At 39.0% G+C, this 130,452-nt stretch overlaps 5 protein-coding genes across 15 annotated transcripts; 3 read left to right on the top strand and 2 right to left on the bottom strand.

Moving 5' to 3' along the window:
* Window positions 1-13,253: 13,253 nt before the first annotated feature.
* On the top strand, window positions 13,254-33,566 carry LOC136708672 (immunoglobulin superfamily DCC subclass member 3-like). The gene is made up of 15 exons (XM_066683367.1): window positions 13,254-13,487; window positions 21,101-21,258; window positions 21,342-21,647; window positions 22,224-22,368; window positions 22,621-22,751; window positions 23,298-23,435; window positions 23,684-23,842; window positions 28,099-28,264; window positions 28,371-28,621; window positions 28,712-28,876; window positions 28,988-29,176; window positions 29,424-29,540; window positions 30,339-30,468; window positions 30,709-30,844; window positions 30,951-33,566. Exons 3-15 carry the CDS (start codon window positions 21,416-21,418, stop codon window positions 31,065-31,067), a joined length of 2,076 nt encoding a protein of 691 aa, XP_066539464.1. The 5' UTR covers window positions 13,254-13,487; window positions 21,101-21,258; window positions 21,342-21,415; the 3' UTR covers window positions 31,068-33,566.
* An 11,457-nt stretch (window positions 33,567-45,023) lies between these two features.
* On the bottom strand, window positions 45,024-59,480 carry LOC136708158 (gonadotropin-releasing hormone II receptor-like). Its single transcript, XM_066682472.1, has 4 exons — window positions 59,310-59,480; window positions 52,345-52,897; window positions 47,575-47,776; window positions 45,024-46,795 (listed from the first exon to the last, which is right to left on the bottom strand). Exons 2-4 carry the CDS (start codon window positions 52,870-52,872, stop codon window positions 46,398-46,400), a joined length of 1,128 nt encoding a protein of 375 aa, XP_066538569.1. The 5' UTR covers window positions 52,873-52,897; window positions 59,310-59,480; the 3' UTR covers window positions 45,024-46,397.
* A 983-nt stretch (window positions 59,481-60,463) lies between these two features.
* Window positions 60,464-70,441, bottom strand: LOC136708129 (tetratricopeptide repeat protein 24). Of its 8 annotated transcripts, none has more exons than XM_066682424.1 (16): window positions 70,398-70,441; window positions 69,636-69,822; window positions 68,930-69,272; window positions 68,616-68,864; window positions 68,185-68,478; window positions 67,837-68,038; window positions 67,182-67,388; window positions 65,569-65,697; window positions 65,020-65,141; window positions 64,493-64,570; window positions 64,274-64,332; window positions 64,000-64,091; window positions 63,410-63,542; window positions 62,099-62,163; window positions 61,500-61,548; window positions 60,465-61,410 (listed from the first exon to the last, which is right to left on the bottom strand). In XM_066682424.1, exons 4-16 carry the CDS (start codon window positions 68,817-68,819, stop codon window positions 61,299-61,301), a joined length of 1,746 nt encoding a protein of 581 aa, XP_066538521.1. In that variant the 5' UTR covers window positions 68,820-68,864; window positions 68,930-69,272; window positions 69,636-69,822; window positions 70,398-70,441; the 3' UTR covers window positions 60,465-61,298. The 8 variants fall into 8 exon arrangements, with proteins under 8 accessions (XP_066538525.1, XP_066538526.1, XP_066538521.1 ...); XM_066682422.1 differs by having other exon boundaries at window positions 68,616-68,850; XM_066682425.1 differs by having other exon boundaries at window positions 68,616-68,850; window positions 68,930-69,000.
* A 135-nt stretch (window positions 70,442-70,576) lies between these two features.
* On the top strand, window positions 70,577-88,183 carry iqgap3 (IQ motif containing GTPase activating protein 3). Of its 2 annotated transcripts, XM_066682419.1 has the most exons (39): window positions 70,577-70,844; window positions 71,436-71,523; window positions 71,634-71,790; window positions 72,006-72,083; window positions 72,800-72,876; window positions 73,467-73,534; window positions 73,618-73,731; window positions 74,206-74,384; window positions 74,481-74,562; window positions 74,642-74,805; window positions 76,292-76,379; window positions 76,464-76,627; window positions 77,080-77,240; window positions 77,385-77,500; window positions 77,621-77,784; window positions 77,918-78,008; window positions 78,193-78,360; window positions 78,521-78,663; window positions 79,173-79,343; window positions 79,516-79,599; window positions 79,679-79,750; window positions 79,853-79,922; window positions 80,036-80,244; window positions 80,359-80,511; window positions 80,790-80,953; window positions 81,060-81,284; window positions 81,579-81,719; window positions 82,357-82,441; window positions 83,018-83,250; window positions 83,372-83,504; window positions 83,647-83,749; window positions 84,432-84,579; window positions 84,708-84,795; window positions 84,953-85,165; window positions 86,017-86,177; window positions 86,301-86,429; window positions 86,642-86,750; window positions 86,899-86,958; window positions 87,596-88,183. In XM_066682419.1, exons 1-39 carry the CDS (start codon window positions 70,811-70,813, stop codon window positions 87,752-87,754), a joined length of 5,046 nt encoding a protein of 1,681 aa, XP_066538516.1. In that variant the 5' UTR covers window positions 70,577-70,810; the 3' UTR covers window positions 87,755-88,183. The 2 variants fall into 2 exon arrangements, with proteins under 2 accessions (XP_066538516.1, XP_066538517.1); XM_066682420.1 differs by having other exon boundaries at window positions 86,899-87,738.
* A 7,016-nt stretch (window positions 88,184-95,199) lies between these two features.
* LOC136708471 (transcriptional repressor p66-beta-like) lies at window positions 95,200-127,462 on the top strand. Of its 3 annotated transcripts, none has more exons than XM_066683049.1 (11): window positions 95,200-95,311; window positions 112,485-112,859; window positions 116,331-116,457; window positions 118,093-118,224; window positions 119,917-120,048; window positions 121,707-121,877; window positions 122,131-122,464; window positions 123,418-123,620; window positions 123,781-123,891; window positions 124,561-124,774; window positions 125,104-127,462. In XM_066683049.1, exons 2-11 carry the CDS (start codon window positions 112,486-112,488, stop codon window positions 125,238-125,240), a joined length of 1,935 nt encoding a protein of 644 aa, XP_066539146.1. In that variant the 5' UTR covers window positions 95,200-95,311; window position 112,485; the 3' UTR covers window positions 125,241-127,462. The 3 variants fall into 3 exon arrangements, with proteins under 3 accessions (XP_066539146.1, XP_066539148.1, XP_066539147.1); XM_066683051.1 differs by having other exon boundaries at window positions 95,222-95,474; XM_066683050.1 differs by having other exon boundaries at window positions 95,222-96,091.
* Window positions 127,463-130,452: the final 2,990 nt, after the last annotated feature.

The raw sequence follows: 130,452 nt of genomic DNA, 5'->3' as shown, positions 1-130,452 counted from the left end.
GCTTTGGCGTCCCTTGTCCCTGGCCAGGAATGTGGCCGGTTTCTTCTGACTTTGTACATTTGTTCTGCAGTGTGTACCGCTGACCAGCAGAGGACAGCATGCCAATAGGGGTGTAGCTAAAGGTTGGGAAATGAAGATTTTCACTGTATTTTAATGCATCTGACTGCAACACGTTATGAGGGAAACTGAGCTAGGTCAGTTTATTTTTTGTTTTAGTTTAAATGGGGAAAAAAAAATGCAGAGCTATATTTAACATGTATTGTGTTCGCTGTAGTAATTTATATAGATGTGACTTCTGTTGTGAATGTTGTTTTTAAAAAAATAAATAAATAAATGAAAGGATGCTTAGTCCATGTCTGATTTTATTTATTTATTTTTTTTCATAATTTAGTGTCATAAAATTTGAGCTGGGTGTTGGGTACCAAACATTAGCTTGTTACAGTTTGTCAGCCCTATTCATTTAAGGAACTGTGAAAGTGTCCAAATGTATAGTTCAAAAATACCTCAGTGCACCTTATAAATATTTATATTTTGTCACATTTGTCTCTCTAGTACTACATCTTACCAGCAAAGGTATTAAATAGTATTTGAAATTTTTACATAGTTCAGTCTCTGAAGAATAAACAAGGTCATTCAGTGTGGTTTGGTGAGAAATGGTGCAATGTATATAACAAATATAGACCTTTTTTTTTAACTAAGTCACAGAAGTAGTAAATCTACATGTTACAAATTACGTACTGTGCTGCCTAACCAGAAGAGAGTGACTAGAGATTCAACCAGAAAAATGGAGGAATGGAGCCTGTGCTAGTGCCCAAAGTGCATGTTGTTGGGGCTGTGTATCAACAATAAGTCTATATTTATGAATAATTATAAAATAATAATGAATTATGTAAAAAACAAAAAATAGCTAGTAGCATTTGAGAGTGAAGGATTGTCTTCAAAAAAAGTTATAAAATTATCAAGTAACTCGCACATAATTATTGGCTTATTCTCAGATACTCGTAGACTCTTCACTCACCCCCAGTTTATCTATCAACTTAGAAGAATAATAATAGTGTGCAATTATTAGTCATTGTACAATGAAATGTGTTTTCTGTATTTAACCCATCTGTGACAGTGAACACACACACACACTAGTGCCTTAGGGGCTGTGGAGGCAACCATCCCTGGGATGTTGTTGTACATTCAGCAGTTGTACGTTCAGTGCCTTGCTCAAGGGCACTTCAGCCATGGATGTTCCCACCAGTTTTGGGGATTCAACTGCCAACCTCTCGGTACCAAGCCTGCTCCTTTAACCATTAGGTCACAGCTGAGCTAGAACCTCTTTTACTTTAACAGATATCTACAAACCCCATTTCCAGAAAAGTTGGGAAGATGTGCAAAATGTAAATAAAAGCAGAATACACAGATGTGCAATTAATTTAAAGATTATATTTAATTGTAAATAGTAATTTTTTTTTTATTTACAATCATACACAGAATAAGATGTTAAATATCCTATGCCAATCCATTAGAGATTCACATAGGGCCCACCACACTCTCTTCCTACTTGCAGCCACAAAATTGTTCCTACACATCAACACTAAGTTTGCTGTGGCATTTTATGACACAATCAGCAACCAGCTATCCTTAACAACTACGGTTACTCATTGAGCCCGGTCCATGAGTACCCAAACCACCCACTGCAGCACTAGCTCTTCACATGTGTCATCAGGTAGGCACCTCGCCTCGTCTGTGTTTCGCTGAATTAAGCCCATGACACCTGCAGAATGCTCAACAGTGAAATCTGGCGTCCCAGACCAACCAACCTCCAAGCCAGCTTTGTAGTCCTACCTTATCCTTTACCATTAACAACCGTGGGTGGGGCGGCACGGTGGCGCAGCAGGTAGTGTCGCAGTCACACAGCTCCAGGGACCTGGAGGTTGTGGGTTCGATTCCCACTCCGGGTGACTGTCTGTGAGGAGGTGGTGTGTTCTCCCCATGTTCGTGTGGGTTTCCTCCGGGTGCTCCGGTTTCCTCCCACAGTGGTAGGTGAATTGGCGACTTAAAAGTGTCTGTAAGTGTAAGTGTGTTTGTGTGTGTGTCTGTGTTGCCCTGTGAGGGTGTATTCCTGCCTTGCGCCCAGTGATTCCAGGTGGGCTCTGGACCCGCCGCAGCCCTGAGTTGAATAGGTGGTTGAAGATAATGAATGAATTAATTAACAACCGTAAATCCACACTGGCACCCTGAGGCTGTACCTAGCCCCACTGGTACTGTTAATGCGTGTTCAGTGCCAACAAATCCATGTGAACTTTACGTGCTACATCACCAAAAACCTCTACAGTGCATTCACCCACGCAATCTGTGCTCTCCTTATCCACAACCACTAACTAGACCTTTCAGCTGTTTCTGATAACTCCTTCACAGCTGCCCTTAGTTTCCAACAAGCTGTCCAACGAACATTTCAAGCTGATACAATATGCTTCAGTGTGCCAACCCCTGTACATAATCCTCAACTAGGGTGTTCACCTACCCACTGTCCAAGATTTTGCGGTGTTGGAAGGACGTCATAAGTTGCTCCCAACAGAAAAATTAAAACAACTTGCCTCCATTGCACACATTTCTTGCCAGGAAATCTTCTGCTTCTCTAGATTGCTTGTTAAAAAATCTAGCCATCATTTGCCTTCTCTCTGGTTATGTGGCCTTACTAAAAGCTTTCCATGGATCACCTGACCCAAAGCCTGCTCCTCCACATTGTACTTGGCCAGTAACGTCCCTTAGCTGTAATGAGCTACTGGCTACCTGCATGACCACCTTTGAATTCCTCTTTCTTCCTGCTTTTGTGACTGGCATTGCTGCTTTTACCACTGCATCCTTCGATCCTGACAAAATCATCTCACGACTCACCTTTGCACGTTTAAGTTCCTCAACTAAACTCGTCAGTGGTAACTCCAGTATCCCTCTCTCATACCATGCTATGCTACTTAAATCTGGCACCCCTAGCCACTTCCTTATGGCCTTCTTCATAAACCTTTCCATCCTCTCTACCTCTGTGATTGAAACATCATAAACTGTCAATGGGGGCAGCACGGTGGCGCAGCAGGTAGTGTCGCAGTCACACAGCTCCAGGGACCTGGAGGTTGTGGGTTCGATTCCCGCTCCAGGTGACTGTCTGTGAGGAGTTGGTGTGTTCTCCCCGTGTCCGCGTGGGTTTCCTCCGGGTGCTCCGGTTTCCTCCCACAGTCCAAAAACACACATTGCAGGTGGATTGGCGACTCGAAAGTATCCGTAGGTGTGAGTGAATGTGTCTGTGTTGCCCTGTGAAGGACTGGCGCCCCCTCACAGGGTGTATTCCCGCCTTGCGCTCGATGATTCCAGGTGGGCTCTGGGCCCCCCGCGACCCTAAATTGGATAAGCGGTTACAGATAATGAATGGAAACTGTCAATGGCCATCTAATATGAGGCTGTAAGCCAAACTGCAGACACCACAATTTCAACTTCCCTAGCAAATATTATCTATCAATGCTATTAACCGTCCTCACCAGTTCAGCTTTTAATCCTGCAATTTGTTTTGTATCATTTAGCACTGCACTATACCATCTACCTAAACTCTTCACTGGTACCATAGGGATCATTTCTCCTTCTGTCAAATAATTTTCCTGTACAAGTTTTCCCTTGACGACCGACAGACTGCTAGATTTGCTTGGTTTTACTTTCAGCCTAGCCAACCTTAGATTACCATTTTATTTCTCCAGCAACCGCCGTGTGCAAGGCACAGTAGTTAGCTTTGTCATGTCATCCATGTAAGCCCTAATTGGAGGGAGCCGAGTACCATCATGCAACCACTCTCCGCCTACGACAGACTTAGAGACCCTAATTACTACCTCCATTGCCACTTTAAATGCTAATGGTGAAATTGTACATCCAGCCATTATACCTATTTCTAATTGCTGCCATGATGTAACTAATTCCCCTGTCCTAAAGCAAAACTGAATATCCACATAGTCTGCTTTAATCAGCCTATTAAACTTATCTGGCACCTGGAATATTTAAAAAGCTTTCCACATAAGATTATGTGGCACTGAGACTAATGCATTTGCTAAATCTAGGTAAACGACAAGTAGATCTCTACCCTCTTTCTTTGCTGTCTGAATCTGATGCCAGATCATTCTGCTATGTTACAAACATCCTGCAAAACCAGAAAAATTTGCCTTTTGTACTGATTTATCAATTAATTTGTTTGCACCACATCTTGAACTTCACTCCATTTTGATGGGCTAACCTCCATTTGCCGCTCAATTTCACCTATTTGTGGAATATCCTGTGGCAACTCAAGCTGCTTTGCCTTATCTTTATCTGTATACACACCACTGAAATGCTCCTCTAAATCCCTCTTTCCATCTTTTTCTCTTACCAAATAAGGTCTTCACAAAATTAAAAGAAATCCTAAATTCGCTGCTCTTCTTAACACTGCCAGCTTACCCTTAAGTTTTTTTCTGTAGTACCTTAATGCTCCACTGCTTTCCAAAAGCCCTTAACTTCTGAATTCGTTTATCTATTTCTACTTGCTGTCTAGACTCCTCTCTGTCATGTCCCTTTTGCTTTTCTTTAATGTACCAAACCTTTCAATTCCATATTCATAAATAACTACACCTAAACCTAATCAGTTTCTTCTCAGCCAATATACCCTTCAAATCATCATTTATACACTTCCTCCCTACCGTATCTACTGCAGCTGGCCATTTTTGCTTTATTCTCTGCCCAATTCCTTTCTCTTTCACCCCTTGTTTCACCCTCTCCTGCTCTCCACCATTCCTCTGGTTAACATTAGGATCACCTTCCTGTACATTTGTGCTGGTGTTCTCCTCAGTAGTGGTGCTGATATCCTGTGAAATGTGGTGAGTAACCTGTCGCTGGACTTCAGCCGACAGATTTGAACAAGCTTGTAACAAGTGTTGTTCAATGCGGGGACCGTGTACTTCCTCATCCAAGCACCTTCTCTTTCCATGATGAATCCTCAGTCCTCTTACTGATGTCATCTTTTTCCATCTGCACACACAAACCTGCAACCTCTTTCCATTTCCTACCACCCCCGTTGCATCTATTATTATCTCCTTTCTTGTAATCAAAGCTGTTCCATTGTCCATAGCCATGTAATCCTCCTGTGAGTCGTCTTCCACCCCTTCTCCTGCAGACTCAAGGGGTATTTAAATGTTCAATATTCAAATGCTGAACCTAAGAATTTATTTATTTATTTATTTATTTATTTATTTATTTATTTATTTATTTATTAATTTAGCCCATATAGAATTTGATACCAGCAGCATAAAAAATAATTGAGACAGGGGCAGCAAAAGTAAGTTTTGTTACTGTTAGTGTTAAGTTTTGTAATGCTACAAAAAAAAACTAATATATTTCACTGGCATCATGTCTATGAAATGAATGAGGAAAACAATCTGAGAGGCTGAGTTTTCAGAAGTACAGATGGGGAGGGACAACACTGTATAAAAGATTACTTTGGAAAATAGAAGAAAAATTCAAGAATAATATTTTTCAACTTAAAATAGTAAAGAACTTGGGGATTTCATCATCTACAGCACATAATATTATTAAACGTTTCAGAGAATCTGTAGAAATCTCTATATGAAAGGAACAAAGCCCACAATTATTGTTAGTTGGTTGCCGATGCTGCAAGTTAAAACACAATAATGCAAAGAAAAAAAAAACATATATAAACAGGGTTGAGGAATGCTGCCGCCTCCTCTAGGCTTGAGCTCCTTTAAGATGGACTGAGGTGAAGGGGAAATGAATCTTGTGATCCATCAAATCAAGATTCAAAATTACTCTGAAAAAATCGACAGACTTGAAAAAATTACTTGAAAACAAATGATGTCACATCCTCAAAGCTAAAACATGGCATGGGTGAAAAAACTGTTAATGCTCTATGGTATATACAGGATTTGGAGCAACATGCATCCATCCAGAAAATGTGTTTTTTGGGAAAGGCTTTGTTTATTTGTTAAGGTCAGTCCACATTATGCACTGATTACAGCATGAGTCCTTAGTAAGTGTGAGTGCTAAATAATTCTGGACTTGTCATCCACTAAAAACATTTGGTGCAATTTGAAATGAAAGACACAAAAATAGAGACCCTGAGGTACTGAAATCCTATAACAAACAAGAATGGGAAAACAGTTCACTTTCAAAACTATGATTTTAAAAGTAGTTATGGTGCAATACAGCGGTAAACATGCCCCTGTCCTAACTTGTTTAGAATGTGCTGCTAGCAACTATGGACACTTTTTGAGTCGCCAATCCACCTACCCATGTGTGTTTTTGGACCATGGGAGGAAACCGGAGCACCCAGAGGAAACCCACGCGGACATGGGGAGAACACACTAAACTCCTCAAAGTCAGTCACCCGGAGTGGGGCTTGAACCCACAACCCCAGAACCATGGGGTTCTGTCACAACGACACTACCTGTTGTATCACTGTGCCACCCTTCATGTGGAAATATTGTTAAAAAACTATACACTTTCTCAGTTTTATCATTTAAAATTTGGTTTGAGAGTGCATCAGTGCCCACAGCATGAGTGACTTGCTTATCTGTGTATGCTGCATTGTTGTTTTGTAAACCTTGTCGTTTAATATAACTTAACTTTTACATAATCATTATTTTAATCATAAAATTATACTTCATAGGTTACTCTACACACCTTTGGTTTGGTTTTTCTCTTCTCAGTAAAAAGCTGTTGATTTGTCAGCCGCTGAAAGAATGAACTGATTTCCACCTGCTGAAACACCATGGTGTGTTAGTCCTTTCGCAAACATTTCCTGCTGGTCTTGCGCACCTGACCTTTACAACAGAGACAACTGATCTCCATTTGCCTTTGAAAACTAAGCAGTGTTCCTTTCTAATATACTCCAGAAACAGCTTGTTTATTTCAGCCTGTGCTAACCTCAGCTCTGTAAATAACACTCTGTAAGCATTGTTGGAAATGTGCCAGTGTATCCATGTGTCTTCATTGTGGAAAGTGGCATGGAGTGCTAGCAGGTAGTGGCTAATTACGACCCACTGTCACCTGGTTAATTTACATCTCTCCATTGGACATTGTTCCCTGTGAATGGCCTGTGAAAAACATCCAAACACAAAGGTCCAAAAAAACTGAAAGACTTGGCTAAATCTAGTCTGTATTTGGGCCATTTTACTGTACAATCTTCAACAGCGTAATGCAGAGTTTATAATGAACTATAAATGTTTGCTCTGTTGTTTAATCTCATCATACACCACATGTCTAAACTTTTTGTAGTCACTTGCTCTTCAAAAATATTGCTTCTGAAAGCAAGAGTAATAGTAGGTCACCGTACCCTGTGCCATACATCAGAATGAGAGGTATAAAGCTCCCACTGGGCTGTGGAGCAGTGGAACTGTGTTCTCTGGAGTGATGGACCTCCATCTGATATATCAGGGATGATGTGCAGTGGTTTTTATCGTTCAGCATCAGTACTTGTCCTCACCAATTTTCTTGTGGTTGAATGCTATTTTTATTTTCTGGTTAAGTTTTTTGTTTAGTTTAGTAAGTGAGAGTTGTGTTTGGCTGGACAAGAAACCTTGCAATGGATTAGAAACCTATCCAGATTGTGTGGCTGCTTTGCGAACAGTGATTTTTGGTAGGCTCTAGACACAAAAAATGCTTGAAAATATGAATTATATATGTATATAAAGAGTGAAACAGTTAAAACCCCTTCTAGTTAAACCCTTAAATCATCATCTCTGTTTATCATAAATACATATTAAAAAAAACTGCCCTAATACTCTTATGCTTTAAAGTGCTTTTTATGTGTGCTGTAGTTATGATCGAGGGTTATGGACGCTGCCACCACAGAGGCTTCACAGGGGACAAACTTGGAGTTTTTGACTGCAAACCAGTTTATTGTCAGTTAAACAGGATATATAGATCAAAGGAATAAAAATGAGTACAATGACTCTACATTTGAGCAATAACTCTCACTCAGAATAATGAGAAATTTCACTGTTCCTTGGCTAATTACAAAGCACTCTCCCTCATAACCCTACAGTGCTACCACTAAGTCTTACACCTTCATCTTCATTCATGTGTATCTATAAATTTACAAATAGTCCCTCCACTTACCCTTCTGCTTCTCATCTGCAATTCCAGGTTAGATGGAAAGCCCAACCCCAAAAACTGTCTGGCTTTGCCCATTAAATCACTTTCAAAGCACAAATGCTCAGCCTTGGTGTTGACTATGTGCATCAGCTATTGAGAGTCCTCACTTCTGCCACAACATATTACCAGAAATATTCTAGAAATCCAAAGGAATCTCAGTCTGTATATGAAAAGTACGGAAACAACTGTGGAATGCTTGTTACCTTCATGCCTTCAGATGGCAATGCATGAAAAAACACCTCGAGACAGGGATAAATACAGGCACATGGGCTGGGGACTACTTTTGAAAACCATTGGAACTTAACTCAGTCCACTATAGCATCAACAAAGCCTGAAACTGTATTACTGAGGACAAAACCATGCATGAGATCTCTGGGAAGTCCATGGCTATTTCAAGAAGACAATGCCCAGCGTCATTCTGCACATGCTACATCAGCATGGTTTTGTAGACACAGAATGCGTGTGCTTGATTGACCTGCCTGCCATCCATATCTGTCTCCTACAGTGCATCATGAAGAGGAGAAGCAGGAAACGACAACCACAGACTGTTGGGCAGCTGAAGTCTTTTGTCATGCAATTAGAAAAAATTCCACTTGCTAAACTGTAATAATTAGTGTCTTCAATTTCCAAACAATTAAAAAGAAGGAAGAAAAAGTGTGGAACACGTTGGTAAACTTTTCTCCCAACTTTTTTGCAGGTATTAAATTCTTAACATGTTTCAAACAATTAACAAATCACAAATTCTTGTTTTCCATGTATTACATATAATGTCCCAGTGTTTCCAGAAATTCTGTTTAAATAACAATTTAAAAATACTCAAAGTACAATTCAGACAAAATTGTTACTCAACTGTATTAGTGACTAAACACATCTACTTTTAACCAGTACATATTCATTTAAATTTGTTCAGACAAAAAAGAATCCTAAAAGAGAAGTGTCAAGCCTAAAATTCCTCTGCTAATACCGTCTGAATGTACCAAGAAGTTCCTCTCAATAAATTGTTCAGTATGTTTGTAGTTTCTTGGAGCTGATACATTGTTTCTTTGTATCCAGTTGTATAAAGTAGAGTACTCTTACTGCAGTGATTGTTTTACCTGTGGATTAAAACGTATGGGTTTTTAGGCTGCTATGTTTCAACCATAGGGACTGAAAAAAAAAAGAATTGTAAAATAATAGTAAGTGTATAGGAATTCATTCCCCTGTATCCTGCTATAGTTCTGTAATGCAGGTTTTTCTTTTCCTGTTTTCACCATCTCTGCCTGGTATGGAGCCTGGACCATTCAGAGACGTACAATAGAGTCAGCGGTCTGTGTAAGTAGGCGTGTGAGGGCTGTCTGTGAGGTGTGTGTGTGTGTGTGTGTGTGTGTGTGTGTGCGTGTTTTTGTGTGCGTAAGTGAGCTGTAAGGAGTATGTAGAGTGGGAGTAAACCTCTGTCAGGAGCAGATTAAGCCTCTGTGATCATCACCATGTGAAAGTAACAGGGCTTTCTATGACTAATAGGATAAAGCTGGGCTCCTTTTCTGACCATGGGTGGCTCACGGCGGGTTAATAAAGCTCTCACTGCCCACACAGTTCAGCCCACATAGCTCAGAATTGAAATCATTACTGCAGTGGCTGAGAACTTTCTCAAATATTTCACAAGGATTCTACAAACGCTGCACAATCTGCACTTGCACTGAAATCTGTAAACCAGGGACACAGACTTTTTATAAATTAGTCAGTTGAATAAAACAATTACAGTAATTTTACAATATATACTCTATATTAAGCCAGTGGGCATCAGTTTATTTAACATTTCTTCTCATATCAAGGGTATTAGTCCTCTTGGCTCCAGTAACAGTTTCTGCACTTCAGAGTAGTCTTTAAACTAGTGAACTGTGTTCTCTGGCATGATGGAGTATATTTAACACAGTTGGGAGGAGTACGAATGGTGTTCATGATTCAGAACTAATCACACACTATCAGTACTTGACATCAGTAATGTACATATAGCTAAATTCATTCATTATCTGTAAGCGCTTATCTAGTTCAGGGTCGCGGTGGGTCCAGAGCCTACCTGGAGTCACTGGGCGCAAGGCCTTCACAGGGCTAACTAAATACATATCACAGAAATATTTCAATACATGGAAAGCCTTCTTAGAAGTAGTTAGTGCCACAGACAGGGGCAAAATGCCTGTTAATTTGATTTGAGAAGAAATGCGTTTTCAACAGATATCTAGTTTAGGACAATTACACTCAATGCTACAGCGCAATCTGAATGAAATCCTTCACTGAATTGAAATCATGGATCAGTACTGCATCATTTTTCCTCCACAACTGTGCACTGTGTGGCCTTTGGTGGCAAAATAGTACAATTTCCCATAGGACTTATATAGTCTAACATAAAGTGTAGTGAGAAACAAAGTACACACAATATAATATAAACCCAACAGCCAAACACCACTCTGATTGAGCTCATATAGGCTGCAGTGTAAGGTAGGGGTCGGTGTGTCTCAGACCTCATCCTAATTAGATCCTTTTTTGCATGTCTTTACGAGGGAACAGAAGACCAGCTAATGAAAAACACACTGCCGGCCTGTTGTTGTGCTTTAAGGGCCTGTGTATTGTGTGTGCAGTGGATGTCCCACAGAGTATGTTAATGCCTGTTAATTGGCCGTCCTGTCATGCTGCGCAGCACACAGCATTGCAACAACACAGTCATTGAGACCCCTTCTCCACTTCCTCCTCCAGCAGGAGAGCGAGGGCCCAGGCGGGGCAATTCACTTTTACAAACCCAGGCGTATAGTTGAACATAAGCTGGAGAAGTGTTTGGTGTCCCCTGGTTAAATAAAATATTCATATTACAAATGACAATAATTACATAATCCTCTGGAAAAGATCATTCTAACACTTTTATTTTGCTCCTATGAGGAGTTTACCACACTGACATACAAATAAAATAGAACAAATGTAGCCTGTGTGCTGGTTATGCAGCATTTTATGTTTTAGGTTTTGCAAGAGTCTGCCTTGTGTGTTGACAGTATTAAACTATTTTATTACTTCAAATAAATTTTAAAGCCTATAATTATGACATTTGGTGCTTTCAAGCTGCAGAGCAAATTTTATGTGGGAGCTGAAATGTTCTCGGGTGGCACAGCAGGTAGTGTCGCAGTCACACAGCTCCAGGGACCTGGAGGTTGTGGGTTCAAGTCCTGCTCCAGGTGATGAGTTTGGTGTGTTGTCCCTGTATCTGCATGGGTGCATGGGTTTCCTCCTGGTGCTCTGGTTTCCTCCTACAGTCCAAAAAACACAGGTGGGTTGGTGACTCAAAAGTGTGTGTGTGTTTGTTGCTCTTTGACGGATTGGCAGACCCTCCTGGGTGTATTCCTGCATTGCGCCCAGTGATTCTGGTAGACTCCGGACCCACCGCAACTCTGAACTGGATAAGTGGTTACAGACAATGAATGAATTATGTTCTCAGGTTTTTTTAAATTACTCCTAAAATTAATCTGTATAAAAACCTGCTTGCATTTATTTACCCATATTCTTAAGTAATTTATTTAGATTTAATAATTTCTGAAGAACCTACTCTTAAGTATTCTCAGTTTCTTTTAAGTCCTGTATGTAAGAAGACATTTTGTCCTGTTGGTTCAGATAGGACCTGCTGTTTTTCACTCCTTTTATTTTTATTCTATAAATTTTTATTTTAAGGGCGGCACGGTGGCGCAGCAGGTAGTGTCGCAGTCACACAGCTCCAGGGGCCTGGAGGTTGTGGGTTCGAGTGCCGCTCCGGGTGACTGTCTGTGAGGAGTTGATGTGTTCTCCCCTTGTCCATGTGGGTTTCCTCCGGGTGCTCCGGATTCCTCCCACAGTCTGACTCAAAATTGTGTGACTGTGTTGCCCTGTGAAGGACTGGCACCCCCTCCAGGGAATATTCCCGCCTTGCGCCCAATGATTCCAGGTAGGCTCTGGACCCATAAGCGATTACAGATATTGAATAAATGAAAAAAAATATATTTTAGAACAAAGCATCCCAAAAAGAGAAGAACAAGGTTCATATTTCTTACACTGATATATGGATGTGCAAAGAAGCTTCACTGTAATTGAATAAGAAACTTACCAGACTCTTTGGAAACAATACTCAGGTTGTTTTTTGATAGTCACCTTTACTCCGGGGTTATTATATCATACTGAAGTAACACTAATATGGATCTGAATTGGATATTAAGTTCATCTACCCACAAATTTGGTTAAGGTTCGAGAGACAACAAAAACAACGACAACAACAACAACAACAACATTCATATATTTTCATCTAAAATGTAAAATATGCCGTTTTCATTTCCAGTCCATGTGACATTTCATCAGGAACATGTTATTCAGCTCTTTCATTAACAAGCCCCCGGTGTCCTCAGAACAGATATTAGAGGATGGGTAAAATTCAGCTTGGGTAAGCCTCAAACTGCTATACTGTGTGTCAGAGTGTTATGTTACAGTATGCCATGTTATTATATGTTAGACAAAAAACATATCCGTTTAAAGATATATATAGAGTTTAAATATTCTATTAAATATTCTATGTCAGAAAAATTTCATTTCCATTAGCAGTGTGTTCAGTGGTTTGTATTTCTGTGTAGTAGGTGGTTTGGGCAAACTCCTGTTAAAGCTTAACAGCTGTACTGTGTGAGCTTGGTTTCACAAAAGATAGTGGGTTCAGTGTGATTCTACTGTAATATTTTTGGAAAACCCAGCCCAGATCCGTCCATGTAGAAATATAAGCTCTTCTACATCACTTTCAGGTTAATTATTTTTTCAAATGTAATAATCCGATATCGGTACAGTTCTATAATTCGATAGAGTTTGAAATCAATACAAGTGACGCCCTCTGGGCGCTTTTTATAGTTTCGGCACCTTGCGAGCCACGCCCCTCAGCCATCTGCTGCCCTGTGATTGGTGAGTTTATCGCTCCGTTCTATCAGCGGCTCTAGCTCGGTTCGCGGTCATCACGGAAATCTGGTGCTCGCTTACTGCGCTCGCGGGGCTCAGAAGCAGGAGCTGACGCTGAACCGTTCGGTCGCGCGCTCTCAACGGTCAGAGCGCGAGGAGCCGTTAGAAATGTTCCGCTAGATCCCTCAAGGAGAGGGGATCAGACTCGACGCCTGCTGGACTACACTCGGGGTTCATGAGCTTGTTTTTGCATTTTTGTATTATTTTTTACATTTCGAAGGTGGAATTTGAACAAATGAAAGTGAAGCTGATCTGAAGCAGAATAAGTTACTTCTGAACCATGAGCTTCACCGCTGTCCGTCTGCTGCTCCTCATCTCCACATTCCACTCAGGTAAAGGCTACATTTTCTCAGACTTTTTGCTTACAGTCCAACATTTTGTTTACATTACGCACCTGAAAAAAATACAAAGAGACAAATGTGAGTTCAGCCACAGGAGCACATGATTTAAATATATTAAGTTGGTCAGTTTTGAAAATCGTTTTTATAAAACCAACAAAATCACCATAACGTTAGAATCACAGCTTTAAATATTAATACAGTTAAAATAAACAAACATGTCTCATAATGAAATCTGTCTGAGTTGCTGCCCTTCCCTGGTCACATGTATGGAAATGGTTTAACGAACACATCAGCTATCAACATGACACAGTGACATTTGTTTTTTATTAATATTACCTATTTTGTTGTAATATAAGCTTGGTGTTTATAAAGGTTTATTATCCAGTAGTAGCTCAAACTTTTGCCATGTCCTGTTAGATTTTTATATGCGAATATAAACCGATTTATTTATTAATCATTACTCACTTCAAAGCGAGTCTTTTTTCTATTTCGTTTATTCCCTCGTTTGTATCACTACTGTTTATATATTAGCTAGGGTGATTATTTCTATACACTTTAGGTGTTAAAGCAGAGATCGAGTTCATGTAGTTACCTTTCTCATCGTGGTGCCCGTTACACTCTTAAAACGCCTTAGAGAAATTATTGTGAAGATGGATACAACTAATTTTCTGATACTTTAACACAAAATGAGACAATGAGAGATATTTTTAGGAAAAGAATATTCTAGAAACTTTGTGTTTCTAAAGTTTGACCCAAATCTGTTTGTATGTTCTCTTGAGTAACACAAGGAGCAGGTGCAGGTTACCGCTTCTTTTTAGACTGCAGTGTTACTATAAAAACGTCCAAACAGAAGCTTTAAAATGACTTAATATGAAAGAAAACACTGAAAATGTCTTTTCTGATGGCTTTTTGTTCAGTGCCTGAGGTGACTGCTTTGTTCATTGACTCATTAATCAAGTCCAAGCAGTGTATTGTTTGATACAGAAAACACGAAACATTACTTGTTCTGAACATTCTGCAGTGATGAATCTAAGTATATTTACACATTGCATCAACCATGAAACAAGGCATGTTTTTTATAAATCATATATAATTTTTATTTGTCTATTCACAATTAGAATTAATTTTATAATACAATTGTTTTGTTACAATCAGACGTAATGGCTAATATGACACACTAAATTTGCACAGTTTGAAACTCCTGTGTAGACTTAGAGAACTTATGAAAAAAAAAATTGATAGGGACATGTATGGGCATATTTCCGCTGTATGGTCCTCATCTTACTACATCTTGCTTGACATATCTTGCCTGTCTCTCTCATTACTTAAGCAGTTGTTTGATCACAAGGAATCATTTTTGGATCTGATGTTTTGTGGCTTTGTTTAAGACAGAATAGAGGTTGTAGGTTTTATTCTGAGTTTTTGTTATGACTTTGCTTAGACCCTTTCTCAGACAAACATGATTGAAAAATGATCATGCTAATAAAATGGGATGTGTGTTTGTTTGTAAGTAAGACTTTTCTCTTGTGGTCCAGACAGTCCAAATGTATATTTAGGGACCAAATTTTTTTCACGAAGGTGGGAATAACAGCAAAGCTTTTTGTAGGTGCTCATTGCTATACCATAACACTATTATTTGATAAGAACTTAAAAAAAGTTTGATGTTTGACTTTTCTGTTTTCAAGTATAGGCTACTTTTGGAATCATTCAGGAAAAAAATCTAGTGGTTGTTTAAGGCTGGTTATGGATTCCATTGAAAAAAAAACCTATAGGTTTTGTTGATAATCAAGGTTTGAGATAATAACTCTTTATTATATAATTACAGAATTTGTGGATAGTGTTTGTTGGTTTGATTACAGAAACTGAGTAATCATCTGTTCTTTCGTAGATTTTGAGCTAAGCTTTTGGTCTAAATCCATTGTTTTGTGGTCTTGAAAAACAAAGTTACCAAGTTGACTTGGTAAACAATTTTGGTTCTTTGTTAGTGCTGGTTTTTATCTTTCAAAAGGGAGCTCCCATTGTTGTTTTTTTTTCCAGATTTTTTTTCTTTTTTCAGAAAAATAGTGTAGTCTTAATGTACAGACAGAAATTATGCATGTCACTGTGTTTTGGGTTGAAAACAGCAAGTTCATGGTCACTCATGCATAGCAGACAGACGGACCTGGGCCAGACATTGACCCCTGACCCTGACCTTTCCAGCCCCACTGCACCCCAACACCCCTCATCTCCATACGACTTAGGAAGGTTATGGTTGGGAGTGGAGGAGCAGAAGAGGGGGACTTCTCTGATTGAGTTCTCATTACATGGGACCACGGTAATCCATGCAGCTGCCCCAACCCTGCTCTTACACACACACACACACGCACAGAGGCACAACTAGACTACTTTTAATCCAACAAGGCTCCCTCTGGTTCAGGGGGTTAATCCAAAAGATCCACACAGCATGCATCTCAGGGCTCGTGTATAGGAGGAGGGACACTGAGTCCATTCTCCCTGTCCCGTGGATCCCCCACCCCACTGCAATATGCTCATGAGCTGGAGCTGTTTCATGTTTACCAATTAGGGCTAAACTTGATTCAGGACTGTGGGAACTGATTTGCTGCGAAGAATATGCATTAGGGTAAGTGCTTAGGCCTTTACAACTGAGAAGAGCCAGAAAAAGGGACCATTAAACAGATCTCTCTGCCATTTAGCAGGTCACATGAAAATTACAGTCCTTCTTTTGACTGAAGATACACTAGTTTGTTTTATGGCTAGTGTTTGTAGTAAATTCTGTCAGATAAAAGTTGCTCCCTGCTCTCCACTCTCAGCAGACACTCTTCAGGGCTACAAAAAGGAATGTTTTGTCCAGCAAAAACAGCCTTGTTCTCATTTGTCTCTTTTTTCTTGCGCCTTAGATCTAAACAAGATTAAAATAAGTTTCAATCTCCCCTAATGGATTTTTGTAATGTTAAGTATTGTTTAATATATGTTTAAATGCATTAAAGTGGGCTGTAGTATAAATGTCTAATAGGGTATTAGGTTAAATATGAAATCATGCTTCAGATCACAATAAAGGCAATAAAAATGTAAGTGCAAGTAAAAAAAAAAAAGTAAATAAATTACAGGAATAAACCATTAAACAATGGCATTGTTTGTGGCGATGTTTTAAAGTTAATTAATTTCCCTGTTGTCTGTAGCCCAAACATGATCACGTTTTGTATTAATCTAAAGTCCTAAAGTCAGTGTAACAGCATATTGGAAAAATTTAAAGATGAATAGTAGACATTTACACTGCAGCTAAAAGTTAGCTTTTAGATAACATGGTGCCATATGATTTACTGTAAGAACATTGATGAGAAGTACCCCCTCCCTCTTATTGTTATTTAATTTAATTACTCCCCTAATAAGTCCCAGGGGGTAGTAAAGTGGATGTAAGTGCATGCATCAGAGTTAATTTGGCCAACACCTCAATCGGAAATGCTCCTGGGTCTTATACACACCCAATGCTCATTAATGAGCACCCCTGCTTAAACAATGGGTGAGAGCTGTCAGCTTCAGTGCCTACACTGGCAGCAAAAGAGCATGGAGTCAGCCAGCCAGAGAGAGGAGTTAACTCCCATTAGACAGACAATATGCCTGCCGTAGGCTGCCTGATTCCTGCTGTGTTTAGACTCAAAGTCCCTTAGACTCACTCTCTCTGTCCCAAACTATGGCACTGTTTCTGTCTGCACTGTGACCAACTACAGAGGCTTTGGAGACACAGAGGCTATGCAGCCTCTGTTGAATGTGAAAGAGACAGCAGGGTGTGATGCTTATTCTATGCATCAGTCTATAAAACATTTACAACAGGAGCCATAAAAAGAAGATTTAAAGATCTAGCACAATATATTGTATTTCACACTGTTTTAACCCCTTTAGGTTAGATTTGGCCTGTCTTTTGTCCTTAAGTTAGCTTCATAATACATGAGCAGACCCACATAAAAGATACAGAGTTCTCCTTTTTAGGTTTAAAAGATGTTCATATATCTCCAGTGAATGGCTGCTTTAATTTTATATTTGTTGTAAGAGTGCTGTCAGAATTCTGGGTCAGGACAGCACTGCCATCTACAAGGAAATAAAAAGTTGTGAATAAAATTGTGATTTGCAGATTTAGAGGCCTTAAAATTTGCATTCACCCTTTTACTTACAGGCGCTGAGCCCCAGAGCTTTAGAAAGACAGAAAAGAACATTTCAATATCAGATTTTGCGGCAGGATTTTATCCGTCTGGCTCAGTGTGTATCATCAATAAGGAGATTCGGCTGGGTTTGCCCTGTGTGTGTTACCCAGACCCCCTTACTGTGTTTGTTGGGGGATTGGGTACGATGCAGATCCACAATAAACTGTGAAGTTCACGGCCAGACTGAAGGACAATAAACAAAGGAGAGAGGGGTATTGTAGTCTTTTTAGTTATCAAACACAGGCTGCTCCCTCCTCCCTGCCCTGCACCCACTCTCTCATGACCTTTAGGGGCTAGGGTCGCCGTCTACCCCATGGGGGGTGGGGTTGACTTGGGTCTGTTCAGGGTGAACCTCTAAAGTCGTCTCATTAATGACACCCAGATGGGAGGTGAAATTATCCAAAAACTTGCTCTCTCAGTCACATTGAGGCACACAGAATACAGATGGGACTGTCGGCATATCTGAATGGCTCTAATTTAACAAAGGATCCATTATCACCACCACTGTTACGGCAGCTGGTAATAGCAAGGTTGGCAAAACAATATAGACAAATATTACGATTAGTTCAAAGTACCCAAAATTGTCTATTTATACATTTTACTGAATATTGTGTTAAGATATTTTAGACAAACCGAATGGTAGTAGAAAGTTTTACTGGTTAAAAGTGTTTTAAATTGACCTACTACCTATAATTCTGTTACCAAAAAGCTTATGGTAACTGACTTGATTTCACATTATATTACAACTCTAGGAACCACAGTGGGAGGGAGCTGGGTCATCTTCATTTGCTTACGACATGTGGAGCAAAGGTTTAACACATGTATCTAATTTGCTGGATTTGGCAAGCTGCTCTGAGGATCCTAAGTTAAAGCCATCTGCACAGTGTCAGTACACCTGCACTCTACTTGTTTGCTGAGAAGAAAAGGGTCTCTGTGTTCACTAAGAGGTCTTAATTTTTAGCAGTACTAAGGCCAAATAATTGGTTCTGAATTGAAGATGATTCTCTCTCTTAAGTTTTTGTGTCACACACAGCATGAGCTGGAGGAGAGCCAGTGCCTTGAGAGGTCAAGACAAAAGATTATGACAATAGTCATGTAATTGGTATTTGGAAAATTGGAGAAATAGATTGTCAACCTGCTGGTAGCTAAGATAGTGGTCATGTGTATAAAGTGCTTGGAAATATATCAGATGTACTGGTATAGATTTAAACTGAAAATAAATGTCTGGCGATGTGATTTCTGTAAAAAACGTAATATTTATAATATGTTTAAGGTTCAGTACCATATGGATCAATAGCATTATTATGATATCCATTAACATGCCACCACACTACATTTCAAATATATTTAAATGTAGAATTTTAACTGTGCTGCCCAGTGCTGTCTGATTATGTGGCAAAGTGGTCCTCTGTACTGTATGTATAAAGGTAGAGGACAGAGAGGTGGACAGATGAATCCAGCTGGATTGTAATAGAGGTGTGATGGTGTTGTCTATATGGAGCGACATGAGGTTAGAGAGTCAGATGGTTTGTGTTTATGGATGCATTGTGAGATGAGGTCAGACTATACAGCTGTCAGACACAACGAAAGGTGACAAACTCTCAAGTTCACAACTCAAGTGAATTCAAGTTTAAGTGCAACTGGAGTGTTTTGTGTTGTCTTTGGGGGACAGCTGGGAGAGGGATTTTTAGGGTGCAGACTGTGAGAGGGGTCATGGTCTGCGCCAGTGAATCACCCAACATGGGCACCCCAAAAAGATGAGGAGAATGGGGGGACGAGTGTGTCGTCAGGGGTGAAGTTTGAGTGATTGGGTGGCATGGGAAAGTCACCCCCAAGTTCAAGTGAAAAGGGGAAAACTCTGTGGGGGCAGGGAGAGAGGGCAGATGGTTCCACAAAATGGGGTGGGGGATGATGGGATTGGGTGGGGGGGGGGGTGTACAAGGGCAGTTATAGAGTGGTGGGAGTAAAGATGCTGTGCTATCACTGGTCTTACCCAAACCCCAAATCAAGAGACCCAGCTCTCTGCTCCCTCCACCCCTCCCCCTTCCACTTCTGACATTGCTGTGGCTCTCGCGGCTTGAATGGCCCTGTGGCATTCAGAAGCATTGTGTGGCTGTTTTGGGGTGATGGAGAGGGATGAGGGGGGTGCTAACAGAGCCATCAATCAGACTAGGGAAAGTCAAGTGCAAGTTCAGCTGAGATGAATAGCCTGGAGCAGCTCCTCTTCAGCCAGCCCATGGCCCCTCCTGCGCTGTTGTCCCCAAGTTTCTCATGTGAACACCCCACTGCCCACAGAGTGAATGAAGCTGTCATCAGGGTGCTCCCAGACTCCGGCCAGTTCTTCTGCATATACCTATTTCAGAATGAGTTACTGTCCAATCATATTGGCTGTTAGACCAAATTTTTTACTGAACCACAGCCATGTGCACAACCACAGGAAATGCAGTCCCTAAATATTTACAACATCACTGGTTTGTTACTGATACCATCACTCTTGCAGACTGCAGTTTGACCTGTTGTTAGAAGCTGTCAATCATCTAGTTTCGCCTCTTTTCACTTGTTTTACAGGTTGGTATATATCTTAATCAGGATCACTGGGAAACAGGCAGTGATTATCATTGGTAGAGACTCTGCTGAATATCTTAAAATAATTGACTTTCTATTGACAGAAAAAATGAGCTGTAATGTCAGTGTTGGTGTTAAACTAAGCTCACTAATCAATTACTGTATTATGGGCCATCAGAGGGCGGCACGGTGGCGCAGCAGGTAGTGTCGCAGTCACACAGCTCCAGGGGCCTGGAGGTTGGGGGTTCGATTCCCGCTCCGGGTGACTGTCTGTGAGGAGTTGGTGTGTTCTCCCCGTGTCAGCGTGGGTTTCCTCCGGGTGCTCCGGTTTCCTCCCACAGTCCAAAAACACACGTTGCAGGTGGATTGGCGACTCGAAAGTGTCCGTAGGTATGAGTGTGTGAGTGAATGTGTGTGTGTCTGTGTTGCCCTGTGAAGGACTGGCGTCCCCTCCAGGGTGTATTCCCGCCTTGCGCCCAATGATTCCAGGTAGGCTCTGGACCCCCCGCGACCCTAAATTGGATAAGCGGTACAGATAATGGATGGATGGATGGATGGGCCATCAGTCCTCTTTCTCCTGCCCTCATTCCTGAGACAGGAGCCTGGCCTTTGCAGGATTTACAGCTCCATAAAGCTAAGGATGAGAGTACAGGGCCACCTAGAATCAAGCCTTCAGCCTCTACACTGACTAAATCCTACTACTGTGTCAGACTTATAAAGATAAGAAATAAGTGAGGTTCTCGACCCAGCTCATATTCCGTAGTCTTCCGTGGTTTCATAGCACAATAAAGAAAATGGTAGAAAGCCAGTTGCTTAATGATGTCATCTTTGTGTCTTCAGCTCATCAAAATCCTCCATGATGTCATCATTATTATTATTATCATCATCATCATTATCATCATCAGCAGCATCTTCCACAGCATGAAGTGCTCCTCTTCCTCTGCACCATCTTCATCTCATATTTGGAAGATTGCATCCTCAGTCTCTTAGTGTCATTCGTAAGCACCTGTCTCCCATTTCAGATCAATATGAAGTTGTTCTTTACTTCACGTGATGATTTTACTCCTTCTTTCTCCCTCAGGTTTTTGTGGGCCTTCAGAGCTGGCTTTCATTAAGGAGCCCCATGATGTCATTGCAGTGAGAGACCGCCCTTTAATGTTGGACTGTGAGGTGGAAGGTGAGGGGCCTATCACGATTACCTGGCGGAGGAATGGTGTAGCCATTCCAATAGGCCCCAGGGTGGCCGTGCTGGACAATGGCATGCTCCTAATTCGAAACTTCCAAAAACGTCGTGAAAGCAACGAGACAGATGCTGGAGAGTATGAGTGTGCTGCTCAGAACCGCTATGGCATGCTGATCAGCCGCAAGGCACGGGTGCAGCTTGCATGTGAGTGGAACTGGAAATGCTTAGGCTTAAGAGCTATTTTATTATTGTGATTCTGTTTTATATAATGTACCTCTGTATGGGTGGGTCCCTAGAGTGTACATATGCATATTACAGTTGGTCTTAAATGTATCTTTCCATTTGTGTTTCACTAACAGAAACTATTTAACTCATAACTGATAATCATTTCCATCCTTCTCTCGCTCGCTCTTATTCTGTTGGCATATTTCTGATCCTCTTCACAGCTCTGCCATAAAAAAGCCTATGTAATCTTAACCCCTTTTTCTCTCCCTTCCCCCGCTTCCATTTCTCTTTGACCCATCCCACTGTTGTCCCTTTGACCAAACCTGCAAATGACTGCCCTCTGTGGCTCTGTAGGCTCTCCTATTAGACCAGAGGTTACCATGGGTATCCAACCTGGCTCTGAAAACTCTGCCTTCATTATCGATCACCAGCTCTGCTGGTGTTAGGTTGTGTAGAGAGCTCAAAGCAGCTTTTAACTGGATGTTTCATGAAGGGATACAGAAAGAGGTGGAGTGTGCATATTTAGTGTGAAATGAAATTTTTTTTCTCCCTCAGCTCTTCCCAAGTTTCACAGCCACCCACAGAGTATGGAGGTGGATGAGGGAGGGGTGGCACGCTTCCACTGTGCAGTTAATGGCATCCCTGAAGCTAGCATCACCTGGGAGAAGAACAGAACCACACTCAACACTGATGATGAGAGGTTAAAAAACATGAACGCACACTACATTTACATATAACGTGTTTAAATAAAGATTACAGAGGAAATACACACTTATACATGCACACATGCACTTTTCCTGTAAAGTTTCTGTAACATAAAAGCTACAAATCCCTGAAAACATTACGAGTCATTATTTCCATATAATGCTATGACACAGACCTTCAATTATCTAATGAGTTTTGTAATGACATTCTCCTTCTCTCTCTCCCTCTCTCTTTCTCTCTCTTATAGGTACACTCTGCTGCCAAATGGCATTCTTCAGATCACCGGTGTGCGTAATGTAGACAGTGGAGTGTATCGCTGCATGGCCAAAAACATTGCAAACACACGTTACAGTCATGAGGCCCAGCTCACTGTCACTGGTGAGATATGTTACATAATTCCATACTACACATTAACATGATCGGATTTACTTATGCTACATTTTATTGACATTTATATGGATACACCTTAATAAAATGGGAATGGTTGGTGATATTAACTTCCTGTTTGTGGCACATTAGTATATGGGAGGGGGGAAACTTTTCAAGATGGGTGGTGACCATGGCGGCCATTTTGAAGCCAGCTATTTTGGATCCAACTTTTGTTTTTTCAATGGGAAGAGGGTCATGTGATACATCAGACTTATTGGGTATTTCACAAGAAAAACAATGGTGTGCTTGGTTTTAACTTTATTCTTTCATGAGTTATTTACAAGTTTCTGACCACTTATAAAATGTGTTCAAAGTGCTGGCCATTGTGTTGCATTGTCAATGCAACCCTCTTCTCTCACTCTTCACACACTGATAGCAACATTGCAGGAGAAATACTAGCACAGGCTTCCAGTATCCGTATTTTATACCCCACATGAGAATATCTGTTCACCCTTAGTAACACTGCTTTTCTGTCTTTATATTTCTTGTTCACAGCTGCTGCTGCTCGTGCCTATAAGGAGCCAGTGATTCTTTCTGGTCCCCAGAATCTAACTATAAATGTCCATGAGACTGCCATTTTAGAGTGTATTGCAACAGGCAACCCTCGGCCCATTGTGTCCTGGAGCAGGCTTGGTAAGAATCAGATACACACATACAATGCAATTATTCACCAAATCAGTATTATTGTATACTTAGTTTAAAGATGCTGATATTGATGGTTGAGTCTCTTCTATAACAGTTTGCTGTGCAGTGATTTACAAAGGTGTGCTCCTACTGTGATATATATATATATATATATATATATATATATCATTACAGCAGCAATATTTGTGGTTATACCTGGGTAACTCACTCTGTCACTTTGTGTTTGTGTTTTCCAGATGGCCGTTCTATTGGAGTAGAGGGGATTCAGGTTTTGGGCACAGGTAATCTGATGATATCTGATGTCTCACTCCAGCACTCTGGAGTGTATGTGTGCTCAGCCAACAGACCCGGAACCAGGATGAGGCGTACGGCGCTGGGCCGGCTTGTGGTGCAAGGTAGAAATAATATATAATAATAAACACTCTATTAATTATACCACTTATATCTATCTCAAGCATGTTCAAAATAGGTACATCACACCATTACCAGCTTGTCTAAGGGTACTCCAGTGATCTGGGCATAGCTTTTCTAGCAGAGCTTTTAGCGTTCTGTACATCACAACAAAAATGACTGGTGCTTATCATCATCACTGTAAATAAATCTATGTTGATAAGTTCATTTACAGGGCACCATATTATAAATATTTTATTTGCATTTCCGTTTATGAATTATTGAATATTTCTTTGGAATTCTCCTTTAACATCATTACATCATAAATTTAAAAATATACAAAGAAAAAATTTGAACCTATAAATGAATACTTTTTAACTTTAACTGAAAAAACATATAAAGCATTATATTCCCTGATGTTACATATATTTAATTTTTTATAAATGCATTCAGTAAATATGAACAAATATAAATTTGATGCCAGCCACACACTCAAAAAAGCTGTTATGGGGCAAAATAACTATAGAATGAGTGAACCATTCTAAAACATGCCACTATAAGTATGTGAGTTTGTAACAGGTGAGGGCAAGGTGCATCAGATATTTTCTTTTGTGTTTTTGTCAGTTAAAAAATCTTATAAACAATTAACAAATCACAGATTTGCATTTTTACAAAATGTCCCAACTTTTCCAGAAATGTTATATACTCCTAATGCTTGAACATGAATAGACGTGAGATTTGAACATTTGCCAGAGCAGAGTCCAGTATCAACGGCTGCTCAGGAGCTGCCCTGGTGGAGGTCAGACATGAAATTAAATTGAGCTCCTGACGGACCTGATTGGTTTTATCTGTCCAGCCCAAGCCAAGCCACACGATTGTTCACATAAACACACACACACACACACATACACACACGCACGCACACACACACACACCAAAATGTGTTTTAGGATAAATTTGGGCAGGCCACACTAGATTAACCTGGCTTGTGCCTGGCCTTGACCTCTTGACAGTTGACACCCTTCCCCCAACAACCTCTGACCTCCATCACGTGTGCTCGTACACTCTCTCTCTCTCTCTCTCTCTCTCTCTCTCTCTCTCTCTCTCTCTCTCTCTCTCTCTCTCTCTCTCGCCACCCCCCCTTTATGGCCTTTATGTCAGACCAGTATTACACTTCCTGCTTCACACTGAGGACTAACATTTAAGTTAGCATGTTGCAAGTGCTCACACTGTATGGATATAATCAACATTTACCAATAAAACTACTGAACAGACCTATGCACTGTGCTCCAAGTCTGTGCATATTTTGTGTTGATCATAATTTGTTACTTGGTCACAAGAAATATACAAGGGCTAAGCGAGGAGTAAAGCATAGAAGGTGTATCCTTTGTGTCAGAGGTCGGCTACCTCTATACTCTGAATGCAATCAATCAATAGCTCCCTCTATTAGTCTCTCTGCATCAGAGCGCTTGGAGGGGCTGGATAATGAATCCATTCATTTATTGATCGAGCTGGTAGAAGAACAAAGAAATCTGACAACTCATTTTACTTGGATTTAAGTATAGAACTTTAAGCTACTATTATATAGCCTCATAACATTCAAAAGAATTTTAATGTTAATATTTAAATGCAATTTACGAGGAAAGCATTATTTTAACTATATGGGGACAATGACCAGATTAACATCATTTTTGTGCAGCCTTGTTTTCAGGCCAACTCAGCACACAATTGTGTATGTTTTTCCATTAACTGTCATTTATTTATTTTTATAGATTTCATTGAGACATTTGCTTTCAGCACCTTTTTCAGTTATTAGTTATATCCCATTTTATTTGCTGTAGTAAAGTTATTTTATCTAATATATGGGATGAGGCATGGTTTGTATAAATGCAGTGACGCACTTTGCTGTGTGTGTATTTTGCTGTTTTAATATGTCTGCTGAAGTCTGTTTGTCCTCCACATCACACCATCTGCTTGCTGTTCCCAGACTCCTGCTCTGGTTTTGCCCTCAGCACTTGAACTTGAACAGTTGTTGTATTTTTGACAGCATTCTGGCCCGTGCAGGTGTAGTTTGCATATGATGGGAATATGTAAATGAGAGTTAGTCATGGGTCTGCCTGTCTGACCCTGTCTGGCCTTTCTCTTCTCCTTGTGCTGGGCCAGTCTTATGGCTGCAATTGAGCTAAACAGGCTCAGCCTATGTGGGGTAACCTGATTGACTGATATGGGAAAGAGAATGGGTAGCCATCTGGAAACAAAAAGAAAGAGAGAGATTAAAAAGTTGACAGATTTAGAGAGGAATTTGACATAAATCTGGGCACTTGTGAAAGCATGGTACAACTCAGTTGAGAGAGAGGGAGAGAAAGAGAATCAGACAGACAAAAAGAAAGAAAAAGGGTGAGAGGGCATGAATGAGAAAAAAGGAGAGGGAGAATATGTCTTTAAGTAAGAAATGCTTATTTTTAAACATAAGACAAAACACCTATTTATTTTCTTATTTAACATAACTCAGAACAAAATTTATTTGTGTAATCATAATAAATTACAGATTATTGGTCTATGCAAGATAATAATTAGTTTCATTTTAGTTCTCTTAGAAAGAGAGAGTGAAAGGGATATTGAATTCAGAAGCAGAGTAAAACATAAAGGCTGGAGCAGAAATGGAGAGACAATGTGGGGGTGCATATAAAAGAATAACAGAGGGGAGGAGGAGCAAAATAAATGTGTCTCAGTGAAGGATCACCCCTCACCTCTGACCCCTGACCCTATTCCAGCAGGCCCCTAGGAAATCATGCGTATTAAGGGTGGGGGTGGATGTGTGTGTGTGTATGTGTATGGCAGGATGAGGTGAGAGATGTTGAGACTGCAGTGGGGATCACAAGATGGGGTGTTGGGGGTGGCGGGTATTCGTAGTCTTTGGGGACAGCAGCCTGCAGCCGGCCTATCAGCGACACACACAGACAAATTAAAGCTAGAGAGAGTGATGGGCAAGACAGCCTAGCAGTCTCATTTAATTTTCCTAATGACTTATCCTGATGCAGATGTTCAGCTATCTTCCATGACCATGAACTTCTCCATTGAACCTTATGCTGTATACCATTCAAGATATGTTAAACTGTCTTATCAAACTGGCCTCTTCACCCTGAGAGATACATAGTTAACAAAAGCTTGTGGTTAAGAAAACCTTCTCTCTAAGCTGTAATGAAGCTTGCACTACTTTCAGTGCATCTCTATTTGCTGAGCACTCAGCTCTTCAAAGTTAATGCTTTTGCTTAAGTTCAAGTGTGAAGAGCTCTTCAAACTGCCAAGCAGGACAGATAGGGTGGATTTATTACAAGAAAGACCCCCTCCTAACACTACGCTGCTATTAAAATGAGCTCTGAACACACATACACACGCTGTATGCTTTACTCTTCAATTGAGGTTAGTCAGTACAGCTAGTGGAGTGGCTCCTATTCACAGTAACAATGGACTGGAGGAAGAAAAGGAATGAAAATATTCAGTCTCTCCCTTTCTTTCGCAAAGACACACAAAAAACTGCATTTACACAATCACCAGTATAGAGTGTGATAGGCTGTGTAATAACACAGCCTGGTTAAGCCAGTCAGCATGCATGCACTTCTGTCTTGTGTGTATGTCTTAAATTTTCACCAATATTTTGTCAGAATTTTATAGATGTAGCATGAAAATGATCTACTATTTGACCTCACAGAAGCAGATTTGAGCCTGGAGGGGGACTTGGGCCTCAAACAGACATAAACTCTATCATGCCAGTGATTAATGGCTTCTTTTCAGATGTACCTCTCCATTTCTCTCCCCTTTTCCACCTCCCCCTCTATCCATCAATCCCAGCTGACCCATCAAGCCCTGAATAGGGTTTGAACCTGAACTGATCTTGCTAGGTCCCAGCAGGTCACCAGTAGTAGTAGATCAGACTGTATGAGGCACTGGAGGCTATATCTAACACGTAGCAAATACGTCTGACAAAATGTGTTTACCGCCAGAAGGTTCTGGGAGAGGGCTGGCCCATTTTGCTTTTAAAAATAAGATTTCATGTTTAAGAAAAAAAAGCAAGGTTGTGCCAGCAATAAGATTTGTAATGATTGTTCAGAGTCAGAATTGTTCAAACAACTTTTGGTCAACAGCTTTGCTCTGAAAGGGCTGTGAACTACTTGGACTACACTATGATGTCTTTGAGAAACTAATCTAATCTTATATTCACAAACTGATTGAAATCCTTTTTTTTATATTATTTCCTCAGCTCCTCCTGAGTTTCTGCAATGGCCACAGTCTGTATCCAAGGCAGTAGGAGGCAGTGCAGTGTTTACATGCCAGGCTCAGGGGGTTCCAGAGCCACACCTTATCTGGCTGAAAAACGGCAAGATCCTCACACCTGGAGACAATGTCAAACTCACCAACAACAACAGGTTGGACATGATCACCCAGCACAATACAACACTAGAGATTTAAAGTGTATATTCAGTGCTGTACATTATTCCCATGTTGACAATGCGCTTGTACATTGTTCTATAGCACTCTGGCAGTGACACGTATCACTGCTGAGGATGAGGCCATTTACCAATGCATAGCAGAAAACAGTGCTGGCACCAACCAGGCTAGTGCACGCCTGGCTGTGTCCCAATCTACAGACCTCCCAGAGTCTCCACAAGACCTGACAGCCACACCACTCTCACCTACCTCGCTGCAGCTGCGCTGGAGCCAGCCTGAAGCACAAGTCACTGATGGCATCATCGGATATGTACTGCACATTCGCATGCTTGGCGGTAGGAGAGCGGTAGAGTGAATGTGGCAAATTTTTGTGTGCTATGGCTGTGGTAAAATTTGTTTCTGAAAAAACTTTTTTTCACCCCTAGAACCAGACAGCAAAGAGCTGCAGGAGGCGGTGAGCAAAGATACCTTCCAGCATGACTTTAGCAACCTAGAACCAGCGACAACTTACGCTATCTACGTTAAAGCCTACTCTCCTCTCGGGGCCAGCCAGCAGTCCAGCACTGTTATTGCCACAACGCTAGGGGGCGGTAGGTCACAATTTATTGTCTAAGCATTCTATAGATAAAAGGTCAATTCTGAAAACTTTCAGTAATGTTTCTGTGCTTTCATTAATAGCCAAATTTTATTTCCCTCTGTAGTTCCCACCATGCCTAGTTTCTTCACTAAAGTGCTGAACAGCACAGCAATGCAGGTGTATTGGGAACTGCCTAGTAAACCAGGGAAGGTGGAGGGATTTAAGTTGTCCTACCGCAACGTACCACAGGAGCAGTTCAGACCAGAGGAGCGCTTCCCCAGCCACATCAACACACACACCATCTCAAACCTCGGTTAGAAATAAACACACATATACAACACATACAGCCTCACATTGTCACATTTATTTAATGCATCTTTCCACAGTGTATACCATAAATCTATTAAGATGTTGTTATTAGTACTCTGAAAATTTTTTGGGAAACTGTGTTGATTAATCCTACATGGTTCACAAAGACATTTACAAACGTTCAAATGAAAGATACTGGGGAGTGACAGTAATGTTGATTTCCTTAACATTATTTATACACTGTTTCACAGAGCCTGCAGCAGTGTATGAGATTCAGCTCATGGCATTTAATGGGAATGGAGATAGCATCAGCAACAAGCGGCTTGTTTCACTGGCTGACACTGGATCTGGGGGGAAAAACAATGATGGTGAGCTGTTTGAAAAAACATTGTGAAGAATTATACAATTTTATGAACAATTTAAACGTTATTATCTCCCAAAGAATATTCTTGTATAGTATAGATTTTTCCCGCCAATAGGTGGAGCCAGAAAACGTTTTTCTTCCTCTTCATTAATATCTTTCTGTTACTGGAGTCCTTGCATATATAGCTCTTTACTAACTACCCCACATCTATGGACAGGCTAGGATCACCTTATAAAATAGTAACCACATTTAGTTCTCTTCACAACCTTTCAATGGATGGGTCTCTAAAATCTATTGACTTTTTTTAAAAATGTAAGTAACATTTTAAAATTCCAAAGAATCTCAGATTTAATAATGAGTAATTTAGAGCTTCTTTGCAGGTTTGTTTCTTAAAACCATATACACAATACAGGCAAATCATGGACATTTGAGTGACTTGAAACTGTAAAGGGCATATTCATTTTCACTCAAAATCTGGCATTTGTAAAATCAAAGACAAATCTAATCATTTATTTCATAAGGGCCATAATTTAAAAAAAATTAAATGAATTAATACATTAATCAATTTTAAAATGGTTAGTTTATAAAAAGAACATTTAAAATGGTGAGGCCTAAGAATACATTTTTGAGAGGTTGTGGCTGTTTGTATGACCATGTTTACAAAAACAAACCAATACAAATTAAAAGTAATAAATCAGACTACCCTCTTCAATAAATTTGATAAATCTACACATTATTCAGTGTAGCTATAGAGAAAATGTGTTTCCATCATGTTAAAGTGTGTATGTCTGCATTTGAACAGAAGGCCAGACTGTTTGTGACTGCCGCCAGAATGCAGATGGCTCTATGACTGGAATAGTGGTTGGTATCCACATTGGAATGGCTTGCATCATCTTCTGTGTACTCTTCCTCATGTTTGCATACCGCCGCAGGTGAGCCTTAGTTTACAGATAAACCATTCATTACATTTGACATGTATTATTGGGGTATATTTCTCCAATGTTGATTTGAGATTTTTATTTTTTTAACCAATTTTTATGATTAATGGATGGTTTAGAGCTGGGAAATCTAATAGTAGGTTTGCAGAAGCTGTTTATAGCTAGATCAATAGAAATTGCGGTTCTGGTGTCAGACTAAGCTGATATGCTTGCTCTTTGTGTGTGTATGTGTAGTTTGATCTGCAGAAAGGGAACTCAGGATAACTGGACTGTGTCCCAGAGAGGAGCAGGGCCGCTGGGGGGTCTTGGAGAAATAGCGCCTAAAGAGGGAGTGATCCGCATTTCTGAAGCTATAGAGCTAATGCCACAGGTAAGGACTTTCACATACAAACCTATCTACATTGTTGTTATGTTACATTAAATCAACAAAGCATTTTATATAGGAGTCATTATCCCATGTGTGTTTTTTCTTTCAGCCTCAGAGCAGATCAGAAGAGGGTCAAGCTGCAGGGCCACACTGCCAGGTCCACATTGAGCAGCAGCCAAGTGGCCAACCAGGCACTACAGTGGCCACAGACACTGGCACAGGCTAATTACCCACACCCTTCCCTCTATATACACCCCTCCCCTCCTTAAAAGCTGCATTTAGCCCCTCCATCTCACTTTATTCCTCCAAGCCTTATTCCAGCCTGCCCACTGCCCAAATACAAATTCAACTTAAAACCTACATAGTAGTAGTGATATCTGAAGCTGAATTTTCTATTGCCCTTACCTCATGATACAAGTGTATAAAAGAGATTCTACTAGATTCTTCAGATGCTACTGAATGTAAAGATATGATGCACCTCTGGTATTTTTTAGCTTTCTCTTTTTAACTACATAATATTCAATGTTCCCTTTATAGAACCTTCTCACATTTCTCATTAGAAATTTAAAGCTGTCTTTTTGAAAATTAAAAAAACTAATTTTGTACATGTTCTATCTAATCTATCACAAGATTTTATTTCTCAGGACCAAAATAGTGACTTTAGTAAAATATATTTAGGTGGAACCAAAAACTCAGAGGCCTTTCAATGAGTAAATAGATGCTCATATGATGTTTCTAAGTGAGTAGTGTCATCTAAGTCATCTTAGAGATGTTTTCTATAATTTTTGGCTTCATTAGCCTTATGAATGTGTGATTTTATAGTAGCACTATAGAAACGTGTTAGCCTTCAGGCAGTGTGAGATGGAGTGACTAATTCTGCAGCTTCCTGTACCCTCCCCTTGCTCTCTCTCCCAGCACCAAAACCCATTACCTCCAAAGATAGCTACCTCAGCCTGACAAGAATGTCAGAGCTATCCAGGTAAACCATTCGCTTGCCTTGCTGCTGGTTAAGCATACCTACCTCGACCAAAAGCCATGGGTGCATTGTTGCCCATTTTTTTTAGTCTTTTGGGCATTGGTGCCAGTGTCCTGTGCCATTCAGCCAATGCCTGTGTTGAAGAAAAGCCTAAGTTATTGCCTTTGCCAAAAGGAGCCTTGTCTGCTGTATTCCTCTGAAACTGAAAACTTGACATCTGCAAGATCTGCAACAAACACAAGCCTTTTCTGTCCAAAGGGGAACTGGAGTCTTTCATTTGAGCCTCACTTTGGCTTGTTAGATCTGTTGTTGAGGAGCTGCTGGCTTTCACACGCAAGAGTCTTCACCTCTGTGAAAGAGTGCTCACTAATGATCCACAACCTGTGTGTTTCTGTTAGTGGAGCTCCCTTTGGAGAAAAAGACCAATAAGATTTCCAACAGTTCTGCTATATTCTGTTTTAGAAATGCATTGAAACAAAGCCTGAAATAAGTATCCCTCAAAGGAAAGGATGGACTGACAGATCGCTCTGCTCTGCTTTTGCTGACTGGGGTGTTCTAGCACTTTCCTATAAACTCTGCACACAGTAGGAAGGCTGTCGGGACCAGCGGTTGTCATGGAGTCCTACAATTGCTTTGAAGTATTTACTAACCCTTTCCCAGGTTTCTTTGGTGACAGGTTTTACTTGAAAGTATCCGACGATAGTTTTGACAAAGCTATCCACAAAATTAGTTTCTTCTGTTTTTAATTTCTCCAAATAACTTAGTCAGTGAAAGCAAAGTTGAGTGATATCCAAAGATGCTAAATTGTCATGTTTTTCACCTCTTCCTTTAAGATCTTTCATAACATATTTGCCTTTTCATGCAGTGGTTAAATTAGCTGCCATCTTCATGTTTTAAGGGGAGACATGAAACTAAAACGACCAAACTCCAGAAGTTCAGCTTTCCATTAACCAAAGTGAAAACCCAAAACCCAGTACATACAAGTCCCTTTTTTTTAGTTGACTTTTCTGATTTCTTTATGGTTACCTTTACAGCATGGATGTCTATTTCTAGAATTATAACATATAACATTTAAAATAATTACAATTGAATATTGGATATATTTTCATATATTGATACCAGAAAAAAGTAACTGCTTTTCTCTTTTTAATGGTTGAAGTTGCCAAATAAATGTCGTATGAATTTTGAAATGTGACCAAATACCTCATATGTACTTTACCTTTCATAGGAATTCTAATTCTTCTCTGTGACTAAAGCACGTGTATAATTAGTGCTTTTTCTATATTTGGTATTTCCAAGCTTTTCTCTGTTGTTCTACTCTGTGTGAATCTGCTGGTTCGTTGTCAGTTGTGAACCTTGATTTAAGTTTAGTAACAACTCCAGAACAAGGAATATGTTAAAAATGAATAAGTATAACTATTATATTTTGGCCATTAATTTGGGCCACAGCTGTGTATATATTCACAAGGTTTTGAAGGTTAATTAATTGTCAAAGTTCTCAAGATTTGACACAGAAAAGCTGTTTTAATATTAAGAGGACTCACTGTTTTGTGATTGTGTTGAGAACATGTTGCTGACTTAATGCAACAAGCATGATACCAAAAGATGGAAATACAAAAACAGAACAGTAAAATATGAGATCCAGAGTCCAGGAAAAAAAATGAAAGATGATTTTTTGGCTGTTCTTTTGTAGAACATTTTACTTTATTTTCCCTATTTCCATTTGTTTCTTCTGTTAATATGGGAAATACTGCCAAAATTGACATATTGTTAAGTTTTTTTTTCTTTTTACAAATGTTATCTTGTTATTATTAATAATAATAATAATGTAATTTGTTTCTTTATTGTTTTAAAAAAAAATTCCATTTGTTTTTCTCTTTCTTTGTAGAATGAAAGAAGAATGTTTGTTAGAAACCTGAGAATATGAAGGAGTAGTATGTTGATGGCAGAATGTAGGGCATAATGCTTCACAACCGTCTCAGATAACTTCAACAAAGATATTTATTCATAATGTCAGCAGTATCTTTTTACAGGCTGTAGATGGACTTTAGTAATATTTAATAAGCCACATAAAATTTGAATGCACGTTTAAAATTTAACTGATTTAAACATGCAGTACCTCAGATGTTTTAATGTGCATTAACTCAGTATTAGTCCATTTGCTGCTATTGAAAGTGTCACATACACCATTCTTAAATGAATTAAGGAATGTCACTAAAATATTCTGTGTGCTACTGACTGCCCAACATGTCTACTGTTTAGTATAAATGATGAAACAAGTAGAGTAGTGAATGACTGAATGCTTGTACCAATGAGAACACAATGCTTTAATGTTTGTATTTTCTGTTTCTTTCTACTTGTGTCATTCAGAACCAAACCAGTAGCTTTAAACTGCTCTTCAAGCAGTGCAGCTCCATTATGAGAAACACATCACAATGAACCAGAACCTACATTATACACTTCACTAACAACAAAAATACACTGGAAAAAAAATAAAAAGGATTATTTTTAAAGGAGAAATTTTAAAGGAAGAATCCAAAACAAAAACCCTGTCAGAACTTGCTTTGGCATATATAATTACACACACACACATATATATATATATATATATAATGCATGTGCTGTGTAAAAGTCTGGCACCTGAGAAAATTGTTGATGAGAAGTTATGGGGCAGTAATAATTGTTATTTATATTTTTTATTTATTTTATTTAAGAAGTACATTTCTCAAATGTAAGGTCCCTTTACAAAAAGCAAACAGACATCAGCAGAAAATTCCACCAGCATCACCTTCTGACCTAATGAAGCATTAATTAGGAAGATAACTATAAAAAATTCCAGACTTTGGAAATGTTGAAAGGATACATTAACTTAAGATCACTACTTTTATTTCTTTTTTATTAGAATATAGAATATTGGGCTTTTTAAAGCAAATAAATGCTTATTGCTCAGATAAACAGCTTTTAATATTCTCAGGTGGCTAAGAGTTTTGCACAGTACTCTACATGTATTTCAGAGGGCTTGTCAAGGAATCCACTTGTTGGATTATGTAGGGCTCTGGTTAAAGTCACTGTGTTGTGTGTCTCAGCTCAAATAAATATGTTTCTGTTTTCTGATTCTGTTTTCATTTGGTTGTAATGATGCCTATGTACCAAATAAAAGAGCGCTAAGTAGATATCAGCGTCAGAGTCATCCTTCTAATGAACACTTTACACAATGTGTTTATTACTAATGTCCAAAGGAAAAGAAGAACATGCATCTCCACAACCATAAAATCAGTTAAGGCAAAAATATTTATATCTTTAAGTGCAAATTAATGCAGTGATTTTATGTAATCACTCTGGAACAGTTGTAATGGCCCTTTTGTGAAGTTTTGACACAGCAGTAAAATGAACAGTTGATGTGTGCAGAGGAAATGAAGCTTTTTGTAAAGTGATAATGTCTGTGAGCACAACACCCGCTCAATGTGTGTTTATTCTATGTGCATTGGAATTTCCATCCCAGTGTGTTACTATAAAAGATTATTCTCCTGTGCTAAAGTCTTTTCCTACATGTTTTTTGTGTGTAGGAAAATTCTGTAGCTCCTCAGAGTGTGTTCTTTCACTTTTCAGAGCAGCAATTCGAAAACATCTCCACATTTTTTTTTCCGTTTGTAAATAAATGAAAAAGCTCCCTATTACAATTAGTACACATTTCATATTGGGTCATTAATGAACCAGTAAAAACGGAGCAAACTCTATTGGTCTATTTGTTTATAATTTGCTTGTGAATCTTGGCTCCTCCCAATGTTTCTTCCTCCAGCTTCGAGGGAGCTTTCCTTGCCACTGTCGCTTTTTGGCTTGTTCATATGGGTTTATTAATTACGATTTTGTTTTAATTTTCAATGTCTGTATTGTTATTTTGTGACACCATCAGGTTGTAAAAAGTCCTAATCAAATACATTTGAAGTGACTTGGAACAAAAATCATTAAATGGTGATTAAATTATTAAATGTTTTTAAAGGTAAAAATATTTAAGCGTGGGTTTCCTCCCACAGTCCAAAAACACACGTTGGTAAGTGGATTGGCGACTCAGGAGTGTCCGAATGTGTGAGTGTGTGTGTTCCCCTGTGAAGGACTGGCGCCCCCTCCAGGGTGTATTCCTCCTTGCACACAATGATTCCAGATAGGGTCTGGACCCACCACGACCCTGAACTGAATAAGCGGTTACAGATAATGAATGAATGAATGAATGAATATATTTTATGAATAGCCCTTCTACAAGTTGGGATTGTTGACAAAGGGAGCCGGTTTCATCACCTATGCTTGGCAACTAACGACATGTTTGGGGTTCTTGAATATATAAATGTATTATTCTTGTTGCTGTTTCATTACACTACATTTGTCTAATAATGAAATCAAAAATTTAATATGAAATCATTACTGAATCAAGATTTTTTTTACTGTACATTGTGTCCAACCTGAACCTCTGTTACAGCTTCCACTCTTTTGCGGTAACATACTTTCACATTTTAAAATAAATCACCTGGAATTGTCTTTTCTCAGTCTCATTTCATAGATGCACTCAGTGATGTTAAAGTTTGTGCTCTGGAGTGGCCAGCTTGTTCAATTAAGAACACCAGCAGATTCTTTGGATATTTTCATCTTTACATCTTTCCATTTCTTTATTGAGATTATCTGAAAGGTTAGCGTCTGGCTTTAACGGTACTGTATGTAACAGTGGCCTTCACAGACCTACAGCATCAACACTATGTCCCTGCTGGATATTTCCATTCCATACTGAATAAGTGATGAATACAGAAAGATGACGGCGCAGAGGCTGTTAAAGTGATGTACAGCATTGTCATCTGTTCCCACTGTGTTTAGAGAAAGCATATTTTTCACAGTTTTGCCCTCTCTTGTCCTTCAGAATCTAATTAATTCTTGACATACACAGTTCTCACTGTCCAGAGTGACATGAGAGAGGACAAACATTTTCACCAAGGACAATATTGATTAATGTGTGGGTTGCCATGAACACCAAAATATACCTTTATTTCAAATATACCTACTATAGTACTGTGTTTTACATAGTTGTACACATAACATTCATTCATTCATTATCTGTAACCCTTATCCAGTTCAGGGTTGCGGTGGGTCCAGAGCCTACCTGGAATCATTGAGCGCAAGGCAGGAATACACCCTGGAGGGGGCGCCAGTCCTTCACAGGGCAACACACACACTTTTGAGTCGCCAATCCACCTACCAACACATGTTTTTGGACTGTGGGAGGAAGTTGGAGCACCCGGAGGAAACCCCCATGGACACAGGGAGAACACACCAACTCCTCACAGACAATCACCAGGAGCGGGACTCGAACCCACAACCTCCAGGTCCCTGGAGCAGTGTGACTGCGACACTACCTGCTGCTCTATTATTATCTTAATAACTGATTACATTAATATCAGCAAAGGGTGCTATTAACTGCTTTACATCAATGACACTGTGTGGTCTTGGTAAGTAATAACAAGGTCTAAGTTAAGTGTTTTCGGGGAATGTACCATAATGAACTTCTCTTTTATTTCTATATAATCTCATTAATATCCCTCACTAGGTTCCTCAGATGGAGATCAGATACTGCAGTGTGGTCAGAGAGCTTGTGAGTCACTCAGGATGCTGCAGTCCAGCATAACAATACAGAGGATGTGGATGAATGGAGTGCACTGATGGCATCTCTGTGGTAACTCCTCACCCTGACGAACTGTCAGAAGCTCATCGTGCGACCTCCACTTCGCCCTCATTCTGCAGGCATACAGCGCATCTATTATTCAGCACTGTGGAAATACTCCTGCTCCATCCATTTACCACCAGAAAACCATGCACCATTGAGTCCATATGTGTTATCTCACTGAGCTGAGTCAGTTTACTACAACAATATGACCAGTCTGTATCACTGAAATCAACACAGAGGAAAGAAACTTAGAGAGAAAAAACCCCACCTTAGTTTCTCATACAAAACCCAGATGAAGGTGACTGTGGTCACTGGGACAGACAGAACCACAAAGAAACAGAAAACTGCAGAGAACCTGTCAAGCTGAAATGTCTACATCTGTCGTTGTGCCCAGCTGCTTTGTCTGAAGAAGACTAAACAGAATGTCTACGACTGTGGGGAGCTGCAGTTCTCGCTGGTTTATTTATGTTCAGAAGCTTCTTTTAATGTTGTCAGGAATCACTGGGCGGACTGACGGATACTTTAATATAATAAAACAAAAACAAAACAAACACAAACGGACTCTAGGGCAGATACTAAGTTAGGAAACAACAAGACTAGGAATTTAAACAAAACAACTTGACTTAGAGAGGGAAAGAAACAACATGACATGACTATGAACGAGAAAGAAGCAACATGACAGGACTAAGAAAGAGAAAGACACAAAATGACACGATTTGAAACTTAGCAAAACAACACAACATGACTTTGAGAACAAAATGAATGACCGATACCAGGAAGTGACACACGGGAACTTAAATACTACATACAAACGAGACACACCTGAGAGAGATAACGAGAACAGTGGACAAGGAGGCGGAACAAAGGCGGGACATGGGCAGAGACAAGGACAACAACAGACAGAGCCATGTGCAGATAGAGCACATGGCGGGGAAAAAAGACCTGACAGGACGAGGGCGTGACAAATGTGGAGTAGTGTGTTTGAGATAAAAAAAAATGTGACCACAAAAACTGAAAAAAAAATTGTAACTTGAGTTTTAGTTTTGTAGCATTTTCTGTCTGTGTTTACTTGCATGCAGTTAGCGTGGGTTCCTACCTAAATAATCTGAAACAACAAAAATATGTCCATATTAGCCACATATGGAGCAGGAATAAAGCATTTTCCTCATCTCTTTTCATGATTTACCACACTGGAGGTCCCTCAGCCATTTGTCTGCCATGAGCATAGGTAGAGAAAGACTAGCATATCTGACCAAGCCACTTTGGTTCAGTGGGGCTTTGTAAACACTTTAGCTCTGTTTCCAGTAAACAAACAGACAGTTTCCTTCTTTTATTTATTTATTTATTTATTTATTTATTTATTTATTTATTTATTTATTTAATAAAACGTGTTTGTGGATAATTATAGTTGTGAATGCCACTTTTAAGGTAATCAGATTTACTGCAGGATACCAGCTTCCTGAGCCACATTTCAGAGCACAGCTATGTTCAACACAGGATTATCAGATGTTTTCCAAATCAATACTGTCTGCCCATTCATTCTGCCACTTTGTTCAGATATGTCTTTGCTTAGTGATGTTAAGAAATCCACACATATGAAGAGTGAAGGTTTGCAGTGTGTGAACATCCTCAATGAATCACAGTGAAATGATCAACAGTGTGTATTTAATCACTCTAGTGAAAATCAATATTTTTCCTTGTTATCATGTCTGTGTGTGTGACGGTGGCTGTAGGAAGTGAAATTCAAACAGTCAGAGATTCGTAAGTCATAAACCCGTCATGAAAGCAGAGATGGGTTTTTAGCTGTAAGTGAGCAGATCTGTGAGAGGTGGGTACAGATGGTTATTTATAACTCCATACATAGTGTAGACACTTTGTATTTAAAACACTTTGAAGGCATTGGGGACTTTTCATGCCTCTCAATTCAGTACTTCCAGACTCCAACTCCCATAATCCTCATGTGATCTCATGTGACACTTGGAGTATTGCGATCCTCCAATCTGGAACTGCTCTCCTGATCATCCTCCCCAGTCTCCAGTTCCAGGTCTTCTGTAAGTGTTATTTCATGTTCTGCATTTTTTTGTGTGAAATAGTTAAAAAATAATAATAAATAAAAATGAAGTCCTGGGGAAGTTGCTGAATTCTGTAGACAAAATATTTTTTGTCATATTACACAGGAAAGTTTTGGGCAAGCAGGCTGCTGTAGAGCTGTTTCATAATCATGCCTACTGCCCCTCCTACATTCATAGGAGTTTTGTATTAACGTCATATTCACTTTGAGATGTACAGGGGTTAGACAATGAAACTGAAACACCTGTCATTTTAGTGTGGGAGGTTTCATGGCTAAATTGGAGCAGTCTGGTGGCCAATCTTCATTAATTGCACATGGCACCAGTAAGACCATGTGCATCCAGTGGTTCAAACATTGTATCCTGAAGGCAGTGCTATGTATCAGGACGACAATGCACCAATACACACAGCAAGACTGGTGAAAGATTGGTTTGATGAACATGAAAGTGAAGTTGAACATCTCCCATGGCCTGTACAGTCACCAGATCTAAATATTATTGAGCCACTTTGGGGTGTTTTGGAGGAGCAAGTCAGGAAACGCTCCACCAGCATCACATAGTGACCTGGCCACTATCCTGCAAGAAGAATGGCTTAAAATCTCTCTGACCACTGTGCAGGACTTGTATATGTCATTCCCAAGATGAATTGATGCTCTATTGGCTGCAAAAGGAGGCCCTACACCATACTAATAAATTATTGTGGTCTAAAACCAGGTGTTTCAGTTTCATTGTCCAACCCCTGTAATAGTGGGATATGGTTTGATGGAGCCATGTAGAGCCTGAAGCCTGCTGAGTCCCAAAGGGAAATCTAGGTTTCCAGAAGCCACTTTAGATTCTCTCTGCGTATAATTAGCTCTGCTCTGTCCTTGTGTTGCTGGAAATCTCAATTAAAGCTGCTCTCTATTTAATTAGACAGCTTTATGTAGAGTCTCTATTAGAAAGGTACACACACATGGTAGGCCTGTCTAAGGTTTGAACGCCTGAGGCAGTGTCTCAGTATTTGTGTAATTGTGTATCGAAGGTAAAACCTGTAGACCGTTCACTGGTCATTTCCTGTGAAAGTTTCTGTCTATGAGCCACCACCATTCTCATTCTTTCTCTCTCTCTCTCTCTCTCTCTCTCTCTCTCTCTCTCTCTCTCTCTCTCTCTCTCTCATGTGCTGCTGATGTTTACTGCAGTGTTCCTGCACCCTCTGGAGTCATGTGGATCAGTTCGGATGAATAGCCGGCCCTTAGGGAACTCCTTAGTCTTCCTATTTACATCTTCATATTTGACATTACGTTAAGGGTCACATGCTAAGGCCATCACTTTGAAGTGTCCGACATAAATTAAACCTCCTTTAGAGGATTATCAATCTACAGAATAAAACGAAGGGCAAACACTTTACTAGCCATGCTTTCAGAAGAAAAATGCGTAAGAACAACTTTGGGACCTAGGGGCTGTTAGGGGCCTCTGTTTGGGTGAACAAGCATTTATCATCCGCCTACAAGTGGTAAGATTATATGAAATGGGAATGTGTGTATGAGTGTGAGAGATGGTTAAAGTAGGAGGACATGGAGAATGTCAGTAACCCAGCTGTTGAGGTTTCTCAGAGCAAAACATTGTGGAGGTCAGTGTCAAAGGCAGAGCTGTGTTTGTCTTCATGTCTAAAAATAGAGCTCCTAATCACAGAGGCATTTTTCAGAGAGAGAGAGAGAGAGAGAGAGAGAGAGTTATCCGAGCTGCATATTTAACACTGCTCACATCATTTGAGGAACACTTTCATACTGGTTAAACAGATTAGACACTGTGATGGAGTGAAATGTGTGGCACAGAGATAGACTTTAAAACATTCTATTACTAACGCCACTAATTTATCCTGTGCAGATTTAGACAATGTTAAATAAAAACATGAATGTGAAAATTTTTAAGAAGATCCTGAATGTAGTGACATTTGTAGATCATTTAAAATTGATTGCATAGTTTAAAAATAAGGCAAATATAACCACACAAGTGTGTGTTGCAACAGCTAGTGCCGCTGTCACACAGCTGCAGGGTCTAGGGGTTGAGTGTTTTAGCCCCACCACAGGTGAGAAGTTTGGTGTGTTTGTGTCACTGTGTCTGTGCGGGTATCCTCCGGGTGCTCTGGTTTCCTCCCACAGTCCAAAAACACATGCTGTTAGTTGGACTGGATGTGTAAGAGTGTCCATAGGTGTGAGTGTGTGATGCCCTGTGATGGACTGATGCCCTGTGCAGGTTGTGTTCCTGCCCTGCACCCAATGATTTCACAGTGACCATGAACACAAAGTATTTAAAGGAAAAAAAAACAATGAAGGAATGAAGTAGCCTAATTATGTATTAATAAACCGTATATATTATTAAATTTGATTATTTAATTATATAATATTTATACATAAACAAACCTACTAATAACCTTAGAAAATTGGGCTTCATTTGAACCCAATCAATGTCTGAGCTTTTTATAAAAAGATTTTTTCCCTTTCCAGGCCCTGAAAAGATACACTCAGTCTAGGTCAAATTCATCATTTGTTAAAATAGCTGTGACTGCTCCCTTCTGAGGTCATAAAAAACAGAATCATTCATTTGAATGTTTCTCCAACCTACTGACACCTATTTATAACAAGAGCGGAACCATAATAATAGGAATAAGAAAGTATAAAGAATACTCAGGTAGCAGGTGATTATGGATCAGGACAGCAAAACTGAGCAGTGCCAAGACAAATTACACAACTTTCTAACCTTCACTTTGGTCTCTAACCTCCCACAGGCCAAGCTCTGATACCAGGCAGACTGATTTTAAAACAATTTTTTTTTTAAATAATTAATTATTAAAGTTTTTTCTCAGTAACAGGTAGTGTCGCAGTCACACAGCTCCAGGGTCCTGGGGTTGTGGGTTTTAGCCCTGCTCTGGGTGACTGTCTGTGAGGAGTTTGGTGTGTTCTCCCTGTGTCCACGTGGGTTTCCTCCAGGTGCTCCGGTTTCCTTTCACGGTCCAAAAATACACGCTGGTAGGTGGATTGGCGACTCAAAAGTGTCCATAGGAGTGAGTGTGTAAGTGAATGAGTGTGAATGTGTATCGCCCTGCAGAATGTGTTCCTGCCTTGCTCCCAGTGATTCCGGGTAGGCTCCGGACCAACCATGACCCTGAACTGGATAAGCATTTACAGACTATGAAAAAATGAATGATTCATTTTAACTCAGTTTTTATCCCCAGTTTCGCCAATACCAATTTCCCACTTTATCTAAGTCTCCCCCATCACACTTGGTGACCAAACTGGAAGTGTGAGACAAGTACTTAGTTCTCTGAGACATACGAAGCCAGCTACTACTTCTTTTCAAACTGCTGCTAACACAACAACACTGGACAGCTTGACACACTTGGAGGAAAACTCTACTGCAAGCACAATGCTGATTGACGGTGGAAGAAGGAGTGCTATCCTCCCACCCAGAGTAATGCTGTATGTGCCTCTTGGGCTCCTGGCTTCAGATAGATGTAGCATCTGCCAATCATTGGAACAATGCCTGGACCCCTGCTCCCACACATCATTAATGAAACTAAAGAATCCAAAGGCTTTCATTATTAATTATACTATAAAATTCAAATCTTTACAATATCCGTTGATAAAATGCTAAAATGTGCAAAGCAGTTCCATTTGCACACACTGTAGCTTCTAAATAGCGCTGGAATCCCATTAGTCTGGTTCCACAATGATGCTGAATAATTCATTCGGTGAGAGCCTGATTAGCCTAAAGGAACCAAACCTAGAAATACCACTCCCTGAATATGTGCGAATCAAAACAATGTTATTTCCTCTGCAGCAACAGACATAGTGAATTTGACGGGAGAGTTGGAGGACAGCGTACAGTAGAACAGATGTGCTCAGAAACATCAGGCTCTCTTCAAAACATCAAAAAAAAAACCCTCCTGAGATCTGAGCCTGAAAAAGGAGATGGAGATGGTCCTTTCGTTTGCTGTAATTGTTTTTACCTGGCTGCGCTGTCCACGGACCCTCATCGGCTCAGAGCCGTGTGGACATAAAACGTTGCCATGGCAGCTGGCAGGATACAGGGGACCTTTTAACAGAGGCAGAGATGTCCCAATGTGTGCCGCAGTGTGTGAGGGCTCAGGAGAGAAACACACACGCACACACAGACACTGTGGTGGTGTTTCTGCTTTCCACACATATAATCACATACTGAAATAACTTGACATTCACATTGTTGTTCATATGTATTACCTCAGTTTATAGATGAGATATTTTCTTATGTGAAAGGGAAATAGCTAATTGAGACTTGAACTTATAAATATCTGTGAATCTATTCAATATTTTTCCCCAACTGGATTCTAAACTGCACCAGTGGCATGTGTATGAGTGTGTGTTGTCTGTGTTATGTTTGGGCAGGTGTTGTTGTTTGTCCAATTTGCATGCTAAAGCCTCATTTGCGAGTCTGGAAGCGTTCTCTGTAGAGCACTCCATGGCAGATTGTCCTTCTCAGCAAAAAAGAAGAAGTAAAAAAAAAGTAGTAGAAGGTAAAGGGGCTCTCTAATGCAGGGGATTTCACTGCAGTCTGTTGCTGATGGAATCCACCTCCTCACTCTTATTGGGAGATTCATTCGTCCTCTCAGTGGTCACTGCTAATCAGCTGATTATATCTTGGACACACATGCTCATAATGGGCACAGCTTTCTCATAGAGTTCTCAGAACTAAATCCCTGTCAACCCCTTGCAAACTCCAGGCCAGATGAGATTTTAGGGGTTTAAATAATGACCGGATGGAACTTTAATTAAGCAGAAGTCAGTCTCTTCAAAATCATCATTAAGTGGCTAACCTTCCGAATGGGCTTCACTGCAAATGTCCAGTTCCTCTTCCTTAGACTGGACGGAAACAGGAGGTCTTCAGCTGCATGTGTTTGGTGATGTTGGGCAGAGTGTAGTTTGCTGATGAAGCAGACTGTAAAGATCAGAACCACAGGGCTCTGCCTGCTGTATTCTGATTGACTCTGTACCTCCACATATGCACATTTCTGTGTATTGTTTTGTACTGGCTCTGGTACTGGCTCAACGTGAACCAAAGACTGCCCCTTTCTACATGTTATGCCAAAATAGCAGCCCTGTGATTGGTCCTTTTATGTGTTAGTCAACTTTCACTTCCTGCTGCAGTAGGCAATTATTGACCATGTTAAGTGGTGAAAGTCTGCTAAGGTGAGACTACACTAAGACTAATCAGAGAATGATGAAGTCTTACTGAGAACACAGTTCACCTCCTGACACTCCGCTCAGGAAAAGGCAGCAACAACAAATGTATTGATGCATATTTTCCGTTTTTTTTCTGCAGCGTGCTTGAAATAAAAGTGAAGCTTTTACAAGGTGATTCATCCTCCTTTATTTTAGGGCCAGGTTTTGGCTGAGAAAATCATTTTCAGTCTAGAACTCTGCTTATTCCCTGTCTGGGAATGCAGCCCCATGAGGTATGAATATTAATGCTGAGTGCATTCCAAAATACAGCTGTCCCCTTTAACACAATGTCTGCACATCCACTGGAATATATATCGCAGCCTTTTCCTCTACTGTAGAAGACGACCACAGAGAAATGTCTAGTACCCTGTTCACACTTCTACAGAACACTAATGATAAGGTAGAGTAAAGGCAGCAAGTCAGAACCAGTGACACTGAATTATAAAGTCACTTTATACTGGCCACATACACAGTCTCATGCATAAGTATGGGTCCCACTTTCCAAATGACATTTTTTAGTGTAAATTTTGTGCAATGGTTTCCAATAAAACTCCTCAAATAAATAGAAATTGTGCTTTACAATGTGCAACAAAGAGCCACAATTAAGATTGTTACTTGTAAATGTTATTTTCACAGTCAGAAAATCAACAAAACCTAAACCTCTGCATATGACCGTACCTACGCAGATCCAAATGCCAGGCAAACTTAACTCACAGTGCTATTAAAGGAACACTGGGTAAGATTTAGAACTTTTGCACCAGGACTCCCCCTACAGTCGTAATTCACTTTTACAGCACTGTCCTGCTGGGGACAACTGTCAAGGGGACAATGGGTGAATTTGTGTGTGTGTGTGTGTGGAGGGGGGGTGGGGGTGGGGGTTAGTTTCCAACCCTCCTCCAAAAGTTACACAGTGCAGTTTCAGCAGTGCTAAGCCTGAAGTAGTAACGACAGAGGCTATATTCTTTTATACAGGTCTGTTGAGCATCACAATGATTTTGAGGCTATAATTTAAAGGGCAAAAATACTACCTAGTGTTCCTTTAAATATTAAACTTGTGGATCTCTGAAGATCATGCAGTTAATCTAGAATTACACAGAATCTTTGGTTTTATTCTGTGCTAAGCCATTTTGAATTAAGTGCCTTATGAAATCTGTGCTAATGCCTGTACTGGCTTTATCCACATTAATCAGTCACTGTAGACTCTGTACACGCTGTGAGTAGTTATTAGGCTGACCTTCAGGTTTGAAAACATGAACAATGCATGAACAGAGTCTCAACCGATTAATGCGGGAGTAAAGCAAGAGTAAAGACTGCGCTGTAATATAGAGGTATTGCTAAACACCAGGTCATTACAAATTACAGTATTTCTGACAGTGTTGCATTGTTTAAAGGGTGATCGGTACATCACTGAGAAAGCTTTCATGAGAGAGGGAGCAGGAATATATAACCTGAATCTTTAAAACACCACTGCTTGGTTCCCTTATCCCCTCAATGCACTTGACCATCAGGTTCTCTGTGTGCACGTCTTCTTGTATATAGGTATAATACATAGTTCATATGTAACTCTTTATCCCTCTGCCCCTTTAACGCTGGGCGGGTCAGACTCCTGCTCTCCGCTGTGAGGCCCCTGCTGGGCAGACAGTCGGTCCACAGATCGAGGTGAGTCTCCTGACTGCCAGCAGCCACAGTAGCGGACCAGGTCTGCGCGGAAGGACGGAGTGTACAGGCCGTAGATTACCGGGTCACAGCAGGTGTTCAGGTTTCCAAAGACAAAGAGCAGGTGGTGGACATACTCTGGAGTGACCTTCAGCATCTCTGGCTGGAACCAGTACCAGATCCCCAGCAGGTAATACGGAGTCCAGCACACTATGAATGACATGACGATGATGATGGTCATCTTCAGTGTCTTCATCCGTGCCTTGGGGATCATATCTGTCCTGCTGCGCCGGAGACATGATTCACCAGCTGCACAGAGAGGACACAGAGAATCCAAACGATAAAGGCCCTTATTATTAGTTCGTACAGCTTATTCCATGTGCATTACCAATGGCAGTCTCTCTGCATCTCTGAGGTCAGGGTAAGAATTGTTAGAATTGTTGTAACTGTATCTTTAAGAATGATATATAGTGTTATTTCAATTCACATGTCAAATGAGGTGCACCATATTCAAAAGGCAGATTGAGTTGGAATTTACACAATAAATTATTACGTTTATATTGAAATCCTCAGTGAAATCAGGAAAAAATGAAGCCACTGAATCCTGTCTTTCTGCAGTCACATCACTCCTTATCACTTCAGCTTGAAAGGGCAGGCTAAACTGCTACAGGCTGCCTAACCTAAGGTCACAATGCCCAATGTCTTGCAGCAGCTAGAGGGGTATAAAACATGGACCGTACTTTTAACTGCAAAAAAACAAACAAACAAACAAAAAAACAGTAATACTAGCATTATTCTCGATTATCAGTTTATTCTTCTTATTAAGTAGCTTCTATTTTTTGGAACTGACTCTTACTCATAGCTACAGCCACTCCTCCTGTTATACCCAAACACCCCTTATGGATATTATGGATATTTACCGTATGCTGAATATAAGCCACAATATTATTTTATAAAAAAAGACACACACAAGTAGAAGGGTGTCTCACAAGACACTGGCTATCTAGATTGCATTAGAAGCCTTCCCTGACCTCAGGCTGCAACAGAGGCATTGTAAAGGATGCTCTAAACACTTCTGCTGCTGCTACCTTTGTTTTTGTGCTCCTGACGGTTGATCTCAATGAGGATGTGAGTGTAGCAGCAGCTCATGACCAGCAGTGGGATGACATACAGAGTGACAAAGTGGAACATGTTGTAGACGGTCTCCTGCCATCTCTCGCGGAAACTACCATGGGTCACACACTGAGTGAAGTCCACTCGCTCTGCTTTAATTGTTCTGAAGATAAAGAGCTGCAGAAGACAGAGGGAGAGGGTGAGAAAGAGAGATAGAGAGAGAGGCAAATGTTTGAGGTGTGATAAAATCTATTTGTACAGCTTCAGATGTAATTATGAAGATGTAATCCTTTTATACAGCAGTCAAGTACATTAGGGCGAGTTTATCACAATTTTAGTAGATATTCTCTAATGAAAAGCTGAGAATGTAAAGTGCCATTCTGTGTGTGGGTGTTGTTTTAAAGCTCTCCATTTGCCCTCTTTGCATTTGCCAATTAAATTAATAGCAGAGACCTTTAATGCTGGCAGCACGCTGTCTCACTCGCTTCCAGTCACTCCCACTCTTTCCATTTGTATAGCTGTATAACAGGGGTTCTCCAATATGAATCTTAGAGGTCCACATTTTCACATAGCTTAAAGTCCCAAAAGGTAAATGAGTGTAAGAAATGAGTGCAGCGTTTTCAGTTTAGTTAGAATTAATATTTTTAAAGAATGTTTTTCACTGCTGATGACTTTTCTTTGGCAATGAGCAATTTTATAGACGCAGTGTACAATCACACAGCTCCAGGAACCGGGAGGTTGGCGGTTCAAGTCTCGCTCCGGGTGACTGTCTGTGAGGAGTTTGGTGTGTTCTCCCGTGTCTGCATGGGTTTCCTCCAGGTGTTCTGGTTTCCTCCCATGGCCCAAAAACACACGTTGGTTGGTGGATTGGCGTGAGTAGGTGGACCATAGGTGTAAGTTTGTGAATGAATGTGTGAGTGTGTGTTGTCACCTTGGGCCCAGTGATTCCGGGTAGGCTCTGGACCCACTGCGACGCTGAACTGGATAAGCGCTTACAGATAATGAATGAATGAATGTTATTCTCATCTTAACTAAAGTATTTGGACCTGATGTAATTGCCAACAATTATTGTTTAACAGCTTTTGATGATAAAATAACAGCCTGCTGACTGATGTCGCTTGTCACTGAAACTTGTAACAAGAACCATGATTGTCTTGCAACAAAAGGATTGCTGAAAGTGTGTAGTCACTCATTCTACCCATTGACAGAAAAAATGTAAAATGTATTCATTCATCTCCTACCTACATCCTGATCAGGTTCATGTAGGGTCCAGAACATACCTGGTGTCATGGGGCATAAGGTACGAACACAAACTAAACAGGACACCCTCACACATTAACCCTTTCGGAAAACTTCACAGCCATTCCACCTACCAACATGTATTTTTGGATTGTATAAAGAGACCCATGCAGACACAGGGAGAACACACCAAACTCTTCACTCTCTCTGGGTGGCTAGGATGGTCCTTCCCAATCACTCATCACAATGTGCGCCAATGTGGGAGACTTCACAGCTAACATAGCAGAATAGCGCACTTGCAGGTGATTTTAGGCAACAAAATTGACTACATGTAGTGGCATCTCTGACATAATTAAATAATTAATTATACTTTAAAGTTGCGTCACGGTGGCGCAGCAGGTAGTGTTGAAGTCAGACAGCTTCAGGGACTTGGAGGTTGTAGGTTCAATTCCCGCTCCAGGTGACTGTCTGTGAGGACTTTCGTGTATTCTCCCTGTGCCTTCCTCCCACTCTCCAAAACAACACACTTTGGTAGGTTCATTGGCAACTCAAAAGTGTCCATAGTTGCGTGTGTGTGTGTGTGTGAGTGTGTTGCCCTTTGAAGGACTGGCGCCCCCTCCAGGGTGCCTTTCCGTCTTGCGCCCAATGATTCTGGGTAAGATCTGGACCCACCACGACCCTGCACTGGATAATCGTTTACAGATATTGAATGAATGAATGAACTTTAAAATGTAAAGATCTTGGTTTGCCTGTTCTTGTAGATAGTTGGAGGGTATATGTCTAATCTTTAATTTCACATGAGAGATGGGAAACAACTGCTATATTAAATCTGAGACAACAAAATTTCAGCCTAGCTTTTGTGGGTGAATGCATTGTGCCTTGGCTCACACAGATATTTTCTCAGACACTTCAGAGATGTTAGATTGGGGCAAGAGATGCGAGACTGGGGCAAGTGCCAAGTATACACCCTTCATTACCATGTCTTTTGCTGCATCCCCTCCCCACACAAACCTGTCCTGCTGCAGTGGTTGAATATTAGATAAAGATGAAAGTCCCAGAGGCTCAAGATCTGTCCTCTCCAATCACAGACCATCCACAAGTGTGCATATAAAACACCCAGTAAAGCCTGGTTGCTTATCAGCTATAAATAACACCCCATACTTTTCTATCATTCATAAATCTCTCCTGATGTGGAGGGTGGTGCAGTTGAGTCCTGACATGACATTCTTACACACAGAGAGAGAGACACACACACACACACAAACACATCCAAGCATTTATTTCCTGCTCTGTTATTATCTTTTGTTATTCAGACACACAATAATTATCATACTGCAGATGCTACAAATTTGTCTTCTATAATGTGGACACATACACACTATTTAACATCAGTTTTTTAATACACAGCTCAAAGCTGTCACTCTGATTTCAGAATTCAGTCTGAGTTTAGTCAGTCTGTCATTAACGCCTCATAGATAATTGCTATAATCATGTCCTTCCATCACTATTTGAAATTAGGGCCTAAACACACTGCTCTACATTTGTGTATAATGCCAAAAAAATCCCTTTGGTTCCCTAAAGAGAGAATAGCACTTCTAGCTTTTCTGGCATCCCTCAAAAGAACCCTAATTATTTAGGTTAATATTGTTCATGTATATAGTATGTGCAACTTCTTTGTAGGTGAGCACATGAGTCAAACACTTAGTGTTTGTGGCAATAACCATGCACCTTGGGAGGCAGGTTTTTTTTCAAATAAAGAACTTTAAACTATAGTCACATAAAACATCCTTTAGTCTAAGCAAAAAAACAAAAAAAACAAACAAACAAAAAAAAAACATATTTCTCTCTGTTTTTCTCCCTTCCTCCTCGTCTCAGCCTTTTTTGACCACTCCTTCAAACCCCTCAGGGTGTACTTCACCAAGTGTTTCAATTTAGGACCTATTTACCGACAGGTAATCAGAGAGTCAGAGTGAGTGAGAACAGTTTCAGTCAGTGCAACTCGGGGGGAATGATCACTAGCAGAGTGACAATATCATTCACACAGAGAAAGAACAGGGGGCTAATTAAACTGATAACAGAGTAATAATTAATTGCATTATTAATTAAATGTTACTAATTTAATTTCCATATACACGTTGACCACTAGGTGCCTGTGTAAAGAGGTTATAAAGATTGTACACCAATTAAAAAGTTTGTTCTAGAACTGATCTCAATATATCTCAGCATTTTGTTCAAATTTAATCCAGTTTGAGTCATTTTAACTTTCTTTCACTGATAGTCTGTGCGGTATGCTGAAAGAAATTGTGTGATGAGAACTGTTCAGCTCTGAAATTCTGTGTTTTCTGCCAAGATGCAGATCTGCACTAAAGGTTATTCAGCTGTAGGGGGATTCGTGGTATGGTTTATATAAGGGGTGGGGAAATTGAATTTTGGAGGGCTAGATTCCTGCACAGTTTATTGAGCTTCCTCTTTAAACACACCTGATTCAGCTCAGTGGTTAATTATCAGGTTTAGTGGCTGTGTGTGGACAGACAAATCATTTAATTGATTGAGCTCCAGGTTTCAGTCCCAGGTCCCTGGTTTAAAATATAGTCTGCTGCAGGGAGAGTGATGTGAATTCTCTTCATGTGGAGTCCTTAGCACTGTGAACCCTGAGCCTCTGACCCCTCAGCTGAAAGGAAGAGCACTTATGATTGACATGGTACACCAAGAGACCACTTTTACATACTGTTAACACGTATAGTCTCTGAGTTCTACTTTAAAGTTTGTGTGTGTGTGTGTGTGTGTTAGGTAGAATTGCAAGCAAAACTTCATTCTAGAATACTGACCTTACCATTTTGGAGATTCTGGTCTATCATCACAAGGTCACAAAGTGTGGTGAGAGAGGGCATGTGTTACAGTGGCACTAAAGGGGTGCGCTTCGGAAAGCTGGAGGTACTTTAGTCACACTATATTTATTTACTTAATCTACATTCATATATGATAAAAGAATTCTCATACTTCTCTAGATCAGTGTTTTCTAGTTTTTAGCATGTCTTATGATAAAATATGCCAGCGTGAAATAATAGGAAGCACTTAATTTGTAGAACTTTTACATTATCTTTCATTTAGACTTATTAGACATTGTGTATTTGTGGCAGTACATTCAGAAATTTTGGATTTGGCCTTTAAATGAATTAAAATCTGCCTTCACCTGCAATGTCTGTGTTAGGTCACATTCAAGTGAGCATGTGCACAACATGAAATGGCAATAAGTTACTAAGGATTTACTGATTTATTTTATTAGATGAATTAGATTTAAAATAAAAGGAAACTGAATGCCAGTATTACTATTGAATGTTGACCGTTTCACAAAGAATTCAAATCTGTGGATTGAAGCGTTTGTAAAAACATATTCATCTCACAGATTTGCATACATTACAGTATTCTCTGTGTAACATAACAAAAGTGATGAATTAGTGCTGTTTCGTGTGTCTTTAAGTCATGTGTGAGGTGCTGTAACAAACCTGTGGGGAAGCGAGCAGCAGACTAAGATTCCAGGCCAGCAGGAGCATCCTCTTGTTGCGGCGGTGAGCGTTGAGTGAATCGAGGGGGTGCAGAATAGCATGGTGTCTGTCCAGGCTAATGACCACTAGGATGAAGGCCGACGCCTGCATGGCGAAGAGCTTTAGGAAGGTGAGCAGCTTGCAGAGACCGTCACCACCGTACCACTGCACTGTCACATTCCACACCATGTCCAGCGGCATCACTATGAAGGTCATCATCAGGTCAGCAGCGGCCAGGCTAATGATGAGTGGACGCAGGTGAGAGGCTAGCCGTCGGCCACGCCCCCGAGACACACTGATCAGCAGAGCCAGGTTACTGATCGCTGCAAAGAGGAAGAGCACCAGCGTGGCGGCCACGCGGAACTGAGCAGCCCGCGTGAAGGTGGGAGCCTCCCATTCGGACAGTGGAGGGAAGAGGGAGGAGTTAGAGACATCCTGAAGGGTGGCGTCCAGGTGAGGGGGTAGCAGCAGAGATCTGTTTGTCGACATCCAGTTTATCCACAGTCCACACACTCTAGAGAAGAAGTAACAGTTGGAAATGTATTTAATTGGAATTCAGGTGAATAGAATTAGGTATCCATTTAAACACAAACGAAGCCTTACATGATTAACTAATGAACTCATACACATAGTAGGGCAGGGAAGAGTTGAAATTGCAGCTGCTTACAAATGGATTTAAAAACCATCCCAGAAAGTGATGAAGTTTTGCCCAAATGTGGCACATATCTGCAGTTCTCTTGTGGCCCACACTTGGCAGGGTGAGTCTGGTTGCCTCATCTCAGGTCAAAGTCCATCTTATATGGGCCAGATGTCAGAGGTGTTGTGGACCAAACCTGGCACGCACAGTACGTGTTATAACCAAAGTCAAGCCCAGTTCTTGAAATTTGGCAAACACCAGCCACATGCAACATTCGCCAGTGGCGTAAAATCCAAAAATGACACAGATTAGGCATGAAGGTAAATCTTATCTGATTCTAATATAACCTGATCTTAGCAGCCTTCCTCCTGCTGAATGTAGGATGAAATCATTTCAGTCAAAAAACATTAAAATATACAAAACAGTTTAAACAAATTTAAAACCATCCTGGATACATCCCTCTAAATCTTCATTATGGTGCCTTTGTATCATACTTATATTGATATTTCAAAACTTTGTAATGGAGCCATTTGGTCTAATGGGCATTGTTCAGTTGTAGCTATGTGATCTTCATTCTGCCTCTCACTCGTTTCTGTGGAGTCAGGCAGCAGTCATGTGTGCAGAATTGTGGGAATAAAAGCAGCAGGAAGAAGGAGGAGAGAGGCATGAACAATACAGCCATCCTCTACTTTGCAAATGACAATCGAGTTTCACCAGGCCTTAGCCAATCAGTGCCAAGGGTAAACCTTTGAACATGTCATGTCTTTTACTACAGCACTATACACACTCTGGCCAGTGTACAGGACAGATAAATGTGCTTGCATTGATAGCAACATATGCTCCAAGAGGCTAGCATTTTGGTAAAGCAAGCATTTTCACTTTCACTGCAATGTAAATGCTGTATAAAGCTGCTACGTATTGTAAGATCACTGCAGGGAATGTCAATATAGACTTGAATGTTCAGCTTCCATTAAATACACCTGCTTTAACACTTCTGCCAATTGGCAAAGCCAAGACTAGCCAAGTGATTTTAGAGCATTGGATGAAGGAAAAACACTAATTTCTGCAGAGCTGTGGCCTGGAACATGCCCAGTTTGACATGCCTAGTGTAGGATATAATACAAGTTCAAAAGAAACACAAAATATCTAAATAAATAAATAAATAAATAATAAAACATTTGAAACATACACATAAACTATGAAAGATTTTAATTACATTACTGAATGCATTGTGCTGTATGTGATGAAAACTGACTGAGAAAGAAGGCAAATGCAACAAAGGCAGGGGTGACCCCTACATGAATTTAACACTCCATTCTATCAATAAGAACAGGCTGAAAACTCAATGGATGTCTTTTTTCCTCAACAATCACACAGGTAAGAACATGGCACATGGAATTTAAGAAGCAGCATGACAAGGGGAGCAACAGGTCGGCTTTAAAAAAAGCAAATCCATCTGCTACACTGACTAAATCATTGTTGCATGAATTATATATTTTAAACTAACAGGTTATATCCTGTCACAATGCTTAATAAATTGTGTTGAATATTTGTTTAATAGATTAATGATTAATTTAATTTACAAGATAATACTTAAATAATAATTTAATTATAAGTTAATAAATAATAATAAATAAAGCATCACATAAATATAACAAGTGTAAATAAAACAACTAGCGTAAAACTATAATCATCTTCAAATATCATCACTATGGTATTTAACATAGACGCGCAGGTGTACGTTTTTATCCAGATATCGTAGAACCCTACAGATGACTGTCATCAATCCAAACCAACAAATCCTAAATGCTCACTCGACATTCTCAGCTCTATCAATTTGCAAATATAGAGGGAGAAGATATTGGGCCCAAGCTGAGAGACAGCAGCATCTCTGAATTATTAGCGCTAACTTATTTATCTCTGCCAAATGGAGCCACTGTTCCAAATACAACATCCTGGACACATCATCTACAATCCTCCTGAATACACTTTTCAAACAGTAATTACTAAGAGGATGTATCTCACTGTCATTAAGTTCAGCCTACATCTCAGTAACTAAAATACTCCCATTCATCTGCAGAGGGGCAGAGCTAGACAATCAGAGAGTGAGAGAGAGAGAGGGAGGCAGAGAGAGTGCTGAAATATCATTCCTACTGAAGCAAGAGCCTCATTTGGGAATATTTCCACACCTGTGGAGAAGAAATGTGAGTCACCAAAGCCGGGAAAGTGATGAGCTAATCTTTCTATTAGTTTTAGCAAAGGTACACAGTGCACTCGTCTGATGTTGGAGGTAATCTCATCCTCAGGAGATGGATTTCTAATATTAGGAGTTGCTGGAGTGAGTTTTATAAAAGCCAATGTCAAGATGCTGGTTGGTGTCACTATTCACAAAATGCTGTAGCTATCCAATGCATTTGAGCCTAGATGAGGCCAGAATAGCATTAGCTGGACACAGATTACAATGTTTATGTATAGGAAGCAGTACACTGAATGGAATATAGCTACGGATACTACTACCTAAATATAACATTGGTGTTTATTGGCTTTCAAATCAATGCATTCCTCCACTGTGTTGGGGGGCTGCCAGTGGTTATATATCACATTTGTGTAATGCATGCTGGGTATTATAACCCCTATGGACACTAATGGATATGGAACCCAGACTGCTGTGCTACAGAATACAGCATTACAAACCAAATAGCATATTACACTATAGGTCTAGAATGAAATGCCCTTTAAGATGGTGGAAACCCTGCAGTTTCAAGCAGAAATGTTTAGCTGTTGCGCTGAGAGCTTCTTTCACTCATGAAACATCTTCTGATGTTGTTATTGTTTTACTAATAAATGTTGACCAGAGCAAGGCGAAGGAATTCCCCTTTTAAGTTTAGATTCCTCTCAAGGTTTCTTCCTCATATGGTGAGAGAGTCTATGACATCATCATATCTATAAAGCTCCATTAAATGAAGATGATTTGAAGTGTACTGACGACATTAAGCAAACCCTATGGATGAAAGATCTCTTTACCTTAATTTATTTTTTATTTATTCCTTGAATAAAGTAAACCTTCCTGAAAATGCTGTCACAGACACTTAAATCACTCTGGGGAAATAATAATCCTCTTTTGAGTCAAGGTATTTCAAAAAATAGCAACACAGTAAATGTGAAACGATCGGCAGTATTCAGTTCCACATTTACCCTGACAAATACAACCTGCCTATCACCTTTCCTTGTCTTTATGCTTTAAACTTAATGTTGCCTACTTTCTTTGACTGTAAGAAAACCTTTTCTTTTTTTTTGTAGTTACTTAAATTTACCATCAGGTCTTGAAGAGGATCCAGCTTCCAGTTGTGTGCAGTACACAGTCTCCTGTCAGATGTCTCCCACTGCAATCAGTTTACAACTGACATAAGATCAATAAATCATATAGCAGAAATGTGACTTGTTTCAATAATTCAGGGGACCCTCTAAATTTAATTGACTTTAGAAACGTAATGAATGAAAATGAATATTATCAACTGGAAGCAGTGTATCATGGTAATTAGATAATTGCTGCAGAATGGAGATTAGCAGTAAATGCTTTTAATTGCAGGGACCGCAGGCAACTCTAGAGCTCAGTTCTAAGCATAATTATAACCACAAAGTTTGCAAGCATGAATACATGTGTATACAAGGCTGGTATAAATTCGAACAGCACCTAACGATGTAAAACAGCACCGGATAAAACTACACTGAATTAAATTCTAAGACATTTCAATTTTCAAAATATATTTTTCTTACTTGAGGTTTCCTTAAGAATTAATAGATGCAAGATATAATCAGGGTGGCATGTTGGTGCAGCAGGTAGTGTCACAGTCACACAGCTCCAGGGACCTGGAGGTTGTGGGTTCGATTCCCGCTCTGGGTGACTGTCTGTGAGGAGTTGGTGTGTTCTCCCCGTGTCCGCGTGGGTTTCCTCTGGGTGCTCCGGTTTCCTCCCACAGTCCAAAAACACACGTTGGTAGGTGGATTGGTGACTCAAAAGTGTCCGTAGGTGTGAGTGAATGTGTGTCTGTGTTGCCCTGTGACTGGTGCCCCCTCCAGGGTGTATTCCCGCCTTGCGCCCAATGATTCCAGGTAGGCTCTGGACCCACCGTGACCCTGAACTGGATAAGCGCTTACAGATAATGAATGAAGATATAATCAGCAGGCTCCAGATTCAATTCATTTATAATATGTAAGTAAAAGGGTATTCCTTCTGCTGCTTGTGATATGTCATTAAAACCTTTAACTTATTGGACCTCCAAGGTTAATGAGGATGACTGCAAGAGCCTATCCACAGAAATGCATGCGTTTAATTAGCTCTGCTCTGTCCTTTTGTTGCTGGAAATCTCAGGTAGCAATGCTCTCTATTTAATTAGTAATTAGACAGCTTTGTGTAGAATCTCTATTAGAAAGGTACACAGGAGGATCAGGGTGGGCCTGTCTAAGGTTTGAATGCCAGAGGCAGTGTCTCAGTATTTGTGTAATTGTGTATTGAAGGTAAAACCTGTAGACCATAGAGCATTTCCTGTTAAAGTTTATGTATATGGGCCACCATCATTCTCTCTCTCTCTCTCGCTCGCTCTCTCTCTCTCTCTCTCTCTCTCTCTCTCTCTTTCTCTCTCACTCGTGCACTGTATACTCACCTGAGGCAGACTGTCACTAAGCCCGATGAAGAGCTGATAGCAGTGACAGAGCAACACAAAGCCTGTCCTGATGCTCTTTGTGTTCTGCCCCTCAGAGCCTGACCAGCAGAGCCATTCACATTGTACACAGAAAGGCCCAGGGTCAACAGAGCTGAAGGCTGTACAGTTCAGAACAGTGTCATGCACCAGAAAGCGTCCATCTAAGCAACCATTCAAGTCCCTGTCTTCAACTTTCCCCTAAACCACCTCAGTAACTTTAATACCTCTCAGTAAGTAATGAAGTTACGGAGCTTGCATGCTGAGAAATGACTTAAGTTAAACTCCTAATCTCCTTCTTAACAATAACTGGACACCCACCAAGCCCATGCCAAACTTAATACAATTACAGTATGTGCCCATGAGGGGTTTCTGTGCCCTAAACCTGAGGAATTTAATTTGGTTACAGTGCAATGTTCTTTTGTTCACTTGCAATGTTATTTGAAGAAAATACAGGGTCTCTATAACAGCAGATACATAGTGACAAAAAAGGTAGTTTCCAAAAGTGTAGTTCAGAAATATTTATCAAAATATATAAAAAATATAAAAGCTGAGAGATAATGGGACTCCTAAAAGCCATGCAACATGGAGGGCATGGCACGTGACTACAAAACTCTCATCTTCAGATAAACAGTGCTTACATAAGTCTTTCATCACTGAAAAAGGGTCAAATTCCTGCTTCAGCTCTGGAAAAAATAAATCTGTGTTTCTGTCCATCCTTCCACCGTAACAAACTAAATAAATGACAATAAAATCAATGAAGGGTGGTGTCTAAATATTCCACAGTACTACATCTATCTATTTATCTATCTATCTCGTATTGGAGAATTCTAAGGTCAGCTGCTTGGAAACATCCCTGCAGGACTTCATGAAAAGAGGAAAATGTACCTCTTGGTAATGGTCATTCACAACTCAGAATCAAACTTGATCCATGGGCAGAACCTCTGCACAAAGTGGCTTTGCCTCCCACCTCCCATTCAAAATCCCTGGGCTTTAAATTCTCCCTTTAATTAAAGTCCTGTGCCTTGTAGACATAAAAATGTTTCGCTAGTGGCTTAAGCTCAACAGGAGTGGGTTCTATTTTCACAGAGCCTTCTGCTGTAAATCTCATGCCAGTGAGGGCTAAAGCTGAAAATGATGTGTGGCTTTCAGAAGAATAAGCTTTCAGAAGAATACTGAACATGCAGCATTGCTTTGAGACGTGGAACCACTGCAATAACTCTGTGTTATTTGACTATATCTATGCAGCAGCACCTTAAATTTCTTGGAGAATGGATAGACTGATGGATACATTTGAAGGTCTAGACTAAGATGTATCATGAACCTTAGTATTAACACAGCTCTGAGAAGCCAAAAGCAATTGTTGCTTGATTTGAAGGCTGAGAACTGAGCATTTAATACTTGCCTATTGGAATAAATCTTTCTCAAGTTCATTATGAAAACTTGTTATTAAAGCTCACTTACACTCGGGCGTAAAACACAGAAGATCTAGAAATTCAGTGTACTTTAATAGTCTCCCGAAGCAGGAGTACATCTCTAAACATGAACACGAGAAATTAAGTCTTGCTTTATTAGCGAGGACTTCTTACCTCACAGTGTTGAATTCACCTCCAGAGATGTGCGTCCCTTATCCTGAAAAACACTTACTTTCTTCTTCGTCTTCTTCTTCAGAAATACAGTCCCACTCAGCTCGCTTCTCCATCTTAGAAACTTGTAGTAAAACACAAACCCGAAAGTGCTAAAGAAGCCCAGAGCGAACGGAGTTGATCTGAAGGTGGGTGCAGGTTGTCTCCGTCTGATTCTGAGCTGGTGGAGCAGCGGTTGCAGCAGCAGTAGGGCGGAGCTCAGCGCTATCAGCATCTCTCTCTCTCTTTCTCTCTCTCTCTCTCTCTCTCTCTCTCTCTCTCTCTCTCTCTCTGCTGCAGGAGAATTAACTGTTCACCTGTGTGCTCTAATATGTGTGGGTGAAGCTTATTGAACGGAACTGTAATAAACACCAGCCTAAAAACCGAACCACATTTACTATACCGATGTAATCGATGTAATAATTCATATTTACAGTAAAACTTCAAACTGTGTATACTGGATTTATTTACAGTCGAGTCGAGTAACTTTAGCGGTTACTCAGAGAAAATATAAATGAATTTAAGCTGACCATTAAACTGAACATTAAACCCATTCTTACATTTATTTACAAAAGATTTAATAAGCAAATTAATATCTATAAACTATATAAATATGCCCGCGCACGGCATCAGCACCAGCCGGAGACGTCATGGTTTCACACATGCGCAGTGAATTGGAAAGAAGACTGTCCGTCCACACTTCAACCATTTTCTCAACAGCTGTGTGTTTTCAAAAGGAAAACACATTCATTTTTTTAAACAGAGACATAATGTTGATCAAAGCTGGTCTTTTGTTTGTTTTTTAAGCATGGGTATATATATATATTTATATAAAACATAACATAACATATAACAACATGTCCACACTGTTATTTCACCATTTGCAATTTCCTCAGAATTGTGGCTCATGAAAATGGCATCCAAGCATCCATGTGTAAATATTATACAGCAGACAAATGACATACACAATATAGTGATGCACAGAAAGGAAATATTGCTTTTCCTCCATCAGAATTGCCTTAAAGGCCATTTAAGTATATTGACACTCTGAAGTTTATTGACACCTGGGCTAAGGGGAAAATGTAAATTGAATTTTAGTGAGCCGTTATTTTATGGCCAATAGATGTATGTTAAAAGATGCAAACATTCAGAATATTTTCTGCAATAAACGCAGCTACAAAATACAATAAGAAGGATTCTCATTTATGTTCATTCTATTTTTTCAAGAGCTTTTTAATATAGGATAATTTAATCTTACAGTATAGTCAGTTATCTCTCTGACACAGTATAAACAGCTATAGCTCTAGGCCTGCTGATCTGAACAACAGTTAAACAGGCTTCAGGACTCACATTACATTTTTTTATTAAACCTCGGTTATTTATATATTAAACTTCAGTTCAATTATCCCTGCAATATTTTTTAGATCTATTTTTACATATAAACCAATATTTTATTCCAAGAACAACAATTCAACATACAAACAAGTAGATTGTTTTGTAGATGCAGTCCTTTATGACATTAGTGTAACAGAGCACAGCCTGCTCACTGATTTATTTATTTTATTTATGGAAGAGTCTCATCAGCAGTCAGAAATAAGAGCAATTTCTCAATCAGCCTTAGAGGCATTGTTGCTCTGGACACTGGTAGAGTGTTCATTTATAAGTCTGGGGTAATCACTCATCACATAGACGTGACAGAAAACTGAATGATTTGTGTCACTGATTGATTGATTATCTCTTCGTTGTGGCAGGTGCTAATGAAAGCTTAAAAATCAGGCCAAGAAAATCAGCAAATCTTTCATCTACAGACAGCACTATGCCTGGATCATATTTTAATATGGCATCAACAGATTTAGTCAATATTAACGACAGCACAAAGATGTCCTTTCTTTTCCAGGTCTCGTTGATTGTGTTGTTTCAAACTGAAGGATAGTGAGCACAACAAGGCAGAATTCACATAACTGTGCAGAATCTGGACTTTAATCTCCTGTCCAAAGGTGTGCCCTCCTCACTCTCAAGATGGACGGGGGATGAGTGTTCTGTGCTCTCCACTACCGGGGGCTCACTAAAAATAGACACATCACAACATCATCCATCCAAACATCACCATTAACATTTGGGTACAGAACATCGGCAAAGGAAAAGGACCCATACCTTGTCAGCTCTCCTGGCTTCTGCTTAGAGCTTTCCCTCGTAGGATCATCTACAGCAAGAAATAAGATCTCTCAGCAGATTCAGTCAGTTAGATGTGCTCAGTGCAGTAATACATGCCTTTTAATACAACTAATGTGGCACAAAATACTACAGAATTTTATTGTAATGTTTCATTATAATAATAGGAACGGTCACAGATAATTGCTTGATTAAAACTGGTTGAAGTCAATAGTGACATGTTGGGCACACAAATAATCTTTTACAGCATGAAACATAGCCTGATGAACCCACTACTTATATACATGTTTTTAAGTTTATGTTTTGTTAAATTTTAACTAATATGTTAGAGCAACAATTAGAATAAATTACAGCAATTTCCTGTCTCTTATAATTTAAATTTTATCAGAACTCTTAATTTTAGCATAATAATAATAACATCTTCTTTTGTATGAATTATGAGCACATGATTATAAGTGTATAATATTTGCAAATATAGGTTTTACCTCTACTGCTAATCAATTATGACAATCCTAAATGTAATATAAAGAGCAGATCTTGACAAATATTTTGTGTCCAGTGTGTGTGTGTGTGTTACTTACCCTGTTGTGAGTCTATGGTATTCTTGTCATGTACATCAGGTTTTTCATATGTGTTATTCAGATTCCTGCCATAGATGAGATATTTATATTAAAAATAAAATTTCTGATGTTATTCCCTGTAAAAAACACATGATAACCACAAACAATAATGTGAGCTGACAGAGAGCACCTTGAAATTCACTTTAATTAATGATTCCTGAGAGGAGTTTTGTGCCAAAGCAAAGTTTAAAAATGAGTTTAATGCTAAATGGACTTATGCACTGAGTTTTACTGCTTCTATGCAATCGAAATAATAAAACAAATAATTATTTTGGAAGTTGAAATATTGTTTAAATACAAGATTCTGTTTCTGCCCAAATGCATGTGAATTACTCTGAATGATTCAGGTAATTGTGACAGAACTTAATGCTATTCTGACATCTTTGCTAACTGCACAGTTATTTACAGGCCACATCCAAGAGGATTATGTGAGCTACAGAAGAGAAAGCATTATAAAACTGTCTGCCAAATATTACTGCTTGACTACACTCAGTTACACAGCAGTCATAGCTTATTATAATGTAGATATCAAGGGTAATATATTAATGAATTGTTTATTTTCAAAATTGTAATAATCTGGGTTAAACTTAGCATTGGGCTTGAAGCCAGGGTTAGGTTATTATTTAGACTAAGATTATTTTAATTAGAATCTGTTACGTGGGATAATGTCCCATAGAGTTCCAACTGTAGATATTAGATATTTATGTTGCAGTTAGGAGCAAAGTTAGGATTAAGTGATAAATGAAAGGCATTTAAAATATATTATTCCTACTACCTCAGGGGTTTTAGTTTTTATTATTATTTACACAGGATACTCTACAACTTTTGCTTCAAAATCAGAGCAATATGTAATTTGTCATGCTTTAGAAGGTAAGGTCAGTAAACTGATCAACTCGTTGACTGATTAATAGATTGATTCATTTTTTAGGGTTAAAAAAAATAATAAAATCACACAAAAATGAAAATCATGCTCATTAGAGACCATTGTGAGCTTCTTATGCACAGGAAAAAATTTGCCTCAGCACCTGAATGGCTACTTTATTGGTCTTTGCACCAAATGTATCACTTAAAAATCCCTTTAAATGGCTGTCTGTAACTATGCCTCAATTACTTTAGCTGATGTTTATTGTCTGCATTTATTACAGTAATTCGATGCCAATAAGGCATTAGAACCACCATTATTTATTGGTAGAGTCAGGCAATAGAAACTTTATAAAGAAGAATTCTTGCCTCTGCAAATTGTTAAATACTAAACCATATAAGTGCATGTACCTATTGGCCTCTGGTAGTGCATTCAGGAAAGCAGGCGGTTCTGTATTTGCTGCGCTTGATGGCATCATCATGTTGTCATGGGTTTTCCTGTGTCCATATGTTTCCTTAAGCCTCCCTTCTTTATTAAATACTGCTGTGAAGATTTACATAGGAAAAACATCATTTATTACATATATACATTCATAACATATATTTATATATACTTCTGCATACTAAAAACTAAATGTAATTCATTTTCATATGAAGGTCTCATTCGTTTTTATGGTAGCCACTGTCATCTGACTACATTCTAGTAGACAGGGAGAGCCGGACTTATGCTAATATAAGCAGCTATACTCAAATGAGAGCCATTTTTTGAAATGGCTTATACTCTATATTGTATATATCCTGAGAAATCTTTATTAGAGAAATGGCATCTGTGTAGAATATGTGCAACATACTCTATTTTGTAATGTGTGTAGGCAATGCAGAATTTTAAATATCAAAAATATTAAACATACTGGATCAAAATGCACCAAGATGTAAATATATACACTATAGCTACAATGTACATATTTCTTTGTGGGACTGGTCCATGCAGCATGTCTTACCCTGGGCACGGTCCTCTACCCTCTGGCTATTCAGTACTTCTCTCCTTTGATCCCCTTCTAGAGTTTCCTCCGAATTTTGTACATCAGTCATCCTGCATAAATTCAGTTAAAAATATATATTAATGTATACTGAGAAATGTGGTCTAATGTGGTTGCAAAGGGTCACATTTCCATTATGATTTTCAGTATCAGACCTTATGGCAGTTTACAATTGTTATACATTTTGAATTCATCATCATCAGAAGAGTTAACTCCTTGTGGAGATGTGTGTTACCGTAGCTTCTGTCTGTAAAAGCCTCTTTCCTGGATGCTTCTGCGAATAGAGTGTCCTCTCTGTGTGGGAGAATGTGAAAACACAGCAAAATGTTAAAGTCTGGCATTTCGATATCACCGCACTTGACATTTCTATGACAAGAATGATGATGTGATACTAAACCCCAGCTATAATTGGACCAAGAAGCACAGCTACAGAGCTCATTCTTTAAAACCTCACCTGCTGCATGGCCAGCTTTAGCTGCAAAGCTTCACTCAGCTTATTGACCAGACGTTCATGCACAGAGCTTGACACATCCTAAAAGCCCAAAACAGTGACCAATTACAATATATCAATTGAATACATTGCACATTTCTATATTTTAAACAGATTAAAGACAGTAAAGCATAGATATGTACTAATTAGAATGCCCTAATGGTGAAAAATGCTGATGGAATTTCCATCGTTCCATGATTATGGTCTGTATTATAAAATCCATAACATGGAATAAACCCAAAACAATACTTAACAAATTTTGATGTTTCTAGCTCAGTGACTTATAGCCTCTAGCAAAAAAATCTATGGCAGATTATGTGTGTTGCTCCAAGCCAGTTGGATCTACAATATAATGCAAGTATAAACAAAATGGGAAGGTTCTAAAGAAATTCATCAAAGTAGTAGGATAAAAAACTCAAAGCATGAATTTGGCTAAATAAAATGGAATTTACATATAGACTAGTTAACTGGTTTGGGATCAGGTATCTCACCTTGCATTTAGACAGCACTGCTAGGGCCTGTTTGTAGTACAGTATGGCTTTCTCTGGCTCTCTCATTCTCATTCTGATTCCAGCCAGACCTTCACATGCCTGCCACTGGCCTGAGGAATCACCTGCAGAAGAAGAGAAACAGAGACAAACATTGAGAGGAATGATAGAGAGGTAGTGAGAAGAATAGAGCTGGCAAGTGTGTTAACCTCTTAAGCCCTACAGGCCTATGGTTGGCTGACATGCCAATTTCTCACTCTTATAACTGCATAGGTTTCATGCTGTCTTCAGAATCATTACTCAGTAATTCTCAGATTAATAGCTAAGTGTCTGCAACTAAAGCATCCCTTTGTCTACAATTAATTGTGTAGATGCACATGGATGTTTGCTGATCCACCTTATGTACAGTAATTTGACAAGCTCTGTTACTGGGTTACGTGTCTACAGTATAAACAACAGTTCTGATAATGTAGCATAATATAAGAATAGCAGATTTGGCTATTTGGAAATTTCATGCTTTTAAATTGTGATTAATATATATAAAATATATACCACTGTCTTTGAAAGCTTGCTGAGCATGTAGATAGCTCTCTCCTGCCTCTTCCAGGTCCCCCAGTTCACTGAGAGCATAGCCGAGGTTACAGAAACAGCGGCCCTGAGCCCGACGACTACCTAGTGATCCTGTCAACCCAGCAATGAGAAAAAAGTAACAAATATTTATATGTTGCTTAACTATGATAAAACAACAATATACAAATATAGCACTATGTTAATTAGAGATTTTAACTGAGAGTAGGCACAAATCAGGCACAAATCAGGAGTGGCAGATATTCCAGTGGGTTAGAGGCAAATCGTTGTATTTTTAAATCATCAAAATCTACATCACTGCTTATGGCACCCCCTTATGAAGAATGTTCAGCCTGCTAAATGTGAGTGAGTCAGTGCCCAGAGGAAAAATTAAATGCTCATAGGTTGATGGCTTAGGAGACATGTAGGAGAATGGTGATTGTCTTAAAATTCCTTAGGAGAAAAAGAGAAATGTCACACTAGAAAAATATAAAGGAGATAATGGAGAGATAATGCAAGAGTAGGATTTAGTTCATTTGGCAAATCTGAAACAGTTTGTGCCTTTAATGAGTTGTCCACTAAAACTCCAGAGGAGTTTTTTTTTTCTTTCCTCTGGGTGATTATATGTGTGACAGAGTTACAAACCAGATCCATAAGGAAACAAGGAGTGGAAGTGAAAAATATCAAACAACTTGTGAAATAAACTAATAAAATATGAAAAGGGCACAACACACTAACATTTAATCAGAAACTTTTATAATTCTATAAGATAATTCTACCATTTATACAGCTACTTTACATTGGTTATAATTCTGTACAGGCCCTCAGTAATCAGTTTAAACATGCACATAGTAGTTCAGTGTTGTCAAAGAACTGATCATATCCATAATCTACTCACAAAAGAATATTGTGCCAATTGGTCAACACATTTCTACAGCGTTATTCATGATTATGGCTCATCTGTTAATGAGTCTCATTACACTGCATATATTCTGCTCCACAAACACATCCCTTCTACACAATTATCATAAAATATGAACACGGTAAAGGATCTACAACAACACAATCCTATGTGGCACATGCTGTGACGTAAAAGAAGTGACGTATTGCATGAGTATTCATGTATGGTCATGAAGGGTGAGAGAGAGAAAAGAGAGAGAGAGAGAGAGGGAGAGAGAGAAAGAGAGAGAGAGAGAGAGAAGAGAGAGAAAGCAAGATAGAGAAGAGAGAGCGTGAGAGCAAGAGAGAGAGAGAGAGATGCTGCTGTAAGCTTTTTCTCAATCTCCCCTGAGACTGACATATGGCCAGTAGCTATGCATTTCATTTTCACTGGTACTGCTGCTGACCACAGCAGCATAGGAACAGCACACCCTGAGACCTAAGATGGGAAAGGTGACTTTATCCAAGTGGAAATAAAACACTTCAAAACCAGATTCTTTTGAAATAAAACTCTAAAATCAAATTTGAAATGATGCAGGTTTTTGTGCGCGCGGAACAGTGTACTATGCATATGTGGCAGTGGAAGTGAAATGACTGTGGTAGCTGATCCTACCAGACACACATAATCTGAGGACGCTGTGGTAGTTCTAATGACTGACCATGAAGAGCAGCTGCTTCTCTGTGGTAGTCCACGGCTTGCTGGTACTGTGCCAGGGTGTTGTGGACTGCACCCAGATTCTGTAGCACCACGGCCAGTCGGCGCGGTGTGGAGTGGACCAGTGGCAGAGCCAGCTCATAGCACTCAGCAGCTTCAGGAAACATTTTCAACTGAGAGAAACTCAGCCCCACTGCATTATAAAGCTTACCTGGAAAGAACAGAAAACAAATACCACAAGTCAAGCGCTGTAAATACAGCTATTGGTAACTTTCTCTGCAATGCACCATTTCATTTCTAACCACAGAGCATGAATTTGGATTCAAACTCAGCAATTGAATTACAGCTTTATTTCTGGTATTTCTTAATTTTTTTCTATAATGTGTATACATTAAATATTAGCCCTTATATGTTCAATTTACCTTCAATAATGAATTAGCTTAGTTAATATCACACACATTAAGGTACATCTCATTCTTCTTAAAATTTCACTACTTTCTTTTTAAGTGCAGTCATGATCCCTTCCTAATTATCCTTTGCGTTTCAGATGATTTATCAAAGTTGGGTACAGTCCATTTAAGGAAATCTACATGTAAAAACTAGGTGTTAATACATTTTCTATAACTAAGCAGTTATCATTCATTTTCTTAATACTTCACCAAGTGTTTCTGGCTCTGAGATGTTGGCACTCAGCTCCAAGCACTCTGTGAGCACACTGATGATGTCTTCTACTGTGAAGAGGTCACTCTGTAGCATGTGGTTTCCAGCATCTTTCAAAGCTACAGCAGCAGAGGCTGGTTTTCCTGCCACTTTATAACTCTCTGCTCCACGCAGGTAACTCTCTGCTGCTTCACTCCACTCCTGAAACATTCAGAGATATTCCTTAGTGTTTTATGACTCTGAAATTAGTTATGCAAAAAAACTGTTTGCATGTACTCCAAGTGTTAAAGCTGAAAACAATGACTAGAATTATAACTGCGAAGTTAGTAGTCAAGAAGGGCATTAACCTTCCTGTGCAGGTGGCAGTGGGCCAGTCTGATGCAGGTGTCACCCTCACTGCTGCCATCTCCCTGAGAGCGATAGAGCTGAGCTGCCTGCAGGTAGTGCCTGGCTGCCTGGGCATGGTCTTCCAGGGCCTCGTAAGCTGCTGCAAGATTAAACTGCAGGTCTGCCATCCGCTCTCCTCTCTCACCTGGCTCTGCTCGAGATAGAAAATCCAGCCCTTTTTGGGGCTTCCCTGCCTCCACATATGCTGCTCCAAGGTTAAAGGCACATGCCCTCTGCACTTTTGTCTCCTTGAGCTGAGAAAGGAGGAAGAACATCATTTGAGACAGTCCCAGTGTACAGCAAAGGCATATTTCTAATCAGTATCTACAATCAAAGAAGTTAATTTAATTATCTCAGGTTTGTAAAGTTGCAATTTGTTTAGAGACATTACACTCATAGAAGCTTTGAACGCCTTTTTGAAGTTTTCAAGAGCCTCAGAGTAGTCCCCCTGCTGTAGAGCATTGTGTCCACATGCTGTAAGTCTCTCAATGTCCACCTGAATCCCTCCATCCTCAAGGTCTTCACTGTTCCCTTTCTTGCTGGACTTCTTTTTCTTCTTCTGCGTGTCTCGGGATGGCGAACCATCAGAGGCCATGACATGAATGACAGATTAAAGGGCCCATATTCTGGAAAATCAAATCTATTTTGCGTTACAAAATTTGAGTTTAAGTTTCAGAATATACTGTTCACTCTTCAATACAGTACCATGTCTATATGGAACTCCATAAACAGCATGATTGAGCGAATATCCTGTTTGTGTGACATCACTGATTTATCTGCAAATGCAACAAATAGCAGTGAATCTCATTCCAAAGTAATTTATAAGCTTCAGCCTGCACTGCTTTTTTGGATTAGACAAAGCTAATGACTAAAAAGAGGTCATGTATAAATGTCTAATAAAATCAGCTTGTTTAATTTTAAGGGACAAATAGGGTTGGAAAACAATGATTCGTGGCTGTGTTTGGAATATAAAATCAAACAGTTGTAATATATTATAAAATACAATAAGGAAGATATGGGCTCTTTAAAGATGTTTCAAGGCATGATGCTGAAAAAAGTTGACAGAATCATAGCCTGCATTAGTCAAACAATGTCAACATAAAGTTTAAACGTCTTGGTTACTGTGGTTGTGAATAGCTGTGAGGATTCACACTTTACTAATGAATGTTTTATCACTGGTCTTAGGTATCACCTCTCCACACAGTGGCCAAAGAATTCATACAGTAGTTCAACATAGGAGAAATACATGTCTGGACTCCAGTAAACTGCGTTATAATTTCAGAAAGCAATCAAGAGAATATTTTGTCCTAGGTATAATATTCGGGTTATGTTAGACACACAGACTATATAAAGCTAGCAGCTAAAGTAGTCAATTATCTTACTAAAGTTACGTTAATACTTTTCCACTTACCCTTTTTGAGAGAGCAGACATTTTTAAAAGAAATTCACGGCTGACGCACATCCTTTTTACGGGGCCCATAAAGCCAGGAAGGTTTGGATGAACATACAGGCATACAGGTTCATCTCCAGACTAAAAACTGACTCATAGCAGGTGTTCAAACCTCTCCTGTTGATCACACGGCTGTTTACCTGTGTTTCTATGGCAACAAGATAGTGTAGAGTTAAACAAAAATAAATAAAGACGAAAAACGTAATTTAAATATATAATGTGTACACATTTAGCTAATGTTCCTATTCATTAAACGAGTATAATCGCGCAGAGGTTTATTTTGAAATTTTGGACTACAACACCCACAATGCCACGCAAATTTGAGGCGGGATCACGTGTCACGAAAGTTTGATTTTAGTTATTAAAAAATGTAGTTGCTGTTATTGGAGATAAAAATTAGTATATTTATCAGTTACAGAGAAGCATAGAAATAACTTTAAAATATAAACTATGGGAATTGTGTAGTGTATGCATTGTATATTCAGTTCCTAAATTTATCTTATGTCCGAAGCAAAGGTTACATACTTTTGGATTCCAATTAATTAAATATAATACGACCTCTTAAAATTTTCCCCATTTTACTTTTCGCGCTCATTCACTTCTATAAATATGCAGAAATATTTCAAAGTCATAACCCAAAAAAGAGATAAAGAAATAAATATGTTAGTGTTATTTTAAATTAAATTTTAAACTGACGTTTTAAAACATTTATTTGAAACCTACATGTTGTGGCGTATAATCATACAACAATCTTTTCAACAGCGTCATCAGGTCTAAATCAAAACGATTCTTCAAAGCGAAGAATCGATTCCTGATTTATTCAACAGAAAATGACTCATCGGTTTTAGCCAATCAGAGCGCGGCGGGATATTCAAACCTGTCTGAGAGTAAACAGTCCCTCCGACATTCAAACAGACGTTACAGTTTACCTCGAGGTGAAATTTTGATATACCAAATAACGAGTTTTTATTTTTTTTAAAGATTGGTTTCTATAGAGCGAATTGGATTTTTAGGTTTAGAAAGCGATTTAACTGAAGTGGTAAATATTAGGGCTCATATGGTTTTTGCAAGTTAATGTTCATCGTTGTGTCTAGAGAGCGTTTGTGTTGTTGAAGCTCCCAGAAACGAAGGGGAAAATGGGTGAATCCGAGGTTGGACACCGGTCTGGCTGTAAGTAACTGTAAACCTTATTATTTCTGACATCCTCATATCTTAGATGCCATGTAAATAACATCCCTTAAAATGTTCAGGTGATTTGTAGGTCATGCAAAAGTCCTACCTTCTCGCTAATTAATATGTGCAGTTATCATGTGAAGGGGTAACAGTTAGGGATTTTAAGCTGTCAGATGTTGGGCCTTGCAAATAATTGTTGCCAACAGATGTCCTATGTAGTACTAATCGTCTTCTAATTTCTGAGCATGTTATATGTATTATCATTAGTACATATCCAATTACGTGTTTCATTACAGAAAGCAAAAAAAAAAATTTATATATATTTGTTATTGAACTGTCCTAAGGTCTACGCAACCGTATAGTGTTGAAAAGAGTGTTGTTCATAAGTGTTAGATGGAAGGTTTGAAGGTTGACACTACTGTCAAAATATTACATTTATCTATTATCATTATCTTTTTAATTTCCCTCTGGGATCAATAAAGTATCTATATCAATCAATCCATCATCTTGTTGTGAAGCTTCATGTCATGTGAATATTTACATTTCATTATTCTTTAATTTCTTTCACCTGCCATGCTTATTTTAAAGATGAACGTTTGACTGCCGATGAAATGGATGAGCAACGGATCCAAAATGTGGCGTACCAGTATCTGTGTCGCTTAGAAGAGGCAAAGAGGTGAAATTCTTCATAATATTATTATTATTTTACAACACTTAACCACTGCTTTAAATCTCTTTGCTCTTTCTGCGTTCTCCAAATTTTACTGACTATTTTTTTTTAAACAGGTGGATGGAGGCCTGCTTGAATGAAGAGCTTCCAGCACCGACTGAGCTGGAGGAGGCACTTAGGAATGGAGTTCTTTTGGCAAAGCTTGGCCACTGCTTTGCTCCAAATGTAGTTCCTCTCAAGAAGATCTATGATCTCGACCAGGAACGTTACAAGGTCTGTGATTTTAAAATGAATAAACAAAAGAAAACTTGTATATTATGGCAGATATTACCATTTTGTCTTATTAAAAAACAGATATTTCCTTAATTAAGAACACACTTAAGTGTAGACAAATTATTCATAAATATATATTAAGTGTAATATAGTATCACAAATTTGCATGAATGTAAGCCAACACAATGTTATCACCTGCATCTCTGTGTCCATAGGCGGTAGGCTTGCAGTTCCGTCACACTGATAATATCAATCACTGGAGGAATGCAATGGTAGAGGTTGGACTCCCAATGGTAACTTCAGATCCTATGTTCTTTAATGTGCTTATTGTATTTAAGTGAACTTTTACTTAATACTCCTTTCAAAAGTTTTTTTTTTTTTTTAACATGTGAATATTTGGTATAAATTATTGATGTAGCAATATGACATTTCTAGTCCAAAATGATAACTGTTTTGTGGCCCTATTGGTCATTTTGCATTCTTTAAAAAGGGATTTTTATTATTATTATTATTATTATTATTATTTATTTATTTTTTAAAATACTTTAACAGACACAAACGTAACTTATTTATTCTACATATTTACAATGGTTAATGGGTCATTAAGGGTCTTGGCCCCAGTCTCTTGTTAGTCTGTTAAGAATGACGTTCTAAGCTGTGTTTTACATTTGAACTGTTTTTTGAATTAATTACAATATAAAAAAAAAAAAAAAAAGCCTGTTTATGTCTAAGAGATAAAGACAGGCCAGAAATCGGTAATGTTAGAGAGTTGTTTTAGGTTTAAATCAACAAACAAAAAAATCACAACCATTATGCTCTCATTAAAATGAAGTTTAAAGGCCCTTAAACACAGGGACATTCTTAATATGTAATTATTGTCCATTAGAGATCAAATCAATATTATTTTCAAATAATTAATGATGTGTGCATCATATATCAGCTGCCAATATACCTGTAATATATATATATATATTTTCTTTTATTTAATTAATTTTTTTCTCCCCCTCAGATCTTCCACCCTGAAACCACAGATATTTATGACAAGAAGAATATGCCCCGAGCTGTCTACTGTATTCATGCTTTTAGGTTTGTACCAACAGTTTTTATTAAAGATCCATTGAAATGAAGTACCTTCTACCCTCTGTATCCACAGAGATTGGTTCAAGGACCAACCATGGTTTTCGAAATTAGCTTTAGGCACATGTGTTTGCATGGTGCAGATGGGCATGGCAGTGTATAAGTTCCGGGATCATTTTTGGTCCACACAGGTGTTGGGTCATGTTGAGCACAGGCTGGACCCTCCTTGAATGTGTGTTCCTTCAATATAGTCTTTTCAAAGGTTGGAGGAATCAGACCCCGTCAGATAATTTGTGTGTATAGAGCAGGGGTGCTTCTTTACAGGGTATTTTTTTCTGCTCACAGGTAATCTTCTGTGTACTTGTGTCACATGCACACTTCTGTATTTTAATGTGTATGGCTTTTTGGAGAAATTACACCACATAGAAACTTTCTAGATATTGTTCTCAAATGTTTTCAATGTGGAAACTGGTTACAGAGGGATGACTGCACAAAAATATATTCCTTTGATTGTAATGAATGTTATGGTTAAAAATGTTGTTAAATATTTCATTTTTTTTTTTCTGTTTGATTATTTTCTTCCCCTTTTCTTTGTGTAGCCTTTACCTCTTTCGTCTGGGTCTGGCTCCTCAGATTCACGATCTGTGTGGCAAAGTCAAGTTCACTGGTAAAACAATATTTTGAATACACAGTTTCATAGACTTTTTTTAAAGACTTGTTTTTACAGTTTTTTTCTTTACCTTCATCCAGAGGAAGAGATCAACAACATGAAGCTGGAACTGGATAAATATGGAATCCAGATGCCTGCATTTGGCAAAATTGGAGGAATCCTAGCTAATGAGCTCTCAGTGGATGAGGCTGCTGGTAAGAATTATTAAGTCACAGTTAATGGTTAATATTCTTGCGACTGTACAGATGTCTATATGGATGCTGTTTGCCATGTAGATTAGACTGTGGTTTTGGTAGGATGTTGTGGTGCTGGTAAGTAGTTTCAGGGAATGATTGCTTGTTGGACATACAGGTAAAGTCTAGTGGAATTATCTGACATAATGGTCCAAAATGGATGAGCTTGTATGACCTCAGAGACAAATATTATAAAACTAAGCAGTTTTTGTCTCATAGAGTAAGCCACTAAAGTAAAATGGTAACATTGGTAAATGTATTCTGGAAAAGCTCTGCCTTGTAAAATGCCTTGTAAAAACAGTTATTTCCTCAGGAGCTTATTTGCTTAAAATTTTTAGACATTTTTTTTTTAGAAGACCACCTGATCTGGTCTGAAATGCAGCCTAAATTTAGAACATGAAGCTCTCTTCAGCTGACTTTGCCTCTTGTGTACAGTGCATGCAGCAGTGATAGCAATTAATGAGGCTGTAGAGCGAGGATGTGTGGAGGACACAGCACGAGCGATGTACAACCCCAACGCCATGCTCACCAACCTGCAAGAGCCACTTATGGCCATTTATCAGGAGATGCTGCGCCAGGGTCGTGCTCACAAAGCAGCCCAGGCATCTGCTAAAGTGAGGGACGCTCAGAATTCTGTTTTTCAAATCGCCCTTATTACAAACAGAGAATAAAATATGTGGCCATTAAAATTCTTATTTCAATGTGTTTAGGGTAATGGCTCTATGGAGAAGGACATTTATGAAGAGTACCTGACCCAGAGTGAAATTCAAGACAGCATCACTAAAGTTAATGGTGAGTTGCACAATATAATTAACTTCATTCTATACATTCTCTTTGACATTGTGGTGAGGTGTATGTGTTTGTTTTGTAGTGCGAGCAGCTGTGGAGCTTGTGGATGAGGCTGTAGAATGTGCCGATTCCTTGGCTTTGCTTTCAGCCCTACAGAGCCCTAGCTTAGCCCTTAAAGGACTACACAGAGACAACGCTGACTGGTACCTGGAACAGCTCACATCAGACAGAGAGCAGAAAGCCCTGGTGAGAATCTGACCTTTGCATGCACTTCAGGGTGCTTCTGTCGATAAGGAGAGGACAAACTACAACCTAACACATCTTATAGTTTGCTAAACATTTTTTAAACAGTGAAGAAAGATTGTTTTTATTCAGGCTAAATTAATGTCTCTGCTACAAGTGTTGGGATTTGTTTTAGAACCTGCTGTTAAACAGTTCAGTGCATGAATGGATATTTTCAAACCTACAATGTGGAGTTTACTGTAGGGTAGGCAATATGCTAATATATATGGGCAATATGGCAAAAAATTTATCACAATTTTTAAAAAATATTTATATAACATTGATAAATAATGATCACAATGTGAAATTTTGTAACGTTGTTAGTGTTTTAAGACAAAATCCCTCTTAAACAATAGAGTGGATACACCAATTGTTTTTAATGTTAATGCTTGTATTATCATTATTTAAATTATTCAATGTTTATCAGAAAATATTATAGTTTATCTATAGTACAGTTTGCAATTTGTGCATTTAAGTGAAACTATGGAACGTTCTATTGACACATTTCTTACCTTTATCAGTGATGTGTCTATTGTGATACACATTGCATTGTTTACTTTGTTTCAAGTCTGGTAAAATGAATTTGAACAACAAATTCACAACAGTTGTGTGTCATTTTAAACAACTGGGCTTTCCAATTATATATTACAGCACAGTGCAAAAATCTTAGGCACTTGAGAAAGTTATAGCTTCATAAAATGCTGATGTTTGGATTTGAAAGCTTAAAACTCTGATACCCTGTCTAAGCTGGACCTTTAGAGGTTAATTCTTCTGTTGATTTGTCAGACTGACGTCTGAAAAACTCCTTTCCATTGTGATCCCACACCTTTGATTCTGAACTCTATTTCAGAGTGACTCATCTGCAGGAAGGCCCATTTTAACTGTGTTCTTGCACTCCAAACTCAATAGTTCTACTTAATTTAATTTGGACCAAATAGGCTAAGCTTATATAGGGCAGCTTTGTATTAAGTATTGATTTATGAGTCATCATCCAATACCTTTTTTTCAATAAATTCTTTACTGCATTAAAACCAGGTTTGCTTCTGGTGTACTTTAATAAATCTCTGCAATGGCTGGGCATGTCAGATAGAAATGTGAAACTTTATTATCTAGTATTACAGCACTTACTCAAAATGAATATCAACACAAAAAAAGCCTAATACTTGGAAAGTACTTTCTGAATATATAGAACTGGAAATATCAGAAATAAATTATTAACATGATATATATATATATAATTTTTTTTTTTTGGAGGGGGGGGGGGGTAAATAAATAACTTAATTAAAATTTTTTAATAAATGTTTGTGTGTTCCTATAATTTTTATTGTAATCAAAGACTGACACAGCCAATGTAGTATGTAATTGGTGTGGTTGTTATCCCTAGGATGTGTTTCCTTTTGAGAGACTATAGTGCTTTATGAAGGTATTCCCATGTGTGTGTTCTCAACAGGATCTGGGATGTGTGGACCCTCTGGAGAGGGATGAACTGCAGGAAGGTGTCAGTGTAGCCAATGAGGATGCTCAACGCTCCCAAGCAAGTTAGTTGAAGCCCTGAAACAAACCTTGAATTCTTTGTTTTTGTGTAACTAGCAGCAGTTGACTGGGTATTTGTGTGCACACAGTGCTTCAGGCAGTGTCCAAGATAAACGAAGCTCTCCGACGCGGTGAAGCACGTCAGACAGTGCGTGCTCTAACGAACCCAGACGCTCACCTCCCAGATGTCTACCCTTTTGCAGCTGGACTTTACCAGGGAGAGCTCTTGCATCTGCAACAGCAGTGCCCCCAGGTGGCTAATATATCTCATGGATTTCTGTGGTTGAATCTGCCTGAGAATCAAGTACTTTTAAGCAGTGTTCAACCTTCTGCATAATTAGTATGTAGCCATGCACATTTAGAGTTGTGTGAATTGTTCAGCGTTACAGATAGGAACGAGAGTAGTTTAATACAGTTTTTAAAAGTCTCATGAAAGTTAACAAATAGGATGCCTGAAGCTTGTAATTTTTATTTCATTTTATTATTTACATGTAAGAAAAGTTTATAGTTGTAAAATGTTACTAGAACCAAAAAGACAAAAGTGTTACTAGAGTCCAAAACAACAGACACACAGACTACTAAATGCATATACATATCATTAAATTTTGTTTTTCCTTTAACATGATCTGTGGAGGATTTTTTCTTTTTTTCTTTTTAAACTTAAGCAAAGTAAGGTTTTTCATGCTGAATTTGCTCTGTTTTTAGGGGGAGTTGCAACAGGAGGAGCTGTTTGTAGCTGTAGAAATGCTGTCTGCAGTCGCTCTAATAAACCAGGCGTTGGAGGCCAAGGATATGGGAGCATTTTTTGCCACTTTGCTCAGCCCTGCAGCTGGCCTCTCTGACATTGACGAAAGCTTAATGCAAAGGTCAGGCATTAAATTACAAATGCAAAGGTTTTTTGCTGTGACAACTGGATTCCTGTCTTTCATGCTGGATTTGGAGATGTGTATATATCATTTAAAATACTTTTTAGATATAATTTATGTATTTTAATTTATTTCCCAATTCAGGTATTTTGAAGAGCTTTGTGAACTGAAGAGTAAGGCAGGTAGAGCTCTTCTGACATGGAATGAGCTCCAGACTGGACTCAACACGGTCAATGTGGCAGCTCAGGAGGAGAATGACCGTGAGTGCATGCTGCTGCCTTTTCATTTATTAACGAATAATGCTTATTTTCACTCCTTTCTCATTGTGTGTATATTGTAATTCTATATGCTGTTGTATTTTCTCTTTCCTGTGGAAAAAGAGATCCTGACAATAGGACTGATTAACCAGGCCCTCTGCCGGAATGAGCCTCAGAAAACTTTGGCTGCACTGATGCTTCCCTCTAGTGGCCTGACAGATGTGCAGCCACAAAACGGCAAACGCTATCATGACGTACTGACCCGTATCAAGAAGCACAAAGCAGAGGTGTGGTATTTTGGAAGATAAGCTGTACATTGTGAACAAAGTCTTTCTCTTTAATTTATTACACTGTTCAATTATATTCTTCTGACTAAATGTGTGATACTGTGTATCTTTTTGTTGAATTGTTTACCTACAGCTGAGTCGGGACCCTGCAGCAGAGCTATGGTTAGCAGACATTCAGGAGGGTGTGAGACTAGCCAATCAGGACACTCACAGAGCACTGAAGAGTTCAGTATATTTTATACATATCCACCACAAAAAAACATATTAGATATTTCTTTTTTTATGCTCTTTTTGATCATACAAATATATATTTTTTTATTATATTATTTTATTATTTACTTGCATTAATACATTATTTTAGTTATTTATTATTCATAATAGAATATTATGTGTGGTTTTTGCTTTCAGTGTCTCTGGGCCTGGCTGCTGTCAATCAGGCAGTGAAAGAAGGAAAGCCGTCACAGACTCTGCGAGTACTACGTCTTCCAGAGGTGGCACTTCGGAGTGTAGTGGCAGAGTGTGCAGACGGGTATCAGACTGAACTAGCTGCCTTGCTCCGGGCAAAAGCCATGGAGGGTGAGTGTCAATATTTTGGATATATTTCACCACTAAACTACTTCAGAGCCCTTTGCAGTGTTAATATATACAGAGAAAAATGAGTTCCTGGGCAAACTATAATGCTCTCCATTTGAGTGCACTGAAAAGTATAAGCTGATGTGTTTCTGCTTCTGATCAGGTGATAACAAAAGCCAGTGGCTCAGGAATAAGACTCCAGATGGCAGCTCTTACTACTTCCATCTGCAGAAGCTGGAGGGAACCTGGGAGAGACCACAGGGCTTTGTACAGAACAGTGTTTTCCTAAACCATGAAGAAGTCCAGGTATTCAAGCTCTGCCTTAATGTGAATAATCAAAGCACAGAAGGGTATCTTTTTATAAAATACAAATAGAAATCTTTCTTTACATGTCCCCTGTTAAATATGTACTTTCCACCTACTCACCTTTTTGGTTTTATGGCACTGCACTGTGTGTTTATTATAGAACTACTGATACTACCCAAAAAATGAACCATAAACACAACTAGTGCAATAAAAGCATATAATGCATTGCTATAATAATACTTTTTTAGGTAATAATGACATAATTTCCAGTTGTCATAGTTTTAACATAAAACGTCTGTAAGGTAAGGTGTCCACAAAGTGCTCATTAGATTCCAACAATGAGCACACTCACTGAAACAGAAGTGTCTAAATTCATCTTCTTTTGTTGGCTCACTATAAAACTCTCCTGATCTGCATTCAGATCTGCTCCCTTCAAGTCTGTGCTGTGTTTGTATGCAATTTTGATGAATAAGAACCACTTTTTGCACATTCTCCTTACACTTCTGCAGATGGTGTGCAAGAGTGTAACTCTGGCCCACAGTAGAGATGTGCAGTGGAAAGCCAGTGAGGGAATGGTTATGCAGCTGCAGGCCCATGCACGTGGATTCCTTCTCAGACAGAAACTTGCTGAACGCATGCATTTCCTAAACACCCATCTTCCAGCCATCATAACAATTCAGGTGAGTCACCATCACTATTGTAGGTGTAAATTTATTGCTGTAAAACTGTAGGTTTACATTATTGAATGATGGTCATCAAAGTATAGTAATGTTTTCTAAATGTGTGTTTTTTTTTCCTCTATTCATTTTGCTTCTTTTTGTCTGTTTTGTTTTTTTCTTGGGTGTGTCTCAGTCTCACTGGAGGAGGCTCCTACAGCAGAGGGCCTATAGGAGAAGACTACAGCACCTTTACCAAAATTGGAGAGCAGTGGTCAAAGTGAGAACATATAATAATCTTCTAAAGTCCACAGAAGGGCTCTTTTTTTCATGTGAGGTAATTGTTTGTACATTTTCAGATCCAGGCTACAGTTAAGATGTGGCTGGAACGTAGGAGATACCTTGCTCGCAAACACTACTTTAGGAGACATGTGAGTCTTGCCTCATTATTTAGCTTAGCTGCAAGTTAGATTTTAGCATGTTTCTGGAAGAATATCTAACAAAATCTGTGTTGTATTTTGTTTCTCTGCTAGGTGGGTGCCATTATAAAGATTCAAGCTTTCTTCAGAGCCAGTAAAGCCCGTGAAGAGTATAGAATGCTAGGTATGTTCTGTGGTTCTCATAAACAAAAGCCCTTTTTAAAATGTTCTTTCCCATTTGTGTTTTTCACAAATGTGTTTGTATGTGTATCTGTCTGTATGTATGTGCTGGTGCAGTGCACTCCAGCACTCCCCCACTGTCTGTAGTGCGGAAATTTGCCCACCTGTTGGAGCTGGGGGATGATGATATACGACAGGAGGGGGAGCTGCTGCGTCTGAGAGAGGAGGTGGTGCGCACGATTCGCTCTAATAGGCAGCTGGAAGCCGACCTGGACCTCATGGACCTCAAGATTGGCTTACTGGTCCGCAACCGCGTTACACTGCAGGTTGGGACTGCATAGAGAGATGCTGACTTTATGACACTTTTTTTCTTGTACAAGGATGCAAATCGTTTTTACAATTTTAAATATGATAATTTTATATATAATCCTTGCTTGTAGGAGGTAGTATCACACCATAAAAAACTAACTAAGAAGAATAAAGAAGAGCTGTCTGACATGATGGCTTTGGAGAAGCACAAAGGACTGAAGTCTTTGAGTAAAGACAAACGAGAAAAGCTGGAGACCTATCAGCATCTCTTCTATCTGCTTCAGGTACACTTTATCTTATAGTTGTTGATATGGGAGTTCTAGGCCAGTGTGGTTTGATCATTTTTAATATCATTTTCTGCTAATACTGATACATTGGAACTAGATCCAAATAGATTAGTAAATAAAAGTAACTTTTTTTTATATATATATTTATTGGCTTTATGTATTTCAGCTATATACAATTTTTTATTGTAAAACAAAATAATGTTTTTTAAATGACCCAATCAGTTAGGAGAATGTTATTACAGATTTGTGCTGACTATCTTTATGTGGATTTTCAGACCCAGCCTTTGTACCTGGCCCAGCTCATCTTCCTGATGCCACAGAATAAGAGCACACGTTTCATGGAGACTGTTATCTTCACACTTTTTAACTACGGCTCTGACTGTAGAGAAGCTTACCTACTGCTGCAGCTCTTTACTGCTGCCCTGCGTCATGAGATTAAGTACAGTTTACACACATTTATGTCTACATCGCACTGCACTTAAGCAAACTTTCTACCATGTTGTTGATTACTCTTGTGCTATAACAAATGTGTATGCATTTTATAGACTGAAGGTAGACCAGCCTCAGGAGGTTGTGACAGGGAATCCCACAGTTATAAAGATGTTGGTAAGTTTCTACCGTCATGCCCGTGGCCAGAATGCGCTGAGGGAAATCTTGGGTCCGGCAGTGCGTGAGGTTCTGCAGGACCGCACACTCAGCATCCGCACTGACCCTGTGGAAATCTACAAGAGCTGGATCAACCAGACTGAGAGTCAAACTGGCCACAAGAGGTCAGTACTGCATGCACTAGTACATCTGCTTTTCACAAGGGATACTGTGCTCATCATGAATTTTTGGCCAGTTCTGATGTAGAAAATCAAATCCTTTCATTTAAATCTTCTAGCTCATATAATATGTTTTTTTTTTTTTTAATATCAGGAATTAAAGTACTGTACAGAAATAAAAATATACTATAATAAGTAATAAAAATATATTATGGTTTATCCCTAGTTTTGAGTAAATGCTCCATGCAACAGTTTATGTTTTAGAACTTTTCTTTGTGTTTTATTTCTATGCTTTCACAGCTCTCTGCCATATGAAGTGAGTGCTGAGCAGGCTTTGAGCCACCCAGAGGTGCAGCAGCGTTTAAACATTGCCATCACTAACCTGAAGACTCTGACAGACCGTGTACTCCACGCCATTACCAGCAACCTTAATAAACTGCCGTATGTACACACATATATATTAAATTTACTCACATAAATGACTCTGTCCTCTTGCTGCTGAGGGACCTGGTCAAGGTGCCTTCTGTGTCCAAAACCCTTCTCAGTCCAATGTCCAATGCTCAATTCAGTGTTCCCTTGCATTAATAACAACAACAGTTCTGAAAGTAAGGATTGCGTCAGTCCCCTTTGCGGTCCTTTTTATACAAATTTTCTACTAATTTTTACTTTTTCCTCAGTTGAACATTAATTGCCTGTATGTGATAGGTTTAACAGACATTTTATAAGACAGGAACACCATAATGACCAGCGCTCTAACCATAACTCAGTGTTAATTCTTCATTTCAAACAGCAGTTTAAAAGCTGAAATGAGCAGAAGTATGCTTTTTTCTGAAATGGAGAGAATGTCAAGTTGATTGAGATATTGAGAATTGAGATAATGAAACATGTAACAAAATATTTGGAAGGGGGAAAAAAATATGTAAATGATGAAGTAAGTGACTTTCCATCCTGTGTGCTTCAATATATGTACGCCACATCAGCGTGCGTCTCAGTGACAAGCTATTTTAAGTTGTTTTACAAAAAGTCTTTTAAAGCCTAATCCTTCTTAAAAGTGGCTATAATGGCTCTGTGTGTTTAGGTATGGGTTGCGCTACACTGCAAAAGTTCTGAGAGACTCCCTGTATGAGAAGTTTCCACAGGCCAGTGAAGATGAGATGTACAAGGTAAGCATTTCCCCTTTCTTACTGTATTTAAATGGGACATACACCTCTTTTCAATAAGTTTTCACAGTACCATGTAGTGTCAGTCGTGTCACAGTTCCAAATGGCCAACATAGCCCCTTATTCCACCTGTCTACATAGACCTGTTTAAAATAACTGGTTTCAGCACCTGTTCCTTTAAATGAGAATGAGCCACAGCTTCTTTTTTTTTTTTTTCATTCTCATTTCCACCATGTTTAATAAGTACAATTATTTCTTTTAATTGTATGTTATACTCTGAATAACCTGGTCTTTGCATTTTCATAGAAAAGCAACAACAACAAAAATAAAAACTCTCAGGTCCCGCACTGCATTTGGAGAGGCTCAGGCAAAAAGATGTGACAATTTTAAAATGTCTGCAATCTGCATAAGCTGCAGCACTACTAAGGACCCTCTTTTTATCCCATGTTTTCAGACAGGGCAGAAGTTATTTTTCTCTGAAACAGTCTTGATTTTGTATTATATTGCTGTAATTACAGAATTTTTGGAGAGTTGAAATCTGAATGCATGTATGTAACTAACTTGTATGTGTGTGGTCAGATTGTAGGTAACCTTGTGTACTATCGCTACATGAACCCAGCGGTTGTGGCCCCAGATGGATTTGATGTGGTGGAGTTTGGAGTAGGTTTCAATCTGCTTCCGGACCAGCGAAGAACTCTTGGCTCAATTGCCCGAATCCTGCAGCACAGTGCAGCGCACAAACACTTTCATGGAGATTCTGCACATCTTCGTGCTCTCAATGACTACATCACACATACCCACGCCAAGTTCAAGTGAGAAGTTTAATAGTGAAAACTTTAATTTATATGTTTTATTCCCTTTAATACATCAGTGGGTTTTTTGAGTTTGTGTTCTAGAGTTACTGAAAAAGAATATTCTTCATCTTCCTCACAGAAAGTTCCTACATGCAGTGTGTGATGTTCCTGAGCCTGAGGAGCGCTTTAACATTGATGAATACTCAGAGATGGTCATCCTCAACAAACCTGTCATCTATATTTCTATCGGAGAACTTATTAACACACACAAGGTATGAGCCTCCCTTGCTCTCTTTTCATGTTCTCTTTTAACATTTTCATTCTCTATTCTCTATATTTGACTGTCTGACTATATTCTATGTTTTATTCAACTATAAATATATTTGCTAAAATAATGTGTGTGTGTGTGTGTAGCTTCTACTGGAGCACCAGGACGCGCTGTGTCCTGAACAAAATGACCCTCTCCTCATGCTGCTGAGGGACCTGGGCAAGGTGCCCTCTGTCCAAGCCCTCGTCGGTCAGTCTGTCCCCAAATATCCACCCTACCCTTAATCTCCTGACACTATTCTTAGTATAGTTTAACCTTTTTAACATCTCCGTTCTGTCATTGCCCTTTAAAAAAAAAAAAAAAAATAGTCCATATATAATTTATGACTGTCTATGATTTATGAAGAACTGCCCAAGTTTATAGCTATTGAAACTGTATATATGTTATTTTGCTGTTTTCTATATATACAGGGAAATTTCAGCATAATTCAGTTATATTAAAAACATTCAGGTATGGTGAAACTGCACTATAGAGAAAATTTGAATCTGGTTTCTTTACAGTAGTAGAGGTGGGTATCGGGTTGTGCTGTTTGAAACATATTTAATAAAAATTACTAGTGAACGTGTATGTGTCAGCTTTCATGTATAATGATTATAATGGTATAGCAATGTTCTCTCTACTATTTTGTTTAACACTGTTAAGTTTGTCAGGACTTGTAGGAGAGTGTATTGAACATTAGTCAATGTGTAATAACTTTATGATGAAACCTTTTAGAAGCCTTAAAGGCTTATGTTGTCTTGTACCTATTACGTCTGTGCTCAAGTATTTTTAGTTTCTTGTAAATCCTATATCTTTACTATTAAGCTAGTTTGCATATATTTTCCCCTATTATAGTGTTTGTTTTTAACTTGTGTTTTTAATTGTGACACAGGAGAGGGAGTTATAAATTCTGCAGATCCAAATCTGGAGCAGACTTTGGCTCAGTATAATAAAATGGAAGTTTCCCTGACCCTCACCAGCAAGTTTGATATCTTTAAAAATTCAGATGACAAACCTGATGCCAGAGGACTTCTGCTGAGGTAAAGCTGGAGGCTTGTCAATTCTGTCTGTCTTTTTGGAAAGATGAACTTCATATTGTGACTGTGCACTAGTTATATAGACCACACACGTGCCGTTTTTGTTTATTTATTTATTTATTGCTTTCCAGCACCAAGCAGCTGATAATTGATGTCATCCAAGCTCAGCCTGGAGACACACTTAGTGAGGTTCTGCGTTCCTCTATCTCTCAAGATCAGGTACAGAGAACCTACATAGAGACTATGGTTCTGCCTCTCTGTGTCACATTTTTTTGTCCCTCCATACTTCCAAAACACACAAGTGAGTAGAAGACAGAATTGCCCAGAAACATTGATCCATTTAGTCTCCCCTGTGTGTCTGCGTGTGTGTGTTTAGGAGGTGCAGCATGGCTGGATGATGCACCGCCGGGCACAGCGGGATGCCCGAACACCAGAAAAGATGAAGAGGAACCAGTCTCTGATTGCCGACAGCAGCCTGACTCTGGAGGAGAAAAAGCGTAAGATCCAGCGCAGCCTGAGGAGGCTGGAGACTCTGGGAGTGCTCACTCCACCAGACTCTGAGACTCAGATCCTGCAGCTCATCGCCAAGGTACACACACTCACGTTCCTTGACAAAGTTAAGGTTTATGTGCCTGCTACATAAACTTAATGGTTTGCCCAGAAACAGTGTGGTCTTCTACCAAATATTTTTGCGCCACCTTATGCCTTATTATAAACACACTAACACCAGAAAATGTCACCTCACGACTTTCCTTTACAATATTCCAGGCAAAGACACACACCCACATAAAATAAGACAAACTCAGCAGCCCTCCTCTCCCTGTGTTTCTATTCAAGCATGCGCGTTTCAACATAAGCAGAGGAAAATGCAAAGGATAATGCCTCTTCTAGGTCGACCTGGTAGGCGGTCCACCAAATAGAATGATTTTATCCTTGTCAACCCCCATTTGTTTTTGTGGGTGTCTGATTATGCCTGGGTGTGGCATTGGGCTTGAAAATACATAAAGAGCTCAGGTTTATTAGTGTGCATTAGTACATTTGCATTATATCTACCTTCAAAACACAGAAATGTGTTTTTATTAGTAAGTTTAATAAATACAATAAATAATTTTTAATGTTGATTGCCCTTATTACTGTTGCACACTCTTTCCTAATTTGACCATTTATACTTTCTGTAGAAATGCAGGTTAAGGCCCAGCTGATTATTGTAGCCATCTTCAAAATTGAAATACAGCTTGTGAAAACCAAAGGCTTTATTTCAGCTATTAACCGGATGAATTGGAATTTGGATATTACTGAAGGCAGATCACTTTTAAATAAGCAATAATTGAACACTTTAATGTATTTGTTATATTCATTACTATTATTATTATTTTTTTTTTTAGCCATTGGACGGTTTCACCTTTGTATTTGTGTTACACACTTCTGTGTCTTCCGTAGGATATACGTCACCAGCGTCTGTATCGACAGAGACGCCAGGCTGAACTTGTGAAGCTCAGACAAACGTTGCACAGTCTGCACTGCAAGAGCTCTTTTCACTCTGAGCAGGTTGACTACTACAGCCAATATATCTCCACCTGCCTGCAAAACCTTACTGCCAGGTAACTCACACACTTATATACTATTCACCAAGGAATCAACAAGCACATACAACAACTTACAACAGATAAAGACTCTGTATGGGGAAACGTGTTGTGTTGATTTTGGTGTCCTCTGGATCTCAGTCAGGTTAATGGGAAAAAGACAGCAGACAGTAAAGGCAAGAAGGTCAAGCAGCCTATACTCACCTACACAGCCGCTCGCCTCCATGAGAAGGGAGTCCTTCTGGAGATCGAAGACCTGCCCATTACACAGTAGGAGCACATTTCATGCTAAATACATTTTGAGCAGATCTTGGATATTTTCCCAGAAAAGGCCACAATCTTTGCTCTGACACATTTGATCAGTGTGACCTGTTACCCTGGATCAGTACACACAAGACAACTGATCTGAAGATGCATGTATGTTTGTTTGGTGTCAGTTTCAGATAACTTTTTCTTTTGTTTATACTTCTTTCTGTCTGAAGGTTTAAGAATGTGATCTTTGACATAATACCCAGCGAGGAGGGTGGCACCTTCATGGTTAAGGCTCGATTTTTGGGAGTAGATATGGAACGCTTCCCCTTGAAATATCAGGTAATTATCAGACTTCAGATTTTGTGGCATTTTGAGGGTTAACTACAGGATAAAAACTCATTTGTAGCGTGTAATGTTAAGTAAACATTATTTGCAAATCATTGGTGGATGGTATTTTCTGTTCATTTGACCCTGTTTCTGTGTGTAGGACTTGCTGCAGCTCCAGTATGAAGGTGTTGCTGTGATGAAGATGTTTGATAAGGCCAAAGTAAATGTCAATCTCCTTATTTTTCTCCTCAATAAGAAATTCTTTAAAAAGTGAGATGAGCCATGGTCAAGTCATACGCTACATGTGTTTTCAGTTAAAACTACAACCTACTTCTTAGCTTTTCTTTATTTCATAAAATGGGAATTGCACTTTGTCATTGTGGGAGGAAAATTTAGGGAAACAAAAGGGGAATATATAGGGTTATTTTAAGGTGGTTGAAATCATGGGGAAAATACAGCTCTTATATATACATGTGTGTATGTGCACTGTCTTTGTCTCATTTATGGTTATGCTCTACTTGGGCACTGATCCAACCATTTTATATTCCAGTAAGATAAGACGCAGCAGCTTGACAGGGGTATATTTTATATAATTCCAGAACTGGGTTATCTTTTTCTATATATGGGCATCCTTGACACTAAATTCTCTGTATTATCAATCTTTATATCAGTCAAGCTGCTAGCTTTAAGTATATTTTTTTATATGAATTATACTGTATCAAAAGGACAATCATCTCTGCATTTTTATCCTAATCTGACTGTTTTTCCTTTTTCTGTAACATAAACAACAAATGTATGTTGTATGTAAAGTATTGATGTCTTCTGTTATATTCTATCAGTTAATTTCCATTTTTCAGGCCTGTTGCCTTCTGTGCATTATTAATTGCTGGCACTTAAACACTCTGCAGCATCGATATAACACTCCAGTCCAGCCATTTGGTGTATTTTTCCCACCACTTAGAAGAGCTGTACTCCAACTACACAAACACACTCCAGCAGTACACTCTGCATGGTAATCTTTGCTTTTCTAACAAGCCTGGAAAAGCATGGAGTCAGACACTCACGCTTTACTTATATATAAATTCCGCTGCTAATCAACAGGTTTTGAGTCCAAGGCACTAGTAGCACGGCTGATTAGGGAACATGCAGTTCTTTTTTTCAGCTTTGCTAGAGCTGTTGAACACTAATGTTAATCATTCAGCTCACTTAACACCATTTAGTGTTTTTGTCCTATAACATCTTTTTTGAGTGTTTTCATAGTTACCGGGGTTAGAAAATTGTCACTTATCTGTAAATATTTTCTGTCTGCTTTTTCCTTCATAATCTTTTTCTGTTCCACTTTTACTTTTTTCAGTTGTTATTATGTTTGTTTTTGACTGCATGTTATTCTTAACTATTTTACAACTTTTGGTAATACTTGATTACTAAACTAAACTGTTTTAAAATAAAGGGACATTTCTCAAGCCTAGGCTGTGTTTTATTCAAAGTACTGCTTTCAGATTAGCTCATGCAATCGATTTAATCCTTGGAACATTTCTCCATCTCAGACTGTGTTTTAGAAGTTAATTGAATGGACAAAATAGTTGTGAAAAGCAGTGGATTCTAGATGACAAACTAACTAGAGGAAGTAGCAATATAATTAAGGAGGATCAAGTTCTGGACCTCAAAGCAATAACTCCTAGTGAAATATCTTCATTCAGAAGGGCCAAAACATCTTATTGTACTTATTTCCTATTAAAGGGCCTATATCCTACATTTTGTCTTATTTTATAGTTTTAGAAGATCTCTTTGGGACAGTATTGTGCTCCAAGTCTCACTGCATACTGAAACTTGTATTTTAGGTTTTTTTTATTTAGTTTTTGAAGGGCCACTTGTGAAATGCTAGGCTATCTATTTACAAGGGGCCCAAAAGGTGTGTAGTTTACCAACAGCTGATACTTGCAAAGATGAAAAATAACATATTTAAACAAAATACCGTAGGAACAAAGAGGAACACCTTAGCCCTCTTTAAATAGTACAAGAATTACTAAAATAGTTTCATGTTTGTTAGCACTTTATAGCGAGTGTTTGGGATGCCCCAGCAATACATGAGAATATTTTAATCTAGTTCAAGAAGACCTAGTTATTTTCATGTTTTACTAATGCAAGTGAACCCCTAGAATAGTGTTTCTTAAATACTGGTCTCAAAGTAACCCTATAATGATCCTAGTGAAGGAACCCAGTGGTCTGGTGGGATGTCAAGTTATATTATACAAATCAATGCAATAAAAATGTACTGATATAACAAGGGCAGTTACACCAACATTAGTTTTAACATGAGATATAGTGTTTTTTTTTTTCTTTGGGCTGGGCCAGCCTAGAAGAGTCATATACACTGACTGAGACCTATTGTTGAAACACGCATGCATCAGTAGGAACAATTAATTCAGACGTATTTCACAGAGAGAACTTAAGGTGGTACCACTATACGTCTGTTGTTCAGCCATATTTCACATTCCAGTTCATGAACTAAATTTGGAACTGTTCAGAGTTCCTCTTTTCCCTGGACAAGTTCTCATTTTGGGACCTAAGAAAATGCTTGTTCAATTGTTCAAGGGGTCAGAGAGTTGAGAGCTGAATTGGGGCATACTCATGCCGCTTCAGCGCTGTAGGTTCACCATCCACCGCTGTGCAGCTCAGTGTTTTACTGGAGCCTCGAACAGAACTGTTGAACGTTGTGGAGGTAATGTTTATCATAGTCTCTATGTTTGCAGACTGTTTCTGTGACCCAGCCTTTTGTTTTCTACTACATATTTAATAAACAGAAAGTCATCCTGTCTGTCCCCATAACGACACAAATACACGGACACATCTCACCGCTACTGACTTTCTGATGAGTAAATTAAATCTGCACAGCTTTTTGTTTAACTTTACACTAAAACTATTCTTAAAGCCAGAACACCTGAGTGAGGTGTTACTCAAAATAAACAAGGCTGTGAATTAGTTACAGTACCGTTTTATCAGTCAGACGCTTACAGAAAGTCAGTAATAATTAAATAAATAAATATCTAGTTCCAGCGATGCCCTGTTCCTTTATCAAGTGTAGATTACTTGTTTGATAAAATGCTAAGGCGCTTGGTTTTAGAAATGTTCAAAAACTTAAATGTTAAAATGTAGCTTTCTGGTAAAGGAGTTGCTTTAATGTCATTTCAGCACGGTGCTTCAGGTTTGTAGCGTGGTATGAACAGAAAATAACAGGCTTTCTATATGATCATACACACTGTCAGCAACTGACAAGATGAACTATTTTTATAGTTTGTTATTATTGTAAACATAGATATTGATATGAAGTACCAAAGGGTATGTATTTGGGTTTTCCTGTTTGGAAATACCAGACAATCCTGGTTATATGGCTTATGGTGGTCCACCGCCTAGTTTCTCTTTGTACTTCTTAATCAAATTTTTTAACAATAGGATTTTGATTTCTGAGTTTAAGCTGAAATGAATAATCTGATGTTTTTATGCTAAAGTTTACTTATGATTAAATAAGCAGATAAATTTGGAGTGAACAAATCATTTACAAAGAAAGTTTAATTGCTATGTGTATAAATACAAATATAATGCAGCTTGTAGACACAAGCTATGTTTTGTGAGTGAAACCATGACCACAGGAAATTGTCTGAAATTGGATTTCCAACCTTTTTCGAATGGTGTTTCCTGATTCATTCATTATCTTTAACTGCTTGTCCAGTTCAGGGTGGCGGTGGGTCCGGAGCCTACCCGGAATCGCTGGGCACAAAGCAGTATCACCCCCTGGAGGGGATGCCAGTCCTTCACAGGGCAACACACACACACACATTCACTCACACTCACACCTGCAAACACTGTTGAGTCACCAATCCACCTACCAATGTGTGGATTGGAATGGGAGAACACACCAAACTCCTCACAGTCAGTCACCCGGAGCAGGACTCAAACCCACACCCTCCAGGTCCCAGGAGTTGTACGACACTACCTGTTGCATCACCTCGCAGCCCTTGTTCAGCGCTTGTTAATCATATCTCTCCCACTGGTTACGGGTCTTTTCTAAGTGTGACTTTCAAACAACCATTCAGCCACTCAGCTGTGTAAAAATTAAGCTGAGTGCTTTTCAGTTGTTGTGATAAGCGTGGACAATCGGAAGGCTGGGGAGGCATCAGTGTTGCAACAGGTATTGTCGCTGTCACACAGCTCCAGTGACCTGAGCTTGTAGGGTCTTGCCTGGGGTGACCGAGGAGTTGTCTGCTTGTGCATCCACAAAAAAGGTGTCCAGAGATGTGACTGAGTGTGTGTTGCCCTGCGATGAACTGCCACCCAGTCCAGGGTGTGTCCTCACCTTGTTCCCAATGATTCTAGACCCACCGTGACCATGAACTGGATAAGTGGTTATAAAAAATTAATGTCAAGGCTTCATGTCCCTAGATCTTGATGTTCTTGTGTCCAATGTGCAGAACATCATTAAACCCTTTACAGCCCATGGCACTGCAGCTGACCTCCCTGGACATGGACGGAAGAAAAATGTTGACTAAATAATGCATGGAAGGATTGTTCAAACAACAAAAGAAACCCATTTTCCAAATTAAAGCTGACCTGATTACACAGTTGAACAGTGTCAGCTCATGCTATGCAATACCATCTGAATGAAGTGGGATGCTATCCAGGAGAAAACCCCTGCTGACAAAGTGAAGTGAAAAATAAAGTTACAATAGAGTTTACCAGAATTTACCTCAAGAATCATGAAATCTGAAAGCTACCCAAGAATAATGGAGCATGATGTTAGCCTCAGTGTCAGATTGCTTTGTCTCATCAGAGGTCATGGGTCTTTCAGAAGGACAAAAAGCCGTTTGGGTTGACAGACCAAACATCAGGTGTGCTGGCAGTTTTTGAGTTCTTCCACACATCAGCTAAAAGGACAGTACCTTTTGGAGGTGTGAGCAAAATAATTGTACACATTTATCATTGATTCAGCATTATTCCCATCAGGGTTCCAGGTCTGGTGACAGTGTGCCCAACATGTTCATCCCAGCTTTGTCCTTTTGAACCTTTCACTGCTGCCTTTCCCTTGTGGGTGATATGGATTTGTGTGGACTGTTTGCACTCTTCCTATTTGCCATCTTTTCCTTCATTTGAGATGCAACCACATATTGTAAATGAGTGGGGAAATTAGATTGTTTTCTTCAGGCAATTTTTAAATCTTTAATTAGAACAACGTCACAGAAATGTCCCAGCATCATCTTCCTGGCCAATGTAGATTCATAATTCGTCACTGAATATCACTTTCATCCACACTCCAAGATTGTTTCCCTTTTAAGCCCATTGTAACCTTTTTTTAAATTTGGTTTAGTTGTTAGTTCTATGGTTCGTTAGGATTGTCTGTATGTAATTCACATTTTGTTCAGGTGATTTTTTCCAGTACTTTCACAGATATTGACTATTGTTTCCCCCCATTTTTTAAAAAAGTATATAACTTTGAGTTATCTTTCCTGAACCTCTGTGGTCCTTGGTATTCTTTTATGTTTTCCAATCTTAACTTTCCCATTTTATTTATATTTTCACCAACCACACACGTGATTGGGAACAGCCAACATCTTTTCTTCTACTCTGCATGTTAGATTTCCTTCTTGAACAAATGCTATAGTCTTATCCAACGTTTTGTTTGAGAACTCTCTTATAGTCACTTTCACACATGCATGGTAATCTAGACCTTTTCTGGACTTTACTGGATGCTCCTTAAAAGTGTGTGAATGCAAATATTTGTGACGTTTGTCCTGTCAGCCCCAGTACAAAATTGGGGCATAATCTGAATGGGCCCCTATGTGAATAGTCCAGTGCAATTTACAGTGAATTCATGCTATGCCTCCTGCAAACGCTGCACACACGCTGCCCCATCTCTATGTGTGCAAGAGCAAATCTAGAAAATGTCTGATACCTGATTGTCTATGAGAATTCATATGTGAAAACTGCTTTAGCCAAGTCCACTTTTTAAGGTCTACAATTATTTTTTTAACTGAAATTGTATTAGCATTTTAGATCTTTGTCAGTTTTTGAAATACTAATTAAAAGATGATTTTTTAGATGATCAATTTTTTTTTTTGACTCAGAGATTCAATATTTTTCTCTACTTGATTTTAAAAATGTAATTAATTTTCAGTCATTCATTCATTATCTGTAACTGCTTATCCAATTCACCTGGAATCATTGGGCGCAAGGCAGGAATACACCCTGGAGGAGGCGACAGTCCTTCACAGGGCAACACACATAGTCACACATTCACTCACACCTACGGCCACTTTGGAGTCGCCAATCCACCTACCAACATGTGTTTTTGGACCGTGGGTGGAAACCCACGCGGGCACGGGGAGAACACACCAACTCCTCACAGACAGTCACCTGGAGCAGGAATCGAACCCACAACCTCCAGGTCCCTGGAGCTGTGTGTCTGCAACACTACCTGCTGCACCACCGTGCCGCCCTCTAATTAATTTAAATATTCTAATTTACAAGATTCCTCCGGGTGCTCCGGTTTCCTCCCACAGTCCAAAAACACGCGTTGGTAGGTGGATTGGCGACTTAAAAGTGTCCATATGTGTGAGTGAATGTGTGAGTGTGTGTAACCCTGTGAAGGACTGGCCTGTGAAGGACCCACCACGACCCTGAACTGGATAAGCCATTTGAGACAATGAATGAATGAATGAATGATTTACAAGTCACTGTGAGGGATTTGGTGTCTTCTCCCTGTGTCTTTGTTGGTTTCCTCTCACAATCCAAAAACACATGTTGGTTGGAGGACTGACTGTACAAAATCATCCACGGGTATGAATGTGTGTTGCCCTGTGAAGGACTGGTGCCCAGTAAAAGGTGGGTGCCTACCTTGTCCCCATTTATTCCAGGTATAGGCTCCAGACTAAAAGTGACCCTGAACTCACAAAGTTGTTATACATCCCCAATTCCAATGAAGTTGGGACGTTGTGTAAAGCATAAATAAAAACAGAATATGATGATTTGCAAATTGAATACACTACAAAGACAAGATATTTAACGTTCAATTGGATAAACTTTGTTGTTGTTTTTTTTCAGATATTTGCTCATTTTAAATTTGAGGCAAATTAAATTTGTTGTCATATTTTGCGCTTCATGATGCACCACACATTTTCAATGGGAGACAGGTCTGGACTGCAGGCAGTCAAGTCTAGTACCCGCACTGTTTTACTATGAAGCCACGCTCTTGTAACACGTGCAGAATGTGGCTTGGCATTGTCTTGCTGAAATAAGCAGGACGTCCCTGAAAAAGATGTCAGCATAAACCTCCAAAACCTGGATGTACCTTTCAGCATTAATGGTGCCTTCACAGATGTGCAAGTTACACAAGCTATGGACACTAAAACACACCCATACCACCAGAGAGGCTGGCTTTTGAACTTTGCGCTGATAACAATCCGGACAGTCTTCTTCCCTTTTTGGCCCGGAGGACACAACATCCATGACTTCCAAAAACATTTTGAAATGTGGACTCGTCAGACCATAGGACACTTTTCCACTTTGCTTCAGTCCATTTCAGATGAACTCGGGTCTAGAGAAGCTGATTGATAATGATTTCAGTTTTTAATGTAGTGCCACCTGAGGGATCGAAGGTCACGGGCATTCAGTGTTGGTTTTTGGCCTTAAACTGTTGGATGATTTCTCATACAGTTGTTCACAAAGTGGTGAACCTCGCCCCATCCTTGTTTGTGAATGACTGAGCCCTTCAGAGATTCTCCCTTTATACACAATCATGAGACTCACCTGTTCACCTGTGGAATGTTCCAAACAGGTGTTTTTTGAGCATTCATCAACTTTCCCAGTCTTTTTTTGCCCTTGTCCCAACTCGGAACGTGTCGCAGGCCACAAATTCAAAATGAGTGAATATATGCAAAAAAACAATAAAGTTTATCTGTTTGAACATTAACTATCTTGCTTTTGTAGTGTATTCAACTGAATATAGTTTGAATATGATTTGCAAATCATCATATTCTGTTTTTATATATGTTTTACACAAAGTCCCAACTTCATTGGAATCTTGGGTGTATAATATGAATGAATGGTTAAATGAATGAATAGTTTGAGGTAAGCCAGACAGTTCAGTTATTAATGAAAATTAGTTTTAATTCATACCTGTGGTTAGCTCGTTTCCTATGAAGTAAAGAGTGGTGCGACCATCCTCTTAAGCGAGGTGATGCCATAATTTTTGCCAGGGGTAGTAGTCTACATCCTACACCAGCCCCATTCACATCTTTCCGCCGCCTGTCTCCACCCCCTCGAGACGACAACACACGGCCGTGAGCGCGTCACCAGCTGCGGCCAATCTGCGGCTCGCGGGCGGCGCCTCGCTCTCGGCGGCCGCCAATCCGCGGGCTCGCGCTGCCGCCGGTGCCTGAGACTGAGAGTGAGAGTGTCCGGAGATAACGGCAGCGTCTCAGCATCCACACACACGCACACACATACACACTCTCTCTCACTCACACACACACACACACACAAGCCGAGCGAGAGGAACCTGCGGGCCGAAGGCGAGGAAGGTGAGACCGAGGATGCAGTCGCGGCCCAGTGGCACAGTGGAGACGACCCCCTACACACACCAGAATAATAGTGACAGATGTGTCCCGAGAATGACGGACGGAAAGGCGTGATAAGTCTTACTCTAACGCGCGGCAGCTCGTCGTAACCGGATATTTCCATCCTGTGAGATTTGTTTTTCTTTAGTTTCTTCGCATGGAGGCGTGTTGACAAGCCCGCAGAAGTAAACAGACAATAGCCTACTCAGGCAGATATACATGTGATACGGCTTTGTTCTTGTTGCAAGTTCTCTTTCCTGACACATTTCAGACCCTCGAAGGGTTCGGATCCCCCTGTGCTGCGCTGTATTGTTCCTTCGTGTGTCTCTTGGGGTTAAACCCAGATTGGCTACGAAAAAAAATGCCTGCGCAAGTACAGTAGCCCCGCTGTAAACACGGTGTGTGCGTATGTGTGGCTACATTAGTATTTCAGTCCGCTCGGGAGTGCATGCATTTTTTTAATCCAAGTTGGATTTTCTGCGATGTGTGTTGCCGTTAAGTTGTTGTGGATGGCAGACCTCACGGCTCAGTTCTGTGGGATGAAATAGAGAGATCACACCATCAGCCATTTACGTAAGTGGAGACGTGTTCACCCTCAACTTGTTTCGAGAGCATGCAAATGGCTACCTTGTAATGTCCTATTTATCACTGCGATGGTGATGGTGGGCTTGATCGTGTGGGAAGGCAGCCTGGCAGAAGGTGGTCTGGAACGGATTTTAACACTTCTTCAGCTACTAGCACCAGGTTGACACTTTACTTTCACTTCACTTTGCTGTTTTGTATTGTTTTACTGGCCTGAAGTTGACCGGTTGGTGTACGTTAGCCTAGATCCCAAGCTGAATTCAGTCCAAAGCTTTGAGGATTTTCAGAGCAAAGAAGATTCTGTTGATTCAGTAGAATGGATTTAGAGTTTATTCGGAGTCAGCAGACCCAGCCGTATCAGCCCAGGAGTTACTGCACTTCATCTTACTGGTGGTGTGTGCTCTTCGGTGTAGTAAAAGTTTACACTTTAAGTCAATAGTTTGAACTGGGTTTATTTGTGGATTATGTATCAGATTTTTTTCTCAGTCTGTTTGCTGTTTGATGCATGATTAGATGTATGGCTGGATCTTGTTGCATCTAAACTATAGGAGAAATCAAACTCATTCACTTGTTGGCTATGTGTATGTGTATGTATGTGCTGTGTGCATCTGTAACAACAAATTGCAAGGTTATTCTGCAAACCAAGTTCAGAGAAATGTGTTTCCTGTTTCTCTTTAGGCTTGTTGATTCCTCATGATTTTAGGAGCAAACAGTTTCAGCTTTTCAAACCTGTTTCACAATAGAGTCTTTACCACAGTTAAGTATTGATTTAAAAAATGCTATCATATTTAATGTTTACCTAACAAATGAACCGTGTGGAAATAAAATGTGTGTGGAACAGTAATTAAATGGTTGTGTCTTTAACCATCACTAAATAATGAAGATTACATTGTAAAGAAAGGTCATATCCAGTAAAGGACCCTGTATGTATTATGTGTTCAGGCTGGTTTGATTGGCCAAGTAATATTTTCTGAACTGTATGGTAATGAACGTCTTTAAAAAAAAAGACCAAAAAGACGTCACAACTTCGAATACACCTGTAAGAATTATTGATCACTCATTTCTTCAGACACCTGGAAATGGGCTGAACGTTGATGGCTGATAAAGACTCTGTGTGTTGATTGGGACTGGGTTGAGTTTATTCCAGTAACTGTTATGTGTCGCTATATTCTCTTTACATCTGTGTTTGAGGTGAGAGTAGGGCTGTGTCTGGAGGAAGACTGTTGTATCTGTGGAATCGTCCTGCTGCAAAATACTAGAGACATTTGTGAGTGATTGTGTGATCGGGTGGTTAATGTAATACTCTTGGTGAACTCTTGGTGAGCTTGTAGGATAATCATATTATGGGAATGCTTGCCTTATGATACAGTACATAAACCAACAGAATAACACCACATACACACTCAGTATTAAAACTATTCAGAGGAAATATGTTTCCTATTGAATGTTGTATACTAGTGTTTGTTAAACTCCAAACCAAACCGACCTGTGAAGGGAACTGGTCTCTGGTTTATACTGAGGTACTGTATTAACCGTCTCTTAAAGCTGAGAATAATGATTGGTAGAATCCTTCAGATGGATTATAGAACCTATCCAGACTTAACTGACATCTACAAATGTGTAAGTTATTTGAAGATTTTGATGGCTGCCTTGAGACGTTAGATTTTGGGTTAAGATATATTTTTTTTCTGTGCACTGGTTTAATATGAATTATAAATCAAAACCACATCTTTTCCACCACATCAGGCTGCAGTTGTTTTTATTTTTCTGGAACGTAAGCTGCTGTCTAAGTTATGAGCTACCCTGAGGGCTAAAGTTTAGCTCTGAGGTTTTTCTTAAGGTGCCAGTTCCAAATTTCTTTTTCTGTGCTTTACACCTAATCCACACAGACGTCTGTGCGAGTGTGCGATTTTGCACTTGTGTATGTGCGTATGTGACGTCCTAACCACTAATGGTTATGTGCAGGGATAATTCCGTGTGCTGAGGTTAGAAACCGGCCTAAACTGGACTGTGCATTTTTGACTCCGCTTGGCACTATGGGTATGAAAAGACAAAGACTAGTGAATGGCGGGTCTTAAAGGAACAGGAACCTAAGCAGCGTAGTGACAGCAGGGATATCTCTTTTTCTCTCTCTCTCTCTCTCTCTCTCTCTCTCTCTCTCTCTCTCTCTCTCTCTCTCTACCTCTCTCTCTCTCTCTCTCTCAATCTCACTCTCTCTCTCTCCCTCAATCTCACTCTCTCTCTACCCCTCTATCTCCCTTTCTCCCTCTGCCTACTTTAAATGGGGTTTAAAGCCAGAGTCTCTCATGTCATTGGAATGTGCCACATTTGATCATTGCTCATACAGGACACATACAGCTGTTCCACCTCTACCGTGCATGCGCGCACCCAGTACTCAAGTGTAAACTTACAGTTGATCATATGACCCTCTTCACCCCCGCCCCTCCAGTGTCTGGGCTCAGTCTTAATCCTTCTCGCTCTCTCACACGCTTAATCGAAAACAGGAGGCCCATTTTGGAGCCCAGGCCCACAGTGGCCTGTCTAATGCGCTTCTACCCACTAGAATGACAAGGCTGCCTAAGGCTGTTCAACACAAACATCACTAGAGCTGCACTGTTACTTTGCCAAACAACTGTTTATTCCACTGGCATAGAGACATATTAAGCACCTTCTGTCGTCTTAGTAGGTGATAATGAATGATTGGAGAACCAACTGTATGTGCCAGAGTAGAGCTGCCCTATAAAAAGGGCCCAAAGTTTATTGAGCGCACCAGAAGATAGCCCTGCCTCACCTACATCTTATTATTTCCTTAAACCTGGATTTTTTTTTAAATTTTGTAACAAATCAAATAGCCTAACGTTATTGAATATTTTTTTGATTGTTGTCCTTAATATTGTAGATATCACTCAGACATAACTTACACAGATGTAACAGAAAAATAGACTGTTAATGGTGCATGGACAGGAAGTGACAGTTTTTTGTTATTACAGTGGTGTTACAGTGGCAATTAACAAACAATATTATGTGCAAGATAATATATAAATATATTTATATAATCTTTAAGTGCCATATGTTGGATGTAAGTAATTGTTTTGGCCTTCGACCGTGGCTTCCAGAGCTCACTTTGTCTCTGAGCCTTGGACAGAAATCTACTCTTTTGTTTCAGGGAATTCTCTTCATTCAGTTTAACCCTTTCTCTGCTGCATTTCTTCATCTCACTCTCATTGTCTTCCTCCTCTCTATCTCAGTCTCTCTTTCTCTTGCTCTCTCTCTTTCTCTTGCTCTCTCTCTCTCTCTCTCTCTCTCTCTCTCTCTCTCTCTCTCTGTCTGTCTCACTCTCTCTGTCCAAGGCCAGTCCTTCCATCCTTCCATGTTTGCCTTGGGCTACCGCAGAAATTAAATTGATTAGTGGTACTGTCTAAAAATAGACATACCGGTTGCCATGGCAACCCCTGGGCCGGAGTTGTTGCCTTGTTTGATGAAGACCTGTGCTTAAGTGTTGTAGTACAGAGAGAGACGCACAAAGCTGCATGACGAGTCTCTCTCTCTCTCTCTCTCTCTCTCTCTCTCTCTCTCTCTCTCTCTCTCTCTCTCTCTCTCTCTCTCTCTCCCGTGATGGGGTTTTGAATTCGGACCTGCTTTATTCTGCCAATCCCTTCTTCCATTTTCAGTTCTTTAATTCGGTCAACCCTCAGTGCCTTCTGTATTTTCATGCGAAATCTGTTTAGTGTCTTTCTCTGCGGTTCACCCCCAGGTGAGATTCTCTCTGAGGAGGTGTGCCTGCTTAGATGTAGGCAACAGCAGAGAGGTGTGTGTGTGTGTGTAAGAGGGAGAGAGAAAGAGAGCATGGTGAGTTCCCTCTTCTAGCCTAGGCAGGCATTTGACTCCCCTCTATACAAATTAGCAGCCTGATTTTATCTTGCTGTCAGTATTCCAGTATTATGTGTGTGGGTTAGGGCAGCACTGGATCAGCAAGGTACCAGCTTAGAATTATATACTCAAAGCATTTAATATTCATCATGTTGGTATTTGTTATGGCATTGTGTTTTTGAAAGCCCTGTCTTTTGTTAGGGTTTGTTACCCATTTTTGACTTCAACAGGATTCTAAAACACTCTCATAGACTCCAGACCATTCAGAGTTGATTGGTACTTATCCCTGTTTTAGCAAACGTATCTTACAAACAAGACATTGGATTCATAAAACCAGGAAAACAGATTCTGATCACACTCCTCTGTCTCTGTGTCTGAAACAATGGCACAGTACATCTGTTGCCAAAATTAAGGCTGTGAGGATTTGTAAGGCAGCAGAGATGTGTAACGACTTGTTTGTAACAATTATCTCATTACAGTGGCACCTGTCAAAGTGCGGGATATATTAAGCAACAAATTTAGTTTCCTTATGTTGATGTCAGAAGCAGGAAAAATGGGCAAGTACACTGAGAGGGGCCAGAATGTAATGGCTGTTTTGGATTGGTCAGAGTAAAACTGGACAATAAGTCATTCATTCATTGTCTGTAACCGCTTATCCAATTCAGGGTCGCGGTGGGTCTGGAGCCTACCCGGAATCACTGGGCCCAAGGCGGGAACACACCCTGGAGGGGGCGCCAGTCTTTCACAGGTGACACACACTCACACCTACAGACACTTTTGAGTCACCAATCCACCTACCAACGTGTGTTTTTGGACTGTGGGAGGAAACCGGAGCACCTGGAGGAAACCCACGCAGACACGGGGAGAACACACCAAACTCCTCACAGATAGTCACCCGGAGCAGAAATCGAACCCACTATTTACAACATCACTGACTGACATTACATCAGTTCGTGTGTTTCTTGGCTGATTTTTTTGTGGCTTTTGTATTGTTCAAATCAATATTGAAATTTAATTGAAATTAGGAAATATAGTGTGATATAAATTTTGGTCAGATCGTCCAGCTCTAGGTCAGCGCATCTTGTAGGGTGTTTCTGGTATTCAGTGATCCAAGAACAAACAACCAGGGAACTGGTGACAGGGTTATGCACACCCAAATATCAATGATACCTGAGAGAAGTAAAATCATGCTCGTTTGGTCCAATCCCACCATTTGGCTACTGCAGCACAGTGCAGGGCTACAGCAGCTCTTCTGTGAGATCAGACCAAAGGGAATGACTAGCCTTAGGTTTCTGTTTCATCAGTTTCCTTGCTTGACACGTTTTGGACCTTACAGACTACTGTTCTAAAGATGCTCTGACAAAGATATAACTGACTGTTCAATTGCTGCCCACACCTGGACAGCTCCCACTTTAATGAGATAAGCATTACCATCACGTCAGCTGTCAGTGGTTTTAATCTTGTGGCTAATCATTATAATGCTTTCATGGAACAAGTGATATAAATTCATCTAGAATATGACAGGATGCTCATGCTAACATCACTGTTAACAGTATGCCTATTTCGGGGGAGCATTTGCATATTGCAAATTTGTATGATATTTCTATTAAAAAGTTTGCAGTAATGATTAACAAGCAACTATTGTAAATGTACAGCTGTAGCATGGGTGCTAGTTTAGGTTGGCGTATGGTGATTTGATCAGTTAGGGATCCTGGTATTCATGACAGATCTACAGTTTGGAGTCTGGTCTCTTTAATTTATTAAAATTGTTTCATAATAAGATCTAAATTCATGTTGGTTTGATAAGATGGGATTAGATTGGATTTCCTTCACTCGGCTCGCTCACCCTTCACCCCTATGTCTGTGAATGTGGATTTGATTTTGAACTGATGCTGATTTGGCTGTGGTTGAGGATAAGAAGGTGAGATGATTTCTTGTCAATGCCAGGCCAGGAGGTTGCATCAAATGAGTTGTACAGTGGGAAAAAAACTGCAGTGTATGAACTGTGTCACTTGCCTGCGCTGTTTGTTTGTACTCACCTGCTGGCATTGTTTCGTTCAGAAATGGCACCCATGCAGAGAGTGTGTAGCTCTTTACTATCAGCTTTAAAGGTTAATGAATGTATGAACCATTTGGGGGAGCATCATCACACCCCAAAATCTTGTTATATTTTTTGCAGGATTTAAATAAGCATTATTGCTGGAAATTAATGTGGAAAATGTTCGGTTGAGCTGTTTAGGTATTTACTGTTTTGTTTTGTAGCTATGCCCAAGAATGTAGTAGTTAGTGTGTTAATTAATTTATTTAGGTTTTTCATAATGATTACACATATAAAGCACATAAAAATAACAAAAGAAATTAAACAATTATTATGTATCATTTTAAATAAGAATTAGCATTTACACACCTTTTTTAGGGTTTTCTCTGCATTTACTTTTAGAGGTTTTAGAAGCATATTAGTGGAGACATCTGCATGTGTTTCTTTGTATTGTGATTAATACCGCATTTCACACATAAAATGTGATTTCCTAAATCAGCCCGCATTTTACAGGGTTTAATTACTTTATTTTTAAATGCGAGTGCTTGCCATAAAAGGAGAATATTTGCATATAGCCTTTAAGCTCCTAAATAAAGAAATCTAACAATATCTAAGTTCAAAATCACCTAGTTAACTTCAGTATTCAGAGCGCAATAATGCTAGTCTACATATTTCCCTACATATTTATGGACAGATATATTTGGTTTAAATGATTTTAAGTCCCCCTTTTGTCATAGATGAAACCTCTAAAATGTACCTATGTTTATCAAAATGACATATTTTGATAAAATATTTCAAAACAAGTTATTTCAAAACAAAAGTCTCTTAAAGCCTTAAATGTTGCTCAGATGTAATTCTAGATCTTCACCTTCATTCAGAACACTCAGATTTATTAATATACAATTTGTCACTGTCTTTCTCCACTTCTGTGTGGCTCGCCTGCCACTCAAAAGCCCCACCCCTCAGCAGGATTTGACAGGATTGTTTCATTAGGTTTATGACAACTGAAATCCTGGCTGTCTGAGTCCACTTATTTGAGATTGTCTTTGGAGCACTGCAGTTTCAAAATGAGATGCTCGACCATGGCACTGACTGTTTATTTTAGTCATGAATCATCTTCTAGTGTATAAACAGCATCACACAAATGTTTTAAAAATGTATACACTTTATTTTCGTTGGAGGGGACCTTCTCAGTCTCTAACTCTGTATACAGCCCATTTATCTGTGCTAATTTTGGCATTTATATAACCTAAAATAATAAGTGCTTCTTCTGCTACTTGGAATTAAAAAATATTTTTTAACTATAACAACACTCTCATTGAACAAATTCTGACTATATGTGATGAGAAAACCTATAACTAACTAATAGATAATTAACCAATCAGAACACTGTTTTTTTGCAAAAATAAACATGAACTCGCATTGTTACTTACCTGACTCTCCATTGGATCTCTGGCTGGAAGTGCCATTACAGAGAATTGGAGGCGTTTATAAACAGCGCGCCATAGTTGAATGACAGCAAAAACTCAGTTTTCTGATTGGTTAAACAAACCTCATGATCCAAAATCCACAACTGCAAAAAGAGATTCGCACAAGCAGCAGAGAAGGTGAATGTGTGGATTTTTTCCACCACATTCGAAAACTTCCACTGTCACATTTTGAACCTCAAAAATGCTCTGGCACATTTTAAGCCATTTAAGAAGTACTGGTTCACACATTCACAAGATTTGATTTACAAATGCAAATCTTTTTTACACATTTAAAAATTATTTCTATACATTACAAATATGTATTCCATATTTGTGAATTTACATTATTATTATTATTGTTTGTGTTGTTTTAAATCTGAGCATTCCAATACATTTGTGGATTTGAATTTTATGTGTATGTAGTTGCTCAAACGCAGTTACAAATTCCATTATGTCTATGAGTATGGTGTTACAAGCTCCAGACCTTTTTGATTCCATACTCCGGACCCTCTGCGATCCTGAATTGGATAATCAGTTTCAGACAATGAATGAATGAAAGATGAATTATCTTAAATAAAAATTTATTTTAGTACAAATGTAACATTTTTAAACATTCAGAAGGTGCAACAAAATAAATGTGTAACATTTTGTAAACAACGGTAACTATCCTAGATTCTGACATTGTATGAAGTAATGTAGCATACAAATATACCACACAACACATTTATAAAAATTACACAAAAAATGCCTTTAAAGGATCACAGAAAACAAAACAAATACAGGAAAGTGGCTATGCTGAGTGAGAGTGGTCTGTCTGCCTGGGTTAGAGCTCACACTGGTTGTTCAACTCTCCTTATGGTGTTTTTGACTTTCCTAATACTAGGTGCTTCTGCTTGAGGTGGTAAAACCTTTTAGTTGTGTTTCCTGTTTTGTTGTTACATGCTTCTTTCATTTCTTACATGTTACCTTGGTTTATTGTACATCTGATATTTTGTACCCACACCACCTACACATGACTGAAATCACTCCCTTATTGGAGCAAATCTTTCCACCTCTGAGCCACTTTCCACTGTACTTCATTGTGCCTAAATGACTCACGTAATGAAGGTACGCCATATTATGCTTAACTGCATGATGTCATTGTTTCAAACAAATCAGAATATCATAATTATCACAATATTGATCATTTTAATCATTTAGAAAAATATAGCGCTATTATCATGAATGATACAATATGGCACAGCCCTAGCAGGTATCCACTAAATACATTAGTTGTAAAATTATTACATTTCAAATTTTTATGTTTTAAAGTATTCCATACTGGTTCAGTACTATCTCAGACATTACACAAAAGCAATTTGCAACTAAGTAATAACAATATCATTATTATGTCAAATTCCAAGTAGGCTGCATATCCACTGGGATCCTGAGCTGGATAAGCGGTTACAGACAATAAATGATGAATATTCTGCTTAGTTTTTAGTTATATCTCCAGGAACATACTTAGTTATGGGTTTCCCTATCTTTTCTGAACACTACACCACTGGCTTTGACTTGCTGCATTCTCCTGTATTTTGCAGTAATATGTGGAATTTTTCCTGTCAGCCATGTCATGAGCTGTTTTGTTACATAATAGCTCAGCTTAAAGGAGCACTATGGGACTAAGTTGACCTCTGCCTGAGCCCTGCCCTGCCCACTCACTGTGTGTGTGTGTGTGTGTGTGTGTGCGCACTTGTGTTTTTTATGTACCATGTACCATGTACATGTGGAATTGAATGTGCTCCAGTTTCCGTGAAGGTCATGTATTGTTTACTGCATTTTCTTAAAAATGCTGTTTAGTTTATTATTTGTTGGTGTGAAGAACATTGCATTAAAGGGGGCATATTAAGAAAGAAATCACATGTCCAGGGCATTAGCACAATATTTTGGAGCTCTGGAGCTCCTACAAACCCACAAACTCAAATTAAACCACCCAGTTTGTTTTATGTGGTCTGCCTAAGTCAGTAAACATGGGATAAATGAGTCATTACGATTTTGTGCTGTATCTTATGTAGAGTGCCAAGATACCAAGCATAGCTAAACAATAGCTAATACTCCTGTGCGCTCATGATGAACTGAGCTGTAGCTCATTCTCTTTTAAGGAGAGAAGCTGAAACATGGTGTTCTGATCAGGGCTGTGTAGAGAGGGTGAGACATGTTGCTGTGCTGATTGATCTTTGTGGTATTTTGACCAAAGCATTCCACAAACCCCAATTATCTTTGTTAATTTGTGGGGAAAGGAGTATAATTAGATATACTGATCATTTTTGTATATATGTGTTTGTGTTTTAAAAGAGAGGATGCAGAGAGGTGTTGAATGTTCAGCTTGATATTTGGGGGTTATTTACTGCCAAATGTTGTGGTCTTTTGAAAAATGGAAAAAAAATCATTGACAGACACAACTTCTCACACACAAATGTAACTGAACATTTAAACATTTGGAGTGACACTGTTGTATCCAAAACATGGCTTTGCTGCTTGAATTCACATTGTGCTACAGGCAGATAACCTGTCTGTGCATAAACAGTATGTTTTAGGCTATCCTTAGGCCACAAGGATAATTGTGGGAAACTTGCATCGCTGAACTTTCTTCTTACTTGTATCAGGTTCATTTAAAGAGAGTCTATGGTTAAAGTATCCAAACACTTTATTATAACTGAATAAAGCTACAGACTACTTAATGGTGTACCCATTATTAACATGGGTGTTCAAAAGAACACAAAAGGACTGTGGACACTCTGGAGCAGCTGCACATGAGCTTGAAGTATATCTACCCAATGCTAAGCATTAGATAGGGCTGAGGAGCATTCTCAGAAGTAATGGAACACCATCCAATGGCACTGAGAAAAGTAGTGTTTGTGATGCAGAACTTATCATCAAGCTTTGGTACCTTTACTCATTAAATGCTGTTGTGGCTGAATGGAATTATATATTATTTCACAGCAATGTTCCACCACCTTAAACCACAATTTTCAGAAGAATACAGGATGTTACTGTAGCAAAGGGGGAAACACTCTATACATGCTATTCACAGCCGTTCGGAAGAAATGCCTGAATAGCTGGTGTCCACACACTACTGGACACACTGCGATTTTGAAACCACTCCCACCTTCTCTCTTGCCCTCTCTCTCTCTCTGTTACAATAACACTTTGTGCTCTTTATGTGAGCTTTGCCCCTCTGCATCATGAGGTTTAATCTGTATTGGCCTGTGGAAAAAGCATTTTTTTGATTTCAGCCTAGAGGTCCATAACCATGACCACGAGAGGGCAAATAAACAGCCTCATATATGGTCTATATTTGCTTCAGTGTAGCAGTCAGTTAAGGTTCCACTTATTTACTAAAGTCAAAATTTCCTTTAGCAGAGTAAGCACTTTTTCCGTATTTTGTAATCATTTCTGTCTTTGTTAAATAGAATAGGGTGTGTTTCCACATTTGCTGTATTTGCTGTCATATGAATAAATGACTAAGACAATTCAGTCAGATCCTTAAAATGGTATTTTTAACCATTTCTGTGTTTTAAGAGCCCTGCGTTTTATTGTAGCTGAAAACAACATAGAGCAAGTTGGGCTCTGTATTAAGGGTAGTGAACATTTTCAAGGTTAAATGATACATATCACAATATTTATTTATTTTTTGCGGTTTGATGATTTGAAATAAAAGGCACTAGCAGAACAGTGCCTAGGAGTGGGCAGTATTTTATATTTATTGTAATTAGATTGTGATATATCACAGTATGCATTTCGAAGTACATTTCATATGTCATCAGTCCTGAAAGAGCATTAGCCATCTGTGTGTTTCATTACAATGAGAGCATAATTAGTCGTGTTTAATTTGTTTTGGTGCAGTGCATTGTGTGAAAAATTTCACTATAACTCACTACTCATAATGAAATAACTGTTTATTTTATACATTAATTGCTCAGGAAAAACGGTTTAATCCACACCATATGTAATATATCACTTGCATTCTTCTCTGAAACAGTAATGAGGATAAGGTTGAATAAATCTGATCACTGCTTCTAGCTGCCTCAGAAGCCTACTAGATTCAGCCACTACAGACACTGACAGTGGAATTCAACAGAGTGCCCCCCCCCCCCACTCCCACATTCATATTATTTCCTGTCTTGTGAATAAATGAACTGGACAGAAGCGATGGCGCTTTCATCAGATCACTAACAGCTTATTTGGAAACACTGCTGTATCTAGCTGGAGGCTGTGAATGCGTGTACTTCTGTAAGACTGTATAGCGTGTGAGGTGGGGGTTGGGTTTTTTATGCCCAAACTGCCCAGTAGAGAAGAGGGGGAGCTTTTGATTGGCAGACAGATGCAGAAAGAATTGTGGGATGGGGGAGGGACAAGAAGAGGTAGTTACCACACGTGTGCCAGTGACGGAGAAGATCTTGGTGGATCTTTGCTGCTTTGGTGCTTTTCAAAATATTTTATAGCCTAACTTATGTCTGTGTTTGTAGTATAGGAGTGTGTGTGTATGTGTGTGTGCAAATGCATGCATGCATGCATGTATGAGAGTGTAAAGATTTGTATGTGAAAGGAAGAGAACGAGAGAGGAAAAAATGTTGAGTGAGTGAGTGCATGCAAGGGGAGGGGGGGATTTGGACTAACAAAGGATCCACACACATACACATACACACACACACACACACACACACACACACTGGCATGACTTGGCTTTCTGTGTAGATGGTTCTTTGTGAGGCGTTCCACTAGTAAAGTGATTCAGGCTGCTAAAGCTTAATCATGCTGCAGTTCTGTTCTTTTTTTCCTCCTTCCTCTCCTGACCTCCACTTACACACACACACACTACAGATAAATTAGTAGGGATGCATACATCTACATAGCAATCCAATACCAGTGATATCTAAAGCACTCTTAGTAGTAAAGTAAAATTAGACACAGTAAATTTGAAACTATTGTATGGTGGGCAAAATTGTAAAAATGCATGATTACTTCAAAAACCTTCATTCATCACAATATATGTTTTTAATCAGTTTGATGTTTGGAATAGTGTGCGTTTGAACGGAGTGCGTTTGAAAAAAAGATCAGTGTTAATGTGTGGGCAGTATAACTATCATTACTGTGCAGTATGACATATTGCAGTATGCTTTTGTGAGCATATCATAGACATATTCAGTGCTTAATGATTATAATTAAAATAATTGGTAGAAACACACAGAAGTAGAAATCTTTCACTGCAACAGGAATGAATTTAAGACGTCTGGGCTACAACCAAAAGCAAAGACAAAAAACTCACCATAAAGCAATAAATCAATATGGATTAGTAAATTATTACTGCATATAGGCTGAAGTATGAGGCATAAATTCAATGTACTCGATAAAAGAGAACAGACCAGGAACTGCATTGATTGTATTTTAATGTTTTTTTTTTTTTTTTTATTGACCAGGAAAATTAAGGGGCTCGCAGTTTCTCGTTTTTGTATCCACAGATTACATACAAAAACTACTCTGTCTTAAGTGATCACATTAACAGTAAATTATTTTTTAATGGTCCACGCCAACTGTGTTCTCTTGACATCTTTTCTTCACAGATGTTTTCTTAAGTTGATTTATAAATATTCTGATTCAATAAAAACATGAATGTGTCACTATAAATTTCCCACATATATGTGTTCTTTTAGGTCTCTTGGGTATGGATGTACCTGCTGGTGACATGTCCCTGATCCCTGAAGCGATGGACAGTAACCGTACACAAAGTCTATATGTCTTTGCGAGACTGTAATATTGTCATTTACCATACCTCCATCTTAGCGCCTCCTTACCTTTGCGTTGCCAGAGCTGCTGGAGGCATGTGAGGACTGTGTTGACTGGCAGAATGCCCAAAGTAGTGTGGTTTTGTGTGTGTGTCTGCGCACGCATACAGTTGTCTCTGTGTGCGTGGCTGGAAAGTAATAAGCTGATGGGTTTAGCGAGATGGATTGAGTTGGGTTTGGTGTGAGCAAAACACTTTATTACATATTTCCCCCAAAAAAGAAATAGATAAATAAAACAAAGAGGAGGAACCGTTTGAAACTGGATTCCTTTATGCAGATGGTTTTATTGTGCATGTACATCAGGCAGCACAGATGTTTTTACTTACAAAAAGGTCTATTTAACAGAAGTGTGTCTACTTTTAAGTGATAATTTACACCAGTTGGCTTAGGGGTGTGTATCATAAACAAGTTATTTTTATATTGATACTAATACTGATAATATAAATTAATAATACCGTTCCTGAACATGTCACTTCCATAATAACAAAACAGACATACTGTGGCTCTTCCCCAAATGGAACTATTTGGTTCTCTAATTGTGCTTTCTTTAGGTTTGTACTGATCAAAACTCTGTGACCTAAGTAAAAAAAGGTTTAAAATATATTACTTCATTTAAAGATGTGTCCTATGCATATCACAAGATCAGTGAACACTCCTCCAGAAACACAGCACTGCCCCCATAAGTACCACAGCTTATTGCTGTTTTAGAGCAAGCGTGAGTGAGATATCAGAAGAGTTCATATGTGGTCATGTGTTACAGGAATGAGATACTAGGCTCCACAGGGAGTTTCCATCTTTTATAAATTATTAATTTGTCCATCCATTTCCCACCATCTTCTCATCTGTCTGTCCTTGTGCCTTTTCATTCAAAGCCATGTGTTATATGTGGAGACATTCTGTAATTGTTCACCTTACTTTTGAATATTCAGAATTAGCAGTTATTTACAAGCATTTGGCTTAGATAGAGAGCCTCAGTGTAGCAGCAGTCATGACACTTCATTATTTTTTCAGCAAGGAGTCAGACATAGCTTCCTTTATTAGATCAAGGAGTTAATTTTCCTGACTTGTATTAAATTGGCTATTTTTCAGAATTTATTTTCAAATTTGCATATGCTCTCTTGCTAATGTAATAATACATTTTTAAAATCCAAAGACATTTCACAACTGGGAAATCAACCAAATCAACAGTAAACATAAGACAACTCTCCTACACACAATCACAAAGTTGCTACACAGTATATAAAGATATAAGATTATATGAAGCAAAGCATTTCAGCAAGCATAGCTTATGGTGCACTTGCATCAAAGAACATGCACATGTTCCTACACCGCACACTTGGTTCCAGACATTGCAGTTTCAGGAGTACACCTATGTTACTTCAGATAATCTGTGTTAAGGACATGAACATTATGAGCAGAACGTTGTGTGGTCAGCTGAATTTATGTAGACACAGACCTCCTTCACTGATAATGCATCCTTTTGCTGGCAACGTACTGACAATAACACTCAATTTACTTAAAGATAATGAAAGCCATAAGTAATGTACCATAATGAATATTCTTGGCCAAGCCAAAAGCAACCATTCATGGCTGTTTTCAGCGGTTACATTTTGGCACAAGTACACCTTAACTGGGACACCAATTAAATTCTTGAGCTTTGATTCCTTATTTGAATTTTCTGTTCCACCTTAAAAGCAATTATAATTTACTGCTTGGGCATGACAATATTTAACATTTAAGATGGAACAGAAAATGTAAAAATGCTGATTATAAAGCCAAATTCAAGTTCATAGTGTTTTGTTGTTGTTGTTTTTTTAAAGCATATATTAAGCATATAAGAGTTAAGCATATATTGTTGTAGTATCAAAACTGTTCTTGCTTACTGACCATTCCATGTAATCTGATCTTATAAATCTTTCGATCTTCCACATAACCACTGGTTGTAAATTTCTAGTCTGTAATGTTCCTGCTGGGCACAGTGAAATAGTGTCATACAGTGACATTACAGCTGCTTTTAATCTCCACTGAGTGCCACAGTAGAACAAATCAGAACTGAAAAAGCTATTTTGATCATTTTCAGCTGAAGGTTTTCAATAGTCAAACTTTGGTAGAACTTTGCTAGCTGTTATATTCTATTTATAAACTTTTCCAAAAAAAACTAAGGATTCCTTTTTTGTTCCATTTTGCACACTTAGAATATGGCATGCAGGATATCAACTAACCACAGTATATCATTTTCTGTAGTTGTTTGTGATACTGTTGAAACAGTACAGATCAAACAGCAGGGCAATGCTAGAAGAATGTCTGTAAGAAGTGACTACCAATCCAATGGTCTGCTGGTGAGGAATGTGGGGACGTGTCACCAGTAACAAATCTGCGTGCACTGGTGTAGACAGTCTCAAGGGGTTACAGAATAGACATGGAAGCTTCTGTTACAATACAAGTAGCAGACAGATGGAACGAATGTTCAAGCTTTTATTGTCCTGCCTGAGGTAGCTTTGATTTTACAGACAAATCCAGGCTAAATAACCAGCTTTCCTGTTTATTTTACCATGAAGTTCAAATGATCCGTCCTCAGTCCAGATGGTAGATATATCTTTTAAAATGGACATTATCAAAGGGAATTTTTCCATGGAAATTATTCTTAGAGCTATTGCAGCTCTCCTTGATTATCAGACTTTATATTTCTTTTTAAATCATGCATATTTTCCACAGGTAGAGAAATATAGGTTAATTATTTATGCACACTGATGCACGGGTGCTATGATGCTGCATTAAGTGAAGCAATATAAACATAATGTGAATTATTTCTGCACAGGAAAAGATGCCTGTATTGCATACATACGATACATATGGAGCTTGCCTAATGGGTTTGTAAAGCAATTGTAACTTTTCTGGATGTTCTTGAATATTCATGGGGCATATTCAGGATAGAAGTATAAACTGAAGACTATGTGTAAAACCTCAGCTTTAAGCTGAGATTTATTTGTTTACATATTTCTGATGAACTGAATAAAAAAGAAAAAACACTCGACGAAAAAAGATTATTTCATTATCCCAGGAGGCAGAAGGTATTACTGTGAAGAATGTGCACTCTATATTGTGTGTTTTCTGCAATACCAAATCTACAAATACAAAGGGAGTGTCTCAAGGGAGTGATGAAACAAGCTGTATTCTGAAATCTATTACATTTCCATGAGGCTGCCTCTAATTTAATTTTTGACAGGTTAGTCTGCTTTGATGGGGAATGGACATGAAATGATGGAGGTTTGAAATCAGTTTAAATGAGAAAATTCTCAGCTCATGTTTGGCTGTAGGAAAAGTTTTTGACTGCTGTTTGTGTTCTTGTTCAGGATGGATCGCATGAGTGAGGAGGCACTGCGGCTGAACCTGCTGAAGCGGGGCTTGGAGCCTGCAGAGGAGCGCAGCCGGATCCAAGATGATGTTTTGCCCAAAAGGCTGAAGGTGGAGGGCCATGAGGCCATGGAGCGGCTAAAGATGCTGGCTTTGTTAAAGCGTAAGGACTTTGGTGGCCTGGAGGGCGGTTCAGGGGCACTTGCAGACCTGCGGAGCGCAGGAGCCAGCAGCCACATGGCACTGGGATATGCTACCTATGAGGAGAAGCTGAACGGCAGCCTGAGAGCACCAGGCATGGCTCACTCGCTGATGGGTCGTAGCGGCAAAGAGAATATTAGTGATGAGCCTGTGGACATGAGTGCCAAAAGGAGGTGAGAGGAAATATGAATACCCTTTTAGAACCATACAGTGGTTATGATTCAGTGTAGGGATTAGGGCTGGGCAGTGTTTATATATAACTGTCATACAGTTTCCAAAGTATTTTTTGGTATACAGTAATACAACAGGTTTATCTTACTGTAACCCAATAAGAAAATGGGAATTTCTGTCTTACTTTGAGCCAATAAGTAGAGGGGAATTATAATTTGGGTTATTCTCTTTAGCAGTTTTCTGGATAGACATGGAATAGAAATTTGTCTTATTATCATTTTTTGTACAGTCATCATTTGCAAATATTTTTTCCAGTACCGTATCAGTGTCATAATTCCCAGCCCTATTATATGCAGTGTCTGGGTGTATGATGATAGCCAATAATTATTACATTTTTACGTACAATTCTGGCAACACCTTTTTTTGTCACTTTACACTCTTAAAAATAAAGGTGCTAAAAAGAGTTCTTTAAGATATGCCGTAGAAGAACAACTTTTGGTTCTACACAGAACCATGTGAGAGTGTGAGGAACTTTTTAAAGATGTCCTTAAGTTTTTTACCCATTTAAATGTATTAGCAAAAAATGCTTCTTTATGGAAACAAAATTGGTTCTTCTATGTCATCGCTCAAACAAGCACCTCAAAAGCAGCACCTTTATTTTTAAAAGTGTACCAAAGTTCATTCTGTTATCTTCTCTAATGTGAATAAAGGTAAATTTAGATGTTTAATAATCATTAAGCTCACACTGCCAGTTAGTCCTGTTTTCAGCTGAAGCATTTTGTGCAGTATGATTTACAGTATTATGAATAAATAACACCAGTCATATATAAGCATCAAGAACAAAACAGTAAATAAATGTATATTTTTAACCAAAAATACATATATTTCTCAACAAATAAATATAATATAGGCTACAATTTCAAATACAGTGGCTCAACAGGTAGTATCGCTCTCACACAGCTCCAGGGTCCTAGGATTGTGGATTCCAATCCTGCCTCGGGTTGCTATCTGTGAGGAGTATGTTGTTTCTTCCCTGGTTCTGCATTGGTTTCCTCCAAGGAGTCTGGTCTCCTTAAATTGTTTTTCAAAAACTCATGTTGGTACGTGGATTGGCTACTCAAAAACCTTTCCTACGTGTGAGTGGGTGTTTGACTGTTATGTCCTGTGATGGACTGACACCTCATCCTCATTTCCTGCCTTGCATCAAATCATTCCAGGTAGGATATGGGCCCATCATGATCCTGAACACGATAAAGAGGTTGCAGAAAATAAATGAATGAATGAATCATTGAATTTGATGATTATTCAAATGACTAATCTGATTTATGATAATAAAAGCTTTGAGCATTTCAACTTTGCTAAACCTCAGCTGAACTCTTCTCAAACTTTGTTACAAACTGCAAATTTGAATATATAACAAATTTCACACTAATGACATTTTCGCTCTGCAGCATCAGAGAGCAACTATAAAGTTTTCAGGAGATTTTTTTCCTTTTGGTTTGTTTGTTTATTTAGCAAATAATAAATCTGTTGCTGACGTAAGGAATTCTTATTCTAGACTCAAAACATAGCTCTATATACAGGTGCTGGTCCTAAAATTAGAATATCATAAAGTTGATTTACTTCAGTAATTCCAATCACAAAGTGAAACTTGTATATTATACTCATTCATTACACACAGACTGATATGTTTCAAGTGTTTATTTCTTTTAATTTGATGAATATAACTGACAGCTAATGAAATCCCCAAATTCAGTATCTCAGAAAATTTGAATATTGTGCAAAGGTTTAATATTAAAGACATGGGGTATTACACTCTAATCAGCTAATTAACTCAAAACACCTGCAAAGACCTTTAAATGGTCTCTCTATCTACTTCTGTAGGCTACACCATCATGGGGAAGACTGCTGACTTGACAGTTGTCCAAAAGACGACCATTGACACCTTACACAAGCAGGGCAAGACACAAAAGGTCATTGCTAAAGAGGCTGGCTGTTCACAGAGCACATTAATAGACACGCAAAGGCAAGGAAAATATGTGGTAGGAAAAAGTGTACAAGCAATAGGGATAAACTCACCCTGGAGTGGATTGTGAAACAAAACCCCTTTCAAAAATGTGTGGGAGATTCACAAAGACTGGACTCCAGCTGGAGTCAGTGCTTCAAGAACCACCACGCACAGACGTATGAGACCCATGGGTTTCAGCTGTCGCATTCCTTGTGTCAAGCCACTCTTGAACAAGAGACAGCGTCACCAGCACCTCTTATTTCTGAGGACACTAAAGTTCGCCATTCTGGTGAACTCCTATTGCTATGTGATTGAGAGTATCCTGTCCAGCTGTATCACAGTCTGGTATGGGAACTACACTGTTTAAGACCGCAAGTCACTACAGCGAGTGGTGAAAATGGCCTAGAAAATCACAGTGACTCCACTTCCATCAGTTGAGAACGTCCAGAAGAAATGCTGTCTATGTTGAGTCCCATTGCCTTCTGGCAGGCACTTCAGGAGCCTCCGGATCAGGACAAGTAGATTGAGGTACAGCTTCTTCCCCAGAGCTGTCTCCTTATTGAACTCTGTCCACCATTAACACTCACCCATCCATATTCTGGTCATTGACTGCACTACATTTTCTGTATTATTATTATTAATTGTACATAATTGTATATTATGTTTAATGAGTTTACATATTCTGCATATTCACTTAATATAAACATATTCAACTCTTCCATTGTAACCCAAACCTGTAAATTAGTCATCTTGGCACCTGCACACTGTGCCAAAGTTACTAGCACCTGGTTTAAGGACCATGGTATCCCTGTTCTTAATTGGCCAGCAAACTTGCCTGACCTTAACCCCACAGAAAATCTATGGGGTACTGTGAAGAGGAAGATGCAGTATGCCAGACCCAACAATGCAGAAGAGCTGAAGGCCACTATCAGAGCAACCTGGGCTCTCATAACACCTGAGCAGTGCCACAGACTGATCGACTCCATGCCACGCCACATTGCTGCAGTAATTCAGGCAAAAGGACTTTTCGTGTTCATACTTTTCAGTTGGCCAGCATTTCTAAAAATCCTTTTTTTTTGTATTGGTCTTGAGTAATATTCTAATTTTCTGAGATACTGAATTTGGGGTTTTCATTAGTTGTCAGTTATAATCATCAAATTAAAAGAAATAAACACTTGAAATATATCAGTTTGTGTGTAATGAATGAGTATAATATACAAGTTTCAATTTTTGATTTGAATTACTGAAATAAATAAATTTTTTATGACCAGCACCTATATATGCACTATGAATATTCAGCAATATTTCGCTTTCTAATTTATTTAAGTGTATAGTTTGCATATAAAATAAAAATATGATTCCATATTAAAAATGATCCCACATTAAAATAAATGCATATGAATATGCTTCTAAACCCGCCAGTGATAACAAATGCTTGACCAAAACGTGTTATTTGTGTTGACAGTGTTGTGGATAAAGAGCGTCACACACCCTCACCTGATGTGATTGTCTTGTCGGATAACGAGGCATCCAGCCCCAAAGGAGCAGGCAGAGAGGAACGAGCGAAGCCTGTAAACCTGGACATGTTCAAGGTAAAGAGGCAGGAGTATGAGAGTGTGCATGTGTACATGATCTTAAAAAGAAGACCTACAGTGTTCTGATATATAAAAAGTCCTGACCTTAATACAAAATTAATACAAAAACAAATTTTCTGAAAGAGAAAAAAGATTAGAGTTACAGTATATTTGGGATATATTTTATACAATAGTTCAGACAACACAGGTTTGATTTGTGGTAGCAGAATAATTTTTCACACTAATCATCCTGTTGGGCGGCACGGTGGCGCAGTAGGTAGTGTCGCAGTCACACAACTCCAGGGGACTGGAGGTCTCTGTCTGTGAGGAGTTGGTGTGTTCTCCCTGTGTCCGTGTGGGTTTCCTCCGGGTGCTCCTGTTTCCTTCCACAGTCCTAAAACACACATTGGTAGGTGAATTGGCGACTCAAAAGTGTCGGTAGGTGTGAGTGAATGTGTGTGTGTGTGTGTGTTGCCCTGTGAAGACTGGCGCCCCCTCCAGGGTGTATTCTTGCCCTGCGCCCAATGATTCCAGGTAGGCTCTGGACCCACCGTGACCCTGAACTGGATAAGCGCTTACAGATAATGAATGAATCATCCTGTTGCTCTGAGAACTAGTTGCTTGTTAGCTGCATGCTCGAGCTAACCCTTTTTGTGCATAAAATAGATGTAGTAGAAAACTACTGTATGATAAAATATATTTGCGTGCACAATTGATCATGTCCACAATTATTAAGGTGCACCTTAAAGCATTCACTAATATTAAGTATTGTCTACAAAGTTTTTGACAAATGATAAGCAATAATGCAGTACACACGAGGCACATTTTTTAACATAAAAAGTACTTACATATCATCACTATCCAAAGAAAAGCATTTATTTCCCAAAGAGTAATTTAACAGAAGGAAAAAACTCCTCCTTAATAAAATTCAGAGTTTCTAGTCTGTTTGCATGCTCAAATCTAGTCTAATGTGTTTACGCACACCCAGTGTCAGTAAATGAGTAAAAGAAACAAGCTGTCTCGGTCCGGTATGCTAGGCTGTACCTCCCTCTGCTCAAGGCCAGAAAAGGCATCTGTTGTTATTTTAGACAAAAGAGAGAACTCCAAACATTCAAAAGCATGCACCAAGATGAAGATCTTGATCTATACCTGCTCCGTAGGTGCATAATATGCACTTATTTTGCTGTTTCAGGTTAATTAAGTTGGAAGTATCTCCAAATTCAGGAGATGGCTAACTGCATTACTGAAAGTGCTACAAAACTAAACAACTAAATTTTTAAACGAATTTCTGTCATAGTTCAACAGTGAATAAAATCTTATCGACATGTTCAACTTCAGCCTTGTTCAGTTTTTCTTCTCAAACATATGGTTCCACCTTAAAAGACAAAGAGCTTCGGAACATAAACAAACTGAATTTCTCCTCCATCAAAAATGCCCCCTCTGATGGAGTATATCTGTGGAGTATATCTGTGGAGTATATCTTCTGGTTTATTTGGTAGGACATAGTAGGGCATAAGTTATACATCCCACATTATATTACATCCAATAATATAAAACTTGTATATAGACAGTATAATATGACCCATAAGTTTTTCATTGTGTATATGTGTGTGTGTGTGTGTGTGTGTGTGTGTGTGTGTGTGTGTGTTTTAGGGGAAGAGTGTAGTGGAGCGCCAGCGAGTTATTAAGGCTTTGAGAGAGGAGCTGAGGCTGGAGGAGGCTCGTTTGGTTCTGCTCAAGAAACTCAGACAGTCTCAGCTACAGAAAGAGAACCTCTCCCACAAGGTTTTTTTTCTCTCTCTCTCTCTCTCTCTGTATCTATCTCTCTTCTTTCTCTCTCCCTCTCACTCTCTTACTGGCTTTCTCTCACTCGTTATCTAAATCTCAATCTGTTTCCTTTCTGTCTCACTTTCTCTCTCACTAACTCTATTTTCTTCTTTTTCTGTCTTTCTTTCTTTCTTTCTTTTACATTAATGTTTCATAATACCTTTCCACATGTTTGTTCTCCAAGTATGCCCAAGGACTGTCCAGAACTGCATGATTACTATGAACGTTAGGGTGGTTTTCCTGCTTATACAGTTTAAATTATTGAGAAAAGTTCAATAGTAAAATTTTTCACAACCATAATAAACTGTTAATGATCAAAGGAAAAGCTCTGGAGTGTAGTCCGTCAAAGTCTGATTTATAATAATTAGGGATGCATTGGACCACTTTAATTCCCTTTATTATCTATATATTTTATTGTGCTCATGGCAGATTTAAAAAAATAGCTTCTTTTTATGGTGTCAGTAATTACATGTGATATAAAAAAAATAATATACAACTAAAATTGTGTTACTCTGCACGTACCGACACTTTTGTCTCGTTTGATTTTTTTTAATCTTCCTAGATTCTACAACAAATAATTGATGTGTTGCATTCCAAAATGGTGTATATACATTTTCTGTAATAATTTTGTTGTTGTCCAATTAAAAACACGTATCTCCCAAAATAGTAACTTTAAAGGAGAAGGAAAAAAACCTTTTTAACTTTAAAAGGAAGTGAATCTAAACCTTTTTTTTTTTCAAATTAAGTAATTTTGAAACATTTCTATTGATCCATTCATTGTTTACTTTTCAAACGACAGCTGCTGTTTTCAAAGCATGTAGTAAACTAAAAATCGACATAAATGGAGATATGCATTTTTAATTGGATAGCTACAATATGTAAAGAGATTTGAAAAGGATATAACAGCTGAGCTGTAAAGGCCAAACCAATTTTTATAATAGAGGTAATAATACTCATGCAGCACTGATATCTCTTACAAACGTAAACAACAAGCATTATTAAAAAGAAAATTGAAATTCATTTTTATGCATTCTGGAGTTAAATTCTTTCATTTATGATTGAATTGAATAGTGTACTAAATTCAGTACATTTAATTCTAACTCAGTTAATGAGTTAGAAATGTCCGACCATTTTGGAGATCCTGATGCCTGCCCAGTCACTTGATGAATGTAGCAGTTGTAGAGAAGGTAGTGTAGTCAGTCATTCTGGAACAAAAGCTTCTAAAATGTTGATCCTCATCCAGAGTTTGAATCAGTTACATCTGGATTTAACACAGCGTTTACGTGTAGGTGTGCCCTTCTCAAAACATTTCTAAATAATCAGTGACTGGAATCAGACTCAGTAACTGGAATACAGCAATCAGTATGCATTACAGGTCATGGGTGTGCCATAAACAATTGACTGATTCTTTGTTTGCTTTGTTCCTGTTGATTCTCTTTCAGGGTTTTTTTTAAACAGCTGTAGCCCTTTCCACATGATTCTCACATTCTGAAGGTTTGATGAACTAAATCAGAGGTGTTAAATTAGGAGCAAAGTGTAAAGGCTTTTCCCATGCCTTTTTCTCCTATAATCCCCCATTAAAGAGCAGATATATCACTCAGACTAGATCACTCTGTGAACATCTTTCTTACTTTTCTACTTTTTTACAAGGTATCAGTGGTCCAAAGCAGTTCTTCCTCAGTTCACCCCGCAGCCCAGAGCTCTCAGGTCAGCAGCAAGCTGCCCACTGGAGCGTGCCACAGAAATCACAGCACAGACTCCCAGAACCTCCGTGCAGCACAGGTCAGGAACAAATAAACAAACAGCAAAAACACAAACATAACCAAGATCACAGATGTAAACATACACTCACAAACACAGAACATTCTATTGTGCAGTGTGACATAAACCTTCTGTCCTCTTAGAAACTGTAGCCCGTGTTAACCACTGTCCAGTGCTTAAAAAGTGAATATTTTCAGGAATATCTGGTAGATTTTGGCCGGAATTTACAAAGTGATAAGTAGTGTAGCTACTTGAGAAAGCTGCATGGGAACAGATGTACAGTTGTGTAGGGGCATAGCCCCACATGGGTAGAATTGAGAGTATTTTACCAATAATTGTGTTGTAACAAATCTCAAAGGCTAGTTGCTACATTCAGTAAAATATTTGGTAAATAGTTTGAGTTTCCTAATTTTGTTTCATTTTCTAAATACGAACACATAATATATAACAATTATATTCTTAACCCTGAAACAACAGGGTCCAACACATATTGGGTCTGGCGACTAATTGGATGGGAGACGCAGAGGAGCTGTATATGTGAACGTAAATGACATGAATCATTTGTACTAGACCTAACCTGGATTTTATCCTGCCAGCCCCTTAGTACAAATTTCTGGTAATGTCCAGGTGAACCCCTTTTTGAACAGAGTGGGTAATGTTCCTGAGAATTCGCTGTGAATTTATCTGACATGGACAGCCTCTGGCTGTATGCTACATGTGTGTAAGGGAAACACCAGATTCTCCAGACAGTTTCTGGAATTCATATGTGAAAATGGCATAGGAAACATTGGGTGGCTGTTGGAGGTGGTGTTCGTGGGGCGACACTATCCCTGTGGTTTGTGTGGACCACGGTGCCTGAGTGCCATGAGAGGGGCACTACCAAAGAAACAACACTGTCTTTTGGATGTGATAAAACAGGTCTCTGAGGATGTTACAATCCCTGGGATTTTTCTCAAGGAGAGTAGGGGTGTTAGCTGATGTCCTGTTAAATCTAGTACTTTCTCCGTCTTCAAAGATGGGCTCAGTGATTCTCTTAACTCCTCTCTATCTAAGAGCTGCAAACTAATCATTCAGGTGGATGCTGCACATGGTGGTGGTCAAGTTAACTCCCTAATGTTTAAAACATGTAAAGCCTATATAAGAATAGCTATCATTCTCATGGTGAATTTTAATACAATTTATATAATAACTGCAGTGTGAAATCAATATATTAAATGTTTTGCTAGTTTTCCTACTCTGTTTTGGATATATGCTTCAAAATGATTCTATATTAAAACCACCAGTAAATAAAGTAGGTGGGAATGAAATCTGTGCATACAGTTCAGTAATTAAAAACACTTCAGAAGAAAAAATATTTTATTAGTACAAAACCATTTCTTAAAATGGATTTTCCACAGCTGCTTGCAAAGTTCATAGATATTAGTATGAGAGGACAAGACGATGACATAGAGCATGTCAGTACAGGCAGGCTTTTATAACAAAAAACTATGGTAAGTGTTTAATGACACATCAACACAAATATTTAGACTGATACTGCCATCTTGTGGATATACATAAAAGTACAGTCTCCGCACACAGGATTACAGTCTCACAGGATTACACAATATAATATTTCATGGTATTGTGTATTATATATAGTAATGTGTGTGTGTGTGTGTGTGGTGATTTGTTCTCCCCAGGGTCAGAGCGTGATCAGGTCTGCCAGCAGTGCCTCTGTGTCCCAGATGATGATGTCGCAACGTGTGGTTGCCCCAAGCCCTGGGCAGCTGCAGGGCCACAGAGTACAATCTAAACCCAGCAGCATGCACACACCCACAGCCAACATCAGCAGCACTGTCAGCTACCAGCAGGTACAACATGCATATTTGAGCAGCCATATTGTGGAAAATTAACGTTTTGTCTTTTAATAAAAGGATTACCACCTAAGCTTGAAATCCAAAAAGAGTGCATTGAAATGATCTGAGATAAATGAACATATGAACATGAATTTGTTTATTACACTCTTTCGGGGTAGTTATATCACACTCTGCTGGCAGCTGTTAGCAAGATATTTTGTGCTTCAAATGCTAGTTAACACATTTAATGTGTGTTTTTTTTTCACAGGTATCTAGTCAGCAGGTGTCTGTGCCCCAGCGTTCTAGCTCTTCCATCTACATGAACCTGGCGCACATGCCAGCAGTGGGCGTGGCTGGGATGACAGGTGGGGTGGGATCGTCTTCACTGAGCAGTGGTGGCTCCACCTCTCTGCAGGATGTGGCTAGCAGTCAAGCTGCAGCCAAACTGGCCCTACGCAAACAGCTGGAGAAAACACTGCTGGAAATCCCACCACCAAAACCACCAGCCCCACTCCTCCATTTCCTGCCTTCAGCTGCCAACTCAGAGTTCATCTACCTGCTGGGTCTAGAGGAGGTCGTACAGTGTGTCCTCGACAGCCAGGGTAAGGCTTATGGTGGTATAATTGTATTAGTTCATATGGGTGAAGTGCTTCAGAGAATGCGAGACGTAAACCTGATTCTTTGTAAAAATATGACCCATCAAATTTAATATCTGTGTTTTGGCAGTCGTAATCTGCCACTTATGAAAAATGAATGTGTTCATGAGACTTGAATGAATGTGTTTATATGGGGAAATGTTCATGTAACAATTTCACCGTGCAGTGTCTTGAGATTTGCTTGAAAATCATCTGCAAATGTCAGCTTCGGCTACATCTCAACTTCAGCTAATCAAAACCTGTGTTGGGACCACAGTGCAGAGCAAATCTTTCACCTGATGAATGAAGGGAAAAAAAGAAAATTGATTATTAGACAAAATTGTCTAATTCGTGCTGATTGTTTTTCTGTTTTATTTGTTGTATCGTTATCCATGACAATAACATGCAAGTTTCTCACAGCTCACATTTCTATAACCAGCTTTCATGTGTTTCTGAATGAGCTGAATGCTTTTCATTGTGCTTTTCAAGTTTAAGGGAAAATGTACATAAAATTTATTTAGCTCACAGTATGCACCTAATTGTTTGAAAGTTTCACTGTGTGAAGTCTATTTTGAATAAATTAGTAGCAGGTGAGGAGAGGGGCAGCTTTTCATATGTAGACATCAAGGAGGAGCACTAGGATCTGCTTCTTTAATGGTTAGCTTTTATCATTTTTTTAAAATATGAAATTAAAAAACCTGATTACATCTACGCTGAAAATCTTTACATTGAATGCCCCATGTGTTTTGTTTCAGCCCTGTTTTGCTTGTTTGGGTGGTTATAATGTGTGTGCTGACTGTGGTAATTTGTGTAATAAAAACATTATTTTTTTATATATATAAATAATAAAAAATTTATTTGAATATAATTAATTCTATATAATAAAAAATCCTCACAGACGTGACTCTCTACATGTGTAGGTAAACAGCGTGGGATGCTGGGTCATTTGGAGCCCTTCGCATGTGCTCAGTGTAAAACTGACTTCACCCCTCACTGGAAACAGGAGAAGGGAGGACGCATCCTTTGTGAGACATGCATGATATCTAATCAGAAGAAGGCTCTGAAAGCTGAACACACAAACAGGCTGAAGAATGCATTTGTGAAGGCTCTGCAGCAAGAACAGGTAACAACAAAGGAGTTCTGATTCAAAACAAACAACTCAATCTATCATTATTAGTAATTGTAATAAATAAATAAATACGCTCACACGCACACACACATCATTTAATTTCTATATGTGCAATTTTTTATGTGCTTGTTGTGTGTTTATGGTTGTGTTGTAGGAGATTGAGCAGCGGCTGCAGCAACAAGCTGCTCTGTCCACCAGTCCCACAGTATCTGCGGCCAGCGTGAGCAAAGCTGAGTCCATGATCAGGCACCACACCATCAGACAGGTCGATACCCACAAATCTAAGCTCATTTTAAGTCTGTGGTCTAATAGATTGCACAGATTGTCTGTTTCATGTTTCATTTATATCTAGACATTTTTTCTTTTATTATAAAAACTTAAACCCAAACAATAATATATATCGATCAGACACAAAATTCAAATGAGTGTGTGTTGGGCTTGTGTGTGTGGATCAGACACAGCAGTGCTGTTTGAGGTTTCCAAAATCCCAGTGTCACTGCTGGACTGAGAAAGTTTCACCCAAAAAGTCCAGCCAACAGCTTACTATGGGCAACATCTAGTGACCAGTGATGAAGGATCAGAGGACATACACTTTGTGGCAAAAAAAGAGCCACTGTCTGACTTTAAAAATGCAAAGTGGACCAATGAGGTGGATGAATTTAATTCACTGGCCAGTAATTGAGTGTTAAACAACTCCAGCAGCACTGCTGTGTCTGAACCACTTGTACATGTGCAACACATCACCACTATGTCAATGTCACTTCCATCCTGAGATTGAACAAATGGACTACAGTTTTATTTCAGAATTATATATTGCACAATGTCTGGCTCAAAAGTGTGTGCTCTTTTTTGGTAGGACCCTTTATGAAAGAAATCAATGCAGCTGTGTAGCAACACTGTGTGTATTTGCTTTTGTGTGTGTAATACTGTGCAGGCGCCCCAGTCCCAGGCTGCTCAGACCCAGGCCTCTGTGCACCGCCATGCAAATTCTGCAGGGTCTGCTTCAGTGCGGGGTGTGCTTTCCAACTTTGCCCAGGCTTCCCAGCTCGCATTGCCCACTGCTATCATGGGCATGACCAGCAAACACTGCTCCAGCTCAAGCAGTCGGGCACAACATGACAGCCGACATCAGCTATACAGCATCCCTGGTAAGTGTGTTAGTGTGAGTTTGTAGACATCTCTGGGGATCAGATCTTCCTCTGATGATAGGCCCACACTTACAACTGATCCACTCAGGAGCCCCTAATTAGGGATTCGGTTCAACAAGCACAGCACAGGTCACCAAATTAATGCAAAAGTTACCAAAAAAAATGTTTTCTTCAAATTTTAATCTTACTGTTAATTTTCTGTCTCCCTGTTACTCTCTTTTCCTGTCACTCTTGCCTGTACCCATTTCTTTCTCTCCCCTTATTTATCTTTCTTGCTTGTCGTTTCTCTCTCTCTCTCTCTCTCTCTCTCTCTCTCTCTCTCTCTCTAGGAGTAAACATTGCTTACCTGAGTCCAGGCACTGTTGGAGGTCATAAATCGTCAAGTTTAGCAGACAGACAGCGAGAGTACCTGCTGGACATGATCCCTCCTCGTTCTATATCTCAATCCATTACTGGGCAGAAATAAACAACTTTCAACCCACCCCTAACCCCAACACTCTCACAAATGCACTCAGACACTCTCTATCTCTCTCTGTCTCTCTCTCACTCTCTCTCTCTCTGTCTTTCTCTCCCTTTCTCTCTCTCTCTCTCCCTCTCTCTCTCACTCACAGACGCGCGCACACACACACACACACACACACACACACACACACCTTCTCAACCCCCAGTTGCATGCAGTGCCTGTCAGTTTGCTTACCAGCTAATCTTTCTGTGTAACACAATCAGTGACTGTAAGTGCTGAGGCTTCAGTCACTCTCTGCAAGTATGCAAACTCTCCTCAACACTGCTTTTCCCTTTGTTGTCCAGTGACTGTCTCCTCCACACCTCCGCCACCCCACATGTGGATGTGTTTTGTACATCTGTGTGCTTTTCGGTTCGGACGGGTTATTAATTTCAGCATTGGTGTTTTGAATGTGTCTGTGCGTGAATGTGGTGGAAATGTGCAGAGAAAAAACGGAGGGAAACTCCTGGGCTTCAGAATTTGAGAATTTTTCAAATCTGAATTGGATGAATTTAAATGGACAGTTTAAGTTTTTTGTTTTGTTTTGTTTGTTTTTCTTCTCTTTTTTTAAATGTTGCTTGTTTTGTTTTTTGTTTTTATTTTTTCCTGAAAGCAAATATCAGTGTTTTTATTGAGATGGAATTTAAACAAAGAAGCCTTATTATATTCACTTTACATGGAGAGCTTTTGTTTTCATGGCTACTTTTGGCTGACTCTGCAATACCTAATCATCATTTCCTAAAGACTGGATGGCTATTTGTTCTGGTCTGTGACGGTTTTCGTGGAAACAGTTCAAGCATTTTTTAGGGCTCTTTTTGTTTCTGCAAATTTTATATGAGCATGTATAAGTCGTGTGTGTAAGACCTCTGAGCTGCCAGTCAGTAATTCATAATCCTCCTGTCACACACATGCACGCACTTTACATAAGATCATTTGGTTATTACCATGTTTCACAGTGATCTCTAAAATGACTCAGTTCTGTTTCACAGCAGATTAAATGAAGCTGACAGTCCACTTTTGACTTTAAATAATATGTAAGTAAAATGATCACTTTGGATGCTAAGTATATTTTGAATTTTTTTAAAGGTGCGTGTTTTCAGATTATCCTCTCTTCTTTGGTTGTTATCTGAACAGAGGAATTTCTTATGCACTGCCCCTTTAAAAGTCCAGTGCAATATTTAGACACAGGGAAGAAGTTCAGTTATAAAAAAAAAGTTATTTAAATATTCCCTTCAATAAAGTTATTTCTGTCATTTCATTTTCTTTTGTTAAATATGTACAGTATGTTACCAGTAGAACACTTTTTTTTCACTCTAACATGTGCCCAAGGTACTTTTGCTGACTTAAAAAAAAAACAAAAAAAAAAAAACTCTTCGTATCTGTAAAGCTGATTTTTAAAAATAAATTCTTACAAAGAATAATTCTGCTGAAAATTTAAGTCATGTTGTCAGTAATGCCCCTGTAACTTACTTACTGGTCAAGGTTTTATGAATATTAAGCTTATAGCAAGTATTAAAAATACTTAATTGCATGGAAGAAATTGTTAATAATGTACTGTAAATATGCTCCTAAACATAAAATCAACAGATTTGTACATTGTATAAAAAACCAAAAGCCATCGATATTGTGAGTGTCATTTTGTCATGTGATCCCTGTGTAGTACTACACAAAATGTTTGATATTTTGGTTTCATTTGGATTAATTCTCAAATATATTTTTATCCCTTCTGTATAAGTTGTACTATGTGATGTGTGCTTCATACGCCTGGGTCCTTCTGTTATTGAATTTTCTGAAGACTTACTCCATCACAACATTTCACTTAATTGTCTGTGTTGAGGTTGAAAGTTTAAGTTAATACACCACATTTGTAGATTAAGTTGTTGTACATTGAATTGTATGCTTGTGAGCTTTAAAAAGGCTCAGACGGCTTAATGAAACATTCTGTTGTCTCTGGCACTTGAAGAAGCTCTCAGCTCTTACATGTTTGTTCTCTAGAAAAGGTCATGATTCATCTACCCCAGGGCTAGCTCTTCACTTTCTTTTATATGTTTTCTCATTACAAAAGCAACGTGCTATATTTGCTATGGACAGAAAAATGAATGTGGAAATTGAACAGAGTGAAGGAAAACTTTTTTGCAGGACAAATGTTGCTCCATTTAATTTCAGTAAATAAGCTTACAATAAAATAAAGGAAATGCATCAGCAATTGCTTTGTAATTGGTGTTTTGAATCTAATTCTGAACACAGACTAGAATGTATTTATGTATCTACTTCTACAGTGCTTCTACTTCAGATCTGGATATTTAAGTTTTAAGGCTTTTATATATATTTATGAAGAAATGTGAGACTCTTGGAATGGTCATGATTTCGATGTAAACAACTCTTACTTTAGCTCTGAAAATAGCTCTGAGATCTTTATTTCAAACAAGTTTCAACATTTAGATTGCCATTTCTGTATAAAATGCATGGTTTAAAAAGTCCAGTTAGAAAACTTAATTCATCTTAATCACTTCCAGAATATTGCCAGTCTCATTATAAGGATAGAACTAGTTTACTGCATTAGCTACATACAGGAAAAAGCCCACCAAACTGGCAAGAGAAAGAAAACCTAAAGTCTATGATACACACACACACACACACACACACACACACAAACATTAACTGGGTATGACACTAGTAAAACACCAGGCGTTTAATCCTCAACAAATATTTTGCAATCCACAGAACTGATTATATTTCCTACATTTTCTTTTTTAAAGCACTGTAACTGGTGAGTACTGTCCATAGCCCTCCTATTGTTTAATGAGCACAGTATTGATTTAATTTTCAACCAAGATCCATATATTGACACAGGTATGGATTTATGTACTAAAAACATAAATAATTATATTTACATTTTCCCCACGTCTTTATACATGAGGATTTCACAGGTTGTTTTTGTTATGTGGCTTTCAGACTAGCAGTATCTGACTGGCAGTTATAATTTGTGTCTGATATAAAAAGCATTTTGGCATAACTTCGCCAGAGCTAAAATGCTGCAGGCTGAATCAATGGATATATGTAATTGTGTTGCTTTTTATGACATCACAAAACTTGTGAATTCAAAATGGGCCCTTTGAGCATCACAGTTAACATAAATGGACAGAATGGTATGCTAACTGACACGATGCTTAAATATTACCATTAATCTGTTGATATTTATTTTGAGAAATGTCCACAATATAAGCCCTAGTTAAATCACTGATCGATAGAAGATTTTTTTCCTAGAGACCTTTGATCTCGTGCAGCTCAGCACTAAAACACTTCAGCGCTTCAGTGCTTTGAACTAAAATAAATGGTGGGATTTTTCTACCATCATGGTTGAGATTAAATTTCACTCCAGTCAGTTTAGGAGACTCAAGACAAATCCAGTTCTCCAACTGGAAATACTTTGTGACACTATTAGGGGGTTTTGGAGTCAAAATTTCCCATTCATTCATTTGTGATTAGCGTTGTGATAATTAGCAGTTTTTTCATTGTAAAATAAATGTAAAAATACTTTTTAAACTTTCTGGAGGAAGATTACTCGGATGATTGTATGACTTCTTCATAGTCTACAAATAAAAATGGGGTACAATTTATTTTGATAAAACTGCCCTTGGTTGAAATAGCTTCACATGGAGCACTTACAGGTTTTCATTAAACAAATCTAGTCATTTTGATTATTGTGACACAAAATGGGTATTCAACATTCTCTATATCACTACTCTACGGTACTCAGCCACTTTTAACTATTCCCGACTATTATGATACTCAGGGATTGATTTCCATCCTTCACTTCAACTGAGTAAGTGAAGAATCATCAGTGTCCAGAAGAGGGCGCTCACCAGTGCAAACCCCACAAGAAACGAGGCAGAAATAACCAAGCTGAATAAAGCGATAATCATGAGCATTGTTTTATTAACGTCGTTGTACCTTGTTATTACCACTTAAAAATATCCAATTTTGCAGAAGCTGAAGACTGAACTTACTGTATTACACCACTTCAATTTCTCAGCAGCGTGAAAGTAAGTAAGCTAGTTAATTAGCCAAAATATAAATAAATATAAACAAAATTACCTTAATTCTAGTTTGTCATCTATAAATCATTTTCCATTTATATCATTTTCTCTTCAACTGTCTTTCCTTTCTCGGCAATTTCATAGTTTTCCAGTAAATATCAATTATCCATCAGAAGAATTTCTCAGCTTTTTTAACGTATTGATTTACTCACTACAGTATTACATAACTATTAGACAACACAGAAAAATATAAACAAGCCTTTGAATCCATTATTTTGTCACCTGTGCCACACTAAGGACATTTCATCAATATGTTTTTGTCGCATTCAAGTCCTCTTCTGAAATTCCTAGTTCAGAGGTCATAAATACAACATGGTGTGCTTTTAGGTGGATTTTGGTTGAAGTAAAATGGAAATGGACGCCTTAAGAAAATTCCCTTTGGTTTACTTATGTTTTTATCAAACAAGAAACTTATTTTCCCTTTCTGAAAGAAAAGGAAGCAAACAGACCACACAACAGGTGAGTATTGTTTTTATCATTAAATCTCATAATGTTACATAAATTTGTGTATTGATTCTGATTATCAACACAAGTCTTGTACAAAAATAATATAATGCAATACTACTGCTAATAATCTCAAAACCTGTACCATCTACAGTAGGAGCAGCATCTATAACAGCAGCCGCCATGACAATGAATTATTGAAACGCCCCAACTCAGAATGTGGGGTCTCTTCGAAAAATCTGTTTCCCACCAGTAAATAAGGTGTTGTGGAGGCATTCAAGTGATCTCCTCAAATATGATATTACCAATATGGCATCAAACCAGCATTTGACCAGCATATAAAACTGATTGTGCTCACTGCCAAGTTTTTTCTGTCATTTAGAAAACTTGATAAATTTAGAGCATTATCTTTTCATTCGCTCCATCTTATTGATGAAATGTTGTGGTGATTTTGCCTGGAAGGCTGCAGAGAAAAAAAATCCCACAATGGAAGAGGTAAAAATGTTTATCACGAGGCAAGATTTTAAACCTGCGGATCCTTAGCTAAAATCTGCTACATAATATACAAAATGATAGTATAATATAATTAGTAATATCAAACTTTGGATTGTTTCATGAGGGTGACACCCTGT

This window comes from Hoplias malabaricus, chromosome 10 (assembly GCF_029633855.1).
Source record: "Hoplias malabaricus isolate fHopMal1 chromosome 10, fHopMal1.hap1, whole genome shotgun sequence".
Taxonomy (NCBI): domain Eukaryota; kingdom Metazoa; phylum Chordata; class Actinopteri; order Characiformes; family Erythrinidae; genus Hoplias; species Hoplias malabaricus.
This window is presented reverse-complemented; position numbering and strand designations above follow the sequence as displayed.

Excerpts from the sequence above, each read along its gene's own strand:
- LOC136708471 (XM_066683049.1), top strand. The coding sequence starts at position 112,486 with ATGGATCGCATGAGTGAGGAGGCACTGCGGCTGAACCTGCTGAAGCGG. Across the intron at positions 122,465-123,417 it reads GTGTGTCCTCGACAGCCAGG|GTAAACAGCGTGGGATGCTG; the intron begins GTAAGGCTTATG and ends CTACATGTGTAG. Across the intron at positions 123,621-123,780 it reads AGGCTCTGCAGCAAGAACAG|GAGATTGAGCAGCGGCTGCA; the intron begins GTAACAACAAAG and ends GTTGTGTTGTAG.
- LOC136708672 (XM_066683367.1), top strand. The coding sequence starts at position 21,416 with ATGTTGGACTGTGAGGTGGAAGGTGAGGGGCCTATCACGATTACCTGG. Across the intron at positions 29,177-29,423 it reads ACACACCATCTCAAACCTCG|AGCCTGCAGCAGTGTATGAG; the intron begins GTTAGAAATAAA and ends ACTGTTTCACAG. Across the intron at positions 29,541-30,338 it reads TGGGGGGAAAAACAATGATG|AAGGCCAGACTGTTTGTGAC; the intron begins GTGAGCTGTTTG and ends GCATTTGAACAG.
- iqgap3 (XM_066682419.1), top strand. The coding sequence starts at position 70,811 with ATGGGTGAATCCGAGGTTGGACACCGGTCTGGCT. Across the intron at positions 82,442-83,017 it reads GTGAAGATGAGATGTACAAG|ATTGTAGGTAACCTTGTGTA; the intron begins GTAAGCATTTCC and ends GTGTGTGGTCAG. Across the intron at positions 83,251-83,371 it reads CATACCCACGCCAAGTTCAA|AAAGTTCCTACATGCAGTGT; the intron begins GTGAGAAGTTTA and ends TCTTCCTCACAG.
- LOC136708129 (XM_066682424.1), bottom strand. The coding sequence starts at position 68,819 with ATGGCCTCTGATGGTTCGCCATCCCGAGACACGCAGAAGAAGAAAAAG. Across the intron at positions 64,092-64,273 it reads TTTTACAGACAGAAGCTACG|GATGACTGATGTACAAAATT; the intron begins GTAACACACATC and ends GAATTTATGCAG. Across the intron at positions 63,543-63,999 it reads GGTAGAGGACCGTGCCCAGG|CAGTATTTAATAAAGAAGGG; the intron begins GTAAGACATGCT and ends AAATCTTCACAG.
- LOC136708158 (XM_066682472.1), bottom strand. The coding sequence starts at position 52,872 with ATGTCGACAAACAGATCTCTGCTGCTACCCCCTCACCTGGACGCCACC. Across the intron at positions 47,777-52,344 it reads TGCTGCTCGCTTCCCCACAG|CTCTTTATCTTCAGAACAAT; the intron begins GTTTGTTACAGC and ends TGTCTTCTGCAG. Across the intron at positions 46,796-47,574 it reads TCAGGAGCACAAAAACAAAG|CTGGTGAATCATGTCTCCGG; the intron begins GTAGCAGCAGCA and ends CTCTCTGTGCAG.